The sequence below is a fragment of the Ovis aries genome, chromosome 4, assembly GCF_016772045.2.
Source record: "Ovis aries strain OAR_USU_Benz2616 breed Rambouillet chromosome 4, ARS-UI_Ramb_v3.0, whole genome shotgun sequence".
Taxonomy (NCBI): domain Eukaryota; kingdom Metazoa; phylum Chordata; class Mammalia; order Artiodactyla; family Bovidae; genus Ovis; species Ovis aries.
The window spans coordinates 115,472,145-115,613,540 of record NC_056057.1 but is presented as its reverse complement, the minus strand read 5'-3'; the positions used below and the strand labels follow the sequence as shown (position 1 = coordinate 115,613,540).

Below are 141,396 nucleotides of genomic sequence, written 5' to 3'. Positions count from 1 at the left end.
TTCACTTCCAGTGGGGAAGGGGAGTCAGGGGAACCAATTAGAGGCGAACCGTCACATTGACTCACCAGTTACCAGGGAAACGAGCAGAGGGACAGCCACCCACTACCCCTCAGATGAGAACAATCACCAGCGGGGGCCTGGGGCAAGGATGCAGGAGTTGGCGTCCGGTGAGCAGGGTGTAGGGTGTCCAGTGAGCAGGGTGTAGGTGAAGGCGGCCCTGGTCAGGTACAGGATGGACGGAGAACAAGAGAAGAGCCACCATCCAGAGTGGCCTGACCACAGAGGACACGCAGGAGAGTGTGACCCTCAGGGCCACCTCAAGGTGGGGGGGGGTGGCGCTTCATGCAGGCTCAGACTCAGTTTGAGGTCGAGATCTAGACTTCCCATTCCTGATGCTGCTGAGTGGGGGGCCGCAGGGCCGGGCTGGGGGTAGGGGGGCACACTGCCTGCTTTATGTAAGCCCCTGGGGAGGATGCAGCCCCTGGAATAAAGAAGCGACCCTGGGCTGACTGCTGAGAAGAGCAGGGACCCTCCGTCTTGCCCTCCCTCTGCCGCTGGCTCAACAATCCACCTTTTGCCTCTTTCCGCCACCCCCCCCCCCATCTGCAAAATGAAGAGGCATTTGAACTTAACTGGTTGCTTCCAGTGATGCCTGTTTCTTGAGTTGCATTCAGGCGTTCCACCACAGAATGAGAAGTTTCCAGCTTTCAGACAGAAAAATAAAATTCTTTTTCAGTCTCGAGGGGGTATTTCCTAACAATTTTTATTACCCAGGTAGCACCTGCAGCCCGTTGTCCACGCCATGTGATTTAACCCCAAACGACACAGCCGTTTTAAGTGCTGCCGGTGTGTCGGATGAGTGCGGTGCCGGACCAAGCTGAGAGCAGCCCCCACCACGGGCCGGGTTTGCTCCGTTGTCCCTGGAGTCCGAGCGAGGCGCGGCCCCGGAGCCCTTGTTGCTACATTCTGCACCAGCCGCAGCCTCTAGCGGGTACGACGGTGGGTAGAGGTCCGGGAGTGGGGCGGAGGCCCTGCCCGCAGTCCTCGTCCGTGACCCTCAAGCTTGTCCGTGGTTCCTTCTCTCATCTTCCGCGCGACACCTTCTCGGGCGATCTGAAAGCGGGGTGGCGGTGAGGGCGGGTGTGATGCGGAGAGAACAGAGGGGCGGGAGGGGGTCCCAGGAGAGGGAGGGGGCGCTCTGCCTGGGGCTGGGCGTGTTAACATCTCAAAGGTCCGCAAGGGCGCGGGGATGGGGGTACAGATGGCACCCGGCGTCTAAGTGCACGCCCCCTTCGGCCCTTCCGCTCGTCCGAATCCCCCCAGGGGCGCATCAGGCCTGCATTTTTTCTCCGGCTCTCCGCCCACCCCGCTCCCCGCCCCGGGTGGGTGACTGGCCACCCACAGCTCCCGTGTTACCTCTCAGGGGCTCCCCACCCCTTCGAAGCGCCAAAAGTGCCGGTCTCCTGGCCTCTCAGGGGACGGACATGCATCTCCGTCCCTCCTGTCTGGCGGGGGGGCTCTGCGAGGCGCCACCTGGGCCGGAGATCCCTGATCAGAGGAGCCCCGTGAAAGCTCTGTTTGGGGACGACTGATGTGCCGGATGGGAGCCCCGGCTTCCTTTTCTGGGATGCCGTGAGGAAGGCCAAGGAAACAGGAACCGCGGAGGAGGCCATCTGACTGCTGATTTAACTCCCACCAGCCCCACCCTGGCCTGGGAGATGCTGTCGCTGAAGGAAAGGGGACAGCACCCTCTTCCCACAGTGGGAAAACACTCACAGCTTTGGCAGGGGGGAAAGGGCCACCCACCCAGCGCTGCCCGGAGGCTGCCTCCTTTCATCTTTCTGGGCCCTCCTAGGGGGAGAGGGCAGAAGGGAAAGAAGGTTCAGAGAGAAGGACTCAGATTCAACCCATGCAGGAAAGGATCCATTCAGTTCAGTTCAGTTCAGTCGCTCAGTCGTGTCTGACTCTTTGCGACCCCATGAATCGCAGCACGCCAGGCCTCCCTGTCCATCACCATCTCCCAGAGTTCACTCAGACTCACGTCCATCGAGTCTGTGATGCCATCCAGCCATCTCATCCTGGGTAGTCCCCTTCTCCTCCTGCGCCCAATCCCTCCCAGCATCAGAGTCTTTTCCAATGAGTCAACTCTTCACATGCGGTGGCCAAAGTACTGGAGTTTCAGCTTGAGCATCATTCCTTCCAAAGAAATCCCAGGGTTGATCTCCTTCAGAATGGACTGGTTGGATCTCCTTGCAGTCCAAGGGGACTCTCAAGATTCAACCCAGGCGGGAAAGGATCCATGGCCAGACGCAAATGTCATAGACTCAGATGTGAACATCAGCAGAGAAAAGAGCTTATTGTGGCAGATAAAACATTTAAAAATCGTCAATAGATGCTATGAACTCTGGTGCTCCTGCTGAGTCGCTTAAGTTGTGTCTGACTCTTTGTGACCTCCAAGGACTGTAGCCCTCCAGGCTCCTCTGTCCATGGGATTCTCCATGCAACATGCTGAAGGGGGTTGCCATGCCCTGCTCCAGGAGATCATCCCAACCCAGGGATCGAACTCGCAGCTCCTGTGTCTCCTACACGACAGGCGGATTCTTTACCACTGAGCCACGGGGGAAGCCCCTATGAACTCTGTATGCCAGTAAAACTGAAAATTTCAGCGGATGGTCCACAGAATGAAAGAGTATAAGCTACCAAATATGATCCAAGAAAAAGGTAGAATCTCCCAATGGAACTATAACTGTTAAAGGAATTGAATCCATAGTCAAAAAAATCTAGCCACATAAAAAGCACTAGGCCTAGATTGTTTTAAAGACCATTTTTAGCAAAACCTCCAAGGAGCAAACCCTCCAGAGAACGGAAATAGTTCCCTATCATCTTTTTCTGCATATCTGAGGTTGTTGATATTTCTCCCGGCAATCTTGATTCCAGATTGTGATTCATCCAGCCGGGCATTTCACATGTCCTCTGCATAGAAGTTAAATAAGCAGGGTGAAAATATACAGCCTTGACATACTCCTTTCCTTATTTGGAACCAGTCCATTGTTCCATGCCCAGTTCTAACTGTTGCTTCTTGACCTGCATACAGATTTCTCAGGAGACAGGTGAAGTGGTCTGGTATTCTCATTTCTTTAAGAATTTTCCACAGTTCATTGTGATTCACTCAAAGCCTTTAATATAGTCAATGAAGCAGAAGTAGATATTTTTCTGGAATTCCCTTGCTTTCTCTGTGATCCAGGGAATGCTGGCAATTTGATCTCTGGCTCTTCTGCCTTTTCTAAACCCCATTTGTAAGTCTGGAAGTTCTCAGTTCACATATCGCTGAAGCCTAGCTTGAAGGATTTTTGAGCATAACCTTACTAGCATACGAAATGAGCTCAACTGTACAGTTGTTTGAGCATTCTTTGGCATTGCCTTTCTTTGGGATTGGAATGAAAACTGACCTTTTCCAGTCCTGTGACCACTGCTGAGTTTTCCAAATTTGCTGTTGAGTACAGCACTTTACCAGCATCATCTTCTAGGATTTGAAACAGCTTAGCTGGAATTCCATCACCTCCACTAGCATTGTTCGTAGTAATGCTTTCTAAGGCCCATTTGTCTCCACATTCCAGGATGTCTGGCTCTAGGTGAGTGATCACATCATTGTGGTTATCTGGGTCATTCAGATCTTTTTATATAGTTCTTCTGTGTATTCTTGCCACCTCTTCTTAATCTCTTCTGCTTCTGTTAGGTCCTTACCATTTGTCCTTTATCGTGCCCATCCTTACGTGAAATATTCCCCTGATACTGCCAATTTTCTCGATGAGATCTCTGGTTTTTACCTATCTATTGTTTTCCTCTACCTCTTTTAATTGTTCATTGAAGAAAGCCTTCTTATCTCTCCTTGCTGTTCTCTGGAACTCTGCATTCAATTGGGTATATCTTTCCCTTTCTCCCATGTTTTTTGCTTCTCTTCTTTTCTCAGCTATTTGTAAGGCCTCCTCAGACAACCACTCTGCCTTCTTGCATTTCTTTTTCTTGGGGATGCTTTTGGTCACCGCCTCCTGTACAATATTATGAACCTCCATCCATAGTTCTTCAGGCACTCTGTCTATCAGATCTATTCCCTTGAATCTATTTGTCACTTCTACTGTATAATCATGAGGGATTGATTTAGGTCATACCTGAATGGCCTCATGGCTTTCTCTACTTTCTTCAAGTTAAGCCTGAATTTTGCAATAAGGAGCTGATGCTCTGAGCCACCGTCAGCTCCCGGTCTTGTTTTTGCTGACTCAATAGAGCTTCTCCATCCTCCCTGTACATGCGTGCTAAGTCCCTTCAGTCGTGTGCGACTCTTTTTGACGCTATGGATTGCAGCCTGCTAGGCTCCTCTATCCATGGGATTCTCCAGGCAAGAATACTGGAGTGGGTACCTATGCTCTTCTCCAGGGGATCTTCCCGACCCAGGGATCAAAGCCAGATCTCCTGAATTGCAGGCAGATTCTTTACCATCTGGGCGGTCTGTGAAACCCATTCCAGCCTGGCCCCAGTTTCCCTGGGAAACGGAGGTGTAGTTGTTGTAACCACCTCTAGGGGTCAGGCTTCAGCACCTTTCACTTACTTCATCGACTCAGTATTTGAGGGTAGGATTGGGTGTGGGAGGAACAAGGGGATTCTTCTAGGACCTAGGCGTCCGGCCTTTGCACTCCCACCCTTTCCTTCCCTGCCCCAATCTGATGCTCCCCCTGGAGACCTTTGGCCCCTCTTGTGGAGGGAGATGTCTTCCAGTCTCCCAGAAATGGCTTTGAACTAGGGCAGAGCATGGTCAGTAGGGCCCGACACTGAGCAAGCCAGAGGATGTCTCACCCCTCCACCCAGAAGGTTCAGGCTCCTACTGGTCCACAGACAGGCTGCCTTAGCAGAGCACAGGTTCTGGCTAAAGGAGCTCCCTCCGTGCCTGTCCAACAGGACCCAGGCCAGTGGTCTAAGCCACAGATGGGGAAAGGTCTTTATAATTCACACACACCACCAAGGGATAGAGAATAGGTTAGACGGCAGGTTAAAACACACATGGACACAACAAGGGAATAGATAAGAGGGTAACATACAGACGCGAAAAGGATCGGATAACAGGCTGATAGACATACCAACCACAAAGGAATAGGTAATAGGTTTAGGTTAACACACACACACCAGTCAGGAAGGACTCGGGGAAAGGACAAAGGATGTGAATGAGCAGTAAACAGCGGAGCAAACCCAGATGCGTCAATGTACTGATGGACGACGTTGAGCAGCTGAGCACAAATCCACGAGTCGGGGGGCCTCTCCTGTATCCCGTGGAGCTGAAGGTGTGCTCATGCTTGCCCCAGCAATTTCACTAAAGGTGTGAACCTCGAAGAGGGCAAGAATGGTCCCCGGGATCATTTGGAAATTTGAAGGTGCTTGTCAGAATGACAGAGGGCGGTAAGCCTTCAGTTGGCAGGGCCCAGGGGTGTTTTATAACCTGTAACCGGCACTGAGCCATTGTCCCGATGTTGTTTAGTTGCTAAGCTGTGTCGGATTCTCTTGCGACTTCATGGACTGGAGCCCGCCAGACTCCTCTGTTCATGGGATTTCCAAGGCCAGATTCCTAGAGTGGGTTGTCATTCCCTTCTCCAGGGGCTCTTCCCGACCCAGGGATTGAACCCATGTCTCCTGCATTGAAGGCAGATACTTTACAGCTGAGCCACCAGGGAAACCCCAATTGTCCCATGATTTTACCCATAAACAAGTATTTGTGGGACTTCCCTGGTGATTCAGCGGCTAGGACTCCGGGCTTTCACTGCAGGGGGCTCGGGTTCAATCCCTGGTCAGGAAACTAAAGATCCTGCATGCCATTCACTGCTAAGCCAAAATTAAATAAAATTAAGTAAATTTTTAAAAAAATTAAATTAAATTTTATAAAAAAAAGAAGAAGTGAGTGCTTGCTGGGAGTTGGGGCACAGTGGGGAAGAGCAATGAATAGGCAGAGCCCAGAGGACTTTTAGGGCAATGAAAACACTCCTTATTTAAGATGCTATGATGACAAATACATATAGTTTTATATTTGTCAAAACTCAGCACCAAGAGTGAATTATACTGTAAGCTATGGACTTCAGGTGGCAATGACGTGTCAGTATAGGGTCATCAGTTATAAGAAATGCACCATCTGGGGTGGTGGGGTGCTGATGGTGGAAGAAGCTGTTTATGTGGGGCTGGGGAGGACGTGGGAACTCTCTATACTTTTAGTCAATTTTGCTGTGAACCTAAAACGGCTAGAAAAAATAAAGCCTATGTTTAAAAAAAATAATAAAGGGTTTAATTTTCCCAGTTGAATACAAGGGAAGAGACTTCCCTTCCTTTCTTTTCCAGAATTCCTTTCTCTTTTTCTCATGTATATGCATCAGTTTGACGGCTAAATAAGCCTCTTGCCATCCTAATATTCTGAAGGTTTTTCCTCTAGCAGCTGGGAGCTATCTCTTTGAAACAATAACATCCCACCTCCCAGTTTCCTGGGAGGAAAAGGACATAACTTCAGCCATCACCTTACTCTGAACTGTAAAGCCTATCTCTGGGCGTACAGATACGAGAAAATTAGCAATTTTACCTTGAGCACATGTACATGTACGTAATGAGAAAGCCTCCCTGACTGTATGAAGGCTGAGATGTCCCTGTCTTTGCAGTCACTGCCGCAGATTGCCTGGGAGACATCACTTTTTGGTTTAATGTCAATAATACAACTATTCTTTCTCTTTAACCTATATGGACAGGCTTTCTGGGTTGGGAGAACTTGCTTTTAATTATATTCTGCAACAGGGCCCGTGTCCAAAGGCAAATGCTAGAATGTGTGGTTTGGCCAGTGTGGATGCCTGTGGGGGGCAAGGGTCAGGCCTGGGCCCCCTGGGAGGCCTGACCCTTGGATGCAAGGTGACATTCCGGTTGTAGTGTATGAACTATATGTGACAGCCTCCCAGAGCAGGGGCAGGGCCCCCTGAACCCCCAGAATCCATGACCTCTTTTTCCTGAACCTCAGATGTCTCATCTGTGTGATGGTGATAACACCTGCCCTCCCGAGAACAGCTCAGACCACTCCCACACCCGCTCCTCGCTGCCCTGTGCCCTGGGAAGCCCTCCGAGGTCCCCCTGCTCCAAATGACATCTCTTTCCTTCAAGCTCATGTGGGCCCCTCGCCCCAGCTGGCCGCCGTGTTGTTTCCTGTGTGCACATCTCATCTCCCAGCAATTTGAGGGCTGCGCATCTTGTGGCCACAGTGTTGACTCTGTTCACTCCGCAAACCGTCTCTGAGCCTTTCTCATGTGCCAAGAACTTCCATGCCCTAGAAAGCCCCACGCCGAGGTGGGGCTGTCTGTTTCTGTAAACTCATCCTTGCCATCCGGGGTGATCTGGGTGCCGAGCCCTGCGGCCCATCGGCAAGGGCGGGGGGGGTGGTTCAAGTTGGGGCAGGTGACAGTTCGACAGATTGAGGGTGAGCATTGACTGGGGATGGGAGAGGACAGGATTCCAGGAGCAAGACAGAAGAAGCGGAGGCTTCAGGACCACTGCCAGACATGGAGATGTGTGTGTGTGTGTGTTAGGGGGTGGGGGTGCAGACCAGGGTGCTGCTGGAGCGGAAAAGATATGGTAGAGCTGGGAATTAAGACCACAGTGTAAGGGAGCAGGACTCTAAGGGGCCTTCCCGGACAGCCCCCCTCCTCCTCCCATGCCCCCTGCCTGCCTCTTGTTTATATTAGAAAAGCTGTGTCTCCCAGGCCTCGGCTGAGTCACAAAAGCCTGGCTCAAGAATTCATGATTGGGGGACTTCCCTGGTGGTCCAGTGGCTAAGAAGTCGCCTTCCAATGCAGAGGACGCCGGTTCAATCCCTGGTCAGGGAACTAAGAGCCCACATGCCCAACCAGAAAAGGCCTATGGATACAGCGGAAGACCTAGCACAGCCAAAAATAAATAGATTAACTTTAATTAACTAAGATTCTGATGCTGGGGAAGATTGAGGGCAGGAGGAGAAGGGGGCAACAGAGGATGAGATGGTTGGATGGCATCACTGACTCAGTGGACATGAGTTTGGGCAAACTCCAGGAGATAGTTAAGGACAAGGAATCCTGGCATGCTGCAGCTCACGGGGTCTCAAAGAGTCAGATACGACTTAGTGACTGAACAACAACAAATTAGTTAACAACAACAAAAAAGAATTAGTGATCGGAAGGATGTGAACATGCAGTGATAAAAATGCATAGTAGTTGGGCCAGGAGAACTGGTCAGAATTTGAACAGTACATCAGCCATATGGCAGTCACAGAGTCTTTAGTCCCTCCCTGAAGTACCTAGGGAACAGTGTCTGTGCACCTTTCCTGAGTTGTTTTACAGATGCTAAAATCCCCACCAAGTGAAAGAAGTTAACTACTTGATGACCGTGAGCACTGCAGCCCCCAGACCTACTGGAGCCTGAGGATTGATCATGTTAACCCTGTGACACTGCCCCATTACCTCACCATCAACCAATCAGAGACTTGTCCCAGAGCTGATCAGCGCACACCCTGTGACTCTCCTCCTCACCTTGCTTTAGAAACACCAGAAACCCACCAGGGAGTTGCAGCCTTTTGAGCACCAGTCGCCTGGTTCTCCTTTGCAAGAAATCTTTCTCTGTGCTGAACTCCAACCCTGGGTTTGTCTGGCCTCACTGTGGGTGGGGGTACACCAATTTGGGCTGGACAAGAGAAGAGGGCAGGTGGTGGGCAGGGGCTGTCATCTCTGCCCTCTGGGGCCTGGGGTCCCATCCTTCACCCAGAGAACGACTCAGTAACAGGGTGAGCCCTGGTCCGGGTGGGAGAGGGGAGTGGCCGGCCGTCTGGGAAGGCTCAGGGCTCCGTGAGGAGGAGGGGAGCCTGGAGACCCCCGCCCCACGGCAGCGGGGGGCAGCGGGGGGCATGTGGTCCTGACTCAGCAGGACCAGCAGGCAGGCTGAGCCCGAGAGAGAGAGTGGGCCTCAGGGGCCGAGCCGAGCTGAGCCGGGCGCGGTGACCCCCGTGAACACCAGGGAGACCCCCCAGACGGGGGCGGAGCGAGTCGCTCTGGCCAGGCGGCCCCTCGTGGGCTTAGCACGCTCGACAGCACTAACCAGCCGGCCCAGCAAATCTTTTGTCGGGGCGGCGCTGAGCCAGCAGGGCGCCGCCCGCTATATCTGGGGCCCCCACGGCCCGCGGGCTGGCACTCCAGGCGGCCCAGGCGCACCATGGCACAGCGCTCGGGGAAGGTGAGTGCTAGCGGCAGGGCCCAGAAACCCCTCCCGTGTCTCTTGGTGCTCGGGCTGGGGGCTGGGGGCTGGGGGCGGAGGGTGGCAAATTGCTGCTTGGTGGCCTTTGCATCTGACAACCCGGGGGTAGCCTGGCCCTGGCTGAGCACCTCTGTGATGTGGGGGTTAGGAAGTACCCCCAACACTCCCTCCAGCCCCTCCAGCAAGCGCTGGCTCTGGGGCTGCAACCCCCACCCCCAGGCAGGAGCAGGCAGAGTGGTGAGCTGTGAGGGGGTGCCTGGGTTGCGGTGGGGGACCCCTGCCTTGCCTTGCAGGCCCTGGGCCCTGCTTCTTTCCCTGAGGCTGTTCTAATGCGGCTGCTCCTTCCTCAGAATCTGCCCAGGGGCACTTGGGACTAGTTCTCTGCACAACTGTTCAGATCTGAGGGAGGCCTCCGAATTCTGTGGGTGACCAGTTGTCCTTGAACATCTGGGGGTGGGAAGAGCCTTCAAACAGACTGGTGCAGGAAGGAGGGTAAATTGGACCTCTCCCCTCTTCTCTAGCTCCCTGTCTTTTGGACCCCAGGGGCTACGTTGAAGGTTAGTGAGTGAGAGTATTACTACATCTGTCTGCGTGGGCTAGGTTATGCCTCAGTAACAAACAGCCCCAAGAGCTCCCCTCCACCATGGTCCACACACCCTCTGTGCTGCAGAGCTACACCCTGACAGCGGCAGAGGCAGAGAGGAGAAATGAGAGGTTTTCAGAGCTTCCAAGTCCACGCACGTCCCTTTGGCCAAAGCCTCTGGCCTCACTTAACTCCGAGGGGCCCAGGGAGGCAGGTGTACCATCAGAGATGGCACACACACAGGATGAACACAGTCCCTGGGCTCAGGCAGCATTACTTTGCCAGGGCCCTTCTAGGAGCCCAAAGTATTAGTCGCTCAGTCGTGTCCAGCTCTTTGTGACCCCATGGACTGTAGCCCACCAGGCTCCTTTGTCCATGGGATTCTCCAGGCAAGAATATTGGAGTGGATAGCCGTTTCCTTCTTCAGGGGATCTTCCCAACCCAGGGATCAAACCCAGGTCTTCTGCACTGCAGAGACAGACTCTGCATCTGAGTCACCAGGGAAGCCCCTGAAGAGTTACGGAATGGTCGGAATGTTAGGTTCCTCTGCAGAAAGTGAGTTTGAGGTTGATACAGTCCATGTTTGGTTTTGTTTTTTTATTGAAGTACAGTTAGCTGACAAGACTGGCTTAGTTTCCGGTGTATAACCCAGTGACTGGATATTTTTATCCCTTACCAGATGATGACCACAATAGGTCTGGTTACCATCTGGTCCACAGTGTCCAGTTTGAGGCCACCCTTCAGTGCTACATCGCCATGGAGCACAGTGTCTGAACTGACCGCCGGGCTAGAAAAGCTCCAGATCTAACACATGCATGTCACCCGGAGGAGTGGCCCAGGGCACAAAGGGATGCAGCTACACTGAAAAAACATTGAGCCGTTAATCCCGCGCCGGGCCCTGACGTGGCTCTGTTGGATTCAGTCTGTCCGGTGAAGCAGACAGGTCCCAGAAACCTGACTTTCTGAAAACTGAGTATTTGGTTATAATGGCGAGCCCCGAGTGACGTGTTTTCTTTTGGAAGCATTTCTTTGGATGTTGTGTTTTAACGATGAACAAAAACTGAGTTTAAAAACTGCAGTGGCAGTTTCCACAGGGGCCCCTGGGCAAAGAGGAAGTGCCTGTCTCCTCGGATCTTCTGAGATTTGTCTGCTCAACCACAGGCCCCCAGGGTGGGGATGCAGGGCACTGCGGCTGACCTCAAGCCTGCCGTCCATATGTTCTCTCACCTGATCAAGAGACAGGGTTGAGCACCTAGTGTATGCAGCAGGTCTGGCCTGGGGACTCAGGGTTCAGTGGGGGGTGTTGGGCGCCAAGTGTCCATTCCCAGAACTGAAAGGAGAGGCGCACCCAACCCTGTGCCCTCTTACGTGGCTCTCCTAGATCACACTCTACGAGGGCAAGCACTTCACGGGCAGGAAGCTGGAGGTCTTCGGGGACTGTGACAACTTCCAGGATCGAGGCTTCATGAACCGGGTGAACTCGGTCCGCGTGGAGAGCGGGGCCTGGGTCTGCTTCGACCACCCTGACTTCCGGGGCCAGCAGTTCATCCTGGAGCACGGCGACTACCCCGACTTCTACCGCTGGAACGGCCACAACGACCACATGGGTTCCTGTCGGCCCGTGAGGATGGTGAGTGGGCCGGGGTCCTCCACCTGGCTGGCGTGGGGCTGGGGGGCTTCCTGCTGGAGTGATCCAGGGCTCCATGAGCCTGCTTAAGAAGTGCAACAGGTATTGGGAAGGGGGTGACCCTCCCAGCTTTAGGAACAGGTGAGACCATGGGATCTTTAAGACGGCGAGGTGTCCCCACACAGACCTAGCCACTCTCACGCGTGGGGTCCGAATCAGAGAGCCCCTGGGAGTTTTCATGCCCACGTTTTCAGCCGTGCATCAGTTTCGATTTCTGATGCCAAAATCTTGCCGAATTTTCCACTTAAGATGCTATTGGAAACATCAGAAGTTTGGATTTACAACCAGATGGGGGAAGCATTCAGCTAAAGTAAGGCTCACGTGGGCCTGGTGTGTCCACCAGGCAGATCACCTTGTAATGCTTTTCGGGAGCCTTCCATGGAGTGGCCGATGGAAGAAGCTTAGGTATCCTTGGCCAGGCAGCGGGAACTAGGAGACAGGACCCAGCAGACGGCTGCCATTTCACAGGGTGGGCGATGCGGGGTGTCACTCCTCCTTGGCGAAGGACTGTGTGTCTGGTTGTCCCTAGGGTGGGGTTTGAGGAACGGGCATTCCCATTCCTTGGGAGTCACCCAAGTTCAAGTCCTAACCAGCCTGCTGTGAGCTCTGGATGCTAGGGTGGGACACGGCTGGTTCTGGAGAGCCGGGCAAGCCACTCATGGGGCATCTCAGGCCTTGTGTCTGCAGGAGCGCCTCCCTGGACGAGCATCTAAGGACCCCAGGGGAGGGGCCTCCTGAGTGGAAACCCCTCAACCTCTCTCTTTTCCACATGGGCTGCAAACCCAGCTGGGCTTCAGCCTCTCCGACTGTAAGAATGCTTTCTTAGGCTTCCCATCAGGTCATGGACATTTGGAAAAAAGGAATTGCCATGGCTGGCCCTGGGTCTTGCATAATGCTATTTGTATGAAAACTATCCCGGGTATCTTTTGAATGCTGTTCTCATAAAGAGCTGTCTTTGGGGCCAGCTCTGGCGTAGACCCAGCCCCCTCCGGCGCCAGAGCCCAAGGGGAGCTGGCCCGCCTCGGGCTTTTGGAAATACAGGGGACTCTTAAGAGGGTATGTCCTCGGCCCAGTGAGCCAGCAGGGATTTCAGCAAATGAGATCTCTTATTTGTTTTAGATTTTTGGCTTCATGTTTTAATAAAAGGTTCTGTTACAGTTTGTAAAATATTATCCTTTAAAAGCTGCCCATGGCCTGCAGCCCGGGGCGGGGTTGCCGGGGAGAGTGGTTGAGGGGGGGGGTGATGGGCACAGGAATGCCGTGGTGTGTCTGGGCAGGAGGAAGCCCAGTGCCCCAGGCTGGTCCGAGGGCGGATCCTGGGTTCTTTAGTTAAAGAAAGAGGAGAGTAGACTGATTTGAGACCCTGAATCTTTTTAAAGAAATAGATGGCCTTTCATCCAAACAAATCTTATCTGCAAGTTCTGGGCTGAGGGGCGGGTGTTGGGCTGGGTGGGGGCACTCCCCAGCTCTTTAGCCCAGGAGCTCTTGGGTGCCCCTGGGGCCCTGGGTAAGTTTCTGCTCCCACTCACACGTGCTTCTGTGGGCACTCCCTTCACCCTCTTCCCTTCCTCGCTCTCGGTGGGGGCTCGCAGCACGGGGAACACTTCCGCTTAGAAATCTTCGAGGGCTGCAACTTCACGGGCCAGTGCCTGGAGTTCGAGGAAGACTGTCCCTTCCTTCAGAGTCGGGGCTGGACCAAGAACTGTGTCAACGCCATCAAGGCGTACGGGGACGGAGCGTGAGTAGAACCCACCTCATGCCAGGGTGGGTCGGACCCCCAGCAGAGGGTCAGCCTGTCGCCTGCCCTGAGACCCTCTCCCTCCCTCCCCCAGCCACCTCCCTGGCCCAGGAAGGCCAGGGTGAGGGGATGCGGGGCTCCAGAGGGCCCCTGCCCACCCCCTGTGCAAAGGGCAGGGGGCCCTTTGCAGACAGTCATTCTCTAGGATTGGGCTGGGCTATGGTTTGCTTGAGCCAGGGGAAGCCTGCTCTGGGCAGGGTGGCCCTGCCCACTTGCCCACCCCTCACTGATCCTGTATTGGACCTGTCTCCTACCAAGTGCCCAGCCCCCCTAAGTGGGCCTCCCCGAGGAGATGTACCTCACGGTGGCTCACTTCTGGTGGACTGCGTGGCTGAGTGGGTTTTCCCTGCACGCCCTGTTCCTTCCACCAGCCGAGGAAGTCTCTGCGCCCACTGTGCACGCCCATCAGGCCAAGTTTCACAGCCCCTGCTGGCACCCAAGCTGGGCATCTCCTCCCCATCTACCTGGCTGGGTGGATGGTGTGTCCCCATTTTACAGAGGAGCAAGCTGAGGCCCAGAAAGTTATCCCTACCCTGCAGTGAGTAGCCCTGCTGGGATGACAGCCAGGCCTTTGGCTCCAAGTCAGACTGTCCCCGCCCTGGAGCCAGGAGTCTCCCCAGACCTCAGCTCCAGCCCCCAGAAGAGCCCTAAAACATGGGTGCCAGGAGCCCAGCTCTTGTCACAGCATCTATGGGATCCTTTAAGGCACGGGGTCAGGGTGCCAGGGGTGGTCATGCCAGGGACCGAAGGAAGACGCTCCCCACCTTTCCTGGCATGGCTGATGTTGGCTGCTGGGCCCTGGGCCCTGACCCAAAGGTCTTTCAGAAATTCCAGGTTTGCCCCAAGCTGATGGCACCTGGGGATCTGGGGGAGAATTCCAAAACAACCATTTGCTGGCTAAATTGTGTCTTGTGAGGCCAGAGCCGTACCTTTGGGTAGAAGGTGTCCTGAGCCCTGAGGCCCAACCTCCACTCACCCCTGGGGGTCCCCAGGGGCTTATTTAGAAAAGAAAGCAGGGAGGTAGGAGCTAAGATTTGACTACAGGGACTTCAGGCCCCACTTTGCCTAAGAGGAGATAAGGCTCAGAGGGGTGAGGGGTCACTGGAGGCTGCCCGTGGTAGATGCTACCTTTGGCCCCAGGCTCTGCTCACTCCCCATGGAGCCTTCATCCTTTGCCTCCTGTGACTTCAATTTGAAAAAGAGATATGTAAGCCCATGGCCAAGACAAGCTGTCTGATGAGGCCCCAGGATGTGTAGTCTGCGTGGGAGGGGCGCGGGGCGGCGGCTGTGGGTCAGGGGTGGGGAGTGGGGCTGCGAGGCCAAGATCTGGTCAGCCCTGGCCCCTGACCCTCGCCCTCCCCGCCGCCCTCCACCCAGGTGGGTTCTCTACGAGGAGCCCAACTATCGGGGTCGCATGTACCTGGTGGAGAGGGGCGACTTCCGCAGCTTCTCCGACTGGGAGGCCCACAGCGCACGCGTCCAGTCCCTCCGCCGGGTGGCCAACTTCTTCTAACCGCCCGCCCGCCCACCGAGGTCTGGCCGCGACCAGGGGCTGCACCCCCCGAGGAGAGGGCCAGTCCCCTCTGCCCACCCCGGGACCGTGCGGAATAAACGTCCTAAAAGCCAAGCGCTGAGTGACTTCTCTGCCCTTTGTGACCAAGGGACAGTGTCCGGGTAGGTGGCGGGGTGGGGCGGCGCCCCAGCCCTGGAAGGACCGACCAGGAAGGGTGGAGGGGGACGTGGCGAGGCACCCGCTGGGAGAACGTCAGGGTCGGAGGGGACCTGCCAGTCGTGGAGTCCAGCCCTGTCGTTTCACGTGTGAAAAGCCAATGACCCACATGGGGAGGCACCACCTTGGACCTAGGACGGAGGAGGTGTTTCCTCTGCCCCAAATGCTGCCCAGGCCAGCTAGGGGAGAAGGGAAGGGAGAAGGGGAGGGAGGGCGTGATAGGGAAGGGTGTGATGGGGTGGGGGAGGGGGACCGAGGGGAGGGAAGTGATGGGGGAGGGGCAAGGATGGAGGGTGTGATGGGGCGGGGGAGGGGACCATGCCTCCTGGTCCGCTCCACCACCAAAGCCTGACCCAGGGCCCCTGAGTCGGCATCTCAGGGAGAGTCTCATAGGGGAGAACCTTCGTAAAGGATGGGCTTGACCGCGGGGGCACATCACCCCTTACAGCCTGTAAGAAGAGAGAAATTGAAGGGCTTGGAAGAAGCAGAGATTGTTGCCTGATCAGGTGGGCTCTGAGGAGGGGAAGCGGGGGAGACAGGAGGCGCCTTCAGGGCTGAAAGGCGGGGGGAGCACCCACTACCCCACCCCGGACTCTCACAGTGTTGCTCAACCCAGGACCCCAACTCTCTTCACCCCAAGGAGAATTCACAGAGTTTCTCTGTAGGGTGGGCCCTCTCCAGGGCAGTCGGCCCACCTTTGTGGGCGGGGCTTGATGGGAGGGGCGTTCACACACACATCCCCCCCAGGGGACAGGGAAGGAGGAACCTGGCCTGGGAGGGAGTGGGGTTTCCAGGAATAAGAGACCACCATAGCTTCCCTGCTGCCTCGGTGGTGAAGAGTCCGCCTGCCAAAGCAGGAGACACGGGTTCCATCCCTGATCCGGGAAGATCCCACATGCCTTGGAGCAACAAAGCTCTGCTAAGCGCCATAGCTATTGAGCCTGTGCGTTAAAGCCTGAGAGATAAAGCTGCTGAGCCCCTGAGCCGAAATGACAAGCCCAAGCTCCACAGCAAGAGAAGTCACCGCAATGAACAGCCCACACACCGCAACCAGAGAAAGCCTGTGTGCAGTGACGGAGGCCCAGCACAGCCAAAAATAAATCAATCAACCGTAAAAAAAGAAGCTCCAGACCCCTCCCCGCCCACACTTCAGTGTCCAGCCTACCCCCGTACCCCTCAACTCAGTGAGACGACAAGTAAGCTGCTGGACCCCGGGAGTGACCCAGGTCTCCTGCCCACAGCCGACCACCAGAGTCCTGAGCTCTCTCCATCTAAACTAAGGACTTGAAGAAACTACCATGAAACTCACCGCAAACCAGTGCTAGACCCAGAGCCCACAATGCCTCGCCTCCTGTGAGTTGTGAAGAGGGTTTGCCGAAAACCATCCTCTTGTTCTCTGCTGGCTTGCTCCGGGAGGCCGTCTCTCTGGTTGAGCTCAGCCACGCTTGTCTCCAGGTTGGGGAGGCCCTGCCTGAAGCCAGGCCCCTGTGCCTGCTCAGCTGGTCTTTCCTGCAACTGTCTGACCCTCAGAGCTCCACATCAGGCCTGGGAGAGGAGAGGTCAGCAGTCCAGCTGGCCCCAGGCCTGCAGGACCTCTACACTCCTTTCCCCAATGTTGATGTTGATGATGCTTCCACTGAAGTTTTTATCTTATGTGCTGAGTTGATGCGGGCTCTCTAAGAGTGGAATCTGTGTCATTTTACTTATGTACAAAAGTGAAGTCGCTCAGTCATGTCCGACTCTTTGTGACCCCCATGGACTGTAGCCTATGAGGTTCCTCCATCCATGGAATTTTCCAGGCAAGAGTACTGGAGCGGGTTGCTGTTTCCTTCTCCAGGGGATCTTCCTGACCCAGGGTTTGAACCTGGGTCTCCATCATTGCAAGCAGACGATTTTACTGTCTGAGCTACCAGGGAAGCTTACATATAATAACACCTTTATTGTGATAAGCTTATTATCGCCATTGCAAAGGAGAGCTAGACACAGACAGGTTAGGCAACTTGCCCAAGGTCACACAGCAGTCAGGGTTCAAACTGGGCCTGGTTGATACCTTCGCTCCTCATCACTCCACTAGACTGCACATATATTTGCATATGTGGGTGTATTTCACAAGAGTTAAGGTAACAGTAGTCCACCCAGCAGCACTCACACACACAGAACCGTAGTCTCTGCGTCACCTCATTCAAACTCCCAGTGACCCGTGAGGAAAGGGTTCAGGAAGAAGCAGGACCTGGTGTGAACTGGGAGCAAAGCGTGTCAGTAGGTGCAGGACTAGGATAATGGAAACTGTTTTCTCATAGCTCCGGAGACCAGAAGTCCAGGATCGAGGTGCTGGCACCTCCGGCTTGCAGGTGGCCGTCTTCTCCCTGTGTACACACCCCGCCTTTTCTCTGTGTTGCCTGTGTCCAAATCTCTTCCTAGAAGGACACCAGTCATATCGGATTAGAGTCCAACCTAACGACCTCATTTCCACATAATCACCTCTTTAAAGACCCTGTATCTCCAAATGCAGTCACATTCTGAGGTTCTAGGGCTTCCCACGTGGTGCTAGTGGTAAGGAAACCACCTGCCAATGCGGGACACCTAAGAGACTTGGCTTTGATCCTTGGGTGGGGAAGATCCCCTGGAGGAGGGCCTGGCAACCCACTCCAGTACTCTGTCCTGGAGAATCCCACACACAGAGAGGAGCCTGGCAGTCTATAGTGCATGGGGTCGCAGAGTTAGACACAACAGAAGCTACTTAGCACATAACGCACATCTGAGGCTCCTGTATGAATTTGGCAGAGACACGCGGCAGCCGGTAGCCTGAACCAAATAGCCTCTCTGGGCCTCAGTCTCCGGCTCTGTGACAGGAGCTCGAGCTCGTCTGCTGTTCTAGCTGTATGCTCGTGTGTGTGCTCCCTCCCTCAATTGTGTCCTTCTCTGCAACCCCATGGCCCGTCGACCACCAGGCTTCTCCGTCCATGGGATTTCACAGGCAAGAATACTGGAGGGGGCTGCCATTTGCTTCTACAAGGGATCACCCCGACCCAGGGATGGAACCCCTGTCTCCTGCATCTCCTTGCATTGGCAGCAGATTCTTTACCACCGAACCACCTGGGAAGCCCTGTTCCAGCTGTTTACACAGCTGTAAAAACCAAACAAGTAACTCTGAGAAGATGCCGTATGAATACTGGTTATTAACTGTAAGGGACATACTCAAGGTCACCCAGGACCCCAGCAGAGCAAGGATTAAGGGCCAGCCCGGGGTCTCCACCCTGATCTTCTCTCAGTCCCTTGCTAGGCTGTGTCCTGGACAAGTCACTGCCCCGTGCCTCAGTTTCTCCAGCTGTACACTGGGAATAATCCCTTCCTCGGGAATTAAGGGAGACTCGCCCATGGCCGAGGAGCTCTGTCCAGTCCGGGAACCCTGGGGAGGGGCCAGGCCTCGCAGCCCTTCTGGAGTTCCAGAGGTTTCTCTGAGCTCATCCTGCTCCCCAGCACCTCATTAATTGGTGATTTCGGGCCTCAGCGATAGGCCTGTGCTCCTGGGTGACCTCCCGTTCCCCGGCCCTCTGCTGCCTAATGTGCCCGCCAATCTGCTTCTCAGTCTCAGGAAGAAAAACAGGATTCCCAGCAAAGTGCTTGTGGGCAGGCGTGTAATTTGTCTGAAGTCAGGCCAGGGGGCCGGTGGACCGAGGGCCAGCGCCTTCTGAAAAGAGTCACACACGCTTCACATACTTGTGCTTCCGCTCTGTGGCTTGGAGAGCGGGGCTCTCACCCGGCCGTCCCCCATCCTCAGCCCTCTGATGTCCTCAGCCCTCTGATTCCCTCAAGCCCCCTGACCACCAGGAACCACATTTGCTGTGTATCAGGCCTGTCTGACCCCTGGAAAACATCCCCTCTGAAATCCCCACCAATGCTCCCACCCTCTTCCCACCCTCCCCTCCCCCTCTCCGCTGCTGCCCCTCCCCCCCGCCCTACCCCCTCGCAACCCTCCCCCCCTGCCCCCCTCTCCCCTCCCCGCTGCTGCCCCCGCCCCCATCTGGGAGAGGCCCAGATCCTCTGCGCCCCCCTCTGCCATATTTCCTGAGACCTCCTCCCGTCTCTACCTCCTGCTGCTGCTGCTAAGTCGCTCAGTCTTGTCCGACGCTTAGCGACCCCATGGACCGCCCACCAGGCTCCTCCATCCGTGGGATTTTCCAGGCAAGAGCACTGGAGCGGGGTGCCATTGCCTTCTCCGTCTCTACCTCCAGGGCCCTGCAAATCTGTGTTCCCCTCAAGAAAGCACAGAGATTTTCAATTGAAAAACAAACAAACAAAAAAACCTCTTGAATGAGAGAATTTAAATAGGTAGCTTAAAAAAAAAAAAAGTAGTTCCTCAGTTTCCATTTGGGAAGATGAGAAGGTTCTGGATGGTGGTGGTGGTGGTGATGGTTGCCCCCGAAAAACGTCAAGGTGTTTAATGCCCGGGGCACTGGAAAACAGTTCCAGAGGGGTGAGTCTCCTGTCCTTAACGTGTTACCCCAGTGAAGACACATGGTCTTTCTCGTTCCTGGGGGGCTGGGGGCTGTCGGGAGGTAGTCTGCATGTAGGAGAGCCTCGGGATTCCGGAGGACGCCGTGGTTCCACCTGCCCACCCCTCCTGGCGCGTGGGGAGTCTCTCGCTCGGTCCCCGCGTTCCCCCCACACATCCCCAGTGCGGGGCGGCGGCTGCTGACGGAACCGGAAGCGCGGGAGGGGACGGCCCGGGCGAGGACCTGGGCTGAACCCCCACTGCCCAGCCGTGTCCCTGCCCGGCCACAGCCACTGGGGAGCCCGATGACCAGAGGGAGTGAGTGCGCTGAGGCCTGCGAAGCCCAGACCTGTAAAATGAGCTTTTTGTAAACAGGCTCCTGGCCTCCCTGCTGACCGCGGCTAAAAGCCCTACTCTTCGGAATCAGTGATTGAAAACATCCGAAGAGGAGAGCGGACGGTCGTGGAGCCTCGGCCTGGCCTTACCGAGGGGTGGGGGCGTGGGGTGGGGGGTGCCGGGCGGCGGCTGCCCTGGACGGGCCTGGGGGTTTGGAGCAGGCTTTGCTGGATGCTGAGAACAGGCCCTTGGTTGGGTCCTGGGGAGCTGGCTGAGCGGTCAGCGATGAGAACTCTGCTCCTGGCCAGGCGGCCAGCCCCTAGGCTACCAGTGCCTGGGAGAGCAGCCATCTTACTAAAAAAAAAAAAAAATGAGATGGGAAAGGAATGTGAAGGCATCTTTGGGCTTTTGGAAAAGTTAGAAGGACAAAGGTGAGATCAGGGTAAGGTGAGCGTCCACAGTGTTCTGTGCAGCAGAGTCCTGCCTCTCGGCTGGAGAGCAGCTCCTGAGTGGGCCCCAGCAAGCTGGGAAATCCAGCCCGTGATTCTGAGTCCGAAAGATAAACCCGTTTCCCAGGAGATCAGTGATGCCTGGGACTCGGGCCAGAGAGGAATTTCTGCCCCCTGGGTCCTCAGGACCCATGCTGAACATCACAGGCTGTCTTCTCAGCAGATCACCCCCACAAAGAAAAGAGCAAGTTTCTTTGGATTTTTTGCTAATCATATCCCAGAGGGTTAGGCCAGTGGCATCACGCCAAAGTAAGCTTTCCATGGGGGGAGAAGATTTAACATCGCTTGTTTACATAGGAACTTTTAGCAAATTCTAAGAGAATCTGGGCCACTGAAGCAGGGCCTGGCCATGCTTGTTCAGTCGCTCAGTCATGTCCTACTCTTTTCGACCCTAAGAACTGCAGGACACCAGGCCTCCCCGTCCATCACCAACTCCCGGAGCTTGCTCAAACTCTTGTCCATTGAGTTGGTGATGCCATCCAACCTTCTCATTCTCTGTCGTCCCCTTCTCCTCCTGCCTTCAATCTTTCCCAGCATCAGGGTCTTTCCCAAGGAGTCCGTTCTTCGCATCAGATGGCCAAAGGATTGGAATTTCAGTTTCATCATCAGTCCTTCCAGTGAATATTCAGGATTGATTTCCTTTAGGATGGAGTGGTTGGATCTCCTTGCAGTCCAAGGGACTCTCAAGAGTCTTCTCCAACACCACAGTTCAAAAGCATCAATTCTTCGACTGAGATAAGCATACCTTAAAAATATTCTTCTCTTTGTAAGTAGTGTAGGATTTTGGTGTCTGATTTATCACTTAGTTCATAGGTTATAGGATATTAAGACAGTATCTTGATGGGAAGTGAACATGAGTCAAGCTCTTGGACTCAGAGACCAGCCACCCTGTCACACCACTTCAGGGCATGGTACACTGCCGGGGGTGGGTGGGGTGTCAGTTAGATTGTCCCCTTGTTGGGAGTGGGGCAGTGCTCAGGTGGTACCCACAGGGTGGTCCCTGGGGCCTTTCTCCTCAGTGACCACGAAGACAACGGTGTTTGTGTGTGAGCCCTGGGCAGCCATGGGTCAAGGGCAGTGAGTGACTTGGATTTATGACAGCTGCTGTTGGTCCAGTGAGGCGATGGTCACAGGGTACTGCTCCCAACCAAGTGAAACTCAAGGTGGGGATTGGACTGTCTCTTCTTGGGAATGATTTCTGGTGCCAAGTCAACCCGGGAGAGGAGGAGGCCGGAGCCAAATGCACTCACAGCCTCATCCAGACATGCATTCCTCAAGTCCTGGCTGCCAAGAAGCTGGCTTTTCCCGAGTGCTTGACCTTCTTTAACCTGAGTGTTCATCTCTCTTTCACTTGCTATCTTTCCAGTAAATCCCCCTTTCTTGCTTAAACCCACCAAACTCAGTTTTTTTGCAGCAGCAGCTGAAGAATGCCGACCTCCCCCTCCTTTCTGCTCGCAGGAAAATAAAGCCAGGTGTGGAGTTAGCAGTCCACTGGACCTGGCCTCCACCTGAAAGGACCTGAAATTCATGTAAATACCATATGTAGGATTAGCAACTCCGGTACGAATTACCCTTGGCTTCAGAATCCACACAGAGAACAAGCAAATACATGGTTTTGCGGGCAGCTAGAAATCTTCTGGAATGAGTGAAAACAGATGTTGCTAAACTCAGGCTCCCCCATTGTCCCTCCAAGTCACACATAGACACACGCACACACACACACACGCATGCTCTCTAACCAGGGTGCCTTGCTTTGGCAGATGAGGCAGAAGAGAAGTGCCTGCATGCAGAGGCTCTGAGGTCTTTGCCCCGAGGGTGGCTGTTGGCTTGCTTATCTCATCCCCAGAGAAATGCTGGGCCAGCGGCACCCACAGACCCTCTTCTGAATATTCAGGGAAAGGCACTCTTGCCAGATGTCTGCCCAAGATCTCTCTGGGGAAATTCTGTGGGACTGGACAGGAAGGTTGACCCGTGAGCCTCCTGCACATTGGCACAGAGGTGGGCTTACTCCTTTCAAGCCACTGACTCCCTGTCATTTCACAGGCACGTCCTTAGACTTGGGGTGAACAGAGCTGGAATCTCAGATCTCCACTCACTAGCTGAGCCACTTGGCTTAACTGCTCAAGGCCCCAGTTTCCTCATCAGTAAAACTAGGAAGATAATAATTACCTTGAGTTGTTGTTATGGAAGCTGAAAGTTATTGAAGTGAAAAAGTGTCAGTCTCTCAGTCGTGTCTGACTCTTTGCCACCCCATGGACTGTGGCCCGCCAGGCTCCTCCATCCATGAGGTTCTCCAGGCAAGAATATTGGAGTGGGTTGCCATGCCCTTCTCCAGGGGATCTTCCCAACCCAGGGATCCAAGCGGGGTCGCCGGCATTGCCCGCAGATTCTTTACCATCTGAGCCACCAGGGAGGCATAATTGTGCCTGCCTCATGATTGCCACTCGATTATAATGAAATCATATAAAAATTCCAAAACATAGGAATTTTTGTTTCGTGCTATGGGTGTGTGTGTGTGTGTAAAATCTGTAAGAAAGCTTCTACCCTTCTGGGCAATGGTCACTTTCCTATTGGCCGGTGAATTCGAGACCTGGCTTTATGTCTTCATAATCTGTTGCAGACAAGATGCTGGTGAAGAGTGTGGGTAATGGGTTAGTTTCAGGTAACTATCAATACTTGCAAAGAGTTGGCAGAGTCGGCCTGAAATCAGAGACGGCTGCCACCTGCACTGGGAAAATGAGGACGCTGAGCAAGGTGTGTGTGTCAGATATTTCTCCCTGAGGCTGAAACCTGGAACGTAGGGAAAGAGACCCTCACTGCCCCCCCCACCCCCCTTCCTCGATTAACAGCAAATGGAAGCCTAGTAATTCCACTTCAAGAAGAATTGTGAGATGTTTAATCGTTGCATAATGGGAGGGACCCTGTGCTGGGGCCAGACAGGGTATAAAGGATCAGACCAGGGCCCTGAAGGAAGGAGAGGTGGACCCCTTGGAACAATAGGAAGGTCCCTGCAGGTCCACCACCCCCCACCCCCTGCTCCCCGGGCAACAGAGTGGATGCTGAGGCAGCATTTGCTCAGCTAAACTCTCGAGTGGACAATTCGGGTGTTTCCAGTTTGTGAAAACTGCAAATAAAGCTGCTATGAAAATTCACATGTAAATCTTCATATGGGCGGATGCTTTCGTCCTCCTGGGTAAAGTAGAATGGATGAGTCATGTGGTAGGTGTATGTTTTACTCTCTAGGAAATTGCCAAACTGTTTTCCAAAGTGATTGTACTGTTTTATATTCTTATCAGACGTGCAGGCATGCCTCTGAGATACAGGTTCAGCTCCGGAGCACAGCAATAAAGTGAGTATATCAATACAAGTCACACAAATGTGGGGGTCTCGCACTACACGTAAAAGTTACGTTTATACCGTAGTGTCCTGTGTGCAACAGCATTATGTTTTTAAAAAGCAGTGGTGGATTAGTCCTAAATTGTGTCCGACTCTTGCAACACCACGGACTGTAGCCCGCCAGGCTCCTCTGTCCATGGAATTCTCCAGGCAAGAATACTGGAGTGGGTTGCCATTTCTTTCTCCAGGGGATCTTCCGGACCTAGACAGACTCTTTACCAACTGAGCTACCTGGGAAGTCTCTTTTAAAAAGTACACACCTTAATTTTAAAATGCTTAAAAATACTTTATTGCTGAAAAGTGCTAACAACCATCTGAGCCTTCAGCAAGACCTACCTACTAATAACATCGAAGGTCACTTGTCACAAATTAGCGTAATAAATATAATGTCCCCTACCTACGAACCTTCAAGTTGTGAATTTTCGAAGATGTGAATGTGGAGCTTACGAACGAAGACCTGATGGAATTGGAGGTCCAGGGAGAGGACGAAGAGAGGCAAGAGATTCACAGCGCAGGAGATGGCAGGGAGGTTTTCTTTCTTTGAAGAGGCGCTGTTAGGTTTTGAGGTGCAGAACTACATGAGAGTTGCCACAGCCGTGCAGAAAGCAGCCCAATGCTACTGTGTCACTGATGGGAAAAACTACCCAGACATCAGTGGATCATTGTTTCAAGAGGGTAGATAGCTTTGGGTCCAGCAAGAACCTGCGGCATCGACTGTCAGGCGTGAGCGACACTGCAGCTCGCCCTCCGTCTCCCATCGCTGACGACCCTTCAGCTCTACCATCTCCCACCTGCCCTCCTTCTCCGGTCTGTAACGCAGTGCCAGCCCCCATATGCCAGCTGTTGTCCTGGACTACTGTACTTTTCAAGGTTCTGAACAGCCAGATTAAAAACGTTTTTCTCCTTTTGTGTGTTTGTGGTTTTTTAAAGTGTTATTTGTGTGAAAAGTATTATAGACCTCTTATTGTCAGCACCATATAGCTGAATGTGTTAGTTGGGTACCTCGGCTCATTTTGCTGAGCTTAGGAACAGACTGAACTCACAAACATGCTTTCAGAATGGAACTCATTTGTAGGTAGGGGACTTAGTGTATGATAACAATGAAAAAAAAAAAAAAAGGAAATATTTTAAGAATTACCCAAATGTAACACAGACACACAAAGTGAGCAGCTGCTGTTGGGAAAATGGGGCCGATAGACTTGCCTGACACAGGGTTGCCTTGAAACTTTAAGTTTGTGAAAAGCAGTATCTTCAAAGTGCAGTGAAGGGCAATAGAACAAAGCATGCCTGTGCATGAAAGTTCATATTCTGGCCAACAAGAATTCTTGGTGTGAATAGGCTTGATCGTTTTCACCGTTCTAATATGTGTGTAGTGGCATCTCACTGTGGCTTTAATTGTAATTTCTCTAATGACTCGTGATGTTGAGCATCTTTTCGTGTGATTATTTGGAGAAACGTTGTTTAAATCCTTTCCTCACTTTTAAGTTGGGTTATTTGTATTTTTACTGTTGAGTTGTAAGATTTTTTTAAAGTATATTCTGAATACGAAACCCTTATCAGAGATATGATTTGCAAATATTTTCTCCCATTCTGTGCCCTGATTTCTCACTTTCTTGATCATATATTTTGAAGCACAGAAGTTCTAAATTTTGATGAAGTCCAATTTTAAAAAAATTGTTTGCTTACATTTTCAATGTCATGTCTAAGAAATTATTCCCGAATCCAAGGTCATGAAAGTGTACACCGATGTTTTCTTCTAAGAATTTTATAGTTTTAGGTCTTTGATCCATTTTGAGTTAATGTTTGTGTATAGCGTGAGATAGGAAGTCCAAATTCATTGTTTTGTGTGTGGCTATCTAGGTGTTCTGGGCTTCCCAGGCGGCGCTAGTGATAAAGAACCCACCTGCCATGGCGGGAGACGTGAGAGATATGGGTTCGATCCCTGGGTTGGGAAGATCCCTTGGAGGAGGACGTGGCAACCCACTCTAGTATCAGAGGAGCCTGGTGGGCTACAGTCCACAGGGTCACAAAGAGCTGGACACCACGGAAGTGCCTTAGCATGCACACACGCCTCCAGCTCTGCTGCTGCTGCTGCTGCTGCTGCTAAGGCACTTCAGTCGTGTCCGACTCCGTGCGACCCCATGGACTGCAGCCCACCAGGCTCCTCCGTTCATGGGATTCTCCAGGCAAGAGTACTAGCACCGTTTTAAAAAAGGATTGCCCTTTCTCTCATTGAATTGAATTTCTCTCAAGAATTAAAATTGAATTTCAACCCTGTTGAAAATGAATCGACCCTGCTTGTATGAACTGATCTCTGGTCTCTCAGTTCTCTTCTATTGGTCTGCATGTCTGTCCTTGTGCCCTAAGTGTTAGTTGCTCAGTCACGTCTGACTCTTTGTCACCCCATGAGCTGTTGCCTGTCAGGTTCCTCTGTTCATGGAATTCTCCAGGCAAGGATACTGGAGTGGGTTGCCATGCCCTTCTCCAGGGGATCTTCCTGACCCAGGGATTGAGCTCAGGTCTCCTGGATTGCAGGCAGATTGTTTACCATCGGTGTCAGCAGGAAGCCCATCCATGTGCCATCAGTTCAGTTCAGTTCAGTCGCTCAGTCCTGTCTGACTCTTTGCAACCCCACAGACTGCAGCACACCAGGCTTCCCTGTCCATCACCAACTCCCAGAGTTTATGCAAACTCATGTCCATCGAGTCGGTCATGCCATCCAACCATCTCATCCTCTGTCATCCCCTTCTCCTCCTGCCTTCAATCTTTCCCAGCATCAGGGTCTTTTCCAATGAATCAGTTCTCATCAGGTGGCCAAAGTATTGGAGCTTCAGCATCAGTCCTTCCAGTGAATATTCAGGACTTATTTCCTTTAGGATTGACTGGTTTGATCTCCTTGCTGTCCAAAGGACTCTCAAGACTGAATGTTAAATCAACTTTGAATTCCTGGAGTAAATCTCCCTTGGTCTTAATGTAGTATGGCTTTTTATATATTGCTAAAGTTTATTATAGAACTTTTGCATCTATGCTCATGATGACTACTGGTATGTAATTTTATTTTCTTATAATGTCTTTGACTTTGATATCAGAGTAATACTAGCCTCCAGGATGAACTGAGAAGTACCCCTTCCTCTTCAATTTTCTAGAAGCATATCTAGAGAATTGGTCTTTTCTTCCTTAAATATTTGGTACAATTTCCCAGTGAAGCCATCTGGACCTCAAGTTTTCTTTGAGGAAAGGTTTTAACTACAAATTCCATTTTTAAAATAGACACACGCTATTCAGATGACATTTTCTTCTTGGTGGAGCTTGTGTCTTTTGCATTTCGTATGTATGGAATTTGGTGAGTGCTTGGATCCGTGGATTTATAATTTTCATCAAATTTGGAAACGTGCAGTCATTATTTCTTCAAATATTTTTTCTCTTCCCTTCTTCCCTAGTCTTCAAGGACTCCTTCTTGTTGTGGTTCAGTCCTTAAGTCGTGTCTGACTCTTTGTGACCTCATGGACTGTAGCCCGCCAAGCTCCACTGTCCCTGGGATTCTCCAGGCAAGAACGCTGGAGTAGGTTGCCATTTCCTTCTCCAGGGGATCTTCCTGACCCCGGGACCAATATATAAGGCTGCCTGAAGTTGTCCTACAGATCGATGATTTTCCCATTTTTTGAATTCTTTTTCTCTGCTTTTTGTTTTGGATAGTTTCCACGGCTCTATCTCCAAGTTTGCTAAGAGTTTATTCTGAAATGCCCACTCTGTTGTTAACTCCATCCAGTGCTGCTGCTGTTTAATTTCAGACGCTGTTTGCATCTCTAGATGTTCAGCTGGGATGCCGTGCTTCTGCATCACCTCTTGAAAACCTGGAGCCCAGTTGCAATAACCGTTTTCATGTCCTCGCTGTACCACTCAGCCCTGTGCAGTAGGGGTTGGGTACGCCCCTTTCCCACCTCGGGGAGTTTCCTCCCATGCCTGCGTGGATCTGTCTCCAGCCGCAAATGGAAGAGGGGGCCTGTCGTAGATATCCGGGGGGGGACTCTATCCAGTCAGCTCTAAGTACTTCATTCATGCTGGATGCTCAGCTGTTTCTGAAACTCAGGGATTTCACTGGGCTCAATCCAAGCTCCCCCTTCCTGTTCTGAGGTCTGGAAATTCTCTCAGAGCAGTAAGTGGTCCTCTCGCAGCACTCCCCTCATTTGTCCCTGTCTCTCAGGAATTGCTGTCTTTTATTGCCAGGTGCCCAGTGTCTTGCAAACTGTTGTTTCACATATTTGATGTTTGCTTTTTGGTTGTTTTGGGCTTCCCAGGTGACGCAGTGGTAAAGAATCCTCCTGCCGATGCCGGAGATACAGGAGACGCGGGAGAGGTGGGTTCAACCCCTGGGTCAGGAAGATCCCTTAGAGGAGAAAATGGCAATCCACCCCAGTATTCTTGCCTGGGCAATCCCACGGTCACAGGAGCCTGGCGGGCTATAGTTCATGGGGCCAATAAGAGTCAAACACGATGCACGCACTGCTTCTGGTTGTCCCAGGTAGCAGGCGGGAGACTAAATCCCATCCCTGTTACTCTGTGGGCCAGACTTGAAGTCAAAGCTAGTGAATTCTGAAAGCTCTTTAAAAACCATCTTCCCTTTGTCTCATTAGCCTCTGATATTTCTCTGAAGCTGCCAGGAATAGTCTGTGGGGGAGATAAAGTGAAATTTGGAGGGCTGGGATATCTTCCAGCTGGCTTTAAACCTTCAGCATAGCCATGTCTTTGCTAACACAGCCCTGGTGAGACACCCAGGAAAGAACCAAATGTTCCAATACCGGATGTGGGGTGAGCTTGGAAAGCTGTGGGTTTGCCGGGTCTCTGAACCTCCCTCAGGGCCCGTCTCTGAGTGGCAGCTCTCTTACCCAGAAGGCCTGACTCCTGACTTCTTGGGCCAGCAGTTAGAAGCCGTGGCCAAGAGTAGCCTTGTACAAAGGAAATTTTCTTGGTGTGAGAGGGGGATTTGGACTTTTAAGCCTGCTTCTTTTAAAACCTTGACCCTTTCTGGAAGGGACAGTGACCCCTCGGAACAGACTGGATGCATGTTGCCCTGGGAGTGATGGGGGTGGGGAGCGGAGTCCGGTGGTCCAGCTCAGCACCCTTGCTCAGAGACTAAGGACGCTCTGATGTCTCTTGCTGGTCCCATCCTTCTCTGGACCCTGGCAACACTCCCAGCCTAGGACACGTGTATATACGGCGTTCTAACGGTGTATGGGCTTCCCAGGTGACTCAGAGGATCTGCCTGCCAGGGAGACGCGGGTTTGATCCCTGATCTGGGAACATCGCCTGAAGGAGGAAAAGGGCAACCCACTCCAGCATTCTTGCCTGGAAAATCCCATGGACAGAGGAGCCCAGCGGACTACAATGCATAGGGTTGTAAAGAGTCAGATACAACTGAGCACGTAATGCAAGGGTTTGTGGCCATGTTTTATTCTCCAAATAATTTTAATTCTCTGGATAACATCACTTCATGGGAAATAGATGGGGAAACAATGGAAACAGTGGCAGCTAACATCACTTCATGGGAAAGATGGGGAAACAGTGGAAACAGTGTCAGCTAACATCACTTCATGGGAAATAGATGGGGAAACAGTGGAAACAGTGTCAGCTAACATCACTTCATGGGAAATAGATGGGGAAATAGTGTCAGCTAACATCACTTCATGGGAAATAGATGGGGAAACAATGGAAACAGTGTCAGCTAACATTACTTCATGGGAAATAGATGGGGAAACAGTGGAAACAGTGTCAGAGTTTATTTTGGGGGGCTCCAAAATCACTGCAGATGGTGATTGCAGCCATGAAATTAAAAGACGTTTACTCCTTGGAAGGAAAGTTATGACCAACCTAGACAGTATATTCAAAAGCAGAGACATTACTTTGCCAACTAAGGTCCGTCTAGTCAAGGCTATGGTTTTTCCAGTGGTCATGTATGGATGTGAGAGTTGGATTGTGAAGAAGGCTGAGCGCCGAAGAGTTGATGCTTTTGAACTGTGGTGTTGGAGAAGAATCTTGAGAGTCCCTTGGACTGCAAGGAGATCCAACCAGTCCATTCTGAAGGAGATCAACCCTGGGATTTCTTTGGAAGGACTGATGCTAAAGCTGAAACTCCAGCACTTTGGCCACCTCATGCGAAGAGTTGACTCATTGGAAAAGACTCTGATGCTGGGAGGGATTGGGGGCAGGAGAAGAAGGGGACGACAGAGGATGAGATAGCTGGATGGCATCACTGACTCGATGGACGTGAGTCTGAGTGAACTCCGGGAGTTGGTGATGGACAGGGAGGCCTGGCGTGCTGAGATTCCTGGGGTCGCAAAGAGTCGGACACGACTGAGCGACTGAACTGAACTGAACATTAATTATAATAGTAATAATACTGAGGCTTCAGAAAACCCTCTTCTTTTTTTTTGTCAATGATACATTATGTTTTGTGTTTCTGTGTGGTAAAATACTCGCAATAAAAGTTACCATTGTAACCACTCTAAACTGTTCAAAGTACCCTCCCATTGTTATGCAACTGTCACCGCTCTCCACTTCGACTTTTTCACCACCCTGTATCCAAACCCAGTGCCTATCTGCCTTTCTTGATGCCCGCAGAGGCCCCTGAAGTCATTCTTTCTCACAGGTGGGATTGTGGCTCTTTGTGTGGCATGTATCTGAGCACCCCCAGCATAGAGTGGCCTCCTCCATTGCTCTTAGTGCCAGGAGTCCCCTGCCAATCTTCAGGAAATCTTCCTGTTTCTTCCGTGAGGGCTCTGGGCCCTTGGAGGGGTCTCTGGAAGACAGTTAAGGACATGATGTTTCAGGGGAATTGGCATTGGTTTTTCCAGTAGTCATGTATGGATGTGAGAGCTGGACTATAAAGGCTGAGCGCAAAAGAATTGATGCTTTAGAACTGTAGTGCTGGAGAAGACTCTTGAGAGTCCCTTGGACTGCAAGGAGATCAAACTAGTCCATCCTAAAAGAAATCAACCCTTGAATATTCATTGGAAGGATTAATGCTGAAGTCTCCAATACTTTGGCCACCTGATGTGAAGAACTGACTCATTGGAAAAGACCCTGATGCTGGGAAAGATTGAAGGCAGGAGGAGAAGGGAACGACAGAGGATGAGATGGTTGGATGGCATCACTGACTCAATGGACATGAGTCTGAGTAAGCTCTGGGAGTTGGCGATGGACAGGGAAGCCTGGCGTGCTGCAGTCTGTGGGGTCGCAGAGTGAGACACAACTAAGCGACTGAACTGAACTGAAGGCATTGTTTTCTGACTTTGCCACCTTCCTGCACTCCTATTAGATTTGGGCAAAGTTCACCAAAGCAGAGTCTGTAATGCTTGACCTGGGATGAGAAGCCAACTCAGGACAGCATCTTTATTGCACGTGCACACACCCAGACACCCCGCCCCATCTCACACACACGTTCTCCCCACACCCATAAGGAAGTAGACGGGCTCACTCACCCCGCACCCAGGTAGGGGGGACCACTTTGTGCCAAACCAACACTGGGGCAAGAGGAATAAAGGAGAAGCGTAAGAAGAACAAAAACTGATAGAAGAAGATGGTGAGGCGAGCGGTGCTGCACCTTGGCCTGCAGACGTTGTGTCAACATCGGCAGCCCTTCTGAGTGGGCTCTGTGTGCTGGGAGCTGAGGAGGGGGCAGGTTTGTGTTGGTGGTGGCTGAGGACCTGAAATTATGCCTCCCACCTTGCTCACTAATATTGTGTGGCCCCCTGAGAGTTGAGCTTTTCTCAAGCTCTCGTAGACAGGCTCTTTGAGGGTGTGGCCGTGGTGATCTCAGCCTGCCTTGGACCTCCCCACTTCTTGAACACCCCCTCCTCTGGTTCCAAGATAACAGATGCCTCTGCAGACCGTCTGGGTCTCCCCCGACTCTTTCCCTTTGTCTTCTCACTCTTTGTTTATTTTTGTTTTGGTGTGCCTGGTCTGACTGCAGCTCCCAGGATCTTTGTTGAGGCATGTGGGATCTAGTTCTCTGTTACTGTTGTTCAGCTGCTACGTCGTGTCTGACTCTTTGCAACCTCATGAATTATAGCACACCGGGCTCTCCTGTCCTGCACCGTCTCCCGGAGTTTGCTCAGACTCATGTCCATCGAGTCGGTGATGCCATCCAACCATCTCGTCCTGTTTTCTCCTCCCTCTGCTGCCCTCAATCTTTCCCAGCATCAGGGTCTTTTCCAATGAGTCAGTGCTTCACATTGGGTGGCCAGAGTATTGGAGCTTCAGCTTCAGCCATCTGTCCTTCCAGTACCGGGGCACCCGGCATTGGGAGTGTGGAGTCTCAGCCACTGGACCTCCAGGGACATCTCTGTCTCATTCTTCACCTCATCTTCCCCAAGGCCTGCAGCTCCCAGGCATGCCCATGATTCCTGCCCTCTCTCCCCAGCCTCACCAGCAGGCCATACCTGTACAACCAGATACCATTAGTCTTCACATCTGCATGTTGTAATGGCCCCTGTAAGGACGTGGGTCCCAAAGTGAACTCGTGAGCAGCCGGTAGAAGCATCTCTGAATCTGTGTCACTGGCCACCTTCTATCCCGTCTCTCTGTACAGTGGGGACCCCCAGAGTCCTTCCTTCCTCCCAGTCAGTGGGCATCTCCTTTCTGAAGAGTCTACCTTGGGAACATCCCTGCCTTTTCCACCTTCCTCTCTCCTGATGGTACCCAGCAGCCTCCTTTCTCCTTTCAACCCACCCCACAAGTCTTTTCCAACAACTTCAAATATCATTCCAGAGCCCCCTCCCAGACCCTTCACTAGCCCCTGTCTCTTAGGAAGTAAATTCCCTCTCCTTAATCCAAGCTGCACGGTGATTCAGAAATTTGGGGAAGGAAAGAATGGGTTTCCTCTGGTTTTGACCAGTGGAGAATAAATGGCCCTGTGCACCATGGGATCCCATTCTGGGGTTTTCTTTCGGAGTCTGGACACGGTGAATCATTGGGAGAAGGTCTGGAGGTCGTGATGAGGGTTGGGTTTCCAAAGCCACCTCACTCCCCTCCCCGCGTCCCCCGAATCACACAAACACAAATCCGATCTGAAAATGTCCAGGCTAGATTCTCTAAAGGGACCCGGAGAGTTCGGGAAATCCTGCTACCTCTAGGACCTGGAGGATCCGAGTGTGTGGGGGTGACCCTCCCCGCCCCCCGCGGAGCCGGCGCCGGAACTGCCTAAGGGGAACCGGCAGACCGGCGCTGCAGGGGGCTGCGGCCGGCCGGGGTTGCCGCGGGGACGTGGGATCCCGGCCGAGACCTCGGGGGACCGTCAGAGGGTGCCGATCGATCCTGGGGGCGCTGGGCACTCCTTGTCCCCTTGCAGAACTTCTTAGGATTCGGAATTTGCACGCGATTCCCCAGTTAAGGCGGACTAAGGGCGCTCTCCAAGGAGGACGGACCCCAGATCCCCCAAGAGTGCCTCTGCAGGGTCCTTAGGGTCCTCGAGGAGCCTGGAGGGAGCCAACTTGCCGCGGGCCTGAGCGAGCTCCCCGCGTGTGCGTCTCCCCAACCTCGACCCTGCAGTCCACCCTGTTCTCCTCCTCGTTGTCCCGGCCTTTGGTCCCGGCGAGGACGGCGAGGGCGGCGAGGGCTGGAACCCCGAGGCGCGGGCCGGGCAGCCGGGACGATCGCACGCGAGCCGCGGAGTCCCGGGAAGCAGGCGCAGGGACCGCGGGCTAAGGTCGGTCCTGAGAGATCGGGAGCGGCGGTCGGGGTGGGTGCTGCGGGAGGGCAGGCCCGAGAAGTGGGAGGGGACAGGTTGAGGGGTGGTCTCTGAGGAGGAGCCTGGCTGGACTGTATTGTTCGCCTCTCGGCCGCCCGGAGCGCGCGGCGCTGGCCGAGGAGGACCCGCGGGGCGCTTCACTCCCCGGGTTCACCGGTCCCTGGCACCCCGCGCTCTCCAGCGCGCCCCGAGACAACCGTGCGCAGGTGGGTGCGGTCTCCCCCGGGGAGCGCGGGGCGGGAGGCTTTCCGCGCCGGTGGGGCTGCGGCTGCTTCGCCCGTTACGCGGACTCCCTCTGCGACGCAGCCCCTGCGAGTCAGCTGGCCGGGAGGCCGGGTGGGCGCACGGTAGCGAGGGTTCCCCGCCTCACCCGCGTCGGGTGCCTCCGCAGGAGCCGGGAGCCGAAGGCCCCGCGATGGCCTCGGGACGCAGCCGCAGGGAACCGCCGCGAAGACACCGAGGGGCCCCTCCCTAGCGGCGCGCAGCCTCCTCCGAGGGCCCCCCCACCCGCGGGATGGGGGGCGGAGGGTCTGCCCTGAGGGTCTGCGCCGACCACCGCGGGGGGATCAACTGGCTCAGCCTGAGCCCCGACGGACAGCGCCTGCTGACGGGCAGCGAGGACGGCACGGCCCGGCTCTGGAGCACCGCGGACGGCACGTGCTGCGCTCTCCTGCAAGGTAGACCCGCCCGGCCGCGTCCTCCGACCGCTCGCTCTGCCCTCGTGTCCGCCTCTCGCCAGCCTCTGACCTGTCCGCAGACCCCTTCCCCCAAGTCCAGCGCGCACCCACCGTGGACCCTCGTGGAAGAGCCCCCCCGGGGGGGGGTGAGGGTGGGCGTGCAGAGAGGCCGCGATCTCCGCCAGCGAGGCAAGGGGCGCGGCGGCGAGGGCGCAGTGTCCGGTCAACAGCTGGGTGAAACCACTTCCATCACCGCAGTGGTGACAAACAGAAAGAAAACTGCACCTCTGTCCCTTGAGCTGAGCGTCGCCCTGCCTTCTCTCTCGCTGGCCTTGTGACCTGTGGCCGGATGTTTCCTGTCCCCGAGCCTTTGGACAGCAGGGGCTGAGTCGGCGGCCTGGGCACTGCGGCGGCGGAGGTGCTGTCTACACGGTGTGGTACTGAGCCCATTTGCGCAGGCGGGGAGACTGAGACACCGAGTTAATTAAGTAGCTGGCTGGCGGTTTACCCAGCCCCACCCCGCGGGGAGGGGCAGAGTCGAAAACCCCCTCCCTCATGCGACCCCCACCCCCACCCCGGCCCTGCTCTCTCTAGCTGCTTGGTCTCCTCTGCACTTTGGAAACGCCATGAAACGGCAGGAGATACACTTCGGCATAAGTATTGCTTCATAGAAGAGCCCTGCGGATACACCCGCACCGATTTATATTTGTGTATTTACTGGAGGGGAGGTGGATGTTTTTCCCCCTCCTGGGGGCCTGTCACATGCCTGCAGGAGCAGACTGCCAGGCCCCTCCGCTCTCTGAGTGGCCCCTGTAGCCCCTGGCAGAGGCACCAGGCTGCCTGCCGTGCGCGCAGTTGTTTGTCACCGCGGATTTTTCCACCACAATCAGCAAATCCTGGGTGGCCTGCCCGGCGCCCCCCTCGCCCCCCACCCCGCCCCTCCTCTCCCCTCTCCCGCCCCTCCCCCGCCTCCTGTAGCCACGGGGAGGAAATTAGCTTCAGGACTGGCTGCTCCTGCCCCTGCTGGTTTTAAACGAGAGCAGTGAGGGTAACTGTTTCAAGGCTCCGGAGGGGTGCAGTTTGGTGCTGCCTGCTCTTTGGGAGGCGGTGTGGGTAGTGGGGAGTCGGCCACCACTCCCAGACAGTCACACTTGGCCAGATGTAGATCTGTTAGAAAATTTAAATCCAGTTGGTATTGTTTCCCAAGTGTGACACGTTTATCTGGAGGGCTTTCAGAAATGCAGATTCCCACGTCTGGGTTTCACTGAGCCCTTGGGGTGGCACTCTAGAATTGGAATTTCTTTCTTTATTTTTGGTGGTGTTGGCCTTCCCAGGTGGCTCTATAGTGGTAAAGAACCCACCTGCCAAGGCAGAAGACATGGGTTCCATCCCTGGGTTGGGAAGACCCCCTGGAGGAGGAAATGGCACCCCACTCCAGTGTTCTTGCCTGGGAAATCCCATGGACAGAGGAGCCTGGCGGGCTACAGTCAGTGGGGTCGAAGAGAGTCGGACACGACTGCAGCGACTTAGCACACACTGGAGCCGGGTCTTCCTTTCGGGCTTTTCTCAGCTTGCAGCGATCGGGAGCTACTCCCCAGTTGTGGCACTCGGGCTTCTTGCTGCCCTGGCTTCTCTTGTTGGGGAGCAGGGTTTCTAGAGTTTGGGGGCTTCAGTGGTGGCCCTGTGACATGTGGGATCCTCCCGGACCAGGGATCAAACCTGTGGCCCCTGCATTGACCGGTGGGTTCCTTACCACCGGGGCCCCCAGGGAAGGCCCAGAACTGGCATGTCTAACACACTGCAAGGTGGCTCTGACGGTCAGCTGGCCTGGGGAGCCCTGGGCCTGGAAGCCCTTGTAGGAGCTCAGTTTATAGGCCAGTTTCTGCTCCAGCAAGCTCCGATCCTTTCAGGAGTGATTCTGGCCTGATGGGCACCTGGCTTTGCCCCCAGGGCCCCCGTCCTTGCCCCAGCCCTGCCCGGCCATCCTCACCCAGCTCTGTCCTGGTAAGTCCCCTGCACACCCTCTTTAGTGGCCCTTCCGGTGGCTCATCCCCACAGGATACCAGCACTGCTTGTTAGTGAGGTCACCTAGACTCTCTGATTGGGGGCTAGTTGGGGGCCATCCCACCCGACAGGAAAATGCTGTCAAATGAGATAACTGCTGCCAAGATCCTTTCTATCACGACTGAGTCTTATGTTATAAAGATTTGCACTTCAGTTGTCAGGGACAGAGGGGACTTTCCTTTTCCCACAGTTGCACTCATTGGCTTGACTTGTAAGAGACTCATTTTGAGTTTGTGATGATCCTTGTGCGCCCCCCCACCCCCACCCCATGGAAGGCAAGGAATTGCCAGCTCCACTCCACACCATAGGATATTTTTGGATCAGCGAAGTGCTAATAAGATGTCCTGAAATTTTAGTTTCTATATTTTATCAACACTCTTCTAAGTACATATTTTCTTCTGCTATTAACCCTTACAATTATGAGATGATTAGACTTGACACCAGTTTATTTATTTTATTTATGGGCTTCGAGGTGAGGCTTATGGGACCCTACTTCCCTGACCTAGGACTGAACCCACGCCCTGGGCAGCAGATGCTCGGCATCTCAACTGCTGGCTGCTGCTGCTGCTGCTAAGTCGCTTCAGTCGTGTCCGACTCTGTGCAACCCCATAGATGGCAGCCCACCAGGCTCCCCTGTCCCTGGGATTCTCCAGGCAAGAACACGGGAGTGGGGTGCCGTTTCCTTCTCCAATACATGAAAGTGAAAAGTGAAAGTGAAGTCTCTCAGTCGAGTCCGACTCTTGAGACCCCATGGACTGCAGCCTACCAGGCTCCTCCGTCCATGGGATTTTCCAGGCAAGAGTACTGGAGTGAGTTGCCATTGCCTTCTCCACTGGACCTCCGGGGAACTCCCTGTTCATTAGTTTTTTAAACTTTATTGAAGCATAGTTGGTTTATGATGTTGTGTTAATTTCTTCTGTACAGTAAGTTGACTCAGTCGTGCACATATAGACTTAAATGTGTCCCTTCTCATTTTCTTTCCCATTATAGCTGGTCACGGAATGTTGACTGTAGCTCCCTCTGCTATTCAGCGTGGCCTTGTTTAGCCGTCCTGGATATAGTTTGCCTCCCTGATCCCAAACTTCCACTCCTGTGCTCCTCAATCTCCTCTCCCCTTGGGCAAACACAAGTTTGTTCTCTGTGTCTGTGAGTCTGTTTGTGGTTTCCTAGATGCGCTGATTTGTGTTGCGTTTTAGATCCCACATGTAAGCGATTGCATATTGTACTCGCTTAGTCTGATCGTCTCTAGGTCCATCTATGCTCCTGCAAATGACATTATTTCATTCTTTTTTTTTAAAAAAAAAGTTTCTTGGCCATGCCCTGTGGCATGTGGGATCTTAGCTCTCCTGAAAGAAAGTGAAAAAGTTGCTCAGTCGTGTCCGACTCTTTGCTACCCCGTGGACTTAGAATATTCCAGGCCAGAATACTGGAGTAGGTAGCCGTTCCCTTCTCCAGGGGGATCTTCCCAACCCAGGGATCAAACCCAAGTCTCCCGCATTGCAGACGGATCCTTTACCAGCCGAGCCACCAGGGAAGCCCAGGGTAGACCCCCTATCAGGATCGAATCCACCCGCTCTGCAGTGGAAGTGCAGAGTCTTAAGCACTGGACCTCCAGGGAAGTCCTATATTTCATTCTTTTTATGGCTGAGTAATATTCCGTCATATAGATGTACCGCACGTTTACCCATTTATCTGTCGATGGACACTTAGCTTGTGCCCTCTTGTCTTGGCTGCTGTGAACAGCGCTGCCCTGATGACACCAGCTTATTGATGAGGCAGACGAGAGGTGCAGATATTTACCGACATGCCTCACGTTCTAAGTGTTCTCTGCATACTCGCCTCATTGAGGCAGGCACTGTTGTCAACATCCTCGACGCACATTGTGGTTGCAGGGCTTGTCCAGGGTCACATAGCTGGATGGGAAGGCTTCTCGCCCTTGGCCCGACTCTTGCCAGGACAAATCTGTAGGACAGCTGTGCCCTCCCAGGGCCGCGCGGCTGGTCAGCGGCAGCCTGATCCCTGGAGGTCTCCTGACTCCAGATCCAGGCAGGCTCTTTCCACTCCCATTGTGGAAGGTGCTTCATCGAGGTGGGGACCGGGCCCCGCACAGCCCTGGGCCTACCGAAGGCAGCTAAGGGACAGCCCGCTGGGGCTCCCTCCTGGGTTTGTTGGGCAGAGCAGACTGGGTTGGCAGCTTCTGCCTTGCGTTTCCTTCCACAGACAAGCTCACGGTGGCAGAAGCAACTGGGGGCCAGAGGCAGTTATGTGAATCTTGCAGGGTTTAGGGAGCCTGTGCCAGGGGGTGGGAAGAGCCAGGCAGTACCTGGTGGTGGAGGTTCGGCGGGCACACTGTCACCCGTGGGGACCCCTGGAGACTAGGCTGCAAAACCAGTCCCCTGAGCTCTGCCCGGAGAAACTATGAACCCTTGAACTGGCTTTCAAATGTAATTGGTCAGCTCGCAGTGAGAGAGAAGTCTTAATTGCCTTCTGTAAAGGGAAGAATTGTTTTTACTGTAATTCTTCCCCTTCGCCTCTTTTTCTCCTTTAGCCTTTGGGTACCTATTTCTTTGGGGCACTTCACGGGATCAGTGGGAACAACAGCGTTTCCCCCGGTGGCTGTTCCTGTCTTGGTCTGTTCTCAAGTAAGGGACCCAGCCTGAGGTTCCAGCCCATGATGGCTGTTCCCCTGCAAGCTTCCTTCTAACAGCACCTTCTCACCTGATGGGGATGGTGATTGTTTTCCGTTCCCTGTAGACAAACACACTCCTGTCTACTGGAAGCCTGGTGGGCGCCTGCCCGTCTAGATGACCCCTACTTGCTACCAGGAAGCAGAAAGGATCACTGACGGTCCAGCGCCTGAGCTCTGGAGCCAGGCAGCTTGGGCCTGAATCTGGTTACATAACTTCTCGAGCCTCAGTTGCTTTATCTCTGAATTGGGGATGATAAGAATAGTTACCTAACCTCAGAGGGTCATGGTGGGCACCAAGGCAGGGAATATAGAGCTGCTGCTAAGTTGCTTCAGTCGTGTCCGACTCTGTGCGACCCCATAGACGGCAGCCCACCAGGCTCCACTGTCCCTGGGATTCTCCAGGCAAGAACACTGGAATGGGTTGCCATTTCCTTCTCCAGTGCATGAAAGTGAAAGTGAAGTCGCTCCTTGTATTTGCTGACTTACCCTTCATGCACAAAATGAGAAACAGCATCCCCTGGGCCCTGAACTGTGCTGGCTCCAAAGCTCTTCCGTATTTGCTTCTCACAAGCCTGTATCATCCCATTTTGTAGATGAGGAAACTGAGGCTGGCTCCCACCATTCTGCTTCTTCCTCTGGGAACCTGACTCCCATGGGTTCCTTGTGTAAGTGGAATTTGTCTTTTTATGTTTTTATTTTATACATATTACTTTGTCTTTTGTGATGGGCGTGTTTTCCTCCACTCAGTGTCCCCAAGGCTGTGACACGGGGCAGAATGTCCCTCCTTTTGAAAGCAGAACCCTCTTCCCTCATGTGGATCTAATTCATCTTCTTTATCCATCACCCGTCCTCGGACACTTGCACTGCTTCCACTGACTTTGTGAGTGATGCTGTTGTGAACCCAGGTGTGCAAATCTCTCTCCCAGGCCCTGCTTTCCCTTCTTCTGGGTGTGTACCCACAAGTGGGATTGCTGAGTCATCTCATAAGTGCTTTTAAAAGGGCACGTAGGTGCCCAGGGGAGACGCTCAGACAGAAACAAAATCATTCTTAGCTTTGTCCTGGTCAAGGAAGCGTTCCGTAAATAAGCAGCCCTGGGTTTTCAGCACGGATGGGAAGGAAGCCCACACTGGTGACTCATTCTCCAGCTCTGTGGAGACCACCATCCTCAGGAGGAGTGCTCTCCTGTGGGAGCGGATCAAGGAGAATGGGATGGGAGCAGACAGCAGTTTGGTCGAGGTTGCGGGGCCAGAGAGGCTGGGGCTGAGGACGGGCACTGAGGTGGCAACAGAGACCAGCGCAGGGGTGGGAGCCTGGGGGGGGCGTGTGGCCCACGCCGCGGTCCCCCGTGGCTTTGTCAGACTCCGTCCATTCCGGCCAGAGCTTCCGTGCTCAGACAGCAGCAGGAAACCAGTGGCCTCTCCCAAATGGTCACTCACGGAGAGTCTCATGAAGGGACTTTGGAAATGTGGGCAGAGGGTGGAAACCGCAGAACCTGGGTCTCAGCGGGGCTGACCCTCCCCGGGCGGCCATGGCACGGAGGGGGCTTCGTCCAGGGAAGCAGGACCCTGGTTTCCGGGCCTTGGGGGACACTTCCTGAACTGGAGGCCCCTCGTGGAGCTCTCGACTGTCTGAGCCCTGATGGCAGTGGGGGGCCGGGAGCAGAAAACCCCCGGAGAGGAGGGACAGGGAGCCCACGGGGGGATAAGTAGCCCACAGCGGGGATAGGGAGCCCCCTGGGGGGGACAGGGAGCCCACAGAGGGGGACAGGGAGCCCCACAGAGGGGGACAGGGAGCCCCCAGAGAGGGGGACAGGGAGCCCATAGTGGGGGACAGGGAGCCCCCAGAGAGGGGGACAGGGAGCCCATGGGGGGGACAGGGAGCCCCACAGAGGGGGACAGGGAGCCCCCGAGAGGGGGCCAGGGAGCCCACAGAGGGGGACAGGGAGCCCCCAAGAGGGGGCCAGGGAGCCCACAGAGGGGGATAGGGAGCCCACAAAGGGACAGGGAGCCCCACAGAGGGGGACAGGGAGCCCCACAGAGGGGGACAGGGAGCCCACAGAGGGGGACAGGGAGCCCACAGAGGGGGAGAGGGAGCCCACAGAGGGACAGGGAGCCCCCAAGAGGGGGCCAGGGAGCCCACAGAGGGGGAGAGGGAGCCCACAGAGGGACAGGGAGCCCCCAAGAGGGGGCCAGGGAGCCCACAGAGGGGGACAGGGAGCCCACAGAGGGGGATAGGGAGCCCATGGGGGGGACAGGGAGCCCCCAGAGAGGGGGACAGGGAGCCCAGGGGGGACAAGGAGTGCACAGGGGTGACAGGGAGCCCACGGGGGATAGGGAGCCCCTGAGAGGGGGACAGGGAGCCCCCGGGGGGGACAGGGAGCCCACAGGGGGACAGGGAGCCCACAGTGGGGGACAGGGAGCCCCTGGGGGGGACAGGGAGCCCACAGTGGGGGATAGGGAGCCCAGGGGGTACAGGGAGCCCAGGGGTGGGACAGGGAGCCCCAAGGGGTGGGGGCCGCAGAGAGCAGCTTGGACAAGGGCAGTGGGCCCCGCTGCGCAGACGGAAGACTCCAGGGGCAGCAGAGCTTGTCATGCTGAGCTGAAGGCGAGTTCAGCTGGGCTATGCCCGCCCCGGGCCCCTCTGCCCCTGCAGACCCTGGTCTCCGGCGGGATGAGCCACTCCTGCCCATGGAGGGGTTACTTCGACTCTGAACCCCCCAGCACGTCCAAGGGCGTGCGAGCCGGGAGGCCGGGAGGGCCAACTACCTTGGCAGGAAACCCTGAGCCTCAGCATATTCTCTTGAACAAAATAACCGCATTTTATCTGCATTCTGCAGCCCTTCGAAAATATTTATTTTTCGTTTGGCTTTCTTGCTTATTCTGCACAATTCCAACAGCTCGTGGCCGAGGCTCTGTGGCCCCCAGGGACTCGAGGGCGCCTCCCGCCTGCATCCTCGGTGACCCTGCCGGGGTGATGGGGCCCTGTTGTTGCTTGGTGGCTTCTAGCCTGTGGGTTACAGCCAGGGGCTTGCTCACAGCCCCCAGGACCCCGGTGCAGCAAGGACTCCAAGCCCGGAGGGCTCCGTTGGGTGTGAGATGGCGTCTGGTGCCGGGGAAGGGAACGTGTGCACGGAAGAGCCTTGACCGGTGCAGGGACCCCGCCAGCCTGGCCAGGCCCCCGAGAGGGTGGAGGGTCAGCCTGGCCCAGCTTCAGAGATGAGCTTTTCCACACGGGAAAACTTCTTTTCATTGTTACCTCTTTCCTTCAAGCCTTTGTTTATACCTTTGTTGATTTGCAGTCAAGTGTCCATCGTTGTTTCAACTTCTACAAATCAGAGGAGCGGCCCCACTCTCACAGTCTTGGTCAATGAGTACAGTTCCATCGAGCCGAGGTGCCAGCCTTGGGATTTCAGCGCTTCCCTTGGTCTGGTTGGTGGGTCCACTTGTGCTCTGCTTTCCTGCTGTCAGATGCTGCTGAGACAGGACGGAAGGAGCTTAGATTTTGGACTAAGCGCCTTAGTCTTAGTCTGGACTGGGGGTGGTGCCCTGAGGGGGACTCTCCTAGCCTTGGTGGGCTTTGGGGGACCCCTGTCTTGGTGCTGAGTGCTCCCAATCCCTCCTGACAGCAGATCCAATCTCAGGGAGAGCGTGTTGACAACCCTCAAATATTATATAAACATTTTGGGGTTGGCAGAAAGCTGGGCCGCATTTTGCCAAACACATTTTACCCTCAACTTCTAAACTGACGTGCACTTTGATGGAGACAATCTCATGTTTACTTAATTCACAAACGTTGTTTTCCTAGAGGCCTGGTATATGCCATCCAAGAAAATGTTTATTTCTTACTTTTTTAAAAAAATTCTGTTTCTCAGAACCCAGGAAGTTGGGTTCTTTCAAGAGTAATTAAGCTTGAACCCCAGGCCAAAAAAAAAACAGTGAGAATCAGTTCGAAACTGCTCAGGAGGTTCTAAATCCTTGTCTAATTGATACCAGACATTGAGAGGAAATTTTGAAAATCTGATCAAACTCTTTAATGTCATAAATACATCCCTCACGTTGTTCTTGTTTTGAGTTCATCACTTGCCTTGTCTGTGACATAGCTCTGAGGTCTCACATTCCTTTGATTCCATTGATTCTTCTGGTCCCTGAATTCTCCTCCAGTAGAATCAGCTTCAGTTTACTGTTGGACGTGGTTATATTCGAGATGGAAACGCTTCTTTTTTTTTTTTCTTTTGAACTTTTATTTTGTATTGGGGTATAGCCATTAAAGGCTTCCCCGGTGACTCAGGCGGTAAAGAATCTGCCTGCAATGCGGGACACCTGGGTTCCGTCCCCTGAGTCAGGAAGATCCTCTGGAGTAGGGAAGGACTCCCCACTCCAGTATTCTGGCCTGGAGAAGTCCATGGACAGAGGAGCCTGGTGAGCTATAGTCCATGGGGTGGCAAAGAGTCGGACAAGATTGCAGCAAGTCAGCACGCCCTCGTAGCTGATAAACAAACAATATTGTGAAAGTTTCAGGTGAACCTCGAAGGGATTCAGCCATGTACATACAAGCAAACGCTTACCTGGAAAACAGGCTCTTTTGTGTCCAGGGACCAAGGGTCCCCAGGGCTACATAATAAGGCTCAAGGCATAAAGGTCAACCCCACAGCCAGGGTGAGAGCCGAAAGATCGGACAACTGCCCCGAGAGAGCGATGGCCAGGTGCGCTTGGTGAGACCCTGGGCTGCATGGCCCTCGCTCCGTCCCAGACCTCCACCCTCGCTCTGCCTGCTTCATCCACCTTCTCTGCCGAGCGCCTGTGTCCTGGCCTCTGGGGCCCCTCCTGCTTGGTGTGTGCCGTCTCCTTGCTCACGCATTTCCTCTTCTCTGGACAGACACCGCAGAGACCCCTCCTCACCCACCACACCTGGCGTCTGCTCTGCTGACCCTTGTCACGCACTGTCCCTGCACCCGTCATGCTCGGCCAACTGTCCCTCCTTCTGGGCTGGCTGTTCTCCTGGAAGGCAAGTTGTTGTTGTTCAGTCGTATCCAACTCCTTGCTACCCCATGGATTGCAGCACGCCAGGCCTCCCCATCCTCCACTATCCCCCGGAGCTTGCTCAAACTCATGTCCATCGAGTCGGTGATGCCATCCAACCATCTCATCTTCTGTCCCCTTCTCCTTCCGCCTTCAATCTTTCCCAGCATCAGGGTCTTTTCCAATGAGTCAGTTCTTTGCATCAGGTGGCCAAAGTATTGGAGTTTCAGCTTCAGCATCAGTCCTTCTAATGACTGTTCAGGACTGATTTCCTTTAGGATGGACTGGTTGGATCTTCTTGCAGTCTGAGGGACTCTCAAGTGTCTTCTCCAGCACCACAGTTCAAAAGCATCAATTCAATGCTCAGCTTTCTTTGTGGTCCAACTCTCACGTCCATACAGACCACTGGAAAAACCATAGCTTTGACTATATGGACCTTTGTTGGCAAAGTCTTTGCAGGGGACGTGTCTTACTTATCCCTGTATCTGTACGTGTTTCCTGTCGATGCTGTGACTGATGATCACACTGGGTTTCCTTGAAACAAGTTTATTATGACACAAGTCTGGAGGCCCAAAATCAGTGTCACTGGGACAAAGTCCAGGTTTCCTCTGAAACCTGAAGGGAAGACCACGGTTGCCTTTCCAGCTTCTGGCGGCCGCTACATCCCTGACTGTGGCCTCATCGCTCCAGTCTTCAGGGCCAGCAGCCGCACGTCTCTGCTCCTTCTTCAGCATGCCTTCTCTGTGTCCTGAGCCCTCCCTCTGCCTTCTTCTGAGGATGCTTGTGAAGGCTTGTAGAGCCCATCCTGATATCCAGGGTTATCTCCCCATCTCAAGGTCCTCCTTAATGAGTTGCATCTGTAAATGTGTCTTTTTCCAAGAAAGGTAACATTTCTAGGATCCAGCAATTAGGAACCAGCTTTCTTTGGGGCCAGTGTTCTGCCTGCCAGGGTCTCTCCCCAAACGTAAGGACAGCTCACAGCTAGCGTGTACGCACCCTGCGTAGTGGCCCTGTGACTCAGGCAGCGGCACTCTCCCCATTTCAGGTGAGAAAATTGAGGCACAGAGAGGGAAATAACTTGCCCACAGGCAGCCAGTAGCAGCACCAGGCTGCTCTCCTGGGCATTCTGGTTCCAAAGACCGTGCTGCTGGCCTCTGTTTTTCCTGCCTCTGTAACATGGGGCTCGTTGAATGACTGAGTAAATACAAGGAGCTGAAAAGTTTGAAGAAAAGGAGGGACTTCCCTTGTGGTCCAGTGGCTAAGACTCTGTACTCCCAGTGTAGGAGGCCCAGGGTTCCATCGCTGGTCAGGGAACAAGATCCCACGTGCTGCAACTAAGACCTGGCACAACCAAGTAAATAAGTAAATAAATATTTTCTTTTAAAAAGACTAAAAGAAGATGGTTAAGAAGGAGGAGGGAAGGAGAGGAGGGAGGAAGGATTCTGGGGCAGGCTGAGTGCTCCCTGAATTGCTCCTGGCTCCCCACGATTCCTGAGAGTCTCCCAGAGTTACAGCTCCGTTTTGAAGCGCTGGTCCCTTCTGGGTTCAGCCCAAACTGCCCGCAAGCTGCTTTCTTCCCTTCCTCCGTGTCTCAAACACGCTCAGGGAGCAGGCCTGCCCCGCAGCGCTCACGTGTCCTCCCCTCGTCTGCAGGACACGAGAGTTACGTGACCTTCTGCCAGCTGGAGGACGAGGCCGCCTTCACCTGCAGCGCTGACTGCACCATCAGGAAGTGGGATGTGCTGACCGGGCAGTGTCTGCAGGTGTTCCGGGGACACACGTCCATCGTGAACAGGTCAGTGGGGCCGGGGGCGGTGAGGACTGGAGACCGAGATGTAGGCTCTGGGGCCCCTGCCCTGGAGGAGCTTAGCTTCTGTGGGGAGCACGTGTGGACATGTGGGGAGGTGGCCAGGAGCACAGGGCGATAGAAGCCCCAGGACAGAAGTCAACTGCCCAGGGCTGCAGGCGTGTGTGTGTGTGTGTTGGGGGCCGAGGGGGCAGGTTGGGAGGCGGAGGTGCAGACAGGGAGGCATCGCCAACCCTTAGACTAGTGCCTGGACGTCCTCGCTGGCCCTGTGCAAACCGCTCCCAGCTGTGTTCAGGGAAAGGCCTTGGAGGCTACAGCTCCTACCGATGGGAGCAGATTCCAGAGGAAACGGCTTAATTGGTGCCTGATGCTGGACTGGGCGCTTGGAGGAGGAACAGAATGGGGCTTGTTCTGCAGAGGGAGTCGAGGGTGTTTTTCAACCTCTCCTTTCCCTGTTGCTGTTGAAAATATCCCAGCCATTCCTTCTCACGGAGGTTTGAGTTTTTCCAAAAATGTATCGAGTTTGGGTCTGAGCTGAGCCATGGAAATTCCTTGCTGATCAGATCGGCTGGACAGTATTTCTGTAACTTGAGGCCGTCTCAAATCCTGCCCCTCCGCCCCTGAGGGACTGCCTGGTAGTAGCTGGACTCTGGGCACCTGCCCTTGGGCCCTCCTGACCTCAGGGGCCAGGAAGGGCGCCTCTCTGGGGAGTTAACTAGGTGAAGAACATGCAACCAGGCGCTGTGGGGGCCGTGGTTGCAGGGGACGGGGAGCAAAGGCTGTTTTCAGCCAGTGTGGGCTTTGCGGAGCCTGGGGCTGGGTGGGACGCGTCTGGCCGGCTGGTCCCGCACACAGCGGGTGGAAATGGTGGGCCAGCCTGGTCATTAACAGCCCCCAACGGATGGGTGCTCCCACAGGGCAGGAGAAAGGCCGGAGTGTCTCACTGACTCAGGATGGTGCTGAGAGGAGAAGGACCCCAGTGGGGACCCCGGGAGAGCTCCAGCCCCTGCCTCCTGCAGCTGAGCTCTGATTCCCCTCCCCCAAGCCGCCATCCCCCTTAGCCAGAGCAGGTGGGGACCAGGGACCTGGGAGGCCAGGCCCGGCCAGGCAGGGGTGGAGGAGGGCTGGGATGAGGACTTGGGTCTCAGCTACTGCTGGCCTCTGCCCAGCATGCTGTCCCACTTATTTATTTAAAAAAAAAAAAAAAAAATATATATATATATATATATATAGGTTTCAAACCTTGAGGAATCTTCATTCCCTAACCAGGGATCAAACCCAGGCTCTCGGCAGTGAGTGTTCAGAGTCCTGACCACTGGGCTGCCAGGAAATTAATTCCCAGTAGTGGTCTATCTCGAGAAAGAAGTCTGTGACTGAGGAAGAGTGTGGGCCTGGGGGCGACTCCTCTTGTGAGGCTGGGTGCTGCTGGAAGGGCCGACAGAGGAGGGGGCAGATGGAGAGGGTCTCATCTCAGGTGACTGTATCCAACCGCTCCTCAGAAATGAAAGTGAAAGTCGCTCAGTGTCTGACTCTTTGCAACCCCCTGGACTATTCAGTCCATGGAATTCTCCAGGCCAGAATACTGGAGTGGGCAGCCTTTCCCTTCTCCAGGGGATCTTCCTGACCCAGGGATGGGACCCAGGTCTCCTGCATTTGCAGGTGACTCCTGAGAAGTAAATCTGCACAGAAATTGTGCTCTGCTGAGCACACATGTCCACAGGCAAGCGCACGTATGCACTCAAGCACAGACGCACACCCCCACCCCGCCCAGGGCCTCCTTTTGAGCAGCTGGCTGTTCTGAACATCTCCGGGTGCGTATTTGCATGGTTACGTAGCTGTGCTCCCAAACGTCCGGTGTCCCTGGGTGAGGACGTGGACTTCACTTCTCAGAGCAGGGCCAGGTGTGTGAGCTTCTGGGGACACCGGTCCGGCCCAGCGTCCCTGCCGTCACAGGCCACGCAGGTGTGACTCGGGCCCCCGGGACGTCACCCAGGGTGCCAGGTCGTCACTTGCCTTTAGAAACACCCTCACGGTGAAAACCGCACCTCCTGGCATTAAGGAAGACGCCGGTGCCTATTGAGAGTGTGCAGGTGCCTATTGAGAGTGTGCAGGTGCCTACTGAGAGTGTGCAGGCTGCTTCCTTAACGACTCGTGGGCAGGAGGACCGTCCTGGGTGAGAGGTGGGCGGAGGGTCCGCTCCGCTCCGTGCCTGTCTCTCCTCCTGCCCGTGCTTGGCTCACAGGTGAGACCTTTTGACGGTTTTAACATTTACGTTTTTGGCAGCACCGCACAGCATGCGGGATCTCAGTTCCCTGACCGGGGACGGAACCAGTGTTCCCTGCAGTGGAAGCTCGGGGTCCTAACACAGGACTGCCAGGGAAGTCCCCAGGCGAGACCTTTTGAAAGAGGGGGCGTGAGATGATTAGCCTGCATACCTGGTAGACAGGAGGCCCCTACTTGCTGCAACTAGAGAAAAGCCCACAGCAGCAAAGACTCAGCACAGCCAACACATAAATAAACTTTAGAAAAAAGAGGGGTCACAAGGTTTTACTCTGTGGTGGGGGTCCTGATCCCTCTGTCCCCACATATATGACACACCCCATTCCAGCTTCAGGCAGCTGCTTCTGGGGGTGAGTGTGTAAATTAGGGTCCGCTCTCATGCCCTGTGAAGGTACGCATGGAGTTCTAGTGTATTTTCTGCGGAGAAATGCTTAGTGTGCGTCAGAACGGGAGTGAGAATCAGGGATATTTGCTGCTTGGGAGGCTCTGCTCCCCCATGGCCTCCCCTGGCCGCCTCGTTGTCCCTTGAAAAGGGGGTTCGCGATTTCCTTGGCCTTGAGATTTTTCTCCGACTCGTGTCTCCCAATCGCTGAGAGCATTTCTGGTTTCTCATCCATCTCCTGGGCTCATTGAACATGTCAGTCACCAGTCACAGGGGACCTTGTGCCGGCTGACCCCTGACCCTTCCCGTCTCACCACCAGGATCCTGGTCGCTGACAACCAGCTCTTCAGCAGCTCCTACGACCGGACGGCCTGCGCCTGGAGCATGGACAGGGGGCAGGTGGCCCAGGAGTTCCGGGGTCACCGCAACTGTGTGCTGACCTTGGCCTACACCGGGGCCCCCTGGGTGGAGGAGGCGATGGCCGGGGGCCTCCTGGTGACAGGCAGCACAGACGGCACGGCCAAGGTGTGGCAGGTGGCCAGCGGCTGCTGCCACCAGACGCTACGGGGCCACACGGGCGCCGTGCTCTGCCTGGTGCTGGACGCGCCGGGCCGCACAGCCTTCACGGGCAGCACGGATGCCACCGTCCGCGCCTGGGACATCCTGAGCGGCCAGCAGCTGCGTGTGTTCCGGGAGCACCAGGGCTCCGTCATCTGTCTGGAGGTGAGACCTGCCTGACTGCTGGGGGCCCTCGGCACCTTCCCCGGGTCGTGCTCCGAGCGGCAGCCCACCCTGTGTCCCAGTCAGCTCAGGCTACGTAACAAAGTAACTGCAGAGGGGGTAGCTGGAACAACAGAGACTGGTCGGCTCACCGCTCTGGAGGCTGGAAGTCCAAGAGCAGGGTGTGGGCAGGGTCGGTTTCTCCTGAGGCTCTCTCCTCTGCTTATGGATGGCCCTTCTGTATCCTCACGTGTCTTCCCTCTGCATCCACACTTCCTCTTGTAACGACACTCGTCACTCTGGATGAGGTTCCACCCTAGTGCCCTCATTTCAGCTTAATTACCTCCTTTAAAGTTGTCGTTGTTCAGTTGCTCAGTTGTGTCTGACTCTTTGCAACCCCATGGACTGCAGCATGCCAGGCTTCCCTGCCCCTCACCATCTCCCAGAGCTGGCTGAAACTCATGTCCATTGAGCCTGTGATGCCATCCAACCATCTCACCCTCTGTCGTCCCCTTCTACCTCCTGCCTTCAGTCTTTCCCAGCATCAGGGTCTTTTCCAGTGAGATGGCTCTTCGCATTAGGTGGCGAAAGTATTGGAGTTTCAGCATCAGTCCTTCCAATAAATGTTCAGGGTACTTTTTTATTCTTACATCTATCTTGCCCATGCCCCATGATGTGTGGGATTCTAGTTCCCCAATCAAGAGATCAAACTTGCGTCCCCTGCCGTGGAAGCGTGGAGCCCCAACCACTGGACCACCAGCAGCTCCTAATTGCCTCTTTTTTTTTTTTTTAATTTATGTTTTATTTATTTATTTATTTTGGCCCTGAGGCATGTGGAATCTTAACTCCCTGCCAGGGATTGAACCCTCATCCCCTGCATTGGAAGGCGAAGTCTTAACCACTGGACCGCCAGGGAAGTCCCCTCCTAATTGCCTCTTTAAAGACCTGTTTGCAAATACGTCACATTCATAGGAATAGGGTGAGGGCTGTCGTTCACACGTGACTTTTGTTTCCTTCCTTGTGAGATGAGGATCAGGTCTACCCACAAACTGTGGTCTCTGCATGCCTGCTGTCACTTCAGTGGTGTCCAACTCTTTGTGACCCCATGGACTGTAGCCCACCAGGCTCCCCTATCCATGGGATTCTCCAGCCAAGAATACTGGAGGGGGTTGCCATGCCCTCCTCCAGGGGATCCTCCTGGCCTGGGGCTTGAACTTGCGTCGGCCTGCGTCTCCTGCATTGCGGGTGTATCCTGTACCCACTGAGGCACCTGGGGCCCAACTGTGCTCCATAATTCCTAAGTCCAGAAGTTCCCAAAAGAAATGAAGTTTTTTCCTTAGCCTTGGCATCAGAACTCACTTGGCGGCAAAGCCCGGCCTGAACAGACATGAGACTGGGGGATAGGTCAGCTCATCCCACTTCCTGGGAATACCCGCATATACTTCGCTGTGGAAACACGCGTGTGTTCCTCGAGTCCAAAAGCTCCCGAAACACCTCGGGCCCCGCGGTCTGGATCAGGGATCCTGGACCCGGAGCTGTGCCTCCCCTCGGCGGTCGTGAGGGTTTCCTGAGTCGACGGAGACACGGTGCCTGCCGTGGAGCCTGCTCTTGACACCCGTCAGCCCGTGGTACTTGCCCTGAAGCCTCTAGGGATGCGCTGGCCACACTCAGTGAGCATGTCTGCTGGGTGAGGTCCCTCCCTCTGTGGAAATATCAGGGTCTGGGTGTTCCTGGTCCCGGTTGCGGCCACAGCCTCTTCCCTTCTCCAGGCCGGTTCCCGCACACGAGACGAGCAGGTTGGGGTTCAGGGCTTGGTGACACCGAGGCTCTAGGAGCCAACCAGGGCAGCGATGGGGGTGTGTCTGAGGTGTCAGGAAGCAGCGTGAGGCTGTGCCCTGGAGAGCAGCGCCAGGAGGCCTGATTTTGGGTTCTGGGGGTGAAGGGCAGCCCTGGGATCCCAGGACCAGTGGAGTAGAGGAGGTCTCCACTCTGCTTGGACAGAATGACCTCTGACCCTGGTGAATCTCAGAGTGGCCATGTGTCTTTGGTTATATTAATACAAATGGTGTCTTTCTTTTTTTTTTTTTTTTTCAAATGGTGTCTTTCTAACTCAAACCCTGCTTGAGGAAGACTGTGGTAATGGCATGGGTGCTGAGCTGAGAGTTGGCTGCCTGGTATCTTTTTTTAATTAAAAAAAATTTTTTTTTATTGGAGTCTCGCCCCCTGGGGGGGCTGCCCTGTGTACACTGTGCCTGGTCAGGCCCTTCTGAGCTTGGAGATAAACTTGTGGGCCACAAGTTTTCAGAGGCTAGGAGAACAGATGAACCTGCCTCTGAGCCACGGGCCTGCATGGATGTGGTATCCACTGTAGCATCCTCCACCTGCAGCCCACTCGGCGGAACATTCTGGGAGCAGAGGCAGGGCCCGAGAAATCGGCCAAACCCCACGGGGCCTCTGCCTTTCTCCTTCACTAGGGGACGTGTATCCAGGGTCAAGCGAGCCGGCCCCAGAGAGTTCCAGAAGCCAGGTCGGGGTGGAGCCAGGTGTGCACGGGCCTCCTGTGGAGAAGGTGGGCCAGAGCAGAGGCCAGGGCTCACTTCCAGGTAGCAAATTCAAGGTCAAGCCTGCCGACCACCAGGGGGGACTGCTCCCTTACCCCCGCTCTTCCCAGAAGCTCCCAGGGTCTGGGCTCAGGTGGGTGGTCCTTGTGAAGGAAGAGAAAGTGTAGAGTCTTTCCTGTCCTTCATATGTTATGCTTTTTAAATTTTTCGTTGTGAAACATTTGAACCATGAAGCGTACCAGACGCTAAGACAGACTCTGTGGCCGCCTCTTGAAATGAGATATTAACACTCTGTCATGCTTAGTTGATATCTTTTTGAAATACTTTATTCTTTTTATATTTAACTTTTTAAAATGTGATACACACAAAAGTGTATAAAGTGGATTACAATACTTCATGTCGTTTTAAAGAAATATTTCAAGGACAGCCAGACAGGGACAGGAAAGGTGCCGTCAGGTGTGGGGCAGTCCGAGGGTGGTGGGGTGCCTGCCTGACCACCCGTGCCATTGTTGGGGGCTCTCCGTTCTTTTTCTGCAAAAGCCCCTGGGTAGGGGGGTGTTTGTGGGCAGAGGTTGCTATTGCCTTTTAGGTGTACGTTCCAGCTCTTAGGTTCAACCAGGCTGCCGACATGATTGAATTGATCCTCAGGATGGAGGTTAATTTTTCTCATTTGGTACACAAAGAGATGGAAGCTCAGCACGGGTTAAGCAACTTGCCCAGGGTCTCCCAGCTGGTAAGGGTAGAGGCAGGATTTGAACCCAGGGCTGAACGTGTAACCTGGGCTTCTAACAAGCAGCTTTTCAGGGCGTGTCAGGGTCACATGATGCTCTGCACCTGGCCCTGCGCACCGCCTGGCCCAGGGGATTCTCTCCTGCTGCTCCGGTACAAAGCCTGTCATGAGCCAAGTCGAGGGTGAGGCCTGCCCCCGACGCAGGGCCATGGGCACGGACCCCTGGGCCTGCGGGCCTCGAGCTGCCCTCTGGGTGATCACCCTGCAGGGAGACAGCCCCAGGTCCTGTCCCCCGGAGCTGCCTTGGCTGCTGGGAGTCTCACGAGACCGGCCCCTGGGACTCACCCTGTCAGGTCCCTCCTGCTGTCTCCATCTGCCTGGAGCCGCCCTGGGCTCCCCTGCTGCCCCCGGGGGTCCTCTCAGGAAACCAGCCCAGGCAAGCCGTGAGGCGTCTGCCAGCTTGTCAGCCTCTGGGCTCGGGGTTTGTGCTTTGAAAGTGTGCTGCTTGGTGCTTTCTTTTTCCTTCTGCAGTTAGTCACGTGTGTATTTTCCGCTGGGTCTTTGATGCTCTCACTGCGGGGAGCAGGGGCTACTCTTCGTTGTGGTGCATGGGCCTCATCGCGGCGGCTTCTCTTGCGGCGGGGCACAGGCTCTAGGGCAAGAGGGCTCAGGAGTTGTTGCTTATGTCTTAGAGGAGAAGGGGACGACAGGATGAGATGGTTGGGTGGCATCACCGACTCAATGGACATGGGTTTGGGTGAACTCCAGGAGTTGATGATGGACAGGGCGGCCTGGCGTGCTGCAGTCCACGGAGTCGCAAAGAGTCGGACACAACTGAGTGACTGAACTGGACTGATGGGCTTAGTTGCTCCATGGCAAGTGGAAGCTTCCCAGACCAGAGATCAAATCCGCGTGCCCTGCACTGGCAGGCGGATGCCCATGCACTGCGCCACCAGGGAAGCCCCTGCTTGCTGGCTCTGGGGCGCATGCGCCAGGCCCTGCAGCATCAGGACCCCTGCTTTGAGCAAGAGGCCTCCTTTGCCGCAGCTGCTGTGGACCCTCCGTGCCTCCTTTGTGGACCAGAGCGGGCAGAGATGTGGAGGCCGTGGGGCCCAGACCCACCACTGGGGTCTCCGCCTCACATGCTCCCCTTGAGAGGTCTGGGAGTCCCAGTGGGCAGTCTGCAGAGTATGGTCACTGGAGGTCTGGGGCTGCCTCTGGGAGGGAAATGGCGGGGGGGACAGTCAGGAAACACGGGGGCCAGCGGCGATCAGCTGGGGGGGCAGGAGGCAGATGGTGCTGGGCAGCTCGAGGAGGGGCCCTGGAGGGTGGATCTCCCATAAAGAATGAGGGGGATCCTCTTGGGGGCACCTCCCGGGCAGAGAGGACTTGTAAAGGGGAAGACGGTGCGTGTCCAGGGTCCCGTAGGGACAGTGGGGACATAGGAGCCTGGGGAAGCCAGCCACATCCCAGACTCCGTGTACAGGGCCCGAAAGGCTGAGAGCAGGTGGGGGCACCAAGCAGGAGCCCTGCCGCCATCAATGGTGGCACAGACGGAGGGAGGACTCAGGTGAGGTTCTGGATCCTGCCAGAGCGCTCGGGCAGGCCTATGTCACCTTGGCCCTGTCCTGGGGGAGTGGACGCCAGTAAGAGAAGCCAGAAGCCAGGCTCCGTTGGCCGGGCTGGTCATAACCCCAGTAGGACTGCAGGGCAGGGCCTGGGAGGCACAGGCCCGGCTGGCCGCCCACTTAGTCCACGGGAAACCCCCGGAGCCTCTGTCTTAGCGATTTGCCCAAGGCCAAGTCTGACCTGTGCGGTGGCTGGGGTGGGAAGAGGAGGTGGGCCAGAGTCCTATCCTCCGGGATTTAAACTAGAAGATAATAAGGGGCCACTGAGTCAGGAGTGGGCAGTGGCAACGTCAGGAGTGTGCGCTCCACCCACCACCGTTGCTCCCGGAGAAGGGCCTCCTTTTCCCTAAGCCCCAACGGGTTCCAGGCCTCAGCAGTGCAGTCCCTGGCTCTCTCCGGGGCTTGTCACCTGCCCCCCGTCCTCCTGGGCTCTGCCAAGTGGAGGAGACCTGGTGCCATAGCCAGCTAGTGGCAGCTGGGGACCCACCCGCCGGCACCTCCTCAGGCCCCCCTGCCCTTGTCTTCCCGGGCCATTCCTCACCTCCTGCAGGGTTATGAGTGCCACTCCAGCGGGGCGAGGGAGGCATGCGGGAACTGGGAAGCCTGTCTCCAAAGGCGGGGACCAGGACCCCGTGATGGCCCCTGGGTGTCCAGCTCTGGTCCCAGCAGAGGGCTACCTCACACATGCCACGGCCAGTCAGGTTATTTCTAGACCTTTCTCTCTCCCGCGTGCCCTCCCTGGAGTGGAAGTCCAACGTGAACGCCCTCCCCGGGAGCCTTTTTCTCAGCTGGGATGATACCGGGACCTGCAGTAGCTACAGGTGGATTCCCATGACCTTCCCCGGGGCCCAGGCTGTTCCTCAGTAGGAAACGGCTGACGAGAAACCCCTGGTGGTGCTGGCAGCAGCGGCAGCCGGCATTTCCTGGCCCCTGCAGCTAGGGTGCTGAGCGCTGTGTAGTTGGGTCTGAGCCCCGCGAGGAAGGGGCCGGCGGGGCCTCACTGTGGGTGAAGCGGCTGAGAGTAGAATCAGTGACTTGGCAAAGGGCCAAGGGCCAGTGAGACTCTGCAGCCAGGTCTGTCTGATGCCTGCAAGCCTGCCTGACCCCCACTGCCCTGCAGAGGAGGTGGGGGGTGGGCAGCATGACCTCGGGCACCAGAGTGGGTGACCGGGTGGGACCCCCGGGCAGAGGCATTTCTGGCTCACCCACAGTTTCTCCACTAAGACCTGCATGTGCCCCTCCCCGCTTACACAGAGAGGTTTAGAGGGGCTTCTGAGCCGGCCCGCTGTGTCTGGTGCCAACCCTCCCCCCCGCACCCCCCCTTCCCCCGCAGCTGGTAAACCGGCACGTGTACTCGGGCAGCGCCGACAGGACCGTCAAGTGCTGGCTGGCAGACACCGGCGAGCGCGTGCGCACGTTCACGGCCCACAGACACAGTGTGAGCGCCCTCAAGTACCACGCGGGCACCTGTAAGTGACCTCACGCTCCCCAGAGCCCCGGCTTGCCTGTCCCGTCACGCCTCACCCCCCAGCACGTCTGCTCTCAGCCAGGCCTCTCTGCTTCCGCTGACTCCACTCTGCCCTCCTTGAGCCTCAGCTGCAGCTTAGTTTGGGTGGCGGCCAGGAGTGGCAGTCGTGCCTCCTTCGTGCGTGTGTTTGTTCCTCCAGCCAAACAAGTTCCAAATAAGGGTGTGGGGGCCTCTCCCCATCTTTACCCACTATGATGTACAGCAACCTGCGTGTTCAGAGAACCTCAGGTTAAGAGCGGGTCTCAAGGGCACATTCTAATTCTCGAGTGAGACGGTGACACTGCTTAACTCCAGCCAGACTTGAGGGGCCCGTGGGTTTAGCTTCACTTGACATTAGGTTTGACTACAGATAAGAGAAAATCCAGATAACAGGGAATTTAAATGAGATAGTGGTTTATTCTTCTCTCAGGTAGAAGAATTTTAGAGTCTGGTGATCTAGGCTGAAATGGATGGCTTCACAAAGATGTTAGACTCCCAGTTTCCTTTCTTGACTTTGCGTCATCATCCTTAGTACATATCATCTGTCTTTAAGGGGGGACTTCGTGGTTCAAGAGAGCTGCTGGTGTGCCAGCCATCATGTTTTAGGCAAGCGGGAAGAGGAGGAGGAAAGGGCAAAATGTCTTCTAACTGGAAATCCCACCCAGAGACTTCTGCATACATCTCTCTGACTACTGCCTATAAAAGAGACGGAACAATAAAACCTCTTACTGGGGATACTGCTGCCAGGACTAATCAGAGTTATTCTGGAAGGAAAGAAGGGTAGAGTGGCTTACTGGGGAGTCAGCAAGCACTCTGTCCTGCAGATCTCAGACTCTCACATCTGGGCTTTCCTGGCTCTCTCCAAGTGGCTTGCCATGTTTACAGCCCAGACACACCCAGAAGACAGGTGTTGTGCTGGGAAACCAAAACGCACAACCTGACCACTCCTAGATGGGAGTGGGGCCCCACGTTCCTGGACATTTCTTTCCTAAAACGATCCTCAGTGTTATATTTTTCCATCAGCACCCTTTTCCCAGTTATTCTCTCTCTCTCTCTCACACACACACACACACACACACACACACAGCAGCAGCAGCAACAGCAGCAACCGCCAGAAGCCTGCCCCACATGGAGCTGAGCCTGAGAACTGTCCTTTTAGCACAGGAATGAGGGAGCAGACTGGGCTGGAGGAGGAGTCACAGAGGAAAATTCAAGTGGGCTTCACAGCACAGGTGTTAAATGAAGATAGAACAGATTTCCAAAAATAGTGCCCAAGATGCCCTCAGGACTTAGGTGTCCGATGCACAAAGGTGACCCCCCACCGCCTGCCGTTCTCTGTGTCCAAGGCTCTAAGTGTGATTATGGCTCTGCTCCTGCCAGGGTCTCTAATTTACAGAGAAGAACGTTGCCCAGAGCGCCTCCCTGTGGCAGTAGCTGGAATGAAACCTGCCGCTGCAGCAGATCCCATAGACCCTACTTGCTTGCTGCCGGCTGTTAAGGAACTTGGCCGTTGGTCTTTCCCATCAGGCTGCAGAATAATCAGACCAAATTCCAGACCCTCTTCCCACACCCAGGATGCCCAGCAACACTGGTGGAAGGGGCGGCGGGAAAGGAACTGAAAAGGCTGGCAAACAAAACTTCCCTTTCAGGCCCACATTCATTAGCTTTAGCAGAAAACCTGGGAATGGGCAGGTGACACAGGAAGCGGGAATAGACAGTCCAAGAACAGGGAGCCCCCCGAGGGTGCTTCCTGCGGCTCGCTCAGGCCGCTGGGTGGCTGTAGCAGATGGTCTGGGTACCACACTCAGGGGCACTTCCTGCTGCAGCACTGAGGTCCTCTGGCCGAGGACGACTAGGAGTTGATGGAAAAGGAGCCCAGCGCCCTTGTCCCCAGGTGGGACAGCTCAGACAGCCCTTCTCTCAAGTACCCCAGCAGTCACCTACCTGCTCACAAACACACCTGCATAGGGAGTCCCTGTTTCTCTCCCCACTTCTTGGAATGCCCTGCCAGACGAACCGTTTGCATTCAAATCCTAGTGTCAAGGTCAGCTGCCGGGAGGACCCAGGCTAAGTGGACAAGGGAGTTCCTCTGGCCAGTGCTCTCAGCGGGATCCCTGACCACCACCAGCATCACTTGACTGGAGGGTTCTCAGGCCCCACCGCAGACCTCCTTAAATCAGAAACTCAAGTGGGCCCAGCCATTTCTGTCTCTACAGGACAGGGCAGGCTGACCCGAAGCCCAAGGGCGGTGGGGCCACCGCAGCCCTGCAGAGCTGGCTGCGGTCCACGTGGGGCGCCTTGGAACCCCGGCTCCCCACGCTGACCTTGAGGGAACCGTACTAAAGACAGTGAAGGTGCCACCTCCTTCCTTTCAAGGGGCTTGGGTTGTTTGCCATTTGCAATTACGACATCCCCGGGAGGCGAGCGGACGGGCCAGGAGAGGGTCTCCGTCACTCTCCGTCCCCCCGCCCGTCCACGCCCCCACCCCCGCCCCGCGGAGCCCCGAGGGGACCAGGGCGCGAGGCCAGCGGCGCCGTGTGTCCACAGTGTTCACGGGCAGCGGGGACGCCCGCGCGCGCGCCTTCGACGCCCAGTCCGGAGCGCTGCGGAGGGTGTTCCGCGGCCACGCCTTCGTCATCAACTGCATCCAGGTAGGCGCTCCGCCCTGCCCCGGGCCCGCGGCTGGTTGGCAATGGTTGGTGGCGCGCCCGCGGAAGGGAAGGGCTGAGGGCCCCCCCACACCCCCCATCCCGGGCAGCCGCGCGCGCCCGCGGGCAGAGCCTCCCCGGCCGAGGCCGCCCAGGGCTGCGCGGGCCGCGTCCGGGCGAGCCCGGAGCCGCGGGGGGGAGCCGGGTGGGGGCGGCGCGGCTTCCCCGCCGCCGGCCGCCCACGCCCCGCGCCCGCAGGTGCACGGCCAGGTGCTCTACACCGCCTCGCACGACGGCGCGCTGCGCCTCTGGGACGTTCGCGGCCTCCCGCCGCCGCGCGCCGCCGCCCCCAAGCGCAGCCTCTCGCGACTCTTCAGCAACAAGGTGGGCTGCGCCGCCGCGCCCCTCCCGCCGGCCTGAGACGCCCGGACGGCGCCCCCCGACCCCCGGACCGCGAGGGCAGACTGGCGCGGCGGGTGGTGCTTCGCCCCCGCGCCGGCCGCCTTCCGAAGCCCTCGCCGGGCCGCCCGCCCCCACCCCGCCCGCGGCCCCCGCCCGCCCCTCCATCCGTCCCTCCCCGGACCCTCCCGCGACTCTCAGGGTCTCCAGCCGCCCGGGCTCCGGGCGCCCGAGGTCCCCGGAAGCCAAGTCTTTTCCTGCTGAGCCTGCCGGACGCTTCAAAAAAGGCACGGACTGGGGTTTTCCCCTGGCGGTCCAGTGGTTCCGACTGGGCGCCTTCACGGTCGGGACCCTGAGTTCGATCCCTGGTCGGGAGCTAAAATCCTACAAGCCGCGCCCAGGACAGAACCCCACGGACTGCCGTTATTTTGGCAGATTGTCCGCTTGTGAAGGATGAAATACAGGTCCTTGGAAGTGCCTTGTGGTGCCTCGCCTTTGTCCCGCGCCCTCTCAGAGGGCAGGAGAGTGCCTGCGAAGCTGGGGCCTGGCCCACCCCCGGCGGTGAAGCCCTCTGCCCCCCCCCCCCCGCAGTGTTATCTGCAGTGTCCCTGAGCCGGGGGGTGGCTGGAGGGGGGCCGGGGGCAAGGAGTCAGCCCCGCCGTCTGCCTGGGTGACGGCGGGGACCCGCTGCTCCTCCCGCCGGCACAGAGGCGGCCCCTTCTCTCGGGTGTGGACAAGGCAGGCCCTGGGGGTGTGCAGGGGAAGCCCCTGCCGAGAGCGGATGAAGGGAGAAGTGGGGCTCCGGCTCTGAGAGACCCTGAGAGGAGCCGCCTCAGTGGCCCCCTCACACCGGGCAGGGGCCCTCTTCCAGCCCCTCCGCTGATGCCCGCAGTCCACATCCATGGTGCCCTCCAGGCCCGGCCCTGGCTGGCCGCCGTCGCAGGAGGAGGAAATGCTGCGGAAGACAGTGTCGGCCCTTGAGAGCTGGAAAGTGAAAGCGAAGTCGCTCAGTCCTGTCTGACTCTGCAGTGTTATTTCTTGTAGCCCGCCAGGCTCCTCCATCTGTGGGGTTTTCCAGACAAGAATACTGGAGTGGGTTGCCATTTTCTTCACCAGGGGATCTTCCCCACCCCTGGGATCAAACTCAGGTCTTCCAACATTGCAGGCAGACTCTTGACCCGCTGAGCCCCCGGGGAATCCCCTTCGGAACTGAGCATCTTGCTAAAGGCAAGCCTCCCCAGGCAGAGGCCGCCCCTGATGCAGAGGTGGGTGTGGGTGCAGAAAGGTGTCTTGATGCCAGATGCACCCCGGGGTGCCCAGGTCCATGCCTGGTGGGTAAGGACGCGGGCCCTCTGGCCACATGAACAGATAACAGTACTGACTCCAGGGGCGGTAGAAAGCACGGCGCTACCTCTGTGACTGTGCTCTGGGCCACGCCCCCAAATTCTGGGAAGCCAGGGGCCTAGCCAGAACAGGCTGGCTGGTGAGAAGGACCCGCAGAAGCAGCGTCACCCTGCCTTCTTCAGGTGGGACGCAGCACCCGGGGGAGATGAGGGGTCCCTGGGGGCTGCCCGCCGGGTCTGGGAGCGCTCACTTCCTAGCGGTTCTCCAGGGCCAAGGGCAGGCCCTCCCAGTCCTGAGGGGCTTTCCAGGAAGCTGAAGTTCGTTCCAGGGAGGGCGGGCAGAGAGAACCCCCTTGAGTACCTGTGCTGATGTTTATAATCACTTTTCTCGGACTGTGTTGCTGGCAGAGGCAGTGTGAGTGACCAGACGCTTGGTCCTTGGTGCTCACAGCTGATGCTGCTTTCCTGTCTGGACAGCACGCGCGCGCATGGCGTCTTATCCAACCACATGCATCTTCCCTCACTCTACCCTGAGAAACAGCCCCTGGGCGCAAATCCTACAGTGGGCTGCCACATTCGGTTTTCTCCAGCCTGCCTCTCCAAGAGTAAGAAATGGAAAACGATTTTGCATGTATACAGCATGATATATTTGGGTAAATTGTATTTCAGTAATTTTTGTGTGTGCACTCTTTGGTTTGGGCATCAGGGTGATGGTGGCCTCATACAGTGAGTGAGTTTGGAGGCGTTCCTTCCTCTGCAGGAACAGTTTGGAATAGTTTCAGAAGGATGGGTTTAACGTGTCTCTACATGTTTGGTAGAATTCGCCTGTGAAGCCATCTCCTCGTGGACTTTGGTTTGTTCACTGAGATCAGTTGCTCAGTTGTGTCCGACTCTTTGCAACCCCATGGACTGCAGCGCACCAGGCTCCTTCACAATCTCCCGGAGCTTGCTCAAACTCGTGTCCGTCGAGTCGGTGATGCCAAAAACATTTGGTTGGGTGTTTCTAAGTCACAGATTCAATTTCAGTACTTGTAACCGGTCTGTGTTTTGTTTCTCCCTGGCTCAGTCTTGGGAACATGTCCTGAGAATCTCTTGCAGCTCTTCTACGCTGTCCGTTTTATTGCCGTGCACTCGCTTGCAGTAGTCTCTTACGGCCCTTCTTCATTTCTAGTTTTACTGATTTGGGCCCTCTCCCCCTTTTTCTTGATGAATCTGGCTAAAGGTTTATCAATTTTATTGAGTAATTTTCATTTCAGCAGCCTAAGAGGGCTTTGCTAGATGTTGAGGAAGCTATAAAGACCAGATAACCACAGGTTGTTTCTTTGCCTTTGGTAATATATCCTTGCCTCTGATAAATCCCTTTAGTTGGGTAGGGGAAGGACAGGAAGTACTCACAGGACTTATGGGCGGGAAAACAGACAGGATGTGGTGGTGTCACCAGAGCCAAGGGCAGCCAGAGCTTCATGTAGGTGATGGGATCAGATCTGACTGCATCAGCACGCTCTGGCCAGTGCTGGCAGCCTCCGCTGACCCCCTCGGCCCACAGGCCTGGCCATCCCACCCCTGCGTGGAGCCCTCAAGGGCGCCACTAGGCGCCACTCACGTCTGGAGCCCTGCCTGCCTCTCAGGGTGCTCTGTAGTTGGACTCAGCAATCTTTCCAACCTCTGTCTCACACCCTCTGGTGGGCCTAGGACAGCCCCTGTGACTTCATGAACACGGCACTCAGCCTGTTCCACCCCTACTGGAATCTCATTGTCCCACATCCGCAGTGTCCTTTCCCTCTGACTCTCCAAGGAGAACCATCCCTCAAAGCCTATCTCCTCTGTGATTTCAGGCTCAGGACCCTTCCTCCTGTTTAACAGCTTTTTCATCACAAATGTCCTTTGCTCTTTCTCTTGCATCCCAGAGCAGGGAGCGATGCTCCATCACTGCCTGTCAGGTGTCACACGACCAGCTGGAGGCACAGCCAGGGCTAACGCCCATCAGTGTGTGCAGATGGGCAGCCCTGCTGGTGGACAGTGCACACCCGCACTGTCCTGAGCCCCAAACGGGCTTCTCTGTGTCTCTTCACACCCAAGCGGAGTGTGAGAACTGCCAGTGTGGCTTGGCTCCCCTAGCCTCTGCCACGGTCAGTAAGCAGCAGCCGGGGAAACGAGAAGCCACACCGGGCCATGCCCAGGGCAGCACCTTGTGAGCCAAATGCTACAACCCAGGCCCCAAATCCAAGCCTGCCTTGGTCTTACATGAGGCTGGGACCCCCTCACGGCCTCAGCCATCAGGCGAGGAAGCACCCACCACCACCCCGACTCCCTTCCCGAGGCCTATAGCCTCTGTACACTTGACCTTTTAGTAAGAGTCACTGATGATCCTCATGGGAAGTCAGTGGAAGCTGACACCTCCAACCTAAACGAGGCTCTGCACCACCCAGACATTGTCATCACTCAGACAGTTTGGCAATGTGAGTAACTTATTGCAAAGTTAGGCTGACAATTTTGGAATGTATCTTCCGTCTTTTATTTTCGCCTGTACCATCCACTTTTGAAAGAATGACAAGGAAAGATTTCTACCCGTTTACACTAGCCTGCTGTCCAAGCTCTATGATTTCTGAAAAAGCAGAAGCACTTCAGCCAGCCCCTCAACGGCAACTGTGCCCTCTGCCCTCAGTCGTGGAGCTTCCAACGGGGCAGGAAGTCTTGGGAACACATTTCTTTCCACACAGGCTTCTCCCAGCTGTGTCCTGGTGCTGCTGAGGGTCTTCATTTAATAACACATTTAGAGGAAGGCATGGTCAACTCAGAACAGTTACTTGAGCCGTTAAGAGGCTAGTAACTACATACCTTTAGAGTCTTCTGTATTATACCCAACCCCCACACAAAGACATGGAGAAAATAGATCTTAAATCTCTGATAGGCATCTCAGCCAGCAATGGATTTACTATGGCAGCGCTGCATCTCAGAATGCTAATTAAAAGGAAGTTGCCTTGGCTGGCATTTAAGACTTTCCTGTTTAATAAGAGACTTTGTATCTGTAAAGAATTCTGAATATATATACATTCTGAATTTCCACCCAGAATTTCAAGTGCCTACTTTGCTGAGTGTTAGTCGCTCAGTCGTGTCCAACTCTGTGACCCCATGGACTGTGTGTAGCCTGCCAGGCTCCTCTGTTTCTGGAATTCTCTGGGCAAGAATACTGGAGTGGGTTGCCATGCCCTTCTCCAGGGGATTTTCCCGACCCAGGGATGGAACCTAGGTCTCCCGCCTTGTAGGCAGACTCTTTACCGTATGAGCCACTGGGGAACTTCTACTCAACTAAGCACAAAAAACACTGCTGTCTCAGGCTGAAAGCCTCTGTCACGGTCTGGTGTGGCTGCTATAGGCGACGCCTTGTCTCTAAAAGGCTCCCAAAGCACTTTGAACAGTTGAGGCTCTAAGGGACACATTCAGGAAGCAGCAGAGGGTGAAGCAGGAGGCAGGGCTGCGTTGTGGGAAGGAGGAGACGACCAAGCACTGGGTTCCAGAGGGCAGGAGCGCAGGGCGAGGGGAAGGACAGGAGACACGCCCACCTCTCCCTCCCCAGCCGCTCTTCGCACAGCCCTCCCCGGGAGCCACACGAGCAGGGAGGGTGGCGCTCAGGCCGCAGAACCTGAAGGCAGCGGGTGACAGCGAGGTCAGGCCAGAGGCGGCTCAGTTCCCAAGGCCACCTCTGGGGACTGGCACCCTGCCCCACCCCCCCATCTCTCACTCTCTACATCCCTTTTCCCTGCCTACCCCTCCTACACCCGAGGAAGCAGCACTTTGCAGCAAAATCAGTAAAAAGGAAGAAGAAGAAGACCTGCATTACACCTTGAAAACGATAGAATATTTATAAGCAGAAACTTAAAAGTTATTTCTGTTCATCGCTTAGTTTTTCTTTGCTGCTGACTTTATGTTCTCTACATAGGATAAGTACTCTGCAATAATAATCTCTTCGTCTTCCAGAGTTGAGTCAAGGTAGTCCTCTTCGTGTTCTGGGATGTCTTCCAGGACCTCATTGACAGCCTCTGTCTCCATGTCTTCGTCTGTTGAGGCACTAGAGGTGCCTGCAGTAAAGAAGCGTGGGCATCGAGAGCTCAGGGAGACAAAGAGAAAGGAGCGTCCACGGAGAGACCGAGCTGATCCTCAGCTCTGCCTTCACTGGCCACAGTGCCGAGTGGCCCATGGGGTGGGCGTCTAGGGACGCCCTGCTCAGCCCCTGCTCAGGCCTCGACGAGGCACCCCCTCCACCCACCAGCTCCCACTTGGAGCTCCGAGACCCCAGACCCACCTGCAGAGTCGGACGGGGATGTAGACGGTGTGGACGAAGAGTCTTCTGCCGAGAGCTGCAGGTCAGGAGGGAGTCTTCCTCCATTGTGTACCAGGGTCTGCGCCGCCAGCTGGACGTTACCCCTGAACACCCTCAGGGCCGCCTTGGCCGCGACAGCATCGAAGCCCATGTACACCAGCTGGGGGAACAGGGAGTACAGAGGGCCCACCGCACAGAGTGGACGCAGCCCCCACGGCCGCCCCCGACGCGGGGCCAGGGGAGTCTAATCCTGGTGGCGAGGGTGCAGGGGGAGAAGTTTAAAACCCACCGCACGCCTGGACCACTGGCTTCCTCCGCTAACGTGCACATGGGGCAGCTTGGGAAGGAAGGAGGGGGACCTGGGCCAACCGCGTTGGGCAGTCACCTTGGAAAGGCAGCCAGCTCGAGCCAGAGGATGTGCTGTCCGTCTGCCTAGTGACCAGGCTCGTTGGTTAAGTGTTGCCGGCAGGCTAATGGGACGGGGGCCCAAACCAGACAGTCACCACAGTGACACCCTTGCAGGTCACAGGCAGGGAGATGGGCGGTCAGAAATGGGTCAATGCACAAAGAGGCGTGTGTACAGAAGAGGAGACAGTCCAAAGAACACCTTCATGTTGCTTCCTGGGTGTCCTACTCTGAAGGGAATGCTGTGGTCTGCTTCCCCGGGGCGGGCCTGGTGACACCTGGAGCCCCGGGAGCCAAGGACTCGGCCCTGCCGGGCCACCAACCATGTCACCCCAGCCAGGCCCACACGAGGCGGTGTCTGCGGAGAGGGCGCGGTGCACTTTCACTTACTTGGTCGATCTTTTCCTGAGACGGACTTTGTTGACGGTTGTTGCTTTCCGGAGCTGAATCATTTAACCACCACATCTGAGGATTACGGAGAAGAATCTGAAAACACACAGGAATAATTCCCTTCGCTCACCCCTAATGTCTGCTCACTCCCTCGGGCGCAGACTACGCACCTGTCACGTGCTCAGCAGACACAGCTGTGGGACGCACAGACAGGTGCAGGAAGTGTGGTGAACGAGGCAAGGGTGCTGTGGGAGCAGAGAAAAGGGACCCGCAACCAGGCAGGGGCTGGGGAGGAGGCCCCTGTTCAGAGAAGGCTCCTGCCAAGGGGCCCGACTGAGTCGAGGTCTGAAGGGTGGACAAGATTATTCAGGCAAAAAGGTCTCATCTGAGGAAGCAGGAAAGGGTCTGAGTGGGCAGGAGGATCCCAAACAGAAACAGACGTTTTCTTAGAGCTTAGCCTTAAGGATGACAAGGTCATAAAAAGCTACAAACAGAAAGCTATCAAAGCAGTCCAGGGTAGCCTGCTAAGGTCATTTTTCTCTGGAAGGTGATGTGCTCTAGGTTTAAAATGTCATGGAGAAGAGCAGAGGTCTTCAGACCTGGATTTCTGTCACATGATACTTACTCTCAACCTCATAAAGCTCTTTTGGGGAATTTCCCTTTTAACCTAAATAGTTCTACATTCATCAAATGTATTTTTGTCCTATTTGTGTAATTAAAAGAAAAGACCCTGATCCTGGGAAAGATTGAAGGCAGGAGAAGGGGATGAGAGAGGATGAGATGGTTGGATGCCATCACCGACTCGATGGACATGAGTAAGCTCTGGGAGTGGGTGATGGACAGGGAGGCCTGGCGTGCTGCAGTCCATGGGATCCCAAAGAGTCAGACATGACTGAGCGACTGGACTGAACTGACTGCATAATTAAAAACTAGCTCTGAGCCCTATCAGTCACTCCGCGTATTCGGAATATTTCTTACTTCTCTGAGAAGTCAGAGACATGAAAGTGCTTCAGCGCTTCAAGCTTCCCCCACTCCTCCTCCATCTGCCGGGCCCACCACCCAGCCTGCAGTCCTGCTCCCCCAAGATGCTGTGGGTCCCACACGGTTGCTCTGACCCCACTGTGCGCTCCACCCATCTATGGGCTCCCCAAGGGCAGGCGAGGGCTTCACGCCGCTTCGCCTGTTGAGAATCAGCACAGTGCCTGCCCTCATTAAGCACCAGTCTGCTCCGTGAACACAAATCAGGAGGATATGGATCCAGGCAGAGCACAATGGTGCCCTCTCCAGCACTCTCGCCTGGAGAGTTCCAGGGACGGGGACCCTGGTGGGCTGCAGTCCATGGGGTCGCACAGAGTTGAACACAACTGAGCGACTTCACTCTCACTTTTCACTTTCATACACTGGAGAAAGAAATGGCAGCCCACTCCAGTACTCTCGCCTGGAGAATCCCATGGATGGAGGAGCCTGGTGGGCTGCAGTCCGTGGGGTCGCTAAGAGTCGGACACGACTGAGCGACTTCACTCTCACTTTTCAATTTCACGCACTGGAGAAGGAAATGGCAACCCACTCCAGTGTTCTTGCCTGGAGAATTCCAGGGACTGGGAGCCTGATGGGCTGCCGTCTATGGGGTCAGAGTCAGACACGACTGAAGCGACTTAGCAGCAGCAGCAGCAGAGTTATACCACTCATCTGGACCCTGAGCTTCTGACTCACTGCTGAGGATTTCTTTAAAAGGCCCTGTTGCCAACATGTACTACTGACTACATGATAAAATTAGATATTCAAATAAAACATTTTAAGTCAAAAAACTACACTGAAACTTCAACCACCTTACTCTTCTTCCATGTTACTGTGAAGCTCCTTCTGTTGCAACCAGAAACCTCACCCGAGTGCTCGCCCTGGGAGCCCTGCCGCATCGGGGATGCGCCCCCAGCTGGGTGGGGCGCACCATTCCAGCTCGGCTACTGGGTGCAAGAGCGAGACCTCTGACCCTGGGATCCACAGCAGGAATGGAGAGCAGCCAGACCACAGTGCCAAGAAGCACCAGAGAGCCGCTCAGATGAGCAAGTGGAGGAGACAGCACCCGGGCCGGGAGCCAGGCTGCTCTGGGAGGTATGAGGCAAGGGTTACCTTCAGGGCCTCCTCCAGGTTCCCGCTGGCCTGATGGAGTGCCTGCCTGGCTGCTCGCGGGGAGTAGCCCATTCCTTTCAGATGGTTAATGTTCTCCAGGCGGCGTCTTTTCTTCTCTCTTTCCTCCTTCTTTATTTGGTCCAGTTCCTTTAGGAAAACAGCAAAGTCACCGAGTTAGGGACTGTGATTTTGTAGATCAGTGTCGTCTCCTCTTCCCACCTCAGTCCTAATCAGGAGAATTCTGAGCTTGTTTTGAAAACAAGTGTCATTTTATTTTTATGCATGTATTAAAAAAAAATTTTTTTTTGCATGTATTTATTTTTTTGGCCAAACGTGGGGCTTGTGGGATCTTAGCTCCTCGACCAGGGACTGAACCCAGCATTGGCAGTGAAAGTGCAAAGTTCTAACCAGCGGACTGCCAGGGAATTCCCACAAGTGTCATTTTAAAAGGATTTCTGCTGCTTAAAAAAAATAAAATGAGTTCGAAAACCACTAACTGAATCCAGCCTCATCATTTTGCCAATGAGAAGACAGAAATCTCTCAAGACAGCTGGGTGACCCAGTCAAGGTCATCACTGGCCGCAGAGCTGGGGGACGGCCTCTTGTACATTCTAGACGGGGTCGGTCTTTGGCCCAACGTGGGGAGGACGGCAGAGAAAACAGCCTTTTCTCCTCTGATGTATCTGTTCCTACCTCCACGGCTCAGCCCAAGCACAAGGGTCCCTTCTTCATTCTCAGAGCAGGATCACAGCTTCACTGCTCAGGAAAAGGGAATCCTCGCCCCAGGCCAAGCATTCCCAGCTGGCAGCAGGACCAGGAGGAAGGAGTGACTGCCCCAAACATTTCCAGAGATGAAGACCACCCCCGCCTGTATGCTCCTGTTTACAACACCGGAGAACCTGCCTGTGAACAACTGGGCCAAGGACAGCCCTCAGCTCTGCAGACCGGCGCCCCCACTGCACCTGGACGCTGTCCGCACCCCCATCACATCCTCTAATGCCTCCCAGGCCATCTCCCCGCTCCAAGGCCTTCTACATAGGCCTGTCAGCTCCCGCACCTACTCAGAACCCGCAGTGGCCCCCCTTGAACCCAAAGAGGCGGCCCCGGCTCCGAGACTCCAGCTCTGCCTCCAAGCTGACCTCTCCTGCTTCCCCACAAAACCCACACAGGCCAGCAGAAGTATTCTTATCGCTCACATTTCAACTTGCATTCACACACACACACCGTGTTAAATGCCTTTACCCTGTTTCATCCTCTGCTTTCAATCCCAGCTTCTTCCATTTATATTTCGAAGGCTAAGAAGCATGAAGACCCTTTAAGCAGAGGAAGACGCTGCCAGCCAGCCAGCAGACACGGGCCCCTGGCCTCTTCTGTCTCAGAGCTGACACAAAGCTGGGGCCGCAAAGGAGACTTTTCCCTTAGTCACAAATGTCTAAGTCAGTTCTCTTTTAACCACACAGATACAGGCTATTCCTCCTTACACGAGGATTAGGGAAATAAACCAAGGAAATGACAATGAGTATTGCACTGCAATATCCCGGAGACACGGTAAAGTCAAACGTTACAAGAGACCTGCTCAGTAACAGTTCAGTTCAGTCCTGTTCGACTCTCTGCGACCCCATGAATCGCAGCACGCCAGGCCTCCCTGTCCATCACCAACTCCCGGAGTTCACTCAAACTCATGTCCATCGAGTTGGTGATGCTATCTAGCCATCTCATCCTCTATCGTCCCCTTCTCCTCCTGCCCCCAATCCCTCCCAGCATCAGAGTATTTTCCAATGAGTCAACTCTTCACATGAGGTGGCCAAAGTATTGGAGTTTCAGCTTCAGCATCATTCCTCCCAAAGAAATCCCAGGACTGATCTCCTTTAGAATGGACTGGTTGGATCTCCCTGCAGTCCAAGGGACTCTCAAGAGTCTTCTCCAACACCACAGTTCAAAAGCATCAATTCTTCGGTGCTCAGCTTTCCTCACAGTCCAACTCTCACATCCATACATGACCACAGGAAAAACCATAGCCTTGACTAGACAGACCTCTGTTGGAAAAGTAATGTCTCTGCTTTTTAATATGTTATCTAGGTTGGTCATAACTTTCCTTCCAAGGAGTAAGCGTCTTTTAATTTCATGGCTACAGTCACCATCTGCAGTGATTTTGGAGCCCCAAAAAATAAAGTCTGACACTGTTTCCCCATCTATTTCCCATGAAGTGATGGGACCAGATGCCATGATCATAGTTTTCTGAATGTTGAGCTTTAAGCCAACTTGTTCACTCTCCTCTTTCACTTTCATCAAGAGGCTTTTTAGTTCCTCTTCACTCTCTGCTATAAGGGTGGTGTCATCTGCATATCTGAGGTGATTGATATTTCTCCCGGCAATCTTGATTCCAGCTTTTGCTTCTTCCAGCCCAGCGTTTCTCATGATGTACTCTCCATATGTTAAATAAGCAGGGTGACAATATACAGCCTTGACGTACTCCTTTTCCTATTTGGAACCAGTCTGTTTTTCCATGTCCAGTTCTAACTGTTGCTTCCTGACCTGCATATAGGTTTCTCAAGAGGCAGGTCAGGTGGTCTGTATTCCCATCTCTTTCAGAATTACCCACAGTTTATTGTGATCCACAGTCAAAGGCTTTGGCATAGTCAAGAAAGCAGAAATAGATGTTTTCTGGAACTCTCTTGCTTTTTCCATGATCCAGTGGATGTTGGCAATTTGATCTGTGGTTCCTCTGCCTTTTCTAAAACCAGCTTGAACATCTAGAGTTCACGGTTTACGTATTGCTGAAGCCTGGCTTGGAGAATGTTGAGCATTACTTTACTAGCGTGTCAAATGAGTGCAATTGTGCCATAGTTTGAGCATTCTTTGACATTTCCTTTCTTTGGGATTGGAATGAAAACTGACCTTTTCCAGTCCTGTGGCCTCTGCTGAGTTTTCCAAATTTGCTGGCATATTGAGTACAGCACTTTCACAGCATCGTATTTCAGGATTTGAAATAGCTCAACTGGAATTCCATCACCTCCACTAGCTTTGTTCATAGTGATGCTTTCTAAGGCCCACTTGATTCCACATTCCAGGATGTCTGGCTTTAGGTGAGTGATCACACCATCGTGATTATCTGGGTCGTGAAGATCTTTTTTGTACAGTTCTTCTGTGTATTCTTGCCACCTCTTCCGAATATCTTCTGCTTCTGTTAGGTCCAGACCATTTCTGTCCTTTATTGAGCCCATCTTGGCATGAAATGTTCCCTTGGTATCTCTAATTTTCTTGAAGAGATCTCTAGTCTTTCCCATTCTGTTGTTTTCCTCTATTTCTTCGCATTGATTGCTGAGGAAGGCTTTCTTCTCTCTCCTTGCTATTCTTTGGAACTCTGCATTCAGATGCTTGTATCTTTCCTTTTCTCCTTTGCTTTTTGCTTCTCTTCTTTTCACAGCTGTCTGTAAGGCCTCTTCAGACAGCCATTTTGCTTTCTTGCATTTCTTTTCCATGGGGATGGTCTTGATCCCTGTCTCCTGTACAATGTCACGAACCTCATTCCATAGTTCATCAGGCACTCTATCAGATCTAGGCCCTTAAATCTATTTCTGAATTCTACTGTATAATCATAAGGGATTTGATTTAGGTCATACCTGAATGGTCTAGTGGTTTTCCTTACTTTCTTCAATTTAAGTCTGAATTTGGCAATAAGGAGTTCATGATCTGAGCCACAGTCAGCTCCCAGTCTTGTTTTTGCTGACTGTATAGAGCTTCTCCATCTTTGGCTGCAAAGAATATAATCAATCTGATTTCGGTGTTGACCATCTGGTGATGTCCATGTTAGAGTCTTCTCTTGTGTTGTTGGAAGAGGGTGTTTGCTATGACCAGTGTGTTCCCTTGGCAAAACTCTATTAGCCTTTGCCCTGCTTCATTTCGTACTCCATGGCCAAATTTGCCTTTTACTCCAGGTGTTTCTTGACTTCCTACTTTTCATTCCAGTCCCCTATAATGAAAAGAACATCTTTTTTGGATGTCAGTTCTAAAAGGTCTTGTAGGTCTTGGTAGAACCGTTCAACTTCAGCTTCTTCAGCATTTCTGGTTGGGGCATAGACTTGGATAACTGTGATATTGAATGGTTTGCCTTGGAAACGAACAGAGATCGTTCTGTCGTTTTTGAGATTGCATCCAAGTACTGCATTTTGGATGCTTTTGTTAACCATGATGGCTACTCCATTTCTTCTGAGGGATTCCTGCCCGCAGTAGTAGATATAATGGCCATCTGAGTTAAATTCACCCATTCCAGTCCATTTTAGTTCTCTGATTCCTAGAATGTTGACGTTCACTCTTGCCATCTCCTGTTTGACCACGTCCAATTTGCCTTGATTCATGGACCTGACATTCCAGGTTCCTATGCAATATTGCTCTTTACAGCATTGGACCTTGCTTCTATCACCAGTCACATCCACACCTGGGCATTGTTTTTGCTTTGGCTCCATCCCTTCATTCTTTCTGGAGTTACTTCTCCACTGATCTCCAGTAGCATATTGCGCGCCTACCGACCTGGGGAGTTCCTCTTTCAGTATCCTATCATTTTGCCTTTTCATACTGTTCATGGGGTTCTCAAGGCAAGAATGCTGAAGTGGTTTGCCATTCCCTTCTCCAGTCACGGCTACATCTAGGCAAACGAGTGCACATCTCTTAGGAAGGCTGCCACGCTGCCTCTCACAAGCCCTTAACATGTCAGCGCTGTAAGTGACCTCGGTTTCATTAGTCTGTTGCTTTTGCCAGATGAGAAGCTGGCCTGAATTCAGGGCCACGAAACACAAGAAAGTCAAACTTGTAGGCATCACATATTACCCTCAACTCAGTGAGATGCTCAAACTCAGAGCTTTAGGAGCGGAGAGGACGGCAGATTCACTGGAGCTCACATTCCATGGGCCTCGGAGCTACTCTTCCCACCAGCTACCCTAGCATGCCCAAGGGTGTGGGAGGCTGACCAGCTCCCCGGGGAGGCCCTGACATGCCTAAGTGAGGGAAACAGGTGCAAACCACTCAGGTCTTGGCATGCCCTTGGCCACGGTGACTGGCTCCAGGGCGGCCAATCAGTGAGCAGCTCAGGAGGTCTCTGAGGGCCCTGGGAGCCTCTCTTGCTGTGACGGAATGACCCTGCTAACACGGAGGAGGTGGAGAGACAGAAACCAGAACTCAGGACAGGGCGAAGCACCCCTAAAACTAACCTGAAACTCAGCCCGCCTCTGGCTCTTCACATTTAAGCAGGCCAGCACGCCTCTCCTGCACCCTTTGTTGCCTTCACCCAAAAACATCCTAACTACACAGTCAATGGGTGGAAGAGTGAGCAAGGTCAACTGTTATATATTTACACTGTTGTTTTTATTTTCTCCAAAGGCTTATAGTTTAATTCATTAAATGCACATCCGATATGACACCACTATTTAAAAAAACAACAACAACTTGTTTTTGCTTCTTATAAAAAGTTAGGAAGTGAAGTGGTAACTTTTACCACTTTTTATCTCTTGGCTTTTCAGAACCTTCCGTAAAAACTCAGAATGCTCTTCTCATATGGGAATTACAAAGTACAGGGGAAAACCGAAGCCTCAGTTCAGGTTTTGCCAACGACGTGACCCATGACCCCAGAAAAGTCCACCCCTGAGCCTGTTTTCCTCATCTGTAAAACCAGCATATTAGACATAATAAAAATCCTTCCAACTCCCCAAATCCTAAAGTTTCTTTTTTAAAACTGTACTTATTTCTGCTTTAAATGATTATAATTTTGAATCTTTGCTTTCATGACATATTGTTAATTGCTCATATGATTTGACTCATTTTTCTAGGCAAGAATGTTGTCCTGAACTGTAACAATGACCCCATGGAAAACACAGCCCCCTTTAGAATGGTTTCCAGAAATACACTATGCGAAAAAAAGAGAGAGAAAGAAGACTGCTTGACTGTGGTCTTTAAGACTGTACTTATGAGCGATCTGCCACCACAGCAAGAGTAAAACGAAGGAAACTGTACTGTCTGAAACCTGATGCAAGCAAAAAGACAAATTTTTCTCCTGACTTCCCAGGCTGAAGAGAGAAAGATTTCCTTGTTAATAATACCTGCTATGGAACTGTCTTGTCTCTATTCTTTCATATCCGAGAGCTAAGGCGCTTTGGGACTACACCTACTCAAAGGCACAGGCCTCACCAAGTGCTGCCAAGACCACGTTACGGTACCTCTCTGCGGTTGGTGATGTGGACAGCCGCGTGGTCCACGTTCCCGTCACACGCCCTCAGGCCAAGCCGAGCTTCCTGGGCACTAAATCCCAACTGCATCAGACTGTGAACTTTGGATGGATCAATATATAGCTCTTTCAAGAGTTGACATGCCTACAGACAGAGAAAAATATAAGGATCGTGTAACCATTAGCAACATTAAAGCTGAACACAAAGCTAACACTTAAAGAAAACTGGGTTGTACCCTTTAGATAAAAACTCTAAACGTGACCTATTGTCAACCACTGCGAGTGTAAACAGACAACGCCGTCTCTGCTCACGGCTGCTACGAGGCCATTGGCTGCCTTACCCTGCGTGTAAGTCCCGTGAGCAGAGTACACGCAGGGTAACATGAGAAAACAGGCCAAGGACGGTGGGAGGGGCTGGGATCCATTCCCTCCTCTTCTTTTGATAATGAAGTCCCCTGAAGTGGAGCTGGGTGCAGCCAATGGCCTCGTAGCAGAAATGACCGGGTCGCCTCCCTGGAGGCTCGCCCTGGACTCTCCTACACCCTCTGCTGGCCGGAAGAGGTGCTGACAGGAGCCACCCTGGTGGCCACGCCAGCAGCAACCAGCTCAGCCAGATGAGGACTGGAAACTTGGAGCCAGTAAAAGCCACTGCCTCGGTAAGGTTCCCTCATTACAGCATCCTGCCTGCACTCACAGACACAAATATGTTCACGGCGTACGTGAAGGAGAGCGCAGCGGAGGGGGACACATGTCCCTCAAGAGTCACACACCACTAAAACACGAAGTAGGTGAAGGCGGTTCCGACTTTGGAGCCCTCTTTTCTTACCTTGTTGAGATATTCATAAGCCTCCTCACCATTTCCACTGTGATAATTTCGGATGCCTTGAAGCAAGTAAAGTCTTAAAAACAGGACTTTCTCTTTTCCACAATTTCCCTACAATTATTGGGAGAAAAAAAGCATACAACTATCTAATTTCTCATTACAGGACTATAATACATTTATAATTCCCTTCATCTCTACAGAGGCAAAATGGCGTTACTAAACTGTTTCTATCTTCCCTGCTGATGATGGCAAAAGTAAAGCTCACAGGGGACAATGGCACTCACACTGTCCCACACAGAGCCCTGTCTCCAGGCACACAGGCTAGGGCCCCGCTGGGCAGGGTGAAGTGTGCAAAGTCCCCAACCAGGGATATCTTGTGTTGCCCTGTGATTCCCAAGCAGAGTTCTGATGACCCGTGGAAATCACTGAGAAAAGTCCTATTTACTGCAAAGCCCAGCTCTGGAGCCGTGACTCACTCACGTGAGCTGATCCTGTTCAAAGAGTTTGTTTTCTCATTTAAATCTTTCATAAAATTCTACTGAATACAGCCACCAGCTCTCTCGGTCAGGGTGATCCATGGGCTTGTGTGACTAGAAAACTGTGTCACTTCTGGGCTAAATGCTGCAGAGACCAAAGTCATAGGCTAACTTTTAAAGTGTTTATCAATCCCCTTAAAATATAGCTTAAGGGGACTTCCCTGGAGTTCTAGTGGTTAGGACACTGTGCTGCCAATGCAAAGGGCATGGGATGGATCCCTGGTTGGGGAATTAAGATCCCATATGCCCCATGGCATGGCCAAATGATACAAAAATAAAATAGAAGAGTTTGTTGCAAACTACTATCACTTGATCACCTTTGGCAGTAGAAATACTTTAGCAGGAATAAACTCAAATTCTAGAAAAGGGCTCAGTAATACCTAAGGCGAGTTACAGCAACGTACTTTTATGTGGAGCAGTCTCTGGTGATTTTCCCCGTAACACTTTCTAAAGCACTCCTGGGCCAGCTTCAGCTTCTTCTCGGCATCGTCCAGGCACTCGAGCTGGCCCAGGCGGAAGTAGCACCACACTATGTCCAGCTGGAGCACCGCATAGTTGTCCACTGTGTCCAGCAGCTCTCTGCAGCACTCACTGCCAGGAGACAGGACATGGCATCACTGACCAGCAGCTCAACAAACCCTTTTTTGTGAATTACTGATATTTTTTTCCTCTGGTTGCAAGTAGCTTTACAAACCCTTTTTTGTGAATTACTGATATTTTTTTTTCCTCCAGTTGTTGGTATATTTCCAAAGACTAAGACAGAGATCCCAATGTGTGTGAAGGGAACTCTACGTATAATCTGAATTCTTCCAATGAGGAAAGAAAGCGGTGAGGGTTCACAAACAGAAGCTCAACACCATCTGCCTTGTGAGGGGAAGAGGACAGACGGACACACACACCCTTGCTATGTGGGGAAAGAGGCCTGGCGGGAAGCGGAAATAAGGGCCACTGGGTCAGTACCCCTCAGCAAACATGGGGAGACCATGCTTTAAAGCCATGGTTTCCAACTCTGACTGCAAATCTGACTGCAAATTAGAACTGCCAGGACGGGAGGAGGTTTTGTCTTTTCCATCTGTGGGGCCCCACCAGGTCACCTGTGACAGGACGGGAGGAGGTTTTGTCTTTTCCATCTGTGGGGCCCCACCAGGTCACCTGTGACAGAGCCTCTGGAGGTAGGGCCTGGAGGCTCTATTTCTGAAATCCTCCTCCTGTTGTCGTTTGGTTGCTCAGTTGTGTCCGACTCTTTGCGGCCCCCTGGACTGTAGCCCACCAGGCTCCTCTGTCCATGGGATTTCCCAGGCAAGAATACTGGAATGGGTTGCCATCCCTTTCTCCAGAGGATCTTCCTGAGCCAGAGACTGAACTTGCACCTCTTGTCTCCTGTGTTGGCAACTGGGTTCTTTACCACTGAGCCCTCAGGGAAGCCCAAATCCCCCTAAGTGATTCTAATATACAGCCAAAGTGAGAATCAAGGCTTTAAAAAGCACACCAAAAAAAAAAAAAAAAATCCCCCCTTACTATGAATGCCTCAACTGATGAAGACTGGCAAAGGCACTCATGTCCAGTCACATTAAGGTGGGAGAAAAGCAGTCCAGAAAAATGCCAGGCTCTGAATGCCCAGCTGATCTCAGGGCCCAATGCTGAACCCAGATACAAAGGGAGCAGACCGACAAGGTGATGGAGGGCTGACACAGACAGACTTTGAGACTATCTGACTTCCGACTGGGACTATGTTAGAAACTCATAATGGAAATCTAGATCTCAAGTTTGAACCCCCTTCGGCAAGAAAGTAAAACATATGGAACCACGCACTACACATCCACGAACTGTAGAGATCGCCTCTGTTTCTGTTGAGAGTCCTACTAAAAGTCAGACTGTTCCACATCTTGCCCATCAAAATCTGCTTGGGAAAAGTAAAAAACAAAAGTGCTCTGTCATCTAAACTTAAAAAAAAAAGCAGAAGTCTCCCAAGTGGAATGCTTACATGCCAGGGTCCACACTGGATAATCCACTAGGGCATAAGAATAACCACTCAGGGCAGGGTTTTCCTATTTACTTGTGGTTGCTTTGCTGGATCATTTCATCTTTGTGAATGTTCTGTAACATACACACCATCTTTTACACGCGCGCGCGCACACACACAGCTGTTTGACCTGGTGAGGGGCACCTTCTTCGAGTCTCTGCTTTACCTGAGAACTTGACATTGAGGGGAGAGGAAGAAGTTCATGGGCCCTGAGTGGTCTAACCTTCCACTCCAGGCGAGACTGACTGATCTCCCTGTAGACATCTTGCGTTTCTGGGAGAGCCCACCCCGCTGTCCTCAGGAAAGCAGCCGGCATTTAGCACGGCTTTCAAAGTCCCACCCGTGTGAAGAGGCTCACTCATGTCTAACACGCGTCAAGAGCAAGGACAGAAAGTGCCTCTCTCCTTTCAGTTAAAAATAAAATCGCCCATGCAAGTCTGACCCAGGACACAGTGTGTGTGCAGCCAAAACCAAACACAGGCGCAGGACTCGTGCGAAGGAGGTCACTTCATTCTTTCAGTTTTAAAAACATAACATGCTTTATTCACATAGCAGCCTTATTGTAAAAGAGATGGTATCACCTTATATAATTTGAAATTGTTAGGACTACATTTGAACTTGATCATGTCACTAAGAAATGTAGTGCCTTGGTGTAAAATTATGTCTTAGAGTATGTTTTATTGATTTTGCTTTAGTAGCCTTAATAGTTGATAGCCAATAAATTTTCATGTTAAAAACATTAAAATCAATGTATAACACTGATTTAAATAAAATATACTGAGCCTTGCTTTAGAAAAATGAAATCACATATAGGCTTAAGTCAGTTATTTAATAGTAATCTACTATATTTGCCTTAAAAGTTTCACATTTTTACATGAAGATATTAATTTAAAAAAAGGTAAGTTAAAGCTTGAAAGTAAAAATGTTAGTCGCTCAGTCATGTCTAACTCTTTGTGACCCCATGGACCGTATGCCACCAGGCTCCTCTGTCCATGGGATTCCCCAGGCTAGAATACTCCCCAAGCAAGAATACTGGAGTGGGTAGCCACACCCTTCTCCAGGGTATCTTCCTGACCCAGGGATTGGACCTGGGTCTTCGGCATTGCAGGTGGATTCTTTACCATATGAGCCACCAGGGTAGCTTAGTATCTGCTCTTTTTAAAAAAGGAAAGTTGGCTAAAAAGTCATTTATAGTTTTGTTACTAGCAGCAAGGAACCGGATTGTGTGCAGGTTTTTTTGTATTTCTTGTGCTTGGGTTCAGTGTGTGTGTGTTAGTTGCTCAGTCATGTCTGACCTTTGTGACCCCATGGACTATAGCCCACCAGGCTCATCTCTCCATGGAATTCTCTAGGCAAGAATACTGGAGTGGGTTGCCATTTCCTTTTCCAGGGGATCGTCCCGACCCAGGGATCGAACCCAGGTCTCCTGCATTGCAGGCAAATGCTTTACTGTATGAGCTAGTAAGTACCATTAATCGTTGCTTGGGATGCAGTTAAAACGTCATCTAAGGTGGTGGTGTGATGCCTTGTTAGGCGGGACCAGAGCAGTCTGGAGGGCGAAATGAGTCCTCCCCCTGCTGCCACGCCCCACTGAATTCTCTGTGGGGGGACGGGGTCCCCTCACAGGTGTGTGCTGACGTCACCGGGCAGAACCCCGGGGTGCCCTCTGCACTCACCATGCTGTCCCTCAGGCAGCTCCCTCCTCCCTGAGCTCCAGCTCGTGCACTGGGGGGAGACCGGGAGGCCCTGCCTGGGTTTCTCCTCCCCACGCTGAGGTCTTGGAACGGCAGGCAGTGAGCTAAAACAATCCACAGGCTCCCCTGCGTTTGTTTCCCCACCTCAGGGACCACTGTCCTGCATTGCCAGAAAACCACTGTTTGTATACAGTTTGTCCCCTGTTTCAGTTGAGGCAGGGGAGAGGAAACCCAGTCCCTGTCACTCCACCCTGGCCAAGAGCAGAACTCCCCTTTCTAGTTGAAAATGGGAGAGAAGCTGCTCTCAGGCCCGCTACGCACCACACCCCAAGATGTGCAACAGAGAGCTGGGAGAGAACTCGAGCTACTCGGAGAAGGCAGGAAGATGTCACGGGGGGAAGGAGGCAGGGACGCCTCTTCCATCTCCACGCTGCCTCGGTTGAGAGTAGACCTCTGACGGAGAGAGGGGACCTGCACAGGAAGTATGCTGGTGAGCTGGCCTGAGTAAACAGGTTCCCCAGAAAATAGCGTTTTCTACCTAAAAAGGCGCTGATAATTATTATTGGATTATTGTATCTATTACTCACTGAACATGTGAATGGACTATGAACTGAAGAGAGAGTTATTATTGTTTTTCAAGGGTTCCCTGAGACCTGAAAATGATTTCAAGGGTTAGACACATCAAGATCAACCCTGTCTTGATAACTGCTGAAGATGAATGAAAAGTCTGTGGGAATTCATTATATTAATCACCAATATTATATATGTTTGAGATTTTCCATAACAGAAAGTTAGAAACGACTGTGGAAGGAAATAAAAAATGTATCTGAATTTAATGACTAACTTACAGCCTACACTGCCTGTACCAGAAGAGAATAATGCTGACACTCAGATAAAAGCAGAGACAAAGAGGCAGGAGAAGAAAACGGCAGAGGCACCAAGCCCCCATTCTGGTTACTCCCTTGCCTCCCAAATATTTTAGGAAATAAAAAAAAAAAAATCCCCCTTTCTGCCTACATTTAAGCTGGTTAAATGCAAGGTGCCACTTGCACAGCTGGCAAACTAGAAACACCAACATTCATCTTCTTGAAGTATGCTGTATGTATGGGGAATTTCTCAAAATGGAAAATAAAATAACACTAAAGCCATTACCTTTCGACCACTGCAAGCATCAAGTCTCTCTCTCAAATGTTCCATCTGCCTGGATCATAGTGTCTTAGTATCATTTCCCATTAAGAGGCACCAGAGAAAGTGCTGGGGCAGGAAATAGCCAGGGTGAGTCTAGACCAGCTTTGGACAACAGACAGCAGAGTACAAAGACCACCGCATCAGGGCAAAGGGCTGCAGCACCACCTGCCCACTGAAGACGGCCACCATAAGCACTGAGGTTTGAAACGAATCTAATGTGTTAAAATCCATGAGCTCAGACTGACACTAAAAAAAAAAAAAAAAAAAAAAGGCAGGGGATGACACCAGTGACGTCATCTTTAGAAGATGCTAGGGAAGCACTCATTTATTCTGAAAACAAGAAAATAAGGAGAAACCAAGCATTTTGTTCTGTCTTTCTGTACAAACTGTACCTCAGGAGAACCCAGCGACTGATGAGGAAAAGTATTTTTCAAATGAATTCCAGCAATACACACAGAAGGAATAATGAGCTATCATTGTTTTGAGCCCCTATGAAACAACGGATTTGGAGAATGATCAGAAACGTGAATACCAAAACGATCAGGCGAAAAGCTGACGGGGACTGTAGAGTCAGCTGTAGCTCAGGCGGGCAACGCATAATAAGAAACAGACATGAAATCCTACATGCTTGTTGTAAAAAAAATTAGTACCTAAGTTTATAAAATTCTTTAGCGATCAATTAGAAATACAATGGGGAGAAAGAGTTCACCAGCCAGTCTACATTGTAACTATTCTTTCACACTGACCATCTTGGGGGAAGCCTGAAGTCTGGGGTGCACAGGGGTGGGGAAGGTGCTGTGCCTAACTGCCACCCTCCTCCAAATTGGCATCCACCAAGGACAAAAGTGCCTACCAGAAATATTTGTCAGCGTCCAACAGACATGGCAAGGCTATTCCATATTCTTTTCTTTTCAGGAAAGCTCTGCCCTTCTCATGATATCCCATAGCTAACATAAGGGCCTAGGGAAAAATAAGGATTTAAAAAAACATCACTTTAAACTATAATAAAACAAATTATATTAAAAGCATATTAAGTCTAAACAAATCAAAGAACATGAAAACAAACAAACAAAAAAAAACCAAGACCACAACTGAATCTAAAAGTCAAAATTAAGGAAAACAGAATTAAAGCTTCATCTCATTTAAACACTGAAACAAGAATTCCATTTAGTGAGTCTGTCCCTTTGAGGGACATTTAATGTGCCTGTCCCTTTGTTTCTATCAATTTATTTTAGTATCTGCTGATCTGGGTCTATTTCTAGTATCCATAAGACTAAACATATTTTTAAAAAGCCAGTAATGACTGTATCCTTTTTAGAAAGAACATTCATTCATTCATTTCACCTCCTATTCTTAATTGGGTTTTTCTCTGAAGAATCTGTCAACTGTAGCATTTCTGAAACAATTTTTGTAAGACGATCCAAATTTCCTTAAAATTCATTAATATTTTTAGATTTGAATTCTTATATAAATATTGTAAAGGTTTTCCACAAAGATCTAAATATTATCATTTAATATGAGGATATAATACTTGCAGTGAGAAAATAATTACCATAAAAAAATGAACTCAGTGAGAGTTACAAAGTTCTCTTATTAAAATTTAACTTTAAACAATGTAACCCATATAGTGAAACCTACTCAAAAATGTCCTTTAAAGATCGAAAAATTAAAATCAACATGACCCACGGCCACTAAAGCTTTTCATGTAAGAAGCTACTGGATTCCAGCTCAGAGACTGATCTCAAGGGCCAAGTTGCAGATGCGGCTAGAAAGACCCCCTTGGATACGCTCAAAGGTAAAGCCATGTCCCCTTACTCCAATTAGAGAGCGGGGCTGCAGGGCCAGAGGGAAGAGGCGGAAGAACCAACTGTCAGCTTTTCTTGGCCCCCATTCTGATCCATCCACTAGGGCATGTGGCCTCGAGGAAAGTAAACTACACCGAGACAAGCACTGCCACAGGAAGCCACTGCTCCAGGACAGGGAGGCCCTGCCATTCTGCACTGAACTCTCCAGGCGGGCCAGCCGGAGGAGATGCTCATTGTAGGTTACATTCTCCGTTTATCAACTGGAGACAGAAGGCTGTTCCTAGTCCTTTATGTAACATTCCAAGACAAAATAAGTAGAATCCACTTCTGTTCTGACAGCAAATCAAAGAGCAAGCCACACGTTTCTTACAGAACTTACCTTTCTCTCTGATGGAGGGATTCTGATTGATCTGCCTGTCTGGTTAGCTATGTCTAAGTATGGTGTGGCTTCCGGATCCACCACCATCTCAGCTGCAAAAACCCAAGAGGAACTCCATTAGTTCAAGGTTAAAAAGCAGTGATGGGGACATAAAATATGTGAGACTGTTGGGCAAGAAAGGCCAATGAAAAATGTGATACCCCCAACTCTCCACACCCGAGCCCAGCCCATTCTCACCGCCCCCTTTGAGGACTTGAGCAGAAAAGTCTGAAGCTCTGTGTACCTCTCTCCGCAAGGATCTCCAGTCCTCTCTTAGTCCTCTGAATTCTTTTTTCTTCTAGTTTGGCTTCATTTTGCTTTTCTTCTTCAACCTGGAAGGTTTTTCTCACGTCTTCTTCAGACTGTTTTAGTTCCAGAACCATAGCTTTCACATTGTGGGTCACTCCCTGCTCCTTAAGTGTTTCCCCTGTCACAATCAGAAACGCATGTTATAGAGAGAGTCATTAAATGCACTGGGTAACAGGACATCTTCTCTGTCACATGGAATTCTTCAGCCTGCATTAGCCCTTGCAAACCACCATGCCACAATTGCTAAGAATGTGCTTAAATCTGGTTGTTTTAACTGCATTAACTATTAAGCATGGGTTAAAATCAGTGAAATGAGCTGACTATATTAATCCTTTTCAATATTCTTTATTCTCATCCTAAAATCAAACCAAAGCAATCACTGAGAATCTACTCTAGAGAGAGCACTCTGCTAGGCAACATAAGAGGAAAATGAGGAAGTCCTGCAGGTGAATTCTCCTCCCTCCAGCTAGAGACATAATCCAGTTCTCAGCCATGGGCCAGGAGCCAGAGGGCAGGAGACATAATCCAGTTCTCAGCCATGGGCCAGGAGCCAGAGGGCAGGAGACATAATCCAGTTCTCAGCCATGGGCCAGGAGCCAGAGGGCAGGAGACATAATCCAGTTCTCAGCCATGGGCCAGGAGCCAGAGGGCAGGAGCGCACTGGGAGAGGGGATTCCATCCCTTCTTAACCCCATGGCCCCGAAAAAAACACTTATTGTCCATGTTCTCAGACACAAGAAAGGAGTAGAGACAGAGGTGAAAAGTCAGTGAAACAGAATGAAAGAGAATATTAACAAACCAAAAGCTGGCTCTATGAAAAAAATTAATCAAACATACAAACCTAACAAAAACAAAGTCAAAATGCAAATAAAATGAAAAAGAGTAAATACAGATCACAAACATTATAAAATAACGAAATATTATGAACTACAAACATAAATTTGAACATTTCTGGAAAACTCTCATTGAACACACCTTCATATACGTACATATACGTATTTAGAAACTCAACAACCATTCTAACATTTATACTGAAAAATAAAGATCCATCAGTGGCCAAGTTACCTTGATAAAGAAGAGCCATGAGGGATACTCATCTTACGAGATTTTAAAACTACAACAAAGCCACAATAATTAAAAACACACAAACAACTCTATGGTTCTGGCTCAGGAACAAACCTACAGGTACATGAAAATAACAGGAAGTATAGAAACACAGCCCTAATCAGAGGACACCAGAAAATAAGGGTGTTTACTGAAGACATTTAGTAGGAGATACCAGGAGAAAAAGCTGGAACCTAGCTTTTACACATAGAGGGGAACTCTGAATAGATAAAGACTTCATGTAAGAAACTGTACAAGACTATCCGTGTGGTCCTGCGGTTGGGGAAAGAACTTCTTAAAACATCAACAATAAGGTGAAAAACTGATGGATTTGATAACATCAGAATCAAAGACTTCTGCACAATGAAGGATACCACAAACAAAACACACACAGAGACGAGATGCCAGTGAAATGATTTCTAAAGCAGGCCACAGGAATGGCTGGCAGGAATGCTGGAAAGAAAGACCAGGGCTGGGCTGGGAAGGCCGCACTCCAGCCAGGCTGGATGTGGACCTCTCTCTGGAGGCCACAGGAACCTACTGGAAACCAAACAGACACAGCACCTGCCTGAACTGCTCCAGAAGCTAATTGGGCTCCCCTGTCCATTCATGTCCCCTTCACATCCACTGCCCTACTGCAGCCAAAGTGACCTCTGAAACACAAATATAATTGTGGGTCACTCCCCAGCATCAGTGGCTTTCCCCCTCCCTAGAGGGAAACACTAATATGAATGATATTCGAACTCAGGCTTTCTCAGCTGTACTATTGGTATTGTGAGCCGGATAAGTCTTTTAATACTTATTTTATTTGTTTATTAGCTGTGCCAGGTCTTAGCTGCGGCATATGAACTCTCAGTTGTGGTATGTGGGATCTAGTTCCCCGATCAGGGACTGAACTCAGGCCCCTGGATGGGAAACAGAGCGTCTTAGCCACTGGACCACTAGGGAAGTCCCTGGATAGGAGCTCTTCTGCGCCTTGATGTTCAGCACCATCCCTGGTCTCCTCCCATTAACTGTTAGGAGCACAGCCTCCTCTGGGCCCCTGCTACCAAGTCATGACAACCAAAAATGTCTCTAAGCATGTGTGCTAAGTTGCTTCAGTCCTGTCCGACTCTTTGTGACCCCATGGACAGCAGCCCACCAGGTTCCTCTGTCCATGGAATTCTCCAGGAAGAGTACTGGAGTGGGCTGCCACTTCCTTCTCCATGGATCTTCCTGACTCAGGAATCAAACCTGCGTCTCTGACATCTCCTGCATTGGCACTGGCAGGCAGATTCTTTACCACTAGTGCCACCTGTCTCCAGATACTGCCAAATGTTCCCTGCATGGCAAAATCACCCTTGGTTAAAACCACCACTATTAGCTTTACCACGTGGCCTCTGCCTGCTTCTCCATCCTGAAGAAGCACTAGTCTCTCCTCATCGTCCACACTCAAGATACGCCAGACCGCTCGAATCCCTCAAGTTCACACGACAGAGCTCTGCCTGAGGCTCTCTGCAGCAGTGCTCCCCGCCACAGCTCCTGCCGTGCTCACTCAGAGCGGGAGTGCCCTCTCCCTGCAGCACACCCAGACTTCCATCCTGCAGCATCCCATCAGACCTCCACTGAGCATCAAACTCTAAAATAACTCCTTTACATTATATATACAATAAAGCCACCCCAAATTTTTGAATAGAGGAAGAGTGGGGGGGAAAGATAAAGTCGACATTTCTCTAGTAACTTGATTTCAAAAATGCTGCATACTGTGCTGTGACATACCTAGTTGAAGTTGTTTCTTATTTATGACAATTTTGATGTAATTTTCTTGAAATCCAAAGGTTTCTGCTATTCTGTAAAATAAACCAGAGAATCATAGCTGACCCAATTTGTTGCGTATTACCCACTGAACAGACTCTCACCGTGACAGCTATTTTAGGTATTCTTCTCAGAAACGCCCAGTGTTCCAAACTGCTGATGCACAGACATTGCGAGCTTACTAGATGGCTATTTGAAATTGCGTCAGAGACCATGTCCTTTTGTGAACCATCTGTTTTACTGCTTGGTTCCTCGTGAAGCACAGACCACTGGTGCTATGTATCCGTTTGAACAGGAGGGCCCCAGCTGCAGGAGAGGAGAATACCCATCCCCGACACCTCCTGTGGTCTCCCTGCAGGAGCCCCTAACGGGGCAGTTGTTCATATACCGCTCACTGTGTGCCGAGTGGACGAGGCTTCCTGAACCCAGCCCTAACGGCCCTGATGCAGGCCAAAGAAGAAAATGAGGAAAATCAGCTGGGGAAGCACAGACTACCTAGCCCTGGAGGCAATCAAAACACTTACCACTGAGAAATGTTCAAGGAGATCTGACCAGGTCTCAAAAGTCAGGTTCTCACTAGAATGTAACGGGCCGGTATTTTTTTCCTTTTTACAGATGGGCCAACAGCCTGAGACTGGTCAAACTACTTCACTGAACATCACAGCAAGCCATTGATGCATTAAAGCATAAAATTCAAAACTAATGATTTGGCCAGTATCAGGCTGCCTCCTATTTTTTATCACTTACTGATTCAAACATGGACCAAGTACACGCATCCAGGGTTCCCACCTGCTCTCAAGTCACACTGGGAAGTAAAGGAGACTGGTACAAGTCCTGGCTTTGCCCTTAAATGCCATTGTGAGCCTGAACAAGCCCTTTAGCCTCAAAGCCTCAGTTTCCCCTCCACCGGGAGACGAGACCAAACGAGTGGGTGTAAGGGAGCTGAGCGCCCCTGGGCCACAGGCACACAGATACTTACTTAGACCTCAGTTCTCTGCCAGTGATGTGCAGGCGGGTCTCCAACAAGCTTTTCCTATCCTGTATAAAAATAAGACAAAATGCACTTGAACTTGACACTTTTGGGAACTATTACTCTGCCTATAAAACCAGACAAGTTGATATCAGACGATGTAAAAACACGCAGGTCTCTCTGGTTAAGGACTAAAAGGACATGTGCCAGGCAGGAAGCTACTGAACAAAACCCGCCTGTGACCCAGAAGTCCTTGCAGGGGCAGCAGTGTTTCTCACAGGCCGGGCTTCCGCCTCTGGGGGGAGGTCTGCTGGGGGCAGGGCAGGTCCTGTTCTGCTCCATGAGGACCCACCCACAACCTCGGCGCCAGGACCACCTTGGTAGGCACCCTCCGCAGCCACAGAGAAGGGAGCGGCAGGACAGCTTTTGGCACCTCCCCTTCCCCAATGACGGGGCTTCAGAAGGAAATATGGACTCACTAGGGCCACCAAGGACGAGACCGTGCAGGTCATCTGCTCGGATTCCACACTCACCAATCAGCTTTCTGATCAGCGGTCTGCTTTCCCAGGTACTTGGTACTAGTAGCTGCTGCTAAGTCACTTCAGTCGTGTCCGACTCTGTGTGACCCCACAGAGAGGAGTCTGTATATACATACTGCCTTTTAAACTCATGAACTGGTATTCTGAGGCAGATACATATATAACGTCCTTTTTCTCATCAAGTTCTTTATTCTTCCTAGAAATTTTTAACAGCTTTATAGGGATGTAACTTGCATATCTTAAAGTTCCCTGTTTAAAGTATAAGAGTTGAGATTTCTGGTATGTTTACAGAGTTGTACGACTGTTACCATAATAAAATTTCAGAGCATTTTTGCCACCTCCTCACCAAACATGCCCTATCCTCCTAATCCCTCCCGCTTCCCACCCCAGACAGCTATGAATATATGTTCTTTCTCTATGGATCTGCTATTCTAGATGTTTCACAGAAGTGGAACTACACAGTATGTGGTCTTTTGTGTCTGGCTTCTTTCACGGCGCTTTGGAGTGGCGCTTCGCTCCTTTCATGGCTGGATAACTCACTTTACGGGTGCACCCCGTTTGTCCACCAGCAGGCATTAGGGTGTTTCCACCTTTAGTCCACTGTGAACACAGCTGCGAGTGCTCTGGTACAGTTTTTGTACAGTTTTCACTTCTCTTGAAGTAAAACAGCTGGGTCACAGGGTAATTCTGATACACACTTATTTTCATTTCTTCTAAGAATAACGAACCCTGATCAGTCCTACGGGGCAGCCCCCTCTGGGCGCCCTGCCTCTGTGACACTTCTGGACTTCAACTCCTGAGGACGTGCCAGGGACACTCCTGAGTGCCTGCCTGGGCACTCAGCTGACTGTGCTCTGGCTCCACCAGCAAAGAGAAAGAAAGATGAAATCCTGCGTGATGTGTCTTACTGCCTACAGTTTCAGAAAACCTGAAGTAATCTTTTATTCCCCATTTTTGCTAAACGTTTGTTTAAAGTCTAGAAAAGGCAAGAAAGTGATGCACAGCTCTGTAATGCCTGGAGCCCACACTACCTTTTAGATGTTCCGGTTTTAAGAATCCATAAAATTAACTTTTAGGTTTATTAATGTTCAATATGTAAAATAACTTAAAAGAATTTTATCTTTGGACTGCAACTTCAAAAAGAAAGAACTCACTATTTCTTCAATCGCGTCGCCAAGGTAACTGAGCATGCATAACTATGTAAGTCTGGGGAACCTACTCACCTTTTTTACCCGTGGAGGTAGAAAGACCTCAATTGTGGCAATTCCTGTTGTTTTATAGTGCTCATTTCCTGTGCCACGCTCGACTGCTTTGCAACGTATTTCTTCCATTACCTTTTCTACTTCATTTTCACAACATTCTAGCTTGTCAGAGTACTTCTTAGCAAGGTCCTATGAAGAAAAATTGAAAAAAAAAAAAACCCGAAAACCAAAAAACACACAGATCAATATAGTACTAACTCAAAAAAGTAAAATACACATCAGTGCACACAAGAATATAAGGCAAAAGAACTGACGAGCAGCATTCACCCCGTTACAGTGAAATCTAGACAGTGGCTTGACATCTTGAGAAGCACAGAGCTTAGAGGATCCAGGAAAAAATAAAAACGAAGGGTAGGAAAATGGACTCCCTAGATAAAGTGAGACTAGTTGGGATTATGCTGGGGGAAAAGAAAGGTAGGCTGCAACTTACGTGACTGCAGTATACATCAATACGAAACTACCTTAAGGAATACTGAACTATTCACCACTGCAGAGTGTGGGCAAGAAACAAGAAAACAGAAAAGCTTCTAACTTTTCCAATTTGTGAGAACAACTCAGGTTAGATGATGGTCTAAGTATGTATTTCTAATAAGAGAGATGTTCTTGATATATAAAAGTTACAAAGCAGATCAGAATATCTTTTTAAAAAATTAATATAAACCTATTTATAATACACTTTAAATAAACAATCACATAGGAAATGACTGAAGAAAACACCAATATTGGTGATATGTATAATGTATTTTTGAAAACACACTATCATTTTTGTAGTTAATTATATATATACAGCTTTTTTCAACAAACCAAGAATATACATTGTTTTTAATTCCTGGAAAACACAGAAGCCTTTTCAATAAAAATACTTCAAAAAAACTTTCTATAATTCTCTAGAAAACATGAATATAATTACCTTGTGAAGGTTTTTTTTACCCCTTTTGACACCAATCAATTCTGACACCAACTGGATATCCTACAATTCAATTCAACTCTGTCACGAAGGACGGAGTTAGTGAATCAGAGGCAGACACCAGAGGCTAAGGGCTCAATCAAACAGGTCTGCCCTCATTTCAGGCAGCAGGTAAGCAGGTCCCCAGGTTACCCACACTTCTGTCTGACTGGGCTACACAGCTGACAGTTCCTACAAGCCCTGCCCCTTCAGGTTTGGCAATTTGCTAGAACACACACCACAGAACTCGGAAAAATGCTCTCCTTATTTTTAAAATTTATTATAAAGAGAACGAATGAACACCCAGATGGAGATGCAGGCATGGCAGAGCCTGGAAGGGTCCAGAGTACAGGACCAGAGGACTTTGCTCCCTGTGGGTGTGCTCCTCTCTGGCCAACAGACGTGTCTGCCCATCTGGAAGCTCCCGCAATCTGTCATTTCAGGGTTTTTACGGAGGCTCCATTATATGGACATGATTGACTGAATCACTGACCACTGCTGACCAGTGTGATCTCCTCTGCGCTCTGGCCTCCCAGAGGCTGGAGGAGGGTGGGACTGAAAGTTCCATGCTTCTAATCAAAGTTTGGTCTTGTAGGCAAGTAGCCCTGTTCTGAAAGTCCCCATCACCTTTGTGCTGTGCTTAGTCGCTCAGTCATGTCTCTTTGTGACCCCATGGACTGTAGCCTGCCAGGCTCCTCTGTCCATAGGGATTCTCCAGGCAAGAACACTCGAGTGGTATCCTCCTCCAGGGGATCTTCTTCCCAACCCAGGGATGGAACCAAGGTCTCCTGCACTACAGGCAGATTTTATGCCAGCTGAGATACCAGGGAAGCCCATTAACATCAGTACTTACATCTAATAAACATCAGCCAGGTGCTGAACACATATTCTCTCAGACACTCAGAGCAACTGGATCATGGAGGTACCACGGCCCCCATTTCGTAAGTGATGACAGTGGGACCAGAGATCTCCCGCAACTCGCTGAGGCCCACAGGCAGCGGCAGAGCTGCGCCTGCACACCTTGACCTCAGAGCCCAGGCTCCCTCCTCTGGTCGGAACCCAGCTAAGCAACCAGGGAGTTCCCTCTGGGCAGGAGAGCACAGGCCAGGTCACCAGGGTACCTATGCTTGCCTGACTCAACAGGGGTAATTTTCCCGTGGGACAGAGGGCCTTCTCGAGGATGCTAATTATAGCCCTAATAAAACAGGTTTCGCTTTCAATTATGAGCTGTCTTCAGTGCACTGGCTCCCACATGTCAGCATTCCCTTACCCCTCAGCCTTTAAGTGGTCAGGGTCTGTTAAAGATATTTATACGAGAGGAAAGGCAAATTTAAAGGAATCCTTCAGTGAATCCTTTTGTAAATTAGAAAATTAAAAAACTGAACAGGAGCAATCAACATTCAACATCTCCAACCCCTCTAAATCTCTACTCTCTGCCAGTCGGCTTCCACACAGACATTCTGAAGTTCTTGTCAAAACTGCTCAGTGTCTCCACCTCACCAAGCCCCTTCCTCAATTACCTGAAATTGACCTAGCAGCAGCTGTGGACACAGTGGACTCTCCAGCCTCCTCACTTGGTTTCTACACCCTCTCCTCCTTCCTTCCACCTCGACTGCTCCTTCGCCGCCCCTTCTCCCTGGCTCCTGTCATCTCTCTAAACTCTATAAACACCGAAGTGACCCAGGACTCAGCCTTCAGACACCTTTCCTTCCTCTACTTGTTTGGTTAGTAATGTCAGCCAGGCTCACTGCTTCAAGCCACACCTATACACCACCAACTCTCTCCAGAATATCTCTGGCCGAGCTCCCGACCTTGAACTCTCAGACTTGTTTGGCCCAAAACTAAGCACTCGGTCTGGCGATGGAAGTAAAGTCCGATGCTGTAAAGAGCAATATTGCATAGGAACCTGGAATGTTAGGTCCACAAATCAAGGTAAATTGGCAGTGGTCAAACAGGAGATGACAAGAGTGAATGTCGACATTTTAGGAATCAGTGAACTAAGATGGACAGGAATGGGTGAATTTAACTCAGATGACCATTATATCTACTACCGTGGGCAAGAATCCCTTAGAAAAAATGGAGTAGCCCTCACAGTCAACAAAAGAGTCCGAAATGCAGTAATTGTATGCCATCTCAAAAACAGAATGATCTCTGTTCATTTCCAAGGCAAACCATTCAATATCACACTAATCCAAGTCTATGCCCCAACCAGTAATGCTGAAAAAGCTGAAGTTGAACAGTTCTATGAAGACCTACAAGACCTTTTAGAACTAACACCCAAAAAAGATGTCCTTTTCTTTATAGGGGACTGGAATGCAAAAACAGGAAGTCAAGAGATACCTGGGGTTAACAGGCAAATTTGGCCTTGGAGTACAGAATGAAGCAGGGCAAAGGCTAACAGTTTTGCCAAGAGAACATACTGGTCATAGCAAACACCCTCTTCCAACAACACAAGAGAAGACTCTACACATGGACATCACCAGATGGTCAACACCAAGATCAGATTGATTATATTCTTTGAAGCCAAAGATGGAGAAGCTCTATACAGTCAGCAAAAACAAGACCAGGAGCTGACTGTGGGTCAGATCATGAACTCCTTATTGCCAAATTCAGACTGAAATTGAAGAAAGTAGGGAAAACCGCTAGACTACTCAGGTATGACCTAAATCAAATCCCTTACAGTTATACAGTGGAAGTGACAAACAGATTCAAGGGATTAGATCTGACAGACAGAGTGCCTGACAGTAGGCAGTGATCACGACCATCCCCAAGAAAAACAAATGCAAAAAAGCAAAATGGTTGTCTGAGGAGGCCTTACAAATAGCTGTGAAAAGAAGAGAAGCGAAAAGCAAAGGAGAAAAGGGACGATATACCCATTTGAATGTAGAGTTATAAAGAATAGCTAGGAGAGATAAGAAAGCCTTCCTCAGTGATCAATGCAAAGAAACAGTGGAAAACAATAGAATGGGATAGACATCTCATCAAAAAATATTACTTCCCTGGTGGCTCAGATGGTAAAGCGTCTGCCTACAACGTGGGAGACCCAGGTTTAACCCCTGGGTCGGGAAGATCCTCTGGAGAAGGAAATGGCAACCCACGCCAGTACTCTTGCCTGGAAAATCCCATGGACGGAGGAGTGTGGTAGGCTACAGTCCATGGGGTTGCAAAGAGTCGGATTCCACTGAGCGACTTCACTTTCACTTTCAAGAAACTTAAAGATACCAAGCGAACATTTCATGCAAAGATGGGCACAATAAAGGACAGAAATGGTATGGACCTAACAGAAGCAGAAGATATAAAAAGAGATGGCAAGAATACACAGAACTATACAAAAATTATCTTCATGACGTGGATAATCACAATGGTGTGATCACTCACCTAGAGCCAGACATCCTGGAATGTGAAGTCAAGTGGGCCTTAGGCAGCATCACTACGAAAAAAGCTAGTGGAGGTGACAGAATTTCAGTTGATTTATTTCAAATCCTAAAAGATTATGCTGTTAAAGTGTTGTACTCAATATGCCAGCAAATTTGGAAAACTCAGCAGCGGCCACAGGACTGGAAAAGGTCAGCTTTCATTCTAATTCCAAAGAAAGGCAATGCCAAAGAATGTTCAAACTATGGCACAATTGCACTCATCTCACATACTAGCAAAGTAATGCTCAAAATTCTCCAAGCTAGGCTTCAGCAGTATGTGAACCGAGAACTTACAGATGTTCTCTGTATTTAGAAAAGCCAGAGGAACCAGAGATCAAATTGCCAACATCTGTTGGATCATCCAAAAAGCAGAGAGTTCCAGAAAAACATCTGCTGCTGCTGCTGCTGCTGCTGCTGCGTCACTTCAGTCATGTCCGACTCTGTGCGACCCTATAGATGGCAGGCCACCAGGCTCCCCGTCCCTGTGATTCTCCAGGCAAGAACACTGGAGTGGGTTGCCATTTCCTTCTCCAGTGCATGAAAGTGAAAAGTGAAAGTGAAGTCGCTTAGTCTTGTCCCACTCTAGCGACCCCATGGACTGCAGCCCACCAGGCTCCTCCGTCCATGGGATTTTCCAGGCAAGAGTACTGGAGTAGGTTGCCATTGCCTTCTCCAGAAAAACATCTACTTCTGTTTTATTGACTATGCCAAAGCCTTTGACTGTGTGGATCACAACAAGCTATGGAAAATTCTTAAAAGATGGGAATACCAGACCACCTTACCTGACTCCTGAGAAATCTGTATGCAGGTCAAGAAGCAACAGTTAGAACTGGACATGGAACAACAGACTGGTTCCAAACTGGGAAAGGAGTACATCAAGGCTGTATATTGTCACACTGTTTATTTAACTTGTATGCAAAGTATATCATGCAAAGTGCCAGGCTAGATGAAGCACAAGCTGGAATCAAGACTGCTGGGAGAAATATCAATAACCTCAGACATGCAGATGACACCACCCTTATGGCAGAAATAGAAGAAAAACTAAACAGCCTCTTGATGAAAGTGAAAGAGGAGAGTGAAAAAGTTGGCTTAAAACTCAACATTCATAAAACTAAGATCATGACATCTGGTCTCATCACTTCATGGCAAATAGATGGGAAAACAATGGAAACAGTGACAGACTTTATTGTTTTGGGCTCCAAAATCATTGTAGATGGTGACTGCAGCTATGAAATTAAAAGATGCTTACTCCTTGGAAGAAAACTTATAACCAACCTAGACAGCATATTAAAAAGCAAAGACATTCCTTTGCCAACAAAGGTCCCGTCTAGTCAAAGCTATGGTTTTTTCAATAGTTGTGTATGGATGTGAGAGCTGGAAAGAAAGCCGAGTGCTGAAGAATTGATGCTTTTGAACTGTGGTGTTGGAGAAGACTCTTGAGAGTCCCTTGGACTGCAAGGAGATCCAATCAGTCAATCCTAAAGGAAACCAGTCCTGAGTATTCATTGGAAGGACTGATGCTGAAGCTGAAACTCCAATACTCTGGCCACCTTATTCGAAGAGCTGACTCATTGGAAAAGACCCTGATGCTGGGAAAGATTGAAGGTGGGAGAAGGGGACAACAGAGGATGAGATGGTTGGATGGAATCACTGACTCGATGGACATGAGTTTGAGCAAGCCTGCAAAATCTGCTGGCTCTACTTGGAAATATATCCAGAATCCAGTCACTTCTCGCTACGTCCACAGTGATTCTCCCGGTACCAAACCATTGCTGTTTCTAAATTAGCATACTGCAGCAGCAGCTGATGGTTTCCCTTATTCTCTTGTCCCTTTTATCAGCCTCACCACTCGGGAATTCCAAGGGTGTTAGGAGCTCTGTGCCAGGAGCTGGGGACAGAAGTCACAGCCCCACCTAGTTCCCAAGCCAAGAGATTGTAACAAGCAAATTCAGAAGAAAAGGTCTGCAAAAATTGAAAAGAAAAAAAAAGGGAGGGGGGTCCTGTCAGGAAAAGGAGAGAGAACTCCAAGACCCTGACACAGCGGTCACCTCCCAAGTGCATCACTGTGTCACAGAACAGGACAATGCGATGCCCTCCTGACAACCCTTACTCCCTCACAGAGGTTACACTGTTTACCAAAATACACTCAGACTGAGAAAACAAGAGGAGTACGTTCTAGGACATTCCAACATAGTGAGATTTCACTCAGAAATTATTATAACGTTCCTCAGCTTAGAAAGGCAAGCCAACCTCAGTCTCTAGAAATTTCACTTAGGAAAAGTGAGGCCATTTTTGATGAGACCATAAAAAACTGAGGTACAATTATTAGGAAAATGTGTTTTGGAAAAATGAACAGAGCCAATAGCGCAAACAAAGCTAGAGAGGGGAACAGTGTTCTGCAGCTGAGCGCACTAACCAGGAGGGCAGAGAACGGCCCAAACACCAGCCCGGAACACGCTGCACCCGAACCTTCTGCCTCTGGCGCTGCCCCCACCAGCACGAACACCCAGTTAATCATCTTAGGTAACACTGTGAAGCACTAGAAACGGCACACGCCAAAACCATCAGATAAACATTCTCATATAAATAAAATCTTAAACAAAAATAAGCTTGCCAACTGCTAGTAAAACATGGGAGCCTGTTTATCACCATTGTTTCTGGTTATGCCGAAAGCCTACCTGTTTGTGCCTGGCAATTTCTGGTGACTTCAGAATCTTACTTACCAAGGAGACTTACAACACTGCTAATTAACAACATCTTAAAAGAGAAATACCTTCAATGCCAAGCCAACTTCTTTATTTTCATCTGTATATGGAGGCTTCCAAAGTTGGATTTTGTCTTCCCTTAAAAATTGGGTCAATTTTGATTGGAGATATTTCTTTTGTGCCATCCTTGAAAGCAAAACAGTACATCAATGATACTCTGCACTACATTTCAAAATGTCTATAAGTTACTCAATACACTGTTGGGTAAGCAAGAGGTCTCCTCCATTCCTCCCTGTCCAGTTTAAAGTACTTTAGACTAGGTTTTAACTAGCTGCAAACTTCTCTAATGGCACCCCACTCCAGTACTCTTGCCTGGAAAATCCCATGGACAGAGGAGCCTGGTAGGCTGTGGTCTATGGGGTCGTACAGAGTCAAACACGACTGAAGCAACTTGGCAGCAGCAGCAGCAAAATTCTCTAAAAGATAAGTATATTACACACAGAAGGAAATATGTATCATATATCCATTATATATGTTACATAAGAATACATGTTTCAAAGTTGCTAATATGTAGTAAGTAAGTAATTTTTCTATTTATTGGGTGTGTTGTGTGTTTTGGATAGCTAAGTGTTAAGTGTGTTAGTCGCTCAGTCGTGCCTGACTCTTTGCGACTCCATGGACTCCAGCCCACCAGGCTCCTCTGTCCATGAGATTTTCCAAGCAATGGTACTGGAGTGGGCTGCCATTTCCTTCTCCAGGGGATCTCCCCAGCCCAGGGATCGAACACAGGTCTCCTGCACCGCATGCAGATTCTTTACCGAGTGAGCTACAAGGGAAGCCCTTTAGATAGCTAAGTCATCTCCAAATCCTTTGCGACCCCATGGACTGTAGCCCACCAGGCTCCTCTGTCCATGGGATTTCCCAGGCAAGAACACTGGGGTGGGCTGCCATTGCCTTCTCCAGGGGAATCTTCTTGACCCAGGGATTGAACCCACATCTCCTGCATTGGCAGGCGGATCCTTTACCACTGAGCCACCAGGGAAGCCTGTTCTATTTCTTAACTGCTATCACTCTCTAAGAGGAAAGATAAAATAAGAAAGATAGATCCTTAAAGCAGCAAACTTAAACAACTCAACACAGTGGCTCTGTGGTAAAGAATTTACCAAAATACAGTGGCTCTGTATGTTGGCTATTTTAACACAAAAGAGCAATCACCCTGGCAGGTAAATATAAAGAAGAGCTAGCTTGAACCATGAACTATCAATAATATACATTTTCTATATCTGAAATTTTAAAATTGAAAATTTAGGGATTTTTCTGGTGGTCCAGAGTTATGACTCTGTGCTTCCAATGCAGGGGGGCTGGGTTCCATCCCTGGTCAGGGAACCAGAGCCCACATGCCACACAAAGTCTCTGGATGCCACAACTAAGGCCTGGGCCCACCAAAATAAACAAATATTTTTAAAAATAAGAGAATTAAGCTAAAACTTTAGTGTTTACAGTGCTAGAGAAGTTTTGCATGATATTTTCTGATAGAAGCATAAAAGCAGATCTACTCATCCTATTCAAATCAATACTGGCCGGGTCATCATCTTACACACGAAAAGCCACAGCCCAAGTCTGTAAAAGGACTCACTCAAGGATGAAAGATTAGGCAGCGCCATAACTAGTCCTGGGACTTGTGCCCGCAACACTGGATCACTGCGTTCTACCGCCTCTGCGAAGTCCCTGCTGCTTCTCTGTCCTGCGCTCACACAGCAGTGGAGTCTTTCACGCCTCCTTCACTAGCACTAGCATCTCAAAGGTGGGTGAGGCTGCCAGAGAGTGAAACAGCTGATGGGGCAGTGCACCCAAGTCAGATGAGCAGTGACCAAAATCAAAGGTTAGTAGCCCCTGAAGGATGGAGACATGTTCCAGAGAGTGAAAAAGTAGGTAAGACTTAACATAACCTAGATGAGCAACTTTTTCCTATTCAGGGCCTGTATTCCACACTCCTCAAATTCAATTCACCTGATTTCTAAATCAAGTTTGACAACTTTAGTGTATTCTGTAAGCAAGTACTTTAAAAAGAAAGTTCAAATCCACTTTATATCAATTTGGGGGCAAGAAAGAGGGTAATCAGGATAGGGGGGAGAAGGGAAAAAGGGGAAAACAGATCAAAGAGGGGGATGTATGCATCCAGGTAACCTAAGAAAGAACCCCAGTTTTTCAAGCACTAATAAACTGCTTCTCACACATAAAATTGGACTGTAGTCTGCCAGGCCCCTCTGTCCATGTAATTTTCCAGGCAGGAATTCTGGAATGGGTTGCCATTTCCTCCTCCAAGGGATGTTTCTGACCCAGGGATCAAACCCACATCTCCTGCGTCTCCTGCACCGGGAGGCGGATTCTTTACCACAGAGCCACAGGGGAAGCCCCGCTCACAAATGTTCAGAAATTCCCAATTAAGTATCACTTGTGAGGGGGTGGTAACCATTTCAAGGGCCATTCAGGGAAGCCAAGCCATTTTAGAAGGCTGAATGCACAGCCCTCTGTAATCCAAGTAACTACCAAGCGGAAGTCTCAAAGGATTTCCTAAACCTAGTGTGTGGCCCACACTCCTGCTGCTGCTGCTGCTGCTGCTAAGTCGCTTCAGTCGTGTCCGACTCTGTGCGACTCCATAGACCGCAGCCCACCAGGCTCCCCCGTCCCTAGGATTCTCCAGGCGAGAATACTGGAGTGGGTTGCCATTTCCTTCTCCAATGCAGGAAAGTGAAAAGTGAAAGTTATGTTGTTCAGTCGTGTCTGACTCCTAGTGACCCCATGGACTGCAGCCTACCAGGCTTCTCCATCCATGGGATTTTCCAGGCAAGAGTACTGGAGTGGGGTGCCATTGCCTTCTCCTCGTCCACACTCCGCCCACCAGCAAATACACAGCAAGGAGGGTCTCCAGTCCACCACTTAATGTTTGAAAAAAAGATTAAACCATTGTCTTAAAACTTACAAAACCACTCATGGGCAACAACAACAACAAAAAAAACGAGGATATGTATTTTAACTCAAATCAAAAGGGAAACGGTTTAATAAGTCAGTTTTCAACGTTAATTGGAAAACTGAAAGTTTCAGGCTTGCTACACAATGTTCCGTGTCACAGTCCCCGTCAAAAAGCAGAAATTCATTAATACCCATGCTGTAAACCGAAAGTGAAAGGGTATAAATCATTCCTGTAACATTTCGCTTTCATTTTTTAAATAAATCGATCTACGCTGCCTTTATCCAGAGGTTTTCAAACATATACAAACACACATATACTTATTCAAAATACAGTACTTTTCCCTCTTACACTATTACAAGAATCTTCTATTAAAAAATGAGAGTGTGGGAAGACGTTGAGAAACATACAGAATCTGATCGTCAGGGCTGGAGAAAATAAACCGCGTTTTCTCATTAAACAGGAAAAGAAAATCTGTCTTTGATTGCAAATAAATCCCAAATGGCGTAACAATGTTACGATTCAAGCTTTTTGTATGGCCAGTGAGTAATTTTAACATATACATATGTTTCTCTGCCTCCCTCCAAAAACATTTCAATCTCTCGTTTTAAATACCCACCACCCGCGTCAGCCCAGAGCAAACCCAGGGCCGGGCGAAGGGCCCGGTGCGTCCAGAAGCCCCGACCCGCCGCCCCCGGTCCCGGCCGAGTCTCCGCGCAGGGCGCCCACCTCCGCCGCTGCCCGGGCGGGGTCGGCGTCGGGGTCACGCCTGGGGGGAACTAGGGCGCCGGGCGGCGCGGCTGACACCCGGGTCAAGGACCGGACGCTCGGCCGCCATCTCCTCACCTGCGCCACAGCTGCGCCAGCCGCGACCCGCCGAGTGCCCGGATGCGGCTGCGGCCGCCGTTTATTTTCATTCCGGGTGAGGCCGGCCCCGCCCCCGCCGCCGAGGCCGCCGCCGCCGCCGGGCCGCCCCGCCCCGTCCCCGCGAGGCCGAGAAGCAGGGGTATGGGCGGGGCTAAGAGGGGGCCGGGCGGGGTTGTGGGTAGGCTGTGGGCGGGGCTAAGGCGGGAGAGCTGGACACGGATGGGGCGCAGCTGGGGTGAGAGGCGGGGCGAGGGGGGGCGAGGCGGAAGGGCGGGGCAAGGGTGGGCGGGGCTGGGCAAGGGGCGGGGCTAGAGCCTGGGGCGATCGGATGTGGGCGGGGCAGAGAGGAGAGCGAGAAGGAGCCTGGGCGTTGACCGCCCGGGGGACTTTCCGGGGGTCGGGGGCGGGGCTGGCGGGAAGACTCAGCCCGCAACCCTGGGGACCGCCCGTGAGGACCAAGGCGGTGTTGGGCGGGGCCGCTGTCCCGGCCAAGTTTACCTGACTTCTGAGGAAATTGAGCTTGGCTTCATTCCTTCAGAATCCTCGAAAGAGGCCAGAGCACCTTGGAGCAAGCCCCTTCTCCCCCCACGGCGGGAAAGTCTGGACTTAGTGCAGCTGGGTCCGCCCCCGCCCCCCAACCCCCATCCCACCCCCGGACTGGGTCTAACATGATGACCCCTCTAAAAGTCCAGCTTTTCATCCCTCCGTGCATCACTCGGCCCAGGCCTCCGCTTTGGTGAACTTCCCGGCCCCTTGCCCTCGTACTTCTCTGCTGGTTTTGCTGGCCCTGCTGACCCTGTCTCCACATGCTATTGCTGACAGGACCTCTGGCAATCGGCCTGCTCCCGAAGCGCTTTGCCCACCCCTGTACTCAGTCATCTAAGCCCCTGGCCTGACGCCTGTGTCCTGTGTCTAGGGGAGGACATAAGACAGGCTTGTCTGGAACTAATGGAGCTCAAAGCCCGCTGGTTGAGCACAGGTCATAGCATAGCTTCCAGAGATGGTTAGATCCGCCTTCGGTAGGACCGAATCGAAGAATGGGAAGGCAAGATAGAGCCCATGGCAGAGCCCAGAAACTTCTCGCTCGGATGAGACTGTTGGTTCTTCCATTCCAAACCCAAGGCCCCAGCTCGCTTGGGCAGCACATTAACCAAATCCAAGGCCCATCCTGGGACCTTCTCTAGCACTGTCCTGGGCCCTGCACGTGGCAACTGGCTTCAGCCCTGGGGATCTAGGCAAGCTGCCCAGCCTCCACCTCACCTGGGAAGATAATATCAGTACCCCACCCTCCCGTTTGCCCCTGCACAAACATTCCCTGAAACAAAGTGTTGTGTCTAGAATTACTCCAGGAGCTGCAGACTGTCTGAAAGGGGCTTTGCAAACTCTCTGACACACTCCACAAGGAGAGGGAAGCATGACCCCTCCTCCTGGTGCCCTTCTGCCCCTGGGGGAAGAAGCCTTGGGTGGGATGTGTGCCTAAGTCCATTTTAGGGGAGAGAAATGTGTGCAAGGAGATCAAACCAGTCCATCCTAGAGGAAATCAGTCCTGAATATTCATTGGAAGGACTGATGCTGAAGCTGAAGTTCCAATACTTTGGCCACCTGATGGGAAGAGAGCCAACTCATTGGAAAAGACCCTGATGCTGGCAGGAGGAGAAAAGGGCAACAGAGGATAAAATGGTTGGGTGGCATCACCCACTCCATGGACGTGAGTTTGAGCAAACTTCAGGAGTTGATGATGGACAGGGAAGCCTGGCATGCTGCAGTCCATGGGGTCACAAAGAGTCAGACACGACTGAGCGGCTGAACAACATGTTCCCAAAGAGGCCCTGTGTGCTGTTTTCCTGACCCCACGGGGAGGACTCTGCCCGCACCACAGAGCAACTTCTGGTCCCCCTTTTTTCCTCCTGTGACCTGCAGATGTTGTCCGCTGGCCTAGCAGTGCTTCTTAGGAAGCTGGCTGATTTCTGTGTCTTTCTGAATAAGAGTCTTGTGGCTCTACAACCTCCTTTGAGTACACGAACACTTAGAAATCTTTGAAATTAAAGTTCTTCACCTTGGGCCAAATCGATTTCTTAGTTAAGGCCAAAGACAAACAGCAAAACGGGGGGAAATGTTGCCTTCCATTTCAAAACCATACTTCAAGAACTCTCACAATTTGATAAGAAAAAGACCAAAGCAGAAAACTGGGCAAAAGCTACTAAAATATGATTCACTGAAAAGGAAATAGAAATGCTTTGTAAATATGCAAAAAACTACTCATCTCGTTCATGATGAGACACTAAATATAAGTTAAAACTACACCCAGGGACTTCCTTTGTGGTCCAGTGGTTAAGAACTTGCCTTTCAGTGCAGGGAATGTGGGTTGATCACTGATCAGGGAACTAAGATCCCACATGACATGGAGGAACTAAGCCCACATGCAGCAACAAAGAACCAGTGCAGCCAAAAATTTAAAGAAGAAATACAGTTTTAGAAACTATACCAAAATTTCACTTTTTACCTCTCAGACTGAAAAAGATGGATAACATGCTGTGATGACAAGGCTATGTAGAAACAGCAATCTTCATACCTTCCTTGTGGAAGGTTATGTTGGTACAACTCTTAAGAGGGCAATTAGCTGAGACTGGTGGCTCAGATGGTAAAGAATCTGTCTACCAAGGCAAGAGACACAGATTTGATTCCTGTATTGGGGAAGATCCCCTGGAGGAGGAAATGGCAACCCACTCCAGTATTCTTGCCTGGAAAATCCCATGGACAGAGGAGCCTGGCGGGCTACAGTCCATGGGATCACAAGAGTTGGACACGACTAAGCATAGAGCACACACATAGCATATCTGTCAAAACTAAAATGCATATTCTCTTTGTTCAATAATTCAACTTTTCTTGTTCTGGCTATTCTTTACTAATCTGCCTCCTTTCTGTTATTACTCATACTGACATTCAACTTTTCTTGTTCTGACTATTCTTTACTAATCTGCCTCCTTTCTGTTATTACTCATACTGACATTTAGTGACTTCAACTGCAGTTTCTTGAGATGAAGAATTCTTCTTAAATTGTGTATGCATTTTGGTTGCTACAGGTTTTGTGGTGATGAAGAATCAGGGGACTTCTGCATAACTGGTCTTACTTCTGATAGAATAAAACCAGAAAATCCTTAAACATTCTTTGCATGACCATGAGATTTAACACTAAATGTTATCAGTTCTTCCTAGAAAAAACAACAACAAAAAAAACCAAACAGGAAGTTTTGGCAGTTCAGCTTTATTTATAGTTGTTCGGATCAGAACAATATACATGCATTGGGTTAAATTATGTACTTAACTAATTTTTTCATAGATGAAAGATGTATTTTAAAAGAAAATAACTTCATTCTTGATTTTTTCTATTTATAAATGGAAATTTCTGAGTGGTTATAAACTAAAATTTGGGGGGAATTTGAGTGATGATTCAGACTTTGGTCTTGCAGGTTTTCAGTTTCACTGCTGTTTGGAGATGTGGTCTTTTTATTCATCATCTTGGCTGGATGAGAAGAAAGTGGAAGAAGCAGAGAAAAGAAGCAGGTGGACAGGGAGCTTTGTTCCCATCTTATTGGGAATATATAATTTCCTTCATCCTTAGAAATGATAGAAGCTGTAAAAAGGTATGGAGAGGTCCGATAAGAGAGTTACCCTGATGCTCAGGAAACATGGGCTGGGAAGATGGATCTCAGGTCCTATTAGAAAGTGTAAAACAGTGTTATAGTTAAAAGACCCTCCAACCAGCCACTGTTCGCCATCCTCCAGTGAATACCACAGTCATGCAGTATCACATAGGAAGATCAGCATGTCTTCTTTAAGCTCTGGGGATCGAATCTATCCCAGGTTTTCAGGATACAATTCAAAGGAGTAAGGCTGAAATTGTTAACTCCCATCTGTAAGAGAGAAAAAAGCAGCATCCAGTGCCTTTGCCCTTTTCCACCAGAAGCATCCCTCCCTGCTCTAGATGGGGGTGGAGACAGGTCTTCCACCTAAGCGTCCTTCCCTGGCCAGAGCTAACCTGTCCCTTACCAGCGCAGCTGTCCCATCATCATCCCTCCCTATTCTACCACCGAGGTGGGGTGGAGATCCATCAGGGATAGACTTGATGGTATCCCAGATTGCTGTCCAATTCCTCACCATTAAAACCTTTGCCTGCCTCTGATGTCACCCAGGGTGCAATCAGAGTAACCTTCCAGAATGCTTCCCAAGCTAAGACTGCCAGGAGAAACATTCATCTCCTGGATTCTTGTGCAGTCCTCAGTCTATTCCTGACCACAATAAGACTGGTAAATCATAAGGGGGCCAACATAAAGCCAAGATGTCCCTTCCGAGCATCACCACACCTGTATAAGTGATAGCAAAAGAGATGGTGACGGCCCAGCCAGTGAGGAAAAAGTGATTTTTGTCTTCAAGTTATTAGGGCCAGTCCTTCCAGTTCATTCCCACAGATTCAACAGAAAGAATATCTAAGGAGTTGAGACAAAAGCCACTGGAGAGCCTTCTCTGGTCCACTAAGAGCTAGTGTTACCAAAGGAAGAAACCTGCTGTACTTCCAATCTGAATAACTTTTAGCCTGAAAGATGGTCTTGGAGCTAGAGCTCCACCTAGCTTCCGAACGTGCTCCTGTTGTAAATCTCAACTAGGCTAAGGCGCTTCCTGAAGAAAAGGCAATGGCACCCTACTCCAATACTCTTGCCTGAAAAATTCCATGGACGGAGGAGCCTGGTAGGCTGCAGTCCCTGGGGTTGCTAAGAGTCGGACATGACTGAGTGACTTCACTTTCACTTTTCATTTTCATGCATTGGAGAAGGAAATGGCACCCCACTCCAGTACTCTTGCCTGGAAAATCCCATGGACGGAGGAGCCTGGTAGGCTGCAGTCCCTGGGGTTGCTAAGAGTCGGACATGACTGAGTGACTTCACTTTCACTTTTCACTTTCATGCATTGGAGAAGGAAATGGCAACCCACTCCAGTGTTTTTGCCTGGAGGATCCCAGGGACGGGGGAGCCTGATGGGGTGCTGTCTATGGGGTTGCACAGAGTCAGACACAACTGAAGTGGACTTAGCAGCAGCAGCAGCAGCAGCAGGCACTTCCTGACTATCAATCTAAGCTTGGGATCTAAGTCAAAGTGCATAGTAACAGCATAGATCACAAGTCCCTTGAAAGTTTATGATTCAGCAGATTAGGTTAGTAGTTTCAATTTCCAAGGTAGTTATGAAATGGTCAAAGAGACCAGGAAACGTTGACTGAGAAAGGAAAATTCAGTCCACATGCTTTGCCCATTTCTGGCCGCTCCCCTTGCGGGGATGTTGGATGCCTCTTGGCATCAGCAGGTTGGTATAAACCCCCAACAAGGCTCCCCTTGTGGGGCTGCCTTTAGTCATTACGAGGCATCACAGAACTGCAAAGCAGGGCTCAACACTTGCTTCATGGTCAATTCCATGTCTCTTTGATGCCACTTTCACAGACAGGCGCACCATAAAGTTAGTAAAGTACAGCAGAAAATGTGTATAATAGGAGACCAAAGAACTAGAGCTCCAAGCATCCTTACCTGTCTTAAAGATCCCAGATGAACTCCCAGTATGAAAGGCTGTGGCTGCGAGCTGTGAGCTATGCCAGGATTTGTGATATTCAGAGAAGAGAATTTCGATCTGGGGCCAGAGTTGAGGCTTGACTACTCAAAGCTTTTGTGTAATAAAGTTTTATTAAAGTATAAAAGGAATAAGAGGAAGCTTCTGACATAGATATCAGAAGGGGACAGAAAGAGTGCCCCTTTTGCTAGTTTTTAGCAAGGAGTTATATATCTGGTAGCAAGTTTCTAATCAGATAAAGTGAAAGTGAAAGTCGCTCAGTTGTGTCCGACTCTTTGCAACTCCCCTGAATTATACAGTCCATGGAATTCTCCAAGCCAGAATACTGGAGTGGGTAGCCTTTTCATTCCCCAGGGGATCTTCCCAACTCAGGGATCAAACCCAGATCTCCTGCATTGCAGGCAGATTCTTTCCCAGCTGAGCCACAAGGGAAGCCCAATACTGGAGTGGGTAGACTATCCCTTCTCCAGGGGATCTTCCCGACCCAGGAATCGAACCGGGGTCTCCTGCATGGCAGGAGAATCACCTGCAATGATAAAGAATCACCTCAAAACCGAGAGAGTTGCATCGGGCCCCCCTCCCACGACATTCACTTTGAGATAGCATTGGCACAAGGTGAGTCATCCCCAGCCATAAAACAATCGACATGAATCTTAAAGAAAGGCAAATTTCCAAGCAAATGTATAGTTATATTAACATAGCTTAAGAGAACATTTTATGAGGGAAACTGCATTGGTCCGCTCAAGGTTTGAGAAAAATTAAGTTCAGGCAGAAGCAGGTGTTGTCATGACAACACAGAATTCGAAAGAAGCCTCCTTTTAATTTTGTATTAAAAAGTGAAAAAAAATGTCTGACACTTGCAATTTATTTCCTCTGCTTGGAGACCCCTAGCCTTCCTACCTGTTACCCTCGCATAACCTTCCACCTGATCAGATGCACACAGCTATTTCACAGCTCTAACTGTAGGTAACTAATAGCCACGCAGAGTTCTTAATCTATAACTAAGCAGATTCTGCCCTGTAAGGGAGGGGTTCAAATGTCTTGCCTCCCACCCTGTGGAAAACCTCATTTACCTCCATTTTCCATTCATTTCAGCATTCCTTTCCTTTCCTCCATATGAATCTGTGCTTCTCAGAACCAAACAACATCTGCTTAGTTCACTCATGAGTTCAATAAAATCTTCAACATATGTTCATTTTTATATCTGATTTGAGTCATGATTTTACTTTTTTCTGAAACTTACCGTTTAACACTTTTTATGCCAATCATAAAAGATGGCAGTAGCACCTCCAGGCATTGTTTGTGGTCCAGATGAAAAGAAAAGGGAAGGGCTAAGAATGAAAAGTATGTCAACTAACTCTGTCCATTTTTATCTGGAAAACCATAGCTTATCCAGAAGCCCCACCCCTTAGCTTCCTCTCACTTTTGACTGATTAGAAAAAAAAAAAAAAGTCTCCTAGTCATTCCTAGGAGACTGTGGTGGTGGAGAAGACTCTTGAGAGTCCCTTGGACAGCAAGGAGATCAAACCCTCAACCTGGAATATTCATTGGAAGGACTGATGCTGAAGCTGAAGTTCCAATACTTTGGCCACCTGATGCAAAGAGCCAACTCACTGGAAAGACCCTGATGCTGGGGAAAGATTGATGTCAGGAGGAGAAGCAGGTGACAGAGAGTGAGATGGTTAGATGGTAGGTATCATTGACTCAATGGACATGAGTTTGAGCAAACTCTGGGAGATTGTGGAGGACTGGGAAGCCTGGCATGCTGCAGTCTACGGGGTTGCAAAGAGTTTAGTGACATCGCTTACTCGTGGAATCTAATATATGACACAAAGGAACCTATCAGTGAAGCAGAAGCAGAGACACTGAGAATAGACTGGTGGCTGCCAAGGGGGAAGGGGGTGGGAGAGGCTTAGATTGGGAGTTTGGGATTAACAGATGCAAACCGGTGCATATAGAATGGATAAACGACAAAGTCCTCCTGTATAGCATAGGGAACTATATTCAGTATCCTATGGTAAACCATAATGGAAAAGAATATGTGTATATATGTATAACTGAGTCACTTTGCTGTACAGCAATAATACAGCACTGTATACGATACTTCAATGAAATGAGTGAATTCAACTGTCCTTCAATGAAAAATAAATTTTAAAAAGAAATCTAGACTTCATAGTCTAGGAGATAGGAAAGCTTTTATTATTTCATTTGCAAAAGATTGGCAGGATAGAAGGGGCATAAATAAGACCAATCTGATGACCACTTGCAGGAAGGACTAGAGAGAGGGATCTGGAGGGCATTGCAATGATTCAGGTAGGAAGAGATATAGATGTGGCTTATAGTAGTAAGTTCATGGACAACTATTGGATGCAAATGCTTTGGATGGGGAAACATACAGTATTTGATGACTACTCAGATGAAAGAAGATAAAGGAGCAAGTCAAGTTCTAAGTTCTTAAATTTTTTTTTCCTCATGTAACTTCACATGTAGGCAATGTAATTGAATTCATGGACTCCGATGACGTTGTTCAGCGGCTTTTATCCAGTCCCACGGCTTTAAATAGCGTCTTGACCCTGATGGCTCTTGTGCCAGTGTTTTTAGTTGCAGAGCACACAATCAATTCTAGGGATAGAATATTCTAGAAGGGGCTTATTACAGTGTATTTGGTAGCTCTTAAGACCTTCAAGAAGGGCAAAGAACAAGACTTGGATGCTGAACGGCATCAGGAATAAAGCAGTCTGGGATGTCACAACCAAGGAAAATGTCCAGCCATACCATGGAATTTTTCTACCAGGATCACCCTTATCAGCGCCACCTACCCCTTAGCCTCTCTGGCACTGGACAGCAAAAGTGCCACCCGGCCACTCTGGAAGAACCTCATGTACGTGCTGCCCTGCTGGTAGCTGCACACTCCTACCTTATGCTGGTCTGCCCAAGTCTCCCGTGGATATGTCTGCTATGAGTCTGGGGACAGCTGCAGAAACACTAGCTGCAAGAGAGTCTAGTAGGTGCCATCTTTCATTTCCAGCTGCTGGGAAAGAGTGAAGGCAAAAGGAGAAGGGAAAGGCAGAGGATGAGATGCTTAGATAGCAACCAACTCAATGGACATGAATTTGAGCAAATTCTGGGAGACAGTGAAGGACAGGGAAGCCTGGCGTGCTGCAGTCCATGGGGTCACAAAGAGTCAGAGACAACCTAGTGACTGAATGACAGAACGACCTGAGCAGACCAGCTAAAAGGGTGCTGGGGGAAGGAAGTGATGCTTGGGCAGAGATCTGAAGGATGAGCAGAGGCTAACCAAGCAGGGGTAACAGAAAAGGCGGTATCTTACAGACCACATTACAGAGCAAGGGCTCGTGTGCCCGTGAGGCAGGAAGCCAAACTCTCACGACGGGTGTTTGTCGCAAAGGACAGGATTGTTTGCAGAGTACCATGCTCAAAAGACCCAAACTCCCCAGTGGCATTCAGGCAACAGTTTATAAAGACAGTGTTAAGGGCAAGGGTCATAGAATGCAGGATCAGTTCACGGACATTCTTCCGGTTGGTTGGTAGTGAGGTACCAGGGTGATGTTGCAAATCTCAATCATCAACCTCCTGGTTCCAACCAGTGTGGGATCTGATGCTTGCGGTCAGCATGTGGTCACCACCCTCCACTAGGTGGGGATCTTAGTTTCTGCAAAGGAACTCAAAGATAAGCATCTGATTGTTCTCTCTGTTCCTCCCTGAGGAACTTAGAGTCCTGTCACTCTACTGTCCTGTTCCTTAACTGCTTGACCCTGCTCTTTGGAACTCAAGGAAAGAAGGCTTAGGAAACTGAAGCCTTTTTCTCCCTATAAACAAGAAATGGGGGACACAGAGGGGCTTTTGTACCAGAGGAGGCCCTGGTACAAAAGAGTCCTGATCAGCTTCAATCCCCTCTCTTTCTTTAACACTCTTCCATCCTGAAGGGGAATGAGACAGGAAAAGGAATAAAGTTTTGGATAGAGAGATCAGTCATTCACTCAGTAAGGGAACTTGGTTTTAGCAGGACTCAGTTTCAACAAGGACATTAGCCTGTGGCCAGAGGAAGCCCCGTGAAGGACACAGTGTGGTCGAAGAAAGAGAGAACAAAGGGAACGCAATGTCAGGCATGGTTGGAGAAATGAGCCAAGCCTTGTGGAGCACGGCCTGCTCGCCCCTTGGGAGCAAGAATCTGCTGGTATGTGAGATTCCAGTTGAGCTCTTTCAAATCCTGAAATACGATGCTGTGAAAGTGCTGCACTCAATATGTCAGCAAATTTGGAAAACTCAGCAGAGGCCACAGGACTGGAAAAGGTCAGTTTTCATCCCAATTCCAAAGGCAATGCCAAAGAATGCTCAAACTACCACACAATTGCACTCATCTCACACACTAGTAAAGTAATGCTCAAAATTCTCCAAGCCAGGCTTCAGCAATATATGAACCGTGAACTTCCTGATGTTCAAGCTGGTTTTAGAAAAGGCAGAGGAACCAGAGATCAAATTGCCAACATCCGCTGGATCATGGAAAAAGCAAGAGAGTTCCAGAAAAACACCTATTTCTGCTTTATTGACTATGCCAAAGCCTTTGACTGTGTGGTTCACAATAAACTGGAAAATTCTGAAAGAGATTGGAATACCAGACCACCTGACCTGCCTCTTGAGAGAAATCTTTATGCAGGTCAGGAAGGAACAGTTAGAACTTGACATGGAACAACAGACTGGTTTCAAATAGGAAAAGGAATACATCAAGGCTGTACATTGTCACCCTGCTTATTTAACTTATATGCAGAGTACATCATGAGAAACACTGGTCTGGAAGAAACACAAGCTGGAATCAAGATTGCCGGGAGAAATATCAATCACCTCAGATATGCAGATAACACCACCCTTATGGCAGAAAGTGAAGAGGAACTAAAAAGCCTCTTGATGAAAGTGAAAGTGGAGAGTGAACAAGTTGGCTTAAAGCTCAACATTCAGAAAACTATGATCATGGCATCTGGTCCCATCACTTCATGGGAAATAGATGGGGAAACATTGGAAACAGTGTCAGACTTTATTTTCTTGGGCTCCAAAATCACTGCAGATGGTGACTGTAGCCATGAAATTAAAAGACGCTTACTCCTTGGAAGGAAAGTTATGACCAAACTAGATAGCATATTCAAAAGCAGAGACATTACTTTGCCGACTAAGGTCTGTCTAGTCAAGGCTTTGGTTTTTCCTGTGGTCATGTATGGATGTGAGAGTTAGACTGTGAAGAAGGCTGAGCGCCGAAGAATTGATGCTTTTGAACTGTGGTGTTGGAGAAGACTCTTGAGAGTCCCTTGGACTGCAAGGAGATCCAACCAGTCCATTCTGAAGATCAACCCTGGGATTTCTTTGGAAGGAATGATGCTAAAGCTGAAAGTCCAGTACTTTGGCCACCTCATGTGAAGAGTTGACTCATTGGAAAAGACTCTGATACTGGGAGGGATTAGGGGCAGGAGGAGAAGGGGACGACCGAGGATGAGATGGCTGGATGGCATCACTGACTCGATGGACGTGAGTCTGAGTGAACTCCGGGAGTTGGTGATGGACAGGGAGGCCTGGTGTGCTGCGATTCATGGGGTCGCAAAGAGTCAGACACGACTGAGCGACTGAACTGAACTGAGAACCAGTGTGTGGTAGGAATGCAGAAAAGCAAGGCAAACCCAGAGACAGCTAGAGAGCAGTCCTTCCAGGGGTTGTGAAGGATGGGCAATGGTACATGGGCAGGAGAGAGGAGTCACGCTCACGCTCATGTATCTGGATGGCTGGACAGCAGGGCCAGACACTGAATGAAGGCCCTGGAAGAGAACCAGGCCTGTTTCTGTTTTGTTTTCTGGAGGGAGAGGTTTGGAAGGACTCGAAAGTTCAATTCTGGAGATAATGACGTTTGGAGGTGTGTTTGAGACAGGTGAGAGGGCTATCTGGAAAGAATATAAGTAAAAGAGGAGTGATCTTGGCTGGAGATACAACCCCATGAGACATCTGTGCTCGTGTACAGACACCGAAGACACGGCCATGGATGCCTAAGAAAGCCCAAGACTCAGCGAATGGAGCACAGCAAGATGCAGCCGTGCAGGGGCCACCGAGTGGTTCCAAGCTCTGAAAATGGCAGGTCTACCTTTTGCAGAAATAAGGAGAATGAGGCTGTTTTTAAAAATTGAAGTATAGTTGATTTGGGTTTCCCAGGTCGTGCTAGTGGTAAAGAACACGCCTGCCAAGTATTCTTGCCTGGAGTATCCCATGGACAAAGGACCCTGGCAGGTACCATCCACAGGGTCGCAGAGAGTTGGATACGACTGAAGTGACTTAGCACACATGCACACATAGTTGATACATAATGTTGTGTTAGTTTTAGGCGCACAGCAAGTGATTCAGTTATATATTTGTATTATATATATGTATATATATTCTTTTTCAGATTCTTTTCCACTAGAGGTTATTACAAGTTATTGAATATAGTTTCCTAGAATACACAGTAGGTCCTTGTTGATTACCTTTTATATATACAGTAAGTGCGTGTTTGTTAATCCCAAACTTGTAATTTATCCTTTCTTCCACTTTGGTAACCATAATTTCGCTCCGTGTCTGTGAGTCTATTTCTGTTTTTTAAATAAGTTCATCTGTATAAGTTTTTGAGATTTCACATATAAATGGTATCATTTGATATTTGTCTTTGTCTGACTTACTTCACTTAGTATGACAATCTATAGGGCCATCCATGATACTGCAAATGGCATCATTTCATTCTTTCTTATGACTGAGTAATTGTCTATTAGGACTCTCTCTTTCCCTCTATCTTTGTATATATGCAGAGCATCTTCTTTATCCATTCATCTGTCAATGAACACTGAATACTTAGGCTGTTCCATGTCCTGACTTATTGTAAGCAGTGCTGCTGTGAACATTGGTGTGCATGTATCATTTCTAATTAAAGTTACAGTTATGTTTCCAGGAACGGGATTTCAGGGTCATATGGTAACCATGCTGCTGCTGCTGCTGCTGCTAAGTCACTTCAGTTGTGTCCGACTCTGTGCGACCTCACAGATGGCAGCCCACCAGGCTCCTCCATCCTGGGGATTCTCCAGGCAAGAACGCTGGAGTGGGTTGCCATTTCCTTCTCCAATGCATGAAAGTGAAAAGTGAAAGTGAAGTCACTCAGTCGTGTCCGACTCTTAGCAACCCCATGGACTGCAGCCTACCAGGCTCCTCCGTCCATGGGATTCTCCAGACAAGAGTACTGGAGTGGGGTGGCATTGCCTTCTCTGATGGTAACCATAGTTTTAGTTTTTTAAGGAAATGTTGTACTCTTTTCCATAGTGGTTGCACCAATTTACATTCCCACCAGCCGTGTAGGAGGGGTCCCTTTTCTCTACACCCTCGCTAGTATTTGTTATTTGCAGACTTTTTGATCGTGGCCATTCTGACTGGTGTGAGGTGATACCTCGTTGTAGTTTTAATTTGCATTTCTCTAATAATTAGTGATGTTGAGCATCTTGTCATGTGTCTGTTGGTCATCTGTATGTCTTCTTTGGAGAAATGTCTGTTTAGGTCATCTGTCCATTTTTCAACTGGGTTATTTGTTTTTCTAATATTGCACTGCACAGGCTGTTTGTATATTTTGGAAGTTAAGTTCTCACCTATCACATCATTTGCAGATATTTCTTCCATTTTGTAGGTTATCTTTTTGTCTTGTTTATGGTTTCCTTTGCTGTGCAAAAGCTTATAAGTTGATTAGGTCTTATTTATTTTTGTTTTTGTTTTGTTTTTTTTTTGTCTTGGGAGGCTGACCTAAGAAAATAATAGTATGACTTATGCCAGAGAATGTTTCTCCTAGAATGTTCTCTTCTAGGTGTTTTATTGTGTTGTGTCTTATATTAAAGTCTTTAAGTCATTCTGAGTTTATTTTTGGGGAGGGTGTGAAGGAGTGTTCTAACTTCATTGATTTACATGCTGTCCAGCTTTCCCAACATCACTTACTGAAGAGACTGTCTTTTTCTCTACTGTATCTTCTTGTTTCCTTTGTCAAAGGTTAATTGATCATAGGTATGTGTTTATATATGGACTTCCCTGGTGGCTTAGACGGGAAAGAATCTGCCTGCAATGCCAGAAACCTGGGTTTGATCCCTGAGTCTCGAAGATTCCCTGGAGAAGGGAATGGGTACCCACTCCAGTGTTCTCGTCTGGAGAGTGCCATGGACAGAGGAGCCTGGCGGGCTATACAGTCCACGGGGTCGCAAAGAGTCGGACCCGACTGAGCGACCGACGCTTCCGCTTCTGTGTGTGCGTGCGTGCGTGCAAGTCGCGTCAGTCATGTCACTTCAAGTCGCTTCAGGGCTTCCCCGGGGGCTCAGCGGGTAAAGAATCCGCCTGCAATGTGGGAGACCTGGGTTTGATTCCTGGGTTGGGAAGATCCCCTGGAGAAGGGAATGGCTACCCACTCCAGTATTCTGGCCGGGAGAATTCCGTGAACTGTATAGGCCACGGGGTCACAAAGAGTCGGACACGATTGAGCAACTTTCACTCACTTCGCTCTCAAATTGTTATGGTATTTAGACATCATTGCATACATAAGCCAAGAGTGGCATAATAGTTTCACTTTTAAATATGTTAGTACCTCCACTAAATTTGGAGTTGCATTCTGTAGAGTCTTTTAAGTGACATGAAAGTCAGTCAGAGACAAGAGAATCCTTCCCCTTCTCCAGAGGATCTTCCCAACCCAGGAACTGAACCCAGGTCTCCCACACTGCAAACAGATTCTTTACCCACTGAGCTACCAGGGAAGCAAAAGCTGTGTGGGAAATTGAAAACTGTGAGGGGTGCCTTTGAAGAGACCACCTTGCCAAACTTAGGGATCATCCTGAGTTCAGGGCTCCTTCTTGTGGTGAGATTCAGAATTCATGTCTGTTGGGGAGCACGGCAGACACAGGCTCTGAAAATGCCATTTTTGGCAAGCCACACCCTCCTGGGTTCATTTCCTGGCATGGGTGTGTATAAATCATGAACCCAGTAGGGGTTCAGTTCGCCTATTGGTAACAGACCATCATGTCTCATCTTCACCTTGGCTCCCCTCCCCTCAAAAGCAGGAAGATATTTCATCCTTCTACCCAAGCTCAGAATCAAATAGAAGCGAAAAAAGCACCCTACACACCTCACCAAGCAGGTGGTTTGATGGTCGTTCATTCATTTGCCACACGTTAATTCAGTACCTACTATGTACAGGCATGATGCTTGGTGATCTAGGGCAGGTCGCCATCTGCTAGGGGAATCTACCCTATTCTCTTTTAAAAAGCTTAAAGAAGTTCTCAAATAGAAGAGGAACCCAGCAGTAACTAAAAACCACAGGTTTTCACCGCCTCCACACCACCCACCCCCCGAAAAAGATTAAAATGGTCCACAAACATTTAAAAAGACATTCAACCTCTCTGGGCTTTCCAGGTGGCTCAGTGGTAAAGAATTTAGCAATGCAGGAGATGCAGATTCGACCCCTCAGTTGGAAAGATCCCCTGGAGTAGGGCATAACAACCCACTCCAGTGTTCTTACCTGGCAAATCTTGTAAACAGAGGAGCCTGGCGGGCTACAGTCCATAGCGTCACAGAGTCAGACAGGACTGAACACATATGTGAAGTGGTTAACGGCTAGGCAGGTCTCGCTAGGGAGGCCAGAGGTCCCTGAGACCACAGGAGGAGACAAGTGGCAGGGAACTGGTTTTTTTTTTCCTGCATTTCTTCCCCCCCACCCCACCCCGCTTTAACCCCATAGGAAAGTGAAAGTGAAAGTTGCTCAGTCCTGTCTGATTCTTTGCGACCCCATGGACTGTATAGTCCATGGAATTCTCCAGGCCAGAATACTGGAGTGGGTAGTCATTCCCTTCTCCAGGGGATCTTCCCAACCCATGGATGGAACCTAGGTCTGCCACATTGCAGGCAGATTCTTTACCAGCTGAGCACAGGGGAAGCCCAACCTCGGAGGCTGCTTTAATTCTGTGTTGCTATGACAACAATCAGGTCTGCCCGAAAGTAACTTTTTTCCAACCTGGGAAATGCACTTTGTACTTTGTTGGTGAAAATAAAAATTGGTCGGAAAACTTGAGGGGAAATGAAGACTATTAAGCTTTTTTATTAAGCTCATATCTTTTGACTTGTTGATTTCCCTTTTAAGACTATCTTCATGACCCTGGCCCCAGCTTGCTTCTGGGATTGTCAGGACTTTGTTAAGACTTTGATTACACGTCCTCAACCATGCCCCCCACCCCCGCCACTTTGGTGGGCCCTGCCAAATGGCATGTGGGATCTTCGTTCCCTGACCAGGGATTGAACCTGCACCCCCTGCTTTGGAAGCGTGGAGTCCTAACCACTGGCCTTTCATAGAAACCCAGCCACGCCCACTTTTGAAGACCAGCCTCTTAGGGCTCTGCTCCCAACACTTTTTAGTGTCGAGAATGGAGAGGGGATGGGGTGCTGACTCTGCCACCCAGATGCTCAGGCTCAGCTCAGGCTGCCCTGACCTCTATCCCTGCCCTCCTTCCCCACTCCATCCCACACACCGGGGAGAAGGGCTTGAACTTGACACCCAGGAGACCTACCCTGTAGGCCTCAATTGTCCTCCTGTCCACAGGGGAGTAGACTGAATGTCCTTCTAAGTTCCCCAGCTTTAACCCTACTTCTACCCTCAAGGAATTTATAATGTAGGAGAGAAGGCACTAGTGGCAAAGAATCCACTCACCAATGCAGCCGTAAGAGATGTGGATTTGACCCCTGGGTTGGGAAGTTCCCCTGGAAAAGGGAATGGCAACCCACTCCAGTATTCTTGCCTGGAGAATCCCATGGACAGAGAAGCCTGGCGGGCTACAGTCTGCAGGGTCACAAAGAGTCAGACATGATTTAACATGCACACACAGAGGAGGCAGGCAATATACCTTAATGCATGAGGACATTGATTGAATGCTGTGAGGCAATAAAATTTAAAATATATATATAATTTTTAATTAATTAAAAAAAATTTTTGGCTGCCCCCCATGACTTGTGAGATCTCAATTCCCCAACCAGGGATTGAACCCACACCCCCGCAGTGAAAGCCTGGAATCCTAACCATTAGGCAACCAGGGAACTATAAACTACATATAATTTTCTAAAATTATTTTTCATAAAGAAAAATAACACAACTACAAATAAAACATTAGGAATGAAAGTAAATATTTAGAATGAGAAAAATATTTTATTAACTTTTATAAAGTTGAAAACTACCACAAACATAATAAAACCCAGAAAAATAAAATATCTTTATTATCTGCTACATCTTTGTAATATTTTTTTCCTTAGTTGTTGGCTACAAGTTCTTTGGCAAACTCTTTAAATGACAATAGTTTTACCAGGGAAATTAGAAAGATGGCCTAACCTCCATCATGGTGGATAAAGTTTCCTCAGTTTTGGGGCCAGTTGTCAGTTTATTGCATCTCACCTCCCAGCAGCCCTTCATTGTTCTCCTATAACTAATTAAGCGTGTTGTTCAGTTGCTAAGTCATGTCTGATTCTTTGCAGCCCCAAGGACTGCAGACCACCAGGCTTCCCTGTCCTCCACCATCTCCCGGAGCTTGCTCAAACGCATGTCCATTGAGTTGGTGATGCTATCCAATGACCTCATCCTCTGTTGCCCACTTTGCCTCTTGCCCTCAATCTTTCCCAGCATCAAGGTCTTTTCCAATGAGTCAGCTCTTTGCATCAGGTGGCCAAAGTGTTGGAGCTTCAGTATCAGTCCTTCCAATGAATATTCAGGGTTTATTTCCTTTAGGATTGACTGGTTTGATCTCCTTGCAGTTCAAGGGACTCTCAAGGGTCTTCCCTAGCACCACAGTTTGAAAACATCAATCCTTCTGTGCTCAGCCTTCTTTATGGTCCAATTCTCACATCCCCACATGACTACTGAAAAAACTATTGAGCTGGACCCTGGAAATACTTGCCTTTAGCTTCTCTTCTTTTCTCAGCTATTTGTAAGTCCTTGTCAGACAACCACTTTGTCTTTTTGCATTTCTATTTCTTGGGGATGGTCTTGATCACTGCCTCCTGTACAATGTCACAAACCTCTGTCCATAGTTCCATATACAAAAAAGATTTTCATGACCCAGATAACCACAATGATGTGATCACTCAACTAGAGCCAGACATCCTGGAATGTGAAGTCAAGTGGGCCTTAGGAAGCATCACTACGAACAAAGCTAGTGGAGGTGATGAAATTCCAACTGAGCTATTTCACATCCTAAAAGATGATGCTGTGAAAGTGCTGCACTCAATATGCCAGTAAATTTGGAAAACTCAACAGTGCCCACAGGACTGGAAAAGGTCAGTTTTCATTCCAATCCCAAAGAAAGGAAATGCCAAAGAATGTTCAAACTACTGCACAATTTCACTCATTTGACACGCTAGCAAAGTAATGCTCAAAATTTTCCAAGCTAGGCTTCATAGGTATGTGAACTGAGAACTTCCAGATGTTCAAGCTGGATTTAGAAAAGCCAGAGGAACCAGAGATCAAATTGCCAACATCTGTTGGATCATCCAAAAAGCAAGAGAGTTCCAGAAAAACATCTACTTCTGCTTTATTGACTACACCAAAGCCTTTGACTGTGTGGATCACAACAAACTGTGGAAAATTCTTAAAGAGAATTTTAAAAGAGAATTCTTTTAAAAGGATGGATGGTGGGAATACCAGACCACCTTACCTGCCTCCTGAGAAATGTGTATGCAGGTCAAGAAGCAACAGTTAGAACTGAACATGGAACAATGGACTGGTTCCAAATTGGGAAAGGAGTACATCAAAGCTGTATATTGTCACCCTGTTTATTTAACTTTTATGCAGAGTACATCTCGTGAAATGCCAAGCTGGATGAAGCACAAGATAGAATCAAGATTTTCAGGAGAAATATCAATAACCTCAGATATGTAGATGACACCACCCTTACGGCAAAAGTGAAAAGGAACTAAAAAGTCTCTCTCTTGATGAAAGTGAAAGAGGAGAGTGAAAAACCTGGCTTAAAACTCAGAATTCAGAAAACTAAGATCATGGCATCCGGTCCCATCACTTCATGGCAAATAGATGGGGAAACAATGGCTGACTTTATTTTCCTGGGCTTCAAAATCACTGCAGATGGTGACGGCAGCCAAGAAATTAAAAGACACTTGCTCCTTGGAAGAAAACTATGACCAACCTATACGGCATATTAAAAAGCAGAAACATTATTTTGCCAACAAAGTCCATCTAGTCAAAGTTATGGTTTTTCCAGTAGTCATGTATGGATATGAGAGTTGGACTATAAAGAAAGCTGAGTGCCGAAGAATTGATGCTTTTGAACTGTGGTGTTGGAGAAGACTCTTGAGAGTCCCTTGGACTGCAAGGAGATCCAACCAGTCCTTCCTAAAGAAGATCAGTCCTGGGTGTTCACAGGAAGGACTGATGTTGAAGCTGAAGCTCCAACACTTCGGCCACCTGATGCGGAGAGCTGACTCATTTGGAAATACCCTGATGCTGGGAAAGATTGAGGGCAGGAGGAAAAGGAGACCACAGAGGATGAGATGGTTGGACGGCATCACTGACTCGATGGACATGAGTTTGAGTATGCTCCAGGAGTCAGTGATGGACAGGGAAGCCTAGCCTGCTACAGTCCATGGGGTGGCAAAGAGTCAGACACAACTGAGCGACTGAACTGAACTGAACTGGAAATACTTGCTTGCCAGCGGCCATGCGTGAAGCTTTACCAGGAGAGGGCGCTGGAGGGATACTGGATGAGAAAAAGGTTTCCCTTCCTGGTTCAGGAGCATTCCTGGTGGCGGCTCCTGTAGCATAGGGGCTCCCCTAGCTTCTGACTCCGGCAAGACACACGACTTCTGCAGGGTCTGACTTTTCTAGCAGTACGTGTGGCTTCTGCAGCACTCAGGTCCCCTGATGCCCAGCAGTCGGAGCTCCCTTGGTACCGAGGCACTGTCCTCGGGCAGTTCTAGGTTCTGCCTCGAACAGCAGAACCTCAAACAGCTTCCCGCAGGCATTTTCTCCAGTGGTTTTAGGGCAGGTTCTAAGACTTAACATCTCCTCGTGGATGGTTCCTCTGGTACTCCAGCAGCAGATTTCCATTCTGAAAGGGGTGAGGGTATATCTCATCGTGGGTTACATTTCCCTGACAATTAGCGATGTTGAGCATCTTCTCATGTGTCTTTTTGCCATTTGTATGTCTTCTTTGCAGAAATGTTTATTCAGGTCTTCTGCCCACTTTTTAATCATGCTGCTTTCTTTTCTTTTTTTTTTTTTCTGATGTTGAGTTGTATAAGTTGCTTCTATACTTTGGATGTTAACCCCTTATCAGTCATACCATTTGCAAATATTTCCTCCCATTCAGTAGGTTGTCTTTTCACCTTGTTGATGGTTTTCTTTGATGTGCAAAAGCGTTTTTAAGTTTAATTAGGTCCCATTTGTAGGGTTTTTTTTGTTTGTTTTTGTTTGCTTTTATTTCATTTGCTTTAGGAGATAGATCAAAAAATATTGTTATGATTTATGTCAAAGAGTGTTCTGCCTATGTTTTCTTCTAGGAGTTTTATGGTTTCTGGTCTTACTTTTAGGCCTTTAATCCATTTTGAGGTGATCTTTGTATACAGTGTTAGTAAAGTACTTCTTTATGTTAAACTTTCTTGTTTAAGTTGTGATGAGGTGTCTGCCTCCTTCCTGATTGGACCCTGACTAATACATCTTTACCACCCACTGTTGGTAACAACGAGTGTAAATTTTAAGGATTATTTTTGCGTTTAAGGAAATCTTTATCAAGTTTTGGGCTTCCCAGGTGGTGCTAGTGGTAAATAACCCACCTGAAAATGCAGGAGACATAAGAGACTATGGTTTGATCCCTGGGTCGGGAAGATCCCCTGGAGGAGGAAATGGTAACCCATTCCAGTTTTCTTACCTGGAGAATCACTTGGACAGAGGAGCCTGGCCAGCTACAGTCCACGGTGTCGCAAAGAGTTTGACACAACTGAAGCGACTTTGCCTGCACACTATCAAATTTTACATATGAGCTGTAAGAATTCAGGGCATTTTGAATTATTTTGCTCAGTGACTAATCTTCAAAACCCTTTGAAGTCATGGATGGCCTCCCTGAAGTAGTAATCTATGAGTTTTATTTTGTCTTTATCAAGGTCAGCATTTCATGTCAAATTGACAAGGAAGTCACATTCTTTTCCAATGTGTTCATACAGTTAATCAGATTATCAAACAATCCAAAAACCTGTTCATTATTTTCTATTCAAAATTTTTATTTCCCCTAAATCAATTACTGCTTTTCATGTAATCTGAAAGCTTACTGCTACAATTTGCTTCTCAGTGTCAGAATAATTTATATTTAATTTCTTTTTCATCTTTATTGCTTCTGTTGTGTTCAGTTGCTCAGGCATGTCTGACTCTTTGTGACCCCATGGACTACAGCTTACCAGGCTCCTCTGTCCATGGAATTTTCCAGGTAAGAATACTCCATTGCTTTTGTTAGAGTGCGCTAATTCTAGGTTGACTTTAAAGATGCCAGAAAGAGGTATCCTAGGGACTTTCCTAGTAGTCCAGTGGTTAAATCTTTACACTTCCACTGCAGGCGGTGTGGGGTGACTAAGATTCCACACGCCATGGAGTGTGGGAAAAAAAAAATATCCCATAACCACAATCCAGAGTCTATACTTTCTCATGCATTTTATTAAAATGATACAAAAGAGTTTTTTGAAATTGCAGTTAAAAGATGGTATCCCAGTTTTGTCAAACATGCCCATTCCCATCAAAAGAGGGGGGAAATGTGCACTGTGCTTAATTTATGCTCTGCTGAAGACGTGTCCCAACAACACCCGCTTCAGACAGGTCAGGACTTGAGTTTTCTCCAGGAGCATCACCAAATCCTCCCTCCCCTGGATTTAGTGATTCCCTAGCATCTGAAGTCCTTCATCTGTTTTAACGTATCTCTATGTGTGGATCAACAGACTGGTTCCAAATAGGAAAAGGAGTACGTCAAGGCTGTATATTGTCACCCTGCTTATTTAACTTCTATGCAGAGGACATCATAAGAAACGCTGGGCTGGAAGAAGCACAAGCTGGAATCAAGATTGCCGGGAGAAATATCAATCACCTCAGATATGCAGATGACACCACCCTTAGGGCACAAAGTGAAGAGGAACTAAAAAGCCTCTTGATGAAAGTGAAAGAGGAGAGTGAACAAGTTGGCTTAAAGCTCAACATTCAGAAAACAAAGATCATGGCATCTGGTCCCATCAGTTCATGGGAAATAGATGGGAAAACAGTGGAAACAGTGTCAGACTATTTTGGGGGGCTCCAGAATCACTGAAGATGGTAATTGCAGCCATGACATTAAAAGACGCTTACTCCTTGGAAGGAAAGTTATGACCAACCTAGACAGCATATTAAAAACCAGAGACATTACTCTGCCACCAAAGGTCCATCTAGTCAAGGCTATGGTTTTTCCTGTGGTCATGTATGGATGTGAGAGTTGGACTGTGAAGAAAGCTGAGCGCCGAAGAATTGATGCTTTTGAACTGTGGTGTTGGAGAAGACTCTTGAGAATCCTTTGGACTGCAAGGAGATCCAACCAGTCCATTCTCAAGGAGATCAGTCCTGGGTGTTCTTTGGAAGGACTGATGCTGAAGCTGAAACTCCAATACTTTGGCCACCTCATGCTAAGAGATGACTCATTGGAAAAGACCGTGACGCTGGGAGGGGTTGGGGGCAGGAGGAGAAGGGGACGACAGAGGATGAGATGGCTGGATGGCATCACCGACTCGAAATGAGTTTGAGTGAACTCTGGGAGTTGGTGATGGACAGGGAGGCCTGGCGTGCTGCGATTCATGGGGTCTGGAAGAGCCGGATACGACTGAGCGGCTGAACTGATCTGAACTATGTGTGGATCTGATCCCTGGGTCGGGAAGATCCCCTGGAGGAGGAAATGGCCACCCCCTCTAGTATTCTTGCCTGGAGAATCCCATGGAAAGAGGAGCCCGGCTACAGTCCATGGGGTCGCAAGAGTTGGACACGACAGAGCATAGAGCACGCATTCATGTAGCTAAGGAAACCCTCTTATCAGGAGGCAGTCACCACCCCCTGCCCCCCAGAAACAGAAATTCCGGGCGTTCACCCTTTTAGCCTCCCCAGCATCTTCCTGGCAAACACGTGGAACAGTTTCCACCGATCAGCAACCTCCCTCCCAGGTCTCAGACGGGAAGCTAGAGTCTGAACGAGGCAGGATCTATACAAGCTCACTCAGTCCATGTGCGGGGAAGGGGAGGGTAGGGGCGGGGCGAGGAGGAGGGGGCGGGACGGTGTGGATAGGGCCGGGGCGTAGAAGATAGGGGGCGGGGCGGGGCGGGGGTAACACTCTGCTACTGGAGAGGTGAGCTTACAAAACGCTCAGGACTTCACCGCGCTCCCGTCGGATGCTCCGTCCCGGAACCCAGCCGCCCTGTCGTGAGGAAGCCCGAGCTGGCTGTGCAGGGTGCCCACACCCGGAGGCTTGTGCTGGAGTTCTGGCTGACCACGGGTCTCGACCATCAGACCTGCAGGGAGCCAGGTGGCCTCCGCGTGATTCCAGCCCCAGCCCTCGAGTTGCCCCAGTCCCCCAGGCTTGCCAACCGAGGTTCCAGACACGGTGGAGCAGGGACTACGGTCCTCTCTTGGCCTCGTCTGGGTTCCCAACCCGCAGAACCCAGAGGCGTTTAAAAAAACAGTCAACTATTGGCCTTCCTGTAGTCCAGTAGCTAAGGATCCCGGCTCCCAGCGCAGGGCTCCGGTTCCCTCCCTGGTCAGGGAGCTAGACCCCAAAGAAGAGTGAAGACCCCCCACATGCTGTAATTAAGACCTGGTGCAGCCGGACACACCAGTCTTTGGTGGTGGTGATTGTGGTGGTTTAGTTGCTAAGTCATGTCGGACTCTTGCGACCCCATGGACTGCCAGGCTGCTCTATCCTCCAGGCAAAAATACTGGGGTGGGTTGCCATTTCCTTCCCCAGGGAATCTTCCCAACCCAGGAATCGAACCCCGATCTCCTGATTCTTTACCGACTGAGCTATAAGGGAAGCCCAGTCAATCTATCTGTCTATCTATCTATATATGTATATATATTTGAGGAGGTAGGTTTACAACAACTGGATAAAAGTGCTCATCCAGAGCTGTGGGCGGGGCGAAGACAACCCGCTGCCCCAAGAGGTGCCCTAATGGGATGGTGATCCCCAGGCCTGACGTTTGGCTGTCCTGTTAGTGGAGCCCAGTGAGGGCTGGAAGTGGGCAAGGGGATGTCCAGAGGAGCAGACATCCTGAGGCTCCAGACACCCTGAGCCCCTGGGGTGTAATCCCGAGACCCAGCCACACAGGAAAGGTGGAGAATGAATCTTGGGGTGCAGAGGGGGAGGACCAGCCTGCAGGGCTGGGACTTGAGAAGTGTGGATGTGTAAAACCTCCCACAAGTGACGAGCCGTGGAGTGGGAACTCTCCCCCAGAAGGGTTTTCACCAGCGGGGGAGGCGTGGAGCAGTCCCTGGATGCGGTGAGCAATGCGGTGAGCGCCACTTCCTGCAGCTCATTCGTCTCCGAGCCTCTGTTCCAGCCACCCTGGGAGAGCCCTGAGGCCTCCCTGGCTGCCCTGATGACAGCTGGGCCCCCATGTCTCCGAGGGAGGTACACGGAATACTAAAAAGTTTAAATGCCGCAATCAGGACTCAAAGTAGCTGGAATTATTGAGGGAAATTTACAAGTGAAATAACCTAAAAGGCTGCAGATGCAAATGACATTAAATTAGCAGGGACTTGGGGAGCCCAAGAACCACTCATCCTTCCTGGAGAAAGAAAGTGGTCAGGGATCACATCACAAACCAGGAAGGACAGGGGACATCCCCCCCAAACCCCATATTCCAAGACGGTGTCCTCAGACCCCAGCCTCTAAGGAGCAGACCCCAACCTCGCAGGGTAAGTACCATCGTACCTTGCTTAACAGCAACCTTGATGCAACACTGAGCAGCTGAGTCATTTCTGAACTGAGCGCATGTTTCGTTCGGTTCCAGGTCCCCCTGGGAGCTGGCTGCTCCAGGCCCTCTGCTGGGGGGGGCATCCTGAGGACCCCCTGGCCTGGGGAGTATGAAGTGAACATGCAGAGCAGCGGGACGCTATGTTGGGACACGGGCAGAGTGGACACAGCTGCCTTTAACACTTGCATCCTCAATGTGAGCTTAAAATGCAGATTCTGATGTCAAGTTTTGCCAACAGCAACCCCTCCGCGCTGACCCACCGGCCCCTCTTTCTCCAGAGGGACATCCCATGACGTCCTCAAGGCTGAGCAGCTGAGTGCAGGTGACCTTCAGGTGAGAGGCTGCCTCTCCCGTTGTGTGCGCCTGGGCACTGTTGGGGAGGAGACAGCCCTGGGCGGGGAGTCCAGAGACGGAGTTCTAAGCTCAGCTCAGCTCTGTCTTTACTGAGCAGCGTGACCTTGGGCAGACCTTGTGCCCTGCCTGGCCTCTGCTCGGTGTCTGCGGTGGGCTCTAAGATCCCTCCCGGTGCTGAGACTCTGACTCCGTTGGGGAGAAAAGGGTCATGGAGAGAAGGAAGGGTCTGGAGAGCCCTCCCAAGGTCACTTACACTAGCAGAACCCACTGCCCTTCCGTTCTAGGAGGAACCTCTACCTGCTTATCAGCCTCCACTGCCCGGCGCCTCTCTGGTGTGACCGGAGTTGGGCGGAACACAGCGAGGCCTTTGTTTTCTCCATGGAAAAGTCTCAGATAAGGACAGGGCTCTACTACAGCCAGATCAGACTGGCCTCTATGATAGCGACCCACCGCCCCTTCCCTTGATACCCCAGCCAGCCGCCTCCTGACCCCAGGGCACAGTCACCTCTGCCTGCATGCACAGTGTGCTGGGTTGGTACGAGCTCAGGGCTTCCCTGATGTGGAGCATCTAGTGCTCCTCTCTGTCCATCTACCACTTACAACCCAGCTCAAGTCTCACCTCCTCCATGAAGCCTTCCTGGACCCCTTACAACCCAGCTCAAGCCTCACTTCCTCCATGAGGCCTTCCTGGATACATCTACCTCCAGCTCAAGTTTCACCTCCTCCGTGAAGCCTTCCTGGATACATCTGCCTCCAGCTCAAGTTTCACCTCCTCCGTGAAGCCTTCCTGGATACATCTACCTCCAGCTCAAGTCTCACCTCCTCCGTGAAGCCTTCCTGGATACATCTACCTGCAGACCAACAACATCAATTCTCCCCCATCTCAGCCATAACACTTAGCGCCCAAATTGCAGACAGAGGTCTAGATCATGTCTACGCAATATTTAAATGCAGCTTCAAATATACAAGCCAAGAAATGTCTCCAGAGCATGCCTTGTGTGGCCTTTTTCATTCATCAGATTGAGTACTCCCAAGGACTTTTCATCTACAGATGTACGATACTCAGTTCTGGAAAAATGTTCACGTATTTTTACAAATTAACCTCTCTCCTATTATATGTTTTGTTCCCTGTTTCTAAAACTGCAATTTTGAGATTCTGGATTTATCTTCTAATTTTATTTTCTCTCCTAAATTCCAAGATTTGAAGGTCATGAAATACATAATGCAAGAGTACCCTAAATGCCCCCATATGATGCAAAATCAGGCCCCCTCAAAAGCACATCATCATGAATTTTCAGGATACTATGGATAAAGAGAAAACTCTAAAAGAGTCCAGGAAGAAAAAAAATAGATTTCATAGGAGAGGTCATGGATGAGAATAGCCTTGGATTTCTCATCCACACCCGGCAGTAGCAATGCCTTCAAAACTCTAAAGGAAAGAGATTCCCAAACAGCATTTACACACCCAGCTCAGCTACCAAGGATCACTGTTATTTAGTCGCTCAGTCATGTCCGACTCTTTGCGACCCCGTGGACTGCATCACTCCAGGCTTCCCTGTCCTTCATCATCTCCCAGAGTTTACTCAAACTCATGTCTATTGAGTTGATGATGCTATCTAACCATCTGATCCTCTATTGGTTAGGAGGAAATAGACAATTTGAGTGGTGCGTGGTCTCAAAACTTTACCTCTCACACACTCTTTCTCAGAAAGCCACTGAAGGATGTGCTCCGTCAAAATGGGAAATTAAAGCAATAAAGAGAAGAAAGAAGATACTGAGGACTTCCATGGTGATCCAGAGGCTAAAAGTCTGTGCTCCCAAAGCAGGGGGCCCAGCTTCCACCCTAGATCACGCATGCCTGAACTAAGAATTCTCATGCTGCAATTAAAGGTCCCACACATCACAACTAAAAGTCAAAGATCCCTCAGGCAGCAGTTACGACCCAGCAACGCTGAATAAATAAGGAAATATTTTCTTTAAAATAAAAAAGAAAGAAAGAGGATCCAGGAAATGGGCCTCCACCCAAGCAAGAAGAGGGCAAATCCAGGACACCAGGTGGGCACCAGGCCACAATCCCAGTTCATTTATATCAGAGCAGTGCAGAAGGAACCAGGAAAAATCTCTTCAACATACTGAAATTAATAGAGTATCTGAATTTTTTAGAACTTGTAAATTGATTAGAATTTAGTAATAAAATGGTGATAAACCTATGGAGCATGAAGCAAAAGCTAAAGCAAGACAATTCATAAATCCAGAGCAAATGAAGGTGGCAGAAAGGAAAAATATTAAAATCTATGACAAACCTAGACAGCATATTAAAAACCAGAGACATCACTTTGCCTACGAACGTCCGTCTAGTCAAATCTGTGGTTTTTCCAGTAGTCATGCATGGATGTGAGAGTTGGACCATAAAGAAGGCTGAGTGCTGAAGAATTGATGCTTTTGAACTGTGGTATTGGAGAAGACTCTTGAGAGTCCCTTGGACTGCAAGGAGATCCAACCAGTCAATTCTAAAGGAAATCAACTCTGAATATTTATTGGAACACTGATGCTAAAGCTAAAGCTCCAATACTTTAACCACCTGATGGGAAGCGCTGACTCATTGGAAAAGACCCTGAAGCTGGGAAAGATTGAAGGCAGGAGGAAAAGGGGACAACAGAGGATGAGATGGCTGGATGGCATCACCGACTCAATGGACATGAGTTTGAGCAAGCTCCGGGAGTTGGTGATGGACAGGGAGGCCTGGCGTGCAGCAGTCCATGGGGTCACAAAAACACAACTTAGAGACTGAACAACAATTTGCCAGGATGCTCCTGGAGGCCCAGGAAGGGCTGCAGCGTGTCCGTCCCTCGAAGGCCGCCAGGTGGCGCCAGAGGCCGCGCATCCCCGCCACGCCCTCCCTGGATGCCCAGCTCAAACCCCGCTGGGGGGTTGCAGGTGGGTCTCAGGAGTGCACACCTTCAGTCTAGCCTCCGCACCCTCAGGGGAAAATTGTTCCAGTAGAAAATTTCAAATGTATCCCGAAGGAGACGGAATCGTACAGCGAAGGCTCATCTAGTTTCTCCTACCGTCCACCCCTGCCTCCCTACCCAGTTTATTTTTCAAGGCAACTCCCAAACATCCAATCATGTCATCTGTAAATTTCTCTCCATAAAATGAGAACACTTAAAAAAAAAAAGTCGTAGTCACAACGTCATTACTATAAACGTTGAACAAACGTAGGTCCTGAATCAGGAATCGCAGGCCTGGGGCTGGGGGGAGGGACCTCCTTGGTGAGGAAAGAGTGGGCACTCCACACAGGGCATGAGGCAGTGGGCAAGCAGAGAGAGAGGACCCCTCAGTTCCCTGTGTGGACGCCTACAGAGCTGGGTCAGCTGGATAGGGCGGGAGAAGGGTGGACGACGAGTGCCTTCCGGGGCTATCCTGTCTGCTCCCGTAAATTCAACACGATTCATAAGGCTTAGAGAGTCCCTGGGACAGCAAGGGGATCCAACCAGTCCATCCTAAAGGAAATCAGTCCTGAATATTCATTGGAAGGACTGATGCTGAAGCTGAAGCTCCAATACTTCGGCCACCTGATGCGAAGAGCTGACTCATTGGAAAAGACCCTAATACTGGGAAAGATTGAAGGCGGGAGGAGAAGGGGACGACAGAGGATGAGATGGTTGGATGGCGTCACCGATTTGATGGACATGAGTTTGAGTAAACTCCAGAAGTTGGTGATGGATAGGGAGGCCTGTTGTGCTGCAGTCCACGGGGTGGCAAAGAGTCGGACACGACTGAGCGACAGAACGACAATAACATAGGGCTTAAATTTGGGGCCCCTTTCTCTGCTCATTGCCCAAGGAACTGACCGTGTCACTTCCAAGCTGCACCCCCACTGGCTCCCTCCCAGAGCTGCTTCCCCAACTCTGGGCGCAGTGGAGGACAGGCCAGCTCCACCCCTTCCTTGTTGCCCCCCACTCCCTTGGCTCCCCCATTTCAGGGCCAGTCCCTCCAAGGAAACAGACAGGTGGCAAGAGTCATATTTGTCCCCCATCTCCACTGGCACGCTGCCTCCAAAGCCAGACTGGAGGGTCAAGGCCCAGCTCTGCCTGACCAGCCGGCTGACCCTGGGCAGGCAAACTCCCCTTTCCCGGGCGCAAATCTTCATCCATGTTGGGGGACGGTGGTATCACAAATCGCCCTGAAGCTCCGGGGAGACCGTCCTCAATGCTGAGCCCAGTGTGTCTCTTGGTGATGTTCCCGTTCAATCGGCCTCTCTCATTCGTCCTCTCGACAATCCCCTACTATGTGCTGGGTGCCAGGGAGCTGCTTCGAAGGAGACAGAGCCACATCTGCCCTGGAAAACAGGGGTTCACAAGAAGACCCAGACCATCAAGGGCCGGCAGGTTACAGGCGGGCAGGTCAGGGGGTTCTGGGGATGTGGGTACCAGCTTCGGGGTGAACAGGGTTTGCTCGGGTGAGACGAGCTGGTGGTCTGTCCCCAAGGCAGCCTCACCTGACCTGCTCAGGGCCATTCAACCCGACATAACACCTGCCCAGCACCTGCTCTGCTCTCAGCCCCTGTCTCCCCTTGGTCTCAGCTGCTCTCTCCTTCCAGGCTTCCCTGAGCCTCTGGCCCATGTGATGGGAAACAGAGGCCCTGGGAGCCCCAGGAAGCTTGTTGCAGATCAGCCACCTGGGGAGACACTGGGTCGATCAGAAGTACTCGGGTCTGCTGCCTGGGACCAGCTCTGGCCAGTTGGGTCATGTGGGACTGGAGGCCACAGGGTGGACCTGCATCTGTGTGGACGGAGAGAGGGGGGCGAGGGGTTGGGCAAGGGGGTGAGCTGGGCCCTGGGAGCTCCACCCAGCCTCCCAGGGGTTTCTCTTCTCCCACCCATAGGGGCCCTCCAGGCATTTTGTGGATGAGGAAACCAAGGCTGAGGAAGGTAATTTTGTTTCCTAGCTGCTGGAAAACATCGCTGTAAACTCGGTGGCTCACACAACAGAGAAGTATTCTCTCTGCAGCTTCATGAGAAGCTCTCAGTGCCTAGGCAGCGGAGGAGGGAAACTTAAACTATTGTTCACAGGGGTCTTTGTGCAGTTGTTCAGTCATTCAGTCGTGTGCACCTCTTTGCAGCCCCATGGACAGCAGCATGCCAGGCTTCCCTGCCCTTCACTGTCTCCCGGAGTTTGCTCAAACTCTCGTCTACTGAGTTGGTGACTCTCCAACCATCTCATCCTCTGTTGTCCCCTTCTCCTCCTGCTTTCAATCTTTGCCAGAATCAGGGTCTTTTCCAATGAACTGGTTCTTTGCATCAGGTGGCCAAAGTATTGCAGCTCCAGCTTCAGCATCAGTCCTTCCACTAAATATTCAGGACTGATTTCCTTTAGGATGGACTGGTTTGATCTCATGGCTGTACAAAGGACTCTCAAGAGTCTTCTCTAGCACTGCAGTTCAAAAGCATCAGTTCTTCAGTGCTCAGCCTTTATGGTCCATCTCTCACATCCATACATGACTACTGGAAGAACTATATTTTTGACTATACGGATCTTTATCAGCACAGTGATGTCTCTGCTTTTTAATACACTGTCAAGGTTTGTCATAGTTTTCCTTCCAAGGAGCAAGTGTCTTTTAATTTCAGGGCTGCAGTCACCATCTGCAATGATTTCGGAGCCCAAGAAAAGATCTCTCACTGTTTGCACTTTCCCCCCATCTATTTGCCATGATGGATGCCACAATCTTAGTTTTCTGATGTTGAGTTTTAAGCCAGCTTTTCACTCTCTTCTTTCACCCTCATTAGTTCCTCTTTAGTTCTTCACTTTCTGCCATAAGGGTGGTGTCATCTGCATATCTGAGGTTGTTGATATTTCTCCTGGCAATCTTGATTCCAGCTTGTGCTTTATCCAGCCCAGCATTTTGCATGATGTACTCTGCGGCTCAGATGGTAAAGCGTCTGCCTGCAATGCGGGAGAGCCGGGTTCAATTCCTGGGTCGGGAAGATCCCCTGGAGAAGGAAATGGCAATCCACTTCAGCACTCTTGCCTGGAAAACCCCATGGACCAGTCCATGGGGTCGCAAAGAGTCGGACATGACTGAGCGACTTCACTTTCACTTTCACTCTGCAATCAAGTTAAATAAGAAGGGTGACAAGAAGCCTTGACGTACTCCTTTCCCAATTTGGAACCAGTCTGTTAGCCACCATCAAATGGAAGTGCCTGACCACTGCAGTCAGTCCCACTCCTGGGTGGTCCTGAAAGACAGTGGTGAAGGGACAGCGTCCCAGTATTCCCATTCTGGCCAGGCAATCTGACCGTGGGCTTTGCTTTGGAGGAAAGGTGGCTTGGTGCCGTGGATCCACACTGACTGATGAGTGAGGGACAGTAGCTTAGCTGGCTGGTTGGGAGCCTCGAATGGTTACAACCGGGAAATACAGGAAAGAGCTGCATGAATAGAAGTCCCAGGACGAGCACCAGGTGAAGACACGAAGGTTTCATGCAGGTTCCCGTCGGGGCAGAGGAGGCTCTCGGTAATCAGGCTGATGACGCCACCTGTGAATTCATCTCTCGTTCATCACGCTCCCCTGTGAATGCCGGTCTCCCTGCCCTTTCACCCCATTGTTTTTTCAGTAGCTACTCTTCATCACAGCCGACACGAATATCATCTCCACTGAGGCCCCAGATGACAAATACTAACAAAGACCAACACTGGATCCCCAGTATGGCGGAGCAGCCTGATAATTTGTCTCGCTCCTTCACGGGAGGGAGCAGTGGTCTGTTCCCTTAGGAATGGAGTCCTGTTCCAGAAACAGACTTGCTTTCCCCGCTCGCAGAGCTTCTGCCAGCCCCAGATTTTCAGAATGCCCCATTCATTGTCATGGCAACCCACACAACATCCTCTCCAGCAAGGAACTCATTATGGAGTGAAAGACATGTGGCGCTGAGTTCACGCCCAAGGAATTCACGGGGCTGTGCACCGTGAGGTAACCCTCAGCAGCAGCTGTTTGGATGAACCGGGGGACAGACTTCCGGAGGCTCGGTTTTGGCACCCGCTGCAGGACGGCAGCCTGCCAGGTGCCTGTCTCGAGGGTGCAGTGTCTCCTCGGGGAGACACCACCTTCATATGGTTCTGTTTCCCCTGTGGCCAGAATACTTGGGGGCTGATCTCTCACAGGGCATCCCCAGAGAGGCGGGATAGGTCTCAAGTGAACCAGCATGCATAGAACGGGTCCACCATACTGGTCGGGCTGACTGGTCACAGTTACCGGGGGAAATTGGACCACTGGGACAGAACAGGGCACGGGGGATGGTGTCTGAACCAGAGGCTGTGCTGGAGTGCCCCGCAGTTTCCTCTGTCCAAAGGTGATGGCCAGGAGGGAGCTGGTGACTCAAGCAAGATGGAATTGAGCTTCCCTGGTGGCTGAGTGGTAAAGAACCCACCTATGAGTAGGAGACACGGGTTCGATCCCTGGTCTGGGAAGATCCCACACCCTGCAGAGCAACTAAGCCCATGCACTACAACTACTGAGCCCAGGAGCTGCAACTACTGACGCCTGTTCACCTGGAGCCCCTGCCTCATAGCAGGAGAAGCCCCTGCAATGAGAAGCACAGCTGGAGAGCGGCCCCCGCTCACCACAACCAGAGAAAAACCCTCGCAGCCACAAAGACCCAGCGCAACCAAGAGTAAATAAACTTTGTAAAGAAAGAGTGAAAAGAAAGGCAGGACCAGGAGAACTTGGATCATGTGGGAAGGAAGGATGGGACCACCCCTGCCAGAAGGCAAGGGCAATAAGGACAGGGCGGTGGAAAGAGGAAGCAAAGCACATCAGCTTAGGTCCTGTGACCAGCATCAAGCGGATTTTCTCCGTCTTCCTCTTTTCCTGTTACTTTCTGTGCAGGGCAGAGTGGGACTCGAACCTTATTCTTGTTGGAGGTATGACTGACTGTCAAAGCTTTGCTGTGATGAATGCGTGAGGGGACTTGGTGTGTCTGCTGAGGGGAGACCCTGGGATTTATTCCTTGAAGCAAAGGACAGGAACCCTCTCTGGCCCTTTTGATCCGTCCTGTCTTCCTGCCTGCGCTGCGTCCCAGGAGGCTGACCTTGACGGACCGCATCATCTGAGCTCCCTCACCTTCTGGCTTCTAGTTGGATGTAGTCAGTGGAGGTGCAGCATGGACTCCGAGGTCTGGAGGACAGGTAGATCAGGAGATTTATCACGACTCTGACAGCGGCTGCGTGTCCCCACAGCCCCTGCTTGCCCAGCCCTCTTCTTTGGCCTTGACCCCATGTGGCCTTGACAGCATCACCGTCTCTCCTTGCCCCTTTGGTCCCCCTTGGACCTAGTGTCTGGATGCTTTATCATCATTCCTGGCTCCCTTAGCCCCGCCCACATCTCATAAAGAGGCTCTTCATTAACCTTCTTCAATTAACCCTTCTCTTGGTGTCATATCCTTCTTGCTGGGAGCGTGAGTGATTCTGGACCTTTAAGTAATTCAGTTTTACTGAAGCATAAAGTTTAAGGTGGGATGAAATGGATAAGTAATGAAGCTGCATAGGGATGCTGATCAATCCTGAGAGGCTCCAAGCACTGTGATAAGGTCACCTTTACATGCCTGGGACGAGCTCTCCCACCTCTCTGCCTCAGTTTCATCCTTTATAAAAATAAGGATAATGACAGCACACCCCTTTTGGGTGACTGTGTGGAGCAGATTAAAGAAGGCATGAGAAAACCTTAGCAGCGCCGCGTGGCAAGCCATCAGCATCACTAGGGATGGTGAGTCATGGCCGAGTCGTAAGCAAGGAAGGGACCAGGTCAGATCTGGTGGTTCACAAAGTTATTCTGGAGGTATCGTGGAGAAGAAGCAGGGGTGTTGGTGAACAAGTGGAATAAAGCAAGGTTAGAAGCAGGAGCACCAGTAAGGAGATTACTGCAATAGTCTTAGCAATAATAATAAAGACTGATGAATTAAACTACCACCTGAAGATGGAATTAAACGAGGATGATATGGGGTACAAGAAACAGGAATGCTAACACAATATGTGAGATCTTTAGGTAGCTAGCTCAGTTTTGCTGAAGCATGAAGGCAATGGTAGAGCTTCCCTAGTTCCACTCGTACTGGGGTCCAGAGAGCATCCTTCCAGCTCACCTTCACGCTGTCCACCATTGCGCCACCATTAATTCCTGATACTTGGATATCCACATACAGAGGCTACTTCCAGGACCCTGAGCTCAGTTTCTCAATTCCTCTCCCACTCTGATCCTGTCCTCCACCCTGCCTCAGTCGCTGGCTTCCACCGTCTTCCCCAGACGTGGTCATCACCATGCCCACCATCTTCCCACGCCAGACCCTCTTCCCCCATTCTCCTCTGAGTCACGAGTTTGCTCCCATTTCACTGAGAAGGCAGCAGTGGTCAGATGAGATCTCCTCCCACCCTTGCTTGGCCCATCCACCTGCCTCCGTGCTCCCAAACTCTCCCTTCCCCATCTCTGCCAAGTCATCCCAGAGACCCTGAGTTAATGCATTAGGGGTGTGGCCTGTACCTGGGGTCTTTAAATGCTCCCAGACAATTCTAACCCCCACCCAAGGTTGGAGTCCTGCTACAGATGAGTGACCCAAGCTCTTCCCCCTCGCCCACTTGGGGGCGTTGTCCCAGAGATCGTTCCCTCCCTCCCAGCGCCATTCACTTTCCCTCCTCTGGCTCTTTTCTCATCCACTACACACATGCTGTTAACTGTCCCAATTTATTTTTTTTCTTTGTTTGGCTGCACCTCGAGACATGCTGGTCCCGCGACCAGGGATTGAACCGGCGTCCCCTGCACTGGAAGCACAGAATCTCAATTACTGGACTGCCAGCAAAGTCCCAATTCTCCCAATTTCAAGAAGGCTTTTCAACCCCAATTCTCCCTCCAGCTCCTGCTTCCCCGCAAAACGTCTCTAACAGATTGTCTGCACTTGCGCCCATAATTCCTCTCCTTCCCTTTGCCCCACGGACCCCCCAAGGCTGTTTCCATCAAGTCCACCAGCGTCCTCCTCATGGTTACAACCTGTGGCCACTGCTCAGTATTCTAACTTTTCATCTCCTTTCCCTGTTTTGTTATTTTTTAATAAAACTTTTTGTGTTCAGTCGCTCAGTCATGTCCTTCTCTTTGCGACCCCATGGACTGTAGCTGGCCAGGCTCCTCGGTCCGCAGGACTTCTCAGGTAAGAATACTGGAGTGGGTTGCCATTTCCTTCTCCAGAGGGTCTCCCTGACCCAGGGATTGAACCAGTGTCTCCTACACTGCAGGTGGATTCTTTACCACTGAGCAACCCATTAAACTGTTTATTTGGGGCTAATTATAGATTCACACACAGCTATAGGAAATAATACAGAAAGGGCCCTGTTGATCCTGCAATTTTTCTCATTGGTGACCTCTTGCAAAACTATTGTATAACATATGATAGTGTTAGTTATCTGTGGATACTGGAAAAAATTATCACCAACTGGGTGGCTTGAATCAATAGAAATGTGCTCTCTTACAACTCTGGAGACAAGAAGTCCTAAGCCAGGCTGTAGGCCGGGCCTTGCCCCCTCCCAGGCTCTAAGGAGAACCTACTCCTTGCCCGTCTAGCTCTGGTGGCTGGCCCACTGCACCCTCCTCTCCTCTGCCTTCACATCACCTTCTCCTGTGCGTGTGTGTGTGCGTGCGTGTGTGTGTGCGAGCGTGCATGCCCACGCATGCCCAAGCATGTGTAATCTCCTTCTGCCGTTCTCTTATAAGGACACTTGTAATGACATCTGAAGCCCACACAGATAATCCAGGATAATCTCCTGATCTCAGGATCCTTAATTTAATTAAACCCACAAAGACCTTTTCTCCGAAGAAAGCAGCGTTTGCAGTTCCTGGGAGCTGTTACCCAGCTGAGCACAGCAGTGAAGATGGGACATCTCCCCATCACCTCAGAATCCCTCGAGCTGCCCTCTGCGGCCGCACCCACGTCCCTCCCATCCCCACCCTCTCCTGAACACCTGGCAACCACTAATCTCTTCTCCTTCTCTATAATTTTGTCATTTCAGGAATGTTATATAAATGGAACCACACGGTAACATTTGAAGCTGACTTTTCCACTCAGCATAATCATTCTTAGTGTCACCTGTATACTTGCAGGTATCAGTCAGTTCAGTTCAGTTCAGTTGCTCAGTCGTGTCTGACTCTTTGCCACCCTGTGGACTGCAGCATGCCAGGCTTCTCTGTCCTTACTCAAACTCAGGCCCATCAAGTCGGTGATGCCATCCAACCATCTCATCCTCTGTCGTCCCCTTCTCCCGCCTTCAATCTTTCCCAGCATCAGGGTCTTTTCCAATGAGTCTGTTCTTCGCATCAGGTGACCAAAGTATTGGAGCTTCAGCTTCGGCATCAGTCCTTCCAGTGAATATTCAGGACTGATTTCCTTTAGGATTGACTGGTTGGATCTCCTTGCAGTCCAGGGGACTCTCAAGAATCTTCTCCAACACCACAGTTCAAAAGCATCAGTTCTTTAGTGCTCAGCTTTCTTTATGGTCCAACTCTCACATCCACACATGACTACTGGAAAAACCATAGCTTTGACTCGACGAACCTTTGTGAGTATCAATAGCTTATTCCTTTCCATGGCTTAGGGGGAGCTCATGGTATGGTTGTGCCTATTTGTTTAACCCACTATTCACCCACCCAAGCCATTTTGGTGGTTTTCAGGTTAGGGCTATTATGAATAAAGCTGCTATGAATATTCACAGGCAGATTTGGGGGTGAACATAAGTTTTCATTTCTCTGGGATAAATGCCCAAGAATGCAATGACTGTGGTAAGTGCATGTGTAGATTTATAAGAAACAGCCAAACTGTTTTCCAGAGGACTAGTCTGCATCCCCACTGGTGATGTATGGGCAAGCAGACTATTCAGTTTCCCTGCGTCTTCACCGGCATTAGGTGATGTCACTAGTTTCTGTTTTAGCCATTCTGATAGGTGTATATTTTAGCCATTCTGATAGGTGTGTATTTTAGCCATTCTGATAGGTGTGTATTTTAGCCATTCTGATAGGTGTGTATTTTAGCCATTCTGATAGGTGTGCATTTTAATGGTTAGAGCCAGTGAACAGCCTTCCATAGGCTTATCTGCCACCCTTACTTCCTGTTTGGTGAAGTGTCTGTTCATGTCTTTTGCACATTTTCTGATTGGATTGTTAGGGTGCTTTCTTTTTAAACCTTAGTTTGAAGCACTCTTTGTGTAGTCTGAATACTAGGGATTTGTCTGATAAGTGATTTACACATATTTTCTCCTAGCCTTTAGCTTTTATTATCATCCTCTTAGCAGAGTCCTTCAAAAGCAAATTTTAAAAATATTTATCAATTTTTCCTTTTATGGGTGGTGCCTCTGGTGTCAAATCAAAGAGCTCTTCACCTAGCTCTAGACCCCAAAGATTTCCTCTGATATTTTTTCTAAGAGTTTTATAGTTGTTGTTTTTTTAAATTATTGGATCTGGTTTTTGCTTGCTTGCACATTTTTTATTTAGCTGCTCCAAGTCTTAGCTGAGGCATGTGGGATCTAGTTCCCTAACTAGGGATTGAATCCCAGGCCCCTGCATTGGGAGAATGGAGTCTTAGCCACTGGACCACCAGAGACGTCAGAGTTTTATAGTTTTATCTTTTACACTTAAATCTGTAATCCACTTTGAGTTAATGTTGCATAAGGTGTGAGAGTTAAATGGAATTCTTTTTTTTTTTTTTTTTTTGCCTTTGAATGTCCAGTTGTTCCAACACCATTTGGTGAAAGGTTGTTTTTTATCCACTAAATAGCTTTCACACTTCTGTTATAAATCAGTTGAGCAGGGCTTCCCTGGTGGCTCGTGGATAAGAATCCATCTGCCACTGCAGGAAACACAGGTTCGATACCTGGTCTGGGAAGATTCCACATGCCGTGGGGCAACTAAGCTCATGGGACACAGCTCTGGGGCCTGTGCCCTGGAGCGCAGGAGCTGCAGCTACTGAAGCCCGAGCCCTATAGCCTGTGCTTCGCAGCGGGAGAAGCCCCTGCGCCCGCAACTAGAGAGTGGCCCCTGTTCTCTGCAACTAGAGAAAGCCTGCACACAGCACCGAAGACCCGGCACAGCCAAGGTAAATAAATAAGCCTTTAAAACTCAGTGGAGCCTATTAGTGCGAGTTTATTTCCGGGTCCTCTGTTCTGCTTTATTGATCTACCTATGTATCCCTGTTGGTACCATGCAGTGTTGATACCTACAGCTCAGCACGGGGGAGAGTGATTCGCCACCTGATTCTTCTTTTCCAAAAATGTGTCAGGTACTCTAGCTCCTTTGCTCTCCTACATAAATTTTAACATAATCTTCTCTCTGTCAACCAAAACTTCTGCTGGGATTTTGATAGGAATTGAGTTAACCTAAACGGTCTTGTAGGTCTTCATAAAACTGTTCAACTTCAGTTTCTTCAGCGTTACTGTTTGGGGCATAGACTTGGATTACTGTGATATTGAATGGTTTGCCTTGTAGACGAACAGAGATCATTCTGTCGTTTTTGAGACTGCATCCAAGTACTGCATTTCGGACTCTCTTGTTGACCATGATGACTACTCCATTTCTTCTGAGGGATTCCTGCCCGCAGTAGTAGATATAATGGTCATCTGAGTTAAATTCACCCATTCCAGTCCATTTTAGTTCGGTGATTCCTAGAATGTCGACGTTCACCCTTGCCATCTCTTGTTTGACCACGTCCAATTTGCTTTGATTCATGGACCTGACATTCCAGGTTCCTATGCAATATTGCTCTTTACAGCATCGGATCTTGCTTCTATCACCAGTCACATCCACAACTGGGTATTGTTTTTGCTTTGGCTCCATCCCTTCATTCTTTCTGGAGTTACTTCTCCACTGATCTCCAATAGCATATTGGGCACCTACTGACCTGGGGAGTTCCTCTTTCAGTATCCTATCATTTTGCCTTTTCATACTGTTCATGGGGTTCTCAAGGCAAGAATACTGAAGTGGCTTGCCATTCCCTTCTCCAGTGGACCACATTCTGTCAGACCTCTCCACCATGACCCGCCCATCTTGGGTTGCCCCACGGGCATGGCTTGGTTTCATTGAGTTAAACAAGGCTGTGGTCCTAGTGTGATTAGATTGACTAGTTTTCTGTATGGTTTCAGTGTGTCTGCCCTCTGATGCCCTCTTGCAGCACCTACCATCTTACTTGGGTTTCTCTTACCTTGGGTGTGGGGTATCTCTTCACAGCTGTTCCAGCAAAGCACAGCCGCTGCTCCTTACCTTGGATGAGGGGTATCTCCTTACCGCCGCTGTTCCTGACCTTCAACGTGGGATAGCACTAAGCACAGGCGGCTGCAGCAAGCCGGCGCACTAAGCACGGCCGAGAAGAGCAACCCCACGTCCGAGGTCAGGGGCAGCGGCTTAGAGTGCCAGGCTGCGACGGCGCAGGAATGGCCGAGAGGAGCTACCCTAGGTTCGAGGTCAGGGGTGGCGGCCAAGAGGAGCTACCCCACGTCCGAGGTTAGGGCGGTGGCCGGGAGGAGCTACCCTGCGTCCGAGGCCAGTAGCGGCCGGGAGGAGACCTACAAGACCTTTTAGAACTAACACCCAAAAAAGATGTCCTTTTCATTATAGAGGACTGGAATGCAAAAGTAGGAAGCCAAGAAACACCTGGAGTAACAGGCAAATTTGGCCTTGGAATGCGGAATGAAGCAGGGCAAAGACCAATATAGTTTTGCCAAGAAAATGCACTGGTCATAGCAAACACCCTCTTCCAACACACAAGAGAAGACTCTACACATGGACATCACCAGACGATCAACACCGAAATCAGACTGATTATATTCTTTGTAGCCAAAGATGGAGAAGCTCTATACAGTCGACAAAAACAAGACCAGGAGCTGACTGTGGCTCAGATCATGAACTCCTTATTACCAAATTCAGACTGAAATTGAAGAAAGTAGGGAAAACTCCTAGATCATTCAGGTATGACCTAAATCAATTCCTTATGATTATACAGTGGAAGTGAGAAATAGATTTAAGGCCCTAGATCTGATAGATAGAGTGCCTGATGAACTATGGAATGAGGTTCGTGACATTGTACAGGAGACAGGGATCAAGACCATCCCCATGGAAAAGAAATGCAAAAAAGCAAAATGGCTGTCTGGGGAGGCCTTACAAACAGCTGTGAAAAGAAGAGAGGTGAAAAGCAAATGAGAAAAGGAAAGATATAAGCATCTGAATGCAGAGTTCCAAAGAATAGCAAGAAGAGATAAGAAAGCCTTCTTCAGCGATCAATGCAAAGAAATAGAAGAAAACAACAGAATGGGAAAGACTAGAGATCTCTTCAAGAAAATCAGGGATACCAAGGGAACATTTCATGCCAAGATGGGCTCGATAAAGGACAGAAATGGTCTGGACCTAACAGAAGCAGAAGACATTAAGAAGAGGTGGCAAGAATACACGAAAGAACTGTACAAAAAAGATCTTCACGACCCAGATAATCATGATGATGTGATTACTAATCTAGAGCCAGACATCTTGGAATGTGAAGTCAAGTGGGCCTTAGAAAGCATCACTACGAACAAAGCTAGTGGAGGTGATGGAATTCCAGTTGAGCTGTTTCAAATCCTGAAAGATGATACTGTGAAAGTGCTGCACTCAATATGCCAGCAAATTTGGAAAACTCAGCAGTGGTCACAGGACTGGAAAAGGTCAGTTTTCATTCCAATCCCAAAGAAAGGAAATGCCAGAGAATGCTCAAACTATCCCACAATTGCACTCATCTCACATGCTAGTAAAGTAATGCTCAAAATTCTCCAAGCCAGGCTTCAGCAATATGTGAACCGTGAACTCCCTGATGTTCAAGCTGGTTTTAGAAAAGGCAGAGGAACCAGAGATCAAATTGCCAACATCCACTGGATCATCGAAAAAGCAAGAGAGTTCCAGAAAACATCTATTTCTGCTTTATTGACTATGCCAAAGCCTTTGACTGTGTGGATCATAATAAACTGTGGAAAATTCTGAAAGAGATGGGAATATCAGACCACCTGACCTGCCTCTTGAGAAATCTGTATGCAGGTCAGGAAGCAACAGTTAGAACTGGACATGGAACAATAGACTGGTTCCAAATAGGAAAAGGAGTACATCAAGGCTGTATATTGTCCCCCTGCTTATTTAACTTATATGCAGAGTACATCATGAGAAACGCTGGACTGGAAGAAACACAAGCTGGAATCAAGATTGCCGGGAGAAATATCAATCACCTCAGATATGCAGATGACACCACCCTTATGGCAGAAAGTGAAGAGGAACTCAAAAGCCTCTTGATGAAAGTGAAAGAGGAGAGTGAACAAGTTGGCTTAAAGCTCAACATTCAGAAAACGAAGATCATGGCATCTGGTCCCATCACTTCATGGGAAATAGATGGGGAAACAGTAGAAACAGTGTCAGACTTTATTTTTTGGGGCTCCAAAATCACTGCAGATGGTGATTGCAGCCATGAAATTAAGACGCTTATTCCTTGGAAGAAAAGTTATGACCAACCTAGATAGTATATTGAAGAGCAGAGATATACTTTGCTGACTAGGTCCATCTAGTCAAGGCTATGGTTTTTCCTGTGGTCATGTATGGATGTGAGAGTTGGACTGTGACGAAGGCTGAGTGCTGAAGAATTGATGCTTTTGAACTGTGGTGTTGGAGAAGACTCTTGAGAATCCCTTGGACTGCAAGGAGATCCAACCAGTCCATTCTGAAGGAGATCAACCCTGGGATTCCTTCAGAAGGAATGATGCTAAAGCTGAAGCTCCAATACTTTGGCCACCTCTTGCAAAGAGTTGACTCATTGGAAAAGACTCTGATACTGGGAGGGATTGGGGGCAGGAGGAGAAGGGGACGACCGAGGATGAGATGGCTGGATGGCATTACGGACTCAATGGACATGAGTCTGAGTGAACTCCGGGAGTTGGTGATGGACAGGGAGGCCTGGCGTGCCGCGATTCATGGGGTCGCAAAGAGTCGGACACGACTGAGCGACTGAACTGAACTGAACTGAATTAACCTAAATATCAGTTAGGAGAAGGCAATGGCACCCCACTCCAGTACTCTTGCCTGGAAAATCCCATGGATGGAGGAGCCTGGTGGGCTGCAGTCCATGGGGTCACTAAGAGTCGGGCACAACTGAGCCACTTCACTTTCACTTTTCACTTTCATGCACTGGAGAAGGAAATGGCAACCCACTCCAGCGTTCTTGCCTGGAGAATCCCAGGGACGGGGGAGCCTGGTGGGCTGCCATCTATGGGGTCACACAGAGTTGGACACGACTGAAGCGACTTAGCAGCAGCAGCAAATATCAGTTATTTTTGAAAGAACTGATGCCTTGGCTATGTTGAATCTTCCAAACCATCCACATGCTATCTGTCTGATTTATGTCTTTTTTGACGTCTTTCTTCATCGGATAGTTTTCAACATCCTGCATATGTTTTGTTATATTTACACTAAACATTTTCACCTT

At 50.5% G+C, this 141,396-nt stretch overlaps 3 protein-coding genes across 16 annotated transcripts; 2 read left to right on the top strand and 1 right to left on the bottom strand.

Moving 5' to 3' along the window:
- Positions 1–9,249: 9,249 nt before the first annotated feature.
- Positions 9,250–14,959, top strand: CRYGN (crystallin gamma N). Its single transcript, XM_015095164.3, has 4 exons — positions 9,250–9,270; positions 11,256–11,504; positions 13,154–13,299; positions 14,737–14,959. The coding sequence occupies exons 1-4, from the start codon at positions 9,250–9,252 to the stop codon at positions 14,870–14,872; spliced, it is 552 nt and encodes a 183-aa protein (XP_014950650.1). The 3' UTR covers positions 14,873–14,959.
- An 18,075-nt stretch (positions 14,960–33,034) lies between these two features.
- Positions 33,035–59,158, top strand: WDR86 (WD repeat domain 86). Of its 10 annotated transcripts, XM_042249288.2 has the most exons (8): positions 33,643–33,775; positions 33,961–34,246; positions 45,672–45,813; positions 48,808–49,210; positions 51,682–51,810; positions 55,460–55,595; positions 58,181–58,284; positions 58,540–58,789. In XM_042249288.2, the coding sequence occupies exons 2-8, from the start codon at positions 34,084–34,086 to the stop codon at positions 58,699–58,701; spliced, it is 1,239 nt and encodes a 412-aa protein (XP_042105222.1). In that variant the 5' UTR covers positions 33,643–33,775; positions 33,961–34,083; the 3' UTR covers positions 58,702–58,789. The 10 variants fall into 10 exon arrangements, with proteins under 10 accessions (XP_042105221.1, XP_042105222.1, XP_027824829.1 ...); XM_027969028.3 differs by lacking the exon at positions 51,682–51,810 and having other exon boundaries at positions 58,540–58,779; XM_042249292.1 differs by lacking the exons at positions 58,181–58,284; positions 58,540–58,789 and adding an exon at positions 56,187–56,368.
- A 3,356-nt stretch (positions 59,159–62,514) lies between these two features.
- NUB1 (negative regulator of ubiquitin like proteins 1) lies at positions 62,515–98,871 on the bottom strand. Of its 5 annotated transcripts, none has more exons than XM_015095450.3 (15): positions 98,719–98,871; positions 95,087–95,204; positions 87,913–88,080; positions 86,160–86,218; positions 85,145–85,215; positions 82,218–82,400; positions 81,935–82,026; positions 80,604–80,710; positions 75,250–75,436; positions 74,313–74,420; positions 73,479–73,631; positions 67,270–67,416; positions 65,140–65,235; positions 64,327–64,504; positions 62,515–64,102 (listed from the first exon to the last, which is right to left on the bottom strand). In XM_015095450.3, the coding sequence occupies exons 2-15, from the start codon at positions 95,201–95,203 to the stop codon at positions 63,924–63,926; spliced, it is 1,845 nt and encodes a 614-aa protein (XP_014950936.1). In that variant the 5' UTR covers position 95,204; positions 98,719–98,871; the 3' UTR covers positions 62,515–63,923. The 5 variants fall into 5 exon arrangements, with proteins under 5 accessions (XP_014950936.1, XP_004008225.1, XP_012032757.3 ...); XM_004008176.5 differs by having other exon boundaries at positions 98,836–98,871; XM_012177367.4 differs by having other exon boundaries at positions 65,140–65,214; positions 98,836–98,871.
- Positions 98,872–141,396: the final 42,525 nt, after the last annotated feature.

What these genes read in the sequence shown, in the direction of transcription:
- CRYGN (XM_015095164.3), top strand. Translation starts at nt 9,250, where the DNA reads ATGGCACAGCGCTCGGGGAAG. An exon ending in TGGCACAGCGCTCGGGGAAG is followed by an intron (nt 9,271 to 11,255) that starts GTGAGTGCTAGC and finishes TGGCTCTCCTAG; the next exon opens with ATCACACTCTACGAGGGCAA. An exon ending in CCTGTCGGCCCGTGAGGATG is followed by an intron (nt 11,505 to 13,153) that starts GTGAGTGGGCCG and finishes GGGGGCTCGCAG; the next exon opens with CACGGGGAACACTTCCGCTT.
- WDR86 (XM_042249287.1), top strand. Translation starts at nt 34,084, where the DNA reads ATGGGGGGCGGAGGGTCTGCCCTGAGGGTCTGCGCCGACCACCGCGGG. An exon ending in CACACGTCCATCGTGAACAG is followed by an intron (nt 45,814 to 48,807) that starts GTCAGTGGGGCC and finishes TCTCACCACCAG; the next exon opens with GATCCTGGTCGCTGACAACC. An exon ending in GCTCCGTCATCTGTCTGGAG is followed by an intron (nt 49,211 to 58,180) that starts GTGAGACCTGCC and finishes GTGTGTCCACAG; the next exon opens with TGTTCACGGGCAGCGGGGAC.
- NUB1 (XM_015095450.3), bottom strand. Translation starts at nt 95,203, where the DNA reads ATGGCACAAAAGAAATATCTCCAATCAAAATTGACCCAATTTTTAAGG. An exon ending in GGAGATCCTTGCGGAGAGAG is followed by an intron (nt 82,027 to 82,217) that starts GTACACAGAGCT and finishes GGGTTTTTGCAG; the next exon opens with CTGAGATGGTGGTGGATCCG. An exon ending in ATCCCCGTCCGACTCTGCAG is followed by an intron (nt 64,103 to 64,326) that starts GTGGGTCTGGGG and finishes TCTTTACTGCAG; the next exon opens with GCACCTCTAGTGCCTCAACA.